The sequence below is a fragment of the Vidua chalybeata genome, chromosome 9, assembly GCF_026979565.1.
Source record: "Vidua chalybeata isolate OUT-0048 chromosome 9, bVidCha1 merged haplotype, whole genome shotgun sequence".
NCBI classification, from domain to species: domain Eukaryota; kingdom Metazoa; phylum Chordata; class Aves; order Passeriformes; family Viduidae; genus Vidua; species Vidua chalybeata.
The window spans coordinates 26,530,378-26,674,556 of NC_071538.1; the positions used below are offsets into that span (position 1 = coordinate 26,530,378).

The window sequence follows — 144,179 nt, forward strand, 5'->3', positions numbered from 1 at the left end:
ATTATTAAAATACCCTGTGTCCACTTATGTCTGCAGACCACTAAGAACACTGAAAGCAGCCCCACAAGCTAAAGATGTCATAATTCAATTGTAGTATTGCCACAGTTACTTCCAAAGTCCTGAACTGGAAAATTATTCTTTCTGTTTGCAGGTCTTGTGCTGGCTGAAACACATGGGAAAACTGGCTTCAATGAGGAAAATACAACCCAGCACGTGTATATTTCTGATTATTATAAAACATGAGGCTGAACAAGGGGTTTCTGTGTCCCTTCCTGTGCCACAGGTAGAGGTTTGCAGGGGTGTCACACTCAGCTGCCAGCAGGTGTTGCACTGGGCAGCCACGTAAAGCACCTATTCACTGAACTCTGTCACTGCAGTTATGTGCTCTTTATGGCAAAGAAAACAGAGAAAACAAAGAGCCTGTTATGTTTTAACTTCAAAGCCTCATATCCCAAGCTCCAGCTCTATACCTCAGGCAGTGCAGCCCAGAAGAAAGGCAGCATAGTCTCAGGTAAAGATATTTTTCTGCTCTAATAACCTAATCTCTGTAATACTTTTAAGAGATTTGGTGGGTTTTTTTAATCTTAAATATAAGCATAATAATAGCAGCAGGTCATCTGACATTTGTCATTTGACTGACAAGTAAATTTTACTCTGAAGCTTTCCAAGTTCACAGGAAGGTTTTGTCTGAAAGGTCATAGAGGAACCTTAAGTTTACCCACAAGTGCTGCAAAAATCTTGCTGCACAAGAAGTTAGGAGATAGTGTTCTTCCCAGTTTACAGTTATCATTCTCCAGTTGCACCAATTTCCTCTCCATCAGGGGCAGAGCTTTTATGAAATCCCTAAAGCCTGTGTGCAATATTTATTCTGTTAGTCTAATTGAAGGTACTACTATGTACACGGTTACTGAAGCTGTCCCCAGTGGTGCTTCACATCATAAATAACAGATGTGAAGTGTTCTCCTATTGGGACAAGCACTAGTATCAATTCTTATGCTATCTCTTTAACTATTACATCACCTCACTATTTCTTAGGATTTTTCTTAAAAGGAGAGTAAAAAGTACCATGAAATGGTACTTTTGGGACAATTAAATTTACTAGACCTTCACAGGCCCATATAAAGACATAAGTATTTTGAGAATGTGAAATGAAATAGTTTTACAACACAAGTGACCAGTACCAAATTTCTGATGTTTAATTGCATAGGACTGTCCCAAAGATTAGTCCACGAAAGATGGGGGAAGGGCAATATGTGTCCCCAACATACTTGCAGCTGTCTTTTCCCAATTTTATCCTTAATTCTAAAGCTAGCCAAGATACTCAAATACAACATCATGTTCTCAGTGAACCTGTTGAATATTCCTGACTTGGGACAGATGCTTTCACACCCCACCCAATAGCTTTTTGTTTGGAGGGCAAATAACTGACAGCTGTCTTGAACCTTACTAGATTACAAGGCTACATCATTGCTTTTCTCTTTTCTACAAGACCTATTATCCCATTGTACTGGAAATTTTACAGTTTGCTCCTTAAAAATCCTCAATACAACTCATTCTCCTCATCCTAGGAGATTTTTAAAAGTTGGACCATTTATTCCAATATTAATCCAAGGAATTTAACTTCAGCCAACAGACAGACAATGGTGTGACTCCCCTTACCCTGTTCCCACTTCTTAAAGATGCAAAAGATTGCTCCTCTTTCCAGGCATCATCAGTCCTCAACTAAGATTTTCAATCTTTCCTTGGAACCACATCTTTCAGGCATTTTTTCAGGAAAACATTTACAAGAGAAATTAGAAAGTTTCACATATGATTGACACTGTCAGCACCAGGACACTTGGCAGTAGAAAAGAAAAACTCCTTGAGCAGAAGTATATCAGGACTGAGGACTTGTAGGCAACAATACATGTCCCAGTTTCTCACTGCAGACCACCAGTGGAATGGAAGAAGTGACACGGTCAAGCCTGCAGGCATCATTGCTGGTCTTCAGGCAGCCGTGCTTTGGGACAGCAAGGATGTGCTCAAGTGACTCAGGCACTGTGGACACCGATGGCACAGGTGGATGATGGTATGGATTAGGTCAGGTAGAAATGGGAGGAGGAGGAGGAGGGATGGTCAGGATTAAGGAATTGTAGCACTGATACATGAGAAAAGAGCAATTCATAGAGAGATTCCAGTGAGGAAAAAGGTTAGAATGGTAGTGTGAAATGAAAACTTGAAAAAAAAAAAAAAAAGAGAGACTATAGAAACATCAGATGGTGCCTCAGCATAGATTAAAAAATAAAATTCAAGAAAAGGAGGTGAGACATTTTGCAGAAATGGAGAAAACAGGCCAATACATGTCTCAGAAAAAGGATTATGGAGGGACACCAGTGGCATGCAGCTGTTGTCCCTCTTTTCCTGCTCACTTCCATATTTGATAACAGCCCTTTGCAACCATTAATCCCCTTGTTTTAGGCAAAGATGGCATAATGACAGCCCTACGAACCCAGGTACTCATCTTTTCCAGACCCTCATTTTTTAAGCTCGCAATCTGGCCCCATTGTCTTGCTGTGACTCTGGACTGGAGTCTACTCGAAGGTAGGTTTAGCCTGGACCAGAGACTGGCAGTACCTGGCACGTCACTGGCCTTATTCCCTTACACACAGCAAAAGGCACCTGTCCTGTGCTCCCTGGATATTAGTGATGTAGCACATAGAATCTTTGCTAGCTTACACTGAAAATAAACTTTCATACTTCTAGCACTGCAATAGGAAATAAGAGTTAGAAGGATCCAAAATAAAATACATTTTGCTTGTACAACTACCAGGTTTTCTTCTCCTCCTCGTGGGTATTTTTCAAATTTGAAGGAGTTGGCTGTTTTGAAGGAAAATAATGTCTGAGAAATGCATTGTGAATTCTGGCAAATCAGTATTAGTTCTTCTGTAGCTAGACCAGGAAAAAAAGCCTTAAACTTTGCATTGCTCTATTTATTTACTGAAATGTTTTGTCTCTGGGTGGAGTTTTTGAGGATGAACATCCCATTCCTGCCAACATGCTCAAACAGCCATGTCCATGCAGAGCTGCTGATCCCATGTCACACCAGGCAGTTGCCTGCACTGCCATATCAAAACAAATAGTCAATTTTTTGTTCTCCACTTTGGTTAATCAAGATTTCTCATTTCTTCTGTTTTAAGAAACATTCACAAGTTATGCTGTAGCAACTCTTCTCTGTGTGATGTTTTTATATGCACAAGAGGATGAGCCTCATCCAAGACGCTTTAGACAACAAGCCACAGCAGTACCTGGCTAAATTCTTTCATCCTCTTGAAATACTACTTTGAAGTTGCTTTGGCCTAAAACAGCCATAGTCAGACTGCTTTTGCTTTCTACCTCAAAACTTAGCAAAAACATAGAAACAAATGAACAATAAAGGCATTTGTGATTTTTTTAAAAGCGGCAAAAACTGTTTTCCGGGAGTTAATTTTTTTTCATCTCAGTTCTCTTTTCTTTGAGCCAACTTCTTTTTTTCCCAGACTGTTAGAGTTCATAAAAAAATCTTCTGGCTTCTAGCAAACTTATGTTCTACTTTCATCTAGAAAGGCATAAATGTGTTGAGCCAAAACCACAGCATTTGCCACTATTTGAAACAATCTGTGTAGGTTTTTTACATCCCTGTTTGCAGCGTCCTGTACAAAACTCAGTACATAACCACAGCACTAACCTTTCCAACTGTCCACACACATTGTGCTCTGGGTAAACACTCACATATAGCAGCAGTCTGTGGAGGGGGTTTTTTATGTCTGGGATCAAAATAGCTCCCTCAACTTGTATGTGTGAATATTGCCTTTATCATATAACCAAGGCTCCAAAATTAGAATTACAGTGGGTATTTCTGCTGATCTGAAAGATTTAGCATCTCTTTTCTCATAAAAAATTCTATTTGAAATAAAAAATTAATGCTCCCAAATCTAGTACTACTATACACAATGTAGGAAAGAGACAGTAATTGGGTATCTCAATAAATTTTTTAAAATAATATTAAGCCAAAAAACTCAATACCCGCAAATGAGACATTGGAGAAAAGTTTAAAAGGGCTGTGTGATAGGTTCATTTTTGGTATTGTTTTATATGGACAGACCTGACACTCAGTGCAACTCTGGTTTAGAAATCATTCTTTCCTCAGATCCTCTATCTTGAAGAACCTATAGCAGCACTTAAACATGCAATAAAATCCAAACATTTTTTGTAACTGGACTTCCCTGTCCTGCTCCCCCACAATAAAATAATGGATTAACCATAAAATAGTTAGTAGAACAAGTCTTTTGTGATTTCCAGCTAAACTGCATCATCAATGGATCAAAACGGGGGAAAATTGGGATCTCAGACTAATTTCATTCAATATTTTCAAGGAAACACATTTAGCATGTTAACCTAAAAATCTTTCTTTTAATACAGATTAAACAAACACAAAATAATTCTTAAATTAATGCATTAACTTCAGACCATGTATTTGAGTTCACCCAAAAAAACTGATAGGAAAGCTAAGCCCCACCTTCTTCCATCTGGTTTGGTTTGTCCTGAAACCATTTCCCCTCTCCTCCTTTCAAATGCATTAATTCAATCACTGAACTGTAACGGTCTGGCTTCATTTAACATCTGTGCTCTGATGCATGTATATAACTGGAGGATTGCAAAGCTTTTTGCTAAGCAGTGTTTATAGTGCAAAGACCATCTTTAAATTTGTTAGGACTTTATTAGCTGTTGTCAGAGGTCACACACCAAACTGATAGGCTGGGGACAGAATCCATACTCATCTCTGCACACCACTGAAGAGAAAGTTTGGCGGGGACAAACCACTTCAGGGACCTGTTGCAAAATTCAGACAGACCTGAGCCACTTTCTTGCTTCCTCTACACACCTTGCACTCCAGTAAGCTTGACTGCTGCTTTCCCAGTTTAGAAAACATTATATTCTACAGGCTGTTTCATTGGATCCAAGGGCTACAATTGAGGAAAGGGAAATAGGTGTCTGTTTGATTTATAAACATTATATACAAGCACAGGAACATGAGCAAAAAGAGACAGTGCCCACACAGAAAGCATTTCCTGCACTGCTTCAACTTTCCTTCAGAATGAGGCATTACCAGAATCTATGGATTTGTGTTCTACACACCAAAATAGTATTTAATCAAAATAGAGTCCAAGAAAAATGTGCAGGAAAGGTGAAGATATCACTATAAATGATGCATTCAATCACATTCCTCACTAAGTACAACTCTCGCTTCTGAAAATTTCCAGGCATTTTGAGAAGCGTCTCCATTCCTGAGGGAATCCACATAAAATCTGAGTAGCCTGATGAAAAAACATAGCATCTTTTAACTATGCTGTAATATCCTCAAGGTTAAGGGAAGGCTGTGTGGCGCTAAGTGATATAGAGAAGCATATTTATTCACTTGCACCTTGCTCAAAATTAATTTGTTTCCTATATTTGCTATTTTTAAAAAGTTGGTCCTTGTGAGAGTGAGCTAAGCTTTTATCTTTCACACGAAGCAATATAGAAACATGCCTTACAAAGATATCTGTAGGCAACTAGGGTCCAGCTGTGTTAGACACAGAATGAAATAAAATGTTGTGGCAAATTAAAAAGATTGTGGAGTGTAATTTCAACTGTCTGTGTGAAACACAGAAAACTTGCTATTAATTTGTTCAGTTACTGTCCGAACTTTGATTTCCAGTGTTTTAGGAGTGAAAACTGAATACATGACTTAATCACCTTTGAACATTGCAAATAGTAATAAAACAAGCAAGGAAAACTAGACAAATTAAATCCATTATTTTAGCTCCAAGGATCCAGTATTTGTTTTCTTCCAGGTAACTGCTCAGGTACTGGAAACGTAATGACATGATATTCTTGCTCTCCACTACAAAGGAAAAAAGACCACCTTATTCAGTCTCATTCCAAAGCTGTTACCTTTTACCTTAAATTTGGAAACCGAAATGTGATCAGTAATACTTTTCATCACTGTTTCTGGAAAAGGGTTTTTTTTCTTATGTGTAATATCCAATTCAATATTCTATCTGAATACATTTTACATGAAATTGCCAAATGATAGTGCATACAAGCACAGAACAACTAAATCTGCATAGCAGAAGACAGAAAAGAGCATGGGGCTGGCATCAGAAACCCAGACTGGAATGCAGATCTTGGTTAATGTAACTTGCAGTTCACTTTCCAGGGGTGTGAAGTTGGGGGAGAGAGAGGGTAAGAGGTTGGTGTGCTTTTAGGGGTTTGAGGGTTTTAAGATTAAGAATGAACAAACATGAGACTGTAGGTACAGATTCTTTGGCAAATGAAAGCGCACAATGGTTCACAAGAAAATAAAAAATCTTAGTTTCTTAACACATCCTTACACAGAAGATGTACATAACCTGGCAGAAGTCAGACATGCACCTGGGTGGCAATGAAGAGTTTATCATGCACAATATGTCATTAAATTAGCTGTAAGGTTCTCCAAACTGATACAGGATAACATCTTTAAAACACTGATTTTGTTCATGGCTGAGACTCTAAGAGTGGCCCCAGGAGTGAGAGTGCCTGCACTGGTTTCACCTGAGGCAGCTGCATCATTGGACACCCTGCCCGAGCTCACAAGTCAGCACCCAAATCCCCTGGGCATCCAGGGAAATTAAGGATGTAAGTTTGCAGTTTAGGCCACCTTAATGAATTTGCAAAGGAAAAGAAGAAAGTATCCCTACTCTGGGATCACAGCAAGCAGTGACCTTATTATGAAAGAGGGCCTGAAAGAACCTGATGTAGGATGTTGCAAACATCCTGCATCACCCTTTAGCTCTATCACAGCTCCCACATGAAACACGAAAGGCTTGTGCAGAGCCAGTGTTTCAGTCCATCAGTAGTGCCTCAACACCTTGGGGGTTGCTGAGCTTCCAGTCAGCTCTCAGACCACAAGAGGTGAGGGTGAGAAAGCTGCCAGCTTGCACTCCAGACTGGAGAGTCTCCAAAGCTTTTTAAGCAGAAGCCGCACAATTGTATAACATAAATGAGGTTATTGTGAAACTCAAATGAGTCACAGACCTATCAAAAAAAAGGGCAAATAGCAAATTCTGAATGCTAATTCTGGAAACAGAGTACCTGTGGCACACACTATTCTTAAGCCTATATTTTGACATACTATTGCAAGAGAAAGATGGTCCCAAACAGTCTTTCTCCATAGAGGGGGCTGAAAAATACACATGGTAAGCAAAGTTGAAAAGACAAAATTAAGTTGGAGGTCTTTTTAAGTATCAGCTACAGCAATTTTAATGCTATGCATGGTTTAGGGGAAAAAAGTTCAATTTCCAAGTTGAATTAGTCATATTAGGTTCAATAGGGTATGGAGATTAAAGTCTGAAGTCTCAAATCATACTTAATGATATATAAGGCTTCCTCTTAAAAAATAAATTACTGCTCTTTGATAAGTCTAAGAACTTCCCAAGCAAGAAAATGACCCTGTTAAAACATAGATATAATACTGATCACCCAGCTTTCAAGTATTATCTAAATACATGGTGGGTTGCACTGGTCAAGTGGGAAGTCAGCTCTTTATCAAATTGCCCACCAGGATTCAAATGAGCATTATTTAAATTAAATAAAAAAATAATTAGTAATTGTTAAGTCAAAGGACTACTGATTATTAGCAACCCCAGATATTAGGTTATGCAACACTGATAAACCTTTAAGGGCTCTCTGGTTCCTCATCAGGTATTCTCAGTTAGGTGCTAGTCAAGTAAGTCCTCATTAACAAACCAAGAAATGTTACAACTTTAAAAAAAGTCTTTAAGAAGAGAGAATTCTCACTTGGTGTCTTTAGGCAGCTGTTAAAAACAGGGTCCCTTTTCTAAATCTGTGTTCTCAGCTCTCAGAAACAGCCACTGGTACTTTGTATCCTATACTAGAAAACTTTAGCCCTTCAAGCAATCTTTCACACATTGCTTCCGACTTATCTATAAATATAATGAGCAATCAGCCCCCACAGTGGTGCCTTGCTGTCTGTCTAGAACTACTCCTCTATTGTAAAATTTTCAGACAGTGCTTTTGCCTATTAATAAACAGAGCAGCAAAGCTTGCCTCTGAGAGTTTAATCTCACAATATCTAAACTGCACACATACCCATATATCTTTATGAGCAGATATTTGGAACAGAAACAAGCTTTAGCAGAGATCTGCATTTCAAGCTACAAATCAGAAATGCACTTTTTGATGACCTTTCTTTATATACATAGAACAAAGTACATTATTAATAAACAAACATATGCCCTAAATTCCCAGAGTCAGCTTTATAGCAAAGCTGTCCTTATGAACACAATGTTAGGTCTCCCTCAAAAACCACATTTGCTTAATAAAGAAAACTGTGTGGCAGAGTACATCTGCACCCATACCACCAGAATATACATGTATAAATTGGAGACTGTAAACGCACATTCACAAGCCTTGTGAGACAATGCTTCATTTCAGTTTAGCCATCTACCCCATAGGGACATAGCTGTGGATCTCTTGAACTTTACCATCTGTGTTCTAAATCCAACACCCTTTAAATCATGCTGTATTTTGTCTGCTAGAGGTTAAGAAAGCTCCTAGGAAGACTCTTTGAAGCTTTAACTGCTGGAGCTCTCATAGGTGGCATATTAAAGCATTACAATACCAGACATGGACACAGTCCTGAGTCAGAGCTGGGACCAGCTACAGGAAGATGCTAATGGGCAGCCAATGTATCTGGATTCAGCAGGGCAGACATGCATTGCAGCTTTCCACTACTTGCAGATGCATTTAGGAGAGGCACCACCTGTTTGCCCAGATGCTTACATGCTCCTTTCACAGATAAGTCATCACCAGCCAATCAACCCTGATTGTGTTATGAGAATTTTACAATTAGTGGATACTCCACATAGAAAACAACACCCAAACTTACTGTATTTCATCTAGCCACAGTAATCCCATCAAGCTGAAAAAAATAGAGTTGCATCCATGCTTAAAGGAAATAATCCCAATGAAGCACAGAAGAATCCAAAAAGAAGTTGTTGAAATTTTTCAGGGAAGTTATGCTCCCTGTAAGTTATTTTACAGCTTGACCTCCTTTTTTTCCAAAGGAGTTTCTAAACCCCAAGACAAGCACTGCTCTGTTGGCTTTACAAGGATTACAATCACACTATTGCAGTCACACAGCCCAAACTCTGTGACATTGTTCAGGTTACATAGCTGCCCATTTTCTTAGTTCCTGGTATTAAAGGCAAAATAAGTGTGATATAACGGAGTAATAACCTTGCCTTACATTACTAATGTAAGCAGAAATACCTAAAGAAACCACACCATAGATCAGCTAAACAAATCTTAGGCTTACTACACATACTTCAGTTAAAGTACCATTTAGGCCAAAGTTTGAGATTATTTTGTAGTTTAGGAATCTGTACATATATTTCCAACTTATATAATGAAATAGGAAACTTAAAAACAGATATAACAAGAGCAAATTAATATATGGATAATTGTAGTTCATACACATTTTTTAGCTTGCAACAGATAATCTGAAATGAACTAAATGTATTGCTTTCCCTTTTAGGAAACAACAATAGCAACAATAATTGGTATTTGGCTTAGGTTACTTTTGTATGTGTTGATAGATGGGTTCAGCTTCCTGCTTAAAGCTTTTTGACCCTCATTTACTAGAAGGGGCTCACATGCTGACACAAACTGAATGCATATAATTTCCTCTGCACTTATTTTGTATGTTTGTAATCAGTTTCTTGTTGAAGGGAAACTAACAACAGTTAGTGAGGAAACACAGCATTTTCTGTCCCAAAAACATGCTTTCACAAATACAGAAATACTCCAATTGCCTATTTGGGTGTTTTTATTCCTGTCCTCTATATATTCAGAACCCTTTTCTGTAATTTTTCAGGAGCTAGACTCTGCTAAGTGGGAAAAGAATTTATTTGGTTCTACATTTGGGTCTTTAAAAGTATTTTTAAAGCCATAATTGCTAAAGTGAGCTCAATCTTAAATAAGAGTTAATTCCCAGGAACATATATTTTCTTACAGTTTTACATTAAAGACTCACAGATTTAACACACAGTGGTTGTTTGTCTTGCACATTACATACAGCAAGGCCTTTTTGAAATGTTTATTTCATATGCTGGTTTTATTTGTACCCATGGCATACACACACTGATGGCCAAAAGCATAAATTATTGCCGTTTTCTCAGACTCGGAGCTCCCTCCCTGTGCCAGTAACTACCATATTACTTTTGCTTCACTAATTCACTCTGTAGGCAAATTCCTTCATCAGGAGAAAGTGATCTTCCTGGGAAAATGGTAAGATGTGGATAAACATCACCTATTCAAGCTTATGATTATTTCAAGACTAGGCTCTTAAACTTAACTTTATTTTGACCTTAGTCTCAGTGTATAAAAAGTCCATAGACACACTTCACAAACTGGAATAAACTTGCTTCCACCTCCCTACCATCCTCAACCCAAGGAGCTGCCACTAACTAGTTTCAGGTGGAGCTCTGATGTAAAGTAATTGCACATTTACATTCTCTTTCTTTGTCCATACTGCAGAGGGACGTGATAAAAATTTTTGATTTCAAGTAGAACTGGTAAGGAAAAAAAAAAAAAACAAAACCAAAAAGTCTTACTAGTACCAAGAAAAATTGCATGTATAATTGAATTGTCAACAGTACACACTTTCCAGAAGCAAAGACACTCCACTGAAGATTTCTCCTCCTTAAAAAGCTTTAATCACTTTCACCTACTTTTCTGAGCCCAGTTTGGCATAAAAATATCTTACCTGAGCAGCACCAGAAAAACAAGTCCTTGTGAGATAACCAGGGATACCAAGAGCACATAAGGAGGTGAGGGCACATTCAAACTTCCCTCATGAATACTTGTTAGGAATCACTTCAGCCTACAATTTCCTTTGAAAAACCTTTCCCTAGTTTCCCTGCCCACGTCCTTTAAAAGCCGAAGCCTCCTCTCTGTGTCAAAAATGTGCTTTCCCCAAAATGCAAGCACAATTAAGTGAAGAGCCTGGGGCAAGAGAGCAGAGACTGGGCTTACCCAGGGAGGCTCTCCCAAACACACAGCAGCCTTATCCAAGTGTAAAGCCTTATCCAGCGCCTTTAAAACCTCATATTCCAACTCTCTCCAAGAGGAAAAGAAACCTTCCCCTCCCCTGCTCCCACCACCCACGCAGATACTCCAGCAGCAGGGCAGGGCTTTGAGGGAAACTAACAGGAGCAGCCTACCTGAGTGCACCAGCTCTTCGCGGGACACTGCCTGGACACCCTCCACAAAGAGTTTGCTGCTACCTGGAGACTGGTCTGGACCAGCTCCTGCCGGAGCCTAAGGGTTGGCTGAGCACCGGTGCAGCCCCTCAGGGTTGGCTGAGCACCGGTGCAGTCCCTCAGCCGCCCCTCGGTCCCAGGCGCACCCCTCAGTCCCGGGTGCAGCCCCTCAGTCCCAGGCGCACCCCTCAGTCTCAGGTGCAGCCCCTCAGTCCCGGGTGCAGCCTGTCAGATCCCAGGTGCAGCCCCTCAGTCCCGGGTGCAGCCTGTCAGATCCCAGGTGCAGCCCCTCAGTCCCGGGTGCAGCCTGTCAGATCCCAGGTGCAGCCCCTCAGTCTCAGGTGCAGCCCCTCAGTCTCAGGTGCAGCCCCTCAGTCTCAGGTGCAGCCCCTCAGTTCCCCGTGCCACCCCTGAGGTCCCAGGCAGCCTCACCGCGGGCCACACCACGTTGCACACCTCTGCTGCTGCTCCTTCAGGCTCTTTGCACGGGCCCGAGGTCTCAGGGCTTACTCCAAGAGCCACAGCAGGCATTCCCAGCGGGTGCTGGTGAGGCTCTCCCAGGCATCACAGTGCCAGGCTCTTGCCAGGGCTGTGGATGAGGATCTGTGTCCTGAGATGCCTCCCCAGGCTGGAGCTGTCAGGCAGCAAGGCCTTGATTGACCACAAAGATATTTTTTTTATATCTTAAAGACAATGACAAAACCTTATGTCTCCTATACTGGAAACTCTTTAGCTGCCACACCCCTACTTGTGCTCCACCTGATCTTGCCAGGAGCAGCTGTTCTCATAGTGGCCAGCTAATGGGAGCTAAGAGTAACCTTTTCACAATGGGAGTTCATTTCTGATATTAAACAGCAAAAAGAAATTACATTGTTCAGTAAACTATGGGCATAGTTCGTTGTTAAAAGTTTTCAGAGTACTTTCTGATTTGTGAAAATAATTTTATAATTCTGCCTCCTGAAAAACTGGTGTGGGGGTGGTTTTTTTGAGTGGTGTGATCAATCTTTTGAGTTACACCAATTCTTAATTATGTCTGTAAATAATCTGCATTGTCTAGCAGCTCTGTCCTACTGTGGCTTTAAAAAAATATCAATTCCAAATTTCTTGAGCACTGCAAAAAATTTTTCTGCATCTAATACTCAGCATCTGTCTAGAAAACATATAAATCACATGTTCACAAACAGCTGTTGCATTAGACTCTTAATCAGCCATGATTTTCAAAGGAGACAAAGAATGTTGGATGCAGTGATGGAAAGTTATTGCAGAGAATGCCCTACTTGAGAACTAAAAATCCAGTCTCAGGGACTCAGAGCTTTACTAAGCATTGTAAAAACTCTTCCTGTATACAAACAGTAGAGTTATCTGACAGAAATTGAAATGAAATACTATGACAAAATGCACATACAAGCTAAAGTGTAAAAGGTGCTAAAGTGTAAAAGGCAGGTATTTTGTTATTAAATGTAAAAGGTATGTACCACCAGCTTGCACAGATTGCAAAGAATAAAGTTGTTGCTCAGCAGCCTGTTTTCTCTTCAAGTTTCATAAATCTCATTAATGAGGGGTTATGAAGCCCTGTTGAAGCTACAATATATCTCTTTGCTTAAAAATCATTGATGTCCAAAATCGGCCAAATTCTCCTCTCAGTAATGTTAGTGTAAATCTGCATTAGCTCTGCTGGATTCAGGAGGTATTACAGGGTAGCTCCTGACTAATTTTCAATAGAATATGCCAATTTGAAATAGTAATATGGCTAACTCTGTGTTACCCATCTGACACAGAACTGCAACACTGAAGGAAATAAAGGCTACTTCTAGAATTGCTTTGGGGTTTTTGTTTGGGTGTTTTGGTTTTTTTAATCCCAAACTCCTGGCATTCAACCACTATAAACAGCTTCATAAAGTACTAGAAAGGATATATAATGCAATCCCTTTAAAATACTTTTAAGTTCAGAGCCATAAGGCATTCTAAACACATCCACACTGGGAACATCAGGCATGGTGTTTGCTCCACGGTCATCCTGCATAAGCTCTCCTAGTCTTTGACTGGATCCTGCCTCGCCTCCTGACCCCTGCCTTACTTCGAGTTTGCCTGCTGATCCCTTTGTTTGCCCAGAAACAGGGACTGGGTGTCCTGCCATCCCTCTCCTGGACTGCCTGTGCCTGCAGCAGAGGTGAATTTTGTAAAGTCTGGTGCAGCTGCTTGGGAGCTGCTGTCTCTGAGTGGGGGAGAAATCCTGGACCTAAGGTCCATGAGCAAACCAAGAGCTTTTATTTCTGTCAAAGACTTGTACTTTTGCCTTCCTTCCTCATAGGCAGGTGAGGGCTTTCCTTCATTTTGGGCAGCCCAGGCTGCTTGAGGGAGCTCACAGCAGACATTTCTCTGCCTGCCTTTTGCCTCCTTCTCCAGCTGCTTATTCTTGCTGTTCCCAAAGTAGTTCAGGGTCAAAACACCCTGAATAGCAAAAGCTTTTTTTTTTGACAAAAGCTTCTGTGAGATGGGCAGTGCAGAGCCAGCATAAAATTGTATCCTGCAGCAAAAAAGAAGTTTATTCTGTCACACCATGATTTGTGGATCCATCTAAAAGAATAGCCATGGGATCATGAGGTTCTGCAAGCCTGACATTGAAACCAGAAACAGTCACCCATGACAAATGTTATCTAGAAAGTATACGAGAGGAAAGAGTAGGAAGTCCTCTACTGTTTATCTACCTGAGACAACATTAGCAAATTCTTTTTAAGTGGTCAGGGACATATGTGCAGTGGGTTGACTCTGTCTGAGCACCAGGTGCCCACCCGTGCCACTCAGTCACTTCTTCTCAGCTGGGCAGGGCAGAGAAAATGTAATGAAAGTCTCCTGGGTCAAGATAGGACAGAGATCACTCAGCAGTGATCACTGTGACAGGCAGAACAGACTTGACCTGGGGAAATTAAATTCTTAGTAATCAAACTGGAGTAGGATAAGGAGAAATCTTAAAACTTTCCCCCAGCCCTTCCTTATTCCCTTCACTCCTGATTTCTCCACCTCCTCCCTGCCAGCAGTGCAGGGTGATGGGGAACAGAGGCTGCTTTCAGCTCATCACACGTTGTCTTGGCTACTACAGGGGGAGGACTCCTCACACTTCCCCTGCGCCAGTGTGGGTCCCTTCCATGGGGTGCAGTCCCTTGGGAACTGGCTGCTCCAGCTGGGGCCCCAGGGGGTTCAAAACTCCTGTCAGCAAACCTGCTCCAGTGTGGCCTCCTCTCCCCATGGGGCCACTGGTCCTGCCAGGTGTCTGCTCCAGTGTGAGCTTTCTATGAGGGCACAGCCTTTTTTGGGTATCCACCTGCTCTGGTGTGGGCTCCTCCATGGGCTGCAGGTGGATCTCTGCTCGCCGTGGACCTCCCTGGGCTGCAGGGGCACAGCTGCCTCACCCTGGGCTGCACCAGGGGCTGCAGGGGAATCTCTGCTCCTGGGTGCCTGGGGCACCTCCAGCCCCTCCTTCCTCACTGACCTCGATGTCTGCAGAGCTGCTTCTCTCACATATTCTCACTCCTTTTTCCTCTCTCCATATGCAACTGCACAGTGTTTCCCTCCCATTTCCAAATATATTATCCCAGAGGCACTACCACTGTTGCTGATGGGCTTGGCCTCAGCCAGCAACAGATCCATCTTGGAGGTGGCTGGCATTGGCTCCAGAGAAGCCTCCAGCACCTTCTCAGGTAAGATACCCTCAAAACACTGCCCCACGCTCCCACTAGCAACCAATGCAACACAGTGGATTGTAATTTAATTTCTGATGCTGTCTCTTCCCCAGAAAAAGAAAAAAAAACACAGATAAAGGTGCTATAGATTCCTTCATATTGCAAACAATCATGTAAAAGACAGATGGAAAACTCATGGGAATGAATGTTCCTGTGTCCTTGAGAGATTTTTCCTAAATAAGGTGCATTTCCAACCAGTTCCCAGGCACAATTTTAATTAACACTATAAATCAGATACATAAAATCAATAAAATCATAAATTAATAAAACCTGTAGAATTACATAAGTGTGAAGTATGGAATGATTGTTTAAAAAAAGCAATAACAAAAAAGCCCACCAGCATTTGTTCAAGGCTGATTACCATGGAGCTGACATTACCTGATCTCCTTGGCTGGCAGAGTTCTGCTACCAGCACCAGTGATTGACAGAGTGCTTTCTAGAAAAAACACTTTGTACATTTCTGATGTGATCTGGGGACTTCCATTTTTGAAATCTGAGTTGCACCATTTTCATCCACCTTGATGCCCTTCTTTGTGACCGGGTCAGCTCTTTATGATTACCATGAAAACACTTCTTTAAGGTACCAGAAAATGTTTTTCATTATTCAGTATCATGAATCAGTCTCACATCTTTGGATGCCATAAGTACAGCTGGGAATGGGGTTGCTTATTGAAAAGAAAGTAGCCAAAATGTCACTTTAAGCTTTTCATGATCAATATTGCCAATAATAAGCCAATTGGTAAAATAAACATTCTTGAACCGTGTCTCAATGTTTAGCATCAAGCATTTTACCTTTTCTCTTCCACCCTTACTAAAGGTTCAGCAAGGTGAAAGGACTGAATGTTTTACTAGCAAGATACCTAAAAGTTATTAAATACACAAATAGCTGTTTTCCTTTATGTCATGTGCTTAAATGTTCTACCACCACTGCAGATCATTGACTAGTAATGATAAGAAGAGATTAGTGAAGCTGAAGACCAAAATTCTTGAAAGTCATGCTTAATTCCCATTTCTGCTCCTCAAAGCAGCTCTACTGAAATAGAAAAATAGTTTTCTCAGGCATCAGTCACATTCAGAAAATAAAATCCTCTCAAGTCTTTGGTTACTTTGCAGTACAAAAATGGGTTCATAAATTAAAAGAAATGTAGCACTCAGAAAATAAAAGTGGTAAGAGAGCATGTGTATTTTTTCCCCAGGGCAATTATAATTATTCTAAAACATATAAAAAGAAAATCAAATAAAGGAAGATAGGAATTGCCATAACATACCAGATCCAAAATCCAGTGTCAAAGACAAATGCTTGACACAGAAAACAAAAAGTTCTGCAGGAAAGTGTGAGGTGGTCTTTCCACTCTTATCATTCCTGGTTCTTTTTCTTAAATCAAATCACTTGTTTGGACCCCATCATGCTATTTATGTGTTCCCTGCTAATGGTCATTACTCTGCATATGTATCCTGAATGTTCTTCACTCCTACTTGCAGTTCCCATTTCCAGTTAAGCCTCCATATTCAGCAAGAAATTAGAAGTGCTTTTATAGCTGTTAGTACTCACTAATAGTCATCTTGGAAATTTGTTACACCTGGGTTGCCAACACTGTGAAACACATGTCTCTGACAGCCTCTTAATTTAGGCGTCTTCTCAAGAAAAGCATGTTCCAACAGATCTTTCCCTCTCCACGGTTACTGCCTGCCCACATTAATGATATGAATCAGCACTCCTGTTAACATGTCCCCCCATTAGTGCTGCTTCTCATAAAAATGTTTGGGTTGTTCTTTTTCTGGGTTTTTCTTTTTTTTTTTTTCTTTTTTTTTTTTTTCTTTCCCTTTAGGTAACACTGAAATTTTACAGCATATTTTTGCACAGAAAACTACAGACAGTATCTGCTCCTTTCTGAGCTACCTAAATCTTACCTTGTATTTCTCCAGGGATTCCTAGTTGAGATCTTCAGTCTTGGATTTTTATTCCATGAACTGAATTGAAACAGGCATGTAAATTTAATGGATAACTCTGGAAGTCCTAATTCCTATTCTGTACCCACTCTGCCAAACTACAGCAGCATCTGGCCCTGAGCACTTTGTAATGCAGCAGCAGCAGCTGTGTGTTGTACATAGCTATACAGAAATCTCACCTGTGAACACAGACTTTGTTGCAGTAACTGTACAGTGTGAAGGATGCAGTCAGGGATTAGCCTACTGGAGCAGTGCCTCTCTACTGATCCCATCAGTTATAGGTATTTATGTGTATATAAAATACTTTCTCGTACTCACATTTTTGTTCTGCTTCCCCTTTGATTGTCACAAAAACAAGCCACATTAACAGTATGGGGTTTTTTTCTAAAATGCTTGCTTGTTCCCCAGTTACTGAAGACAACTTCACAGTCTTGCAATGTTTTTTTTTTATCTTAACACTTACCCCTAGTTCAAAGTATTATATTCCTCACCTTCCAAATAGCCTTTTTGTCTTATTTCCCAGTGACTTGCCCAGAATCACACCAAAGACAAGGGCAGAGGAAGGAGCTGAGTCCCCCATCAGTGTTCTCCGGGGAGCAGATAACTCTCCAGGTCAGTCCTTGCTCATAGCTGGGTTTACTGTGCCTGGCAATAACAGGTCATATACACAAGAACCCCATTAGATTAAAGGCTCATGTTACCTGGAAAGGTCTTAACATCAGATTAGGTTCCCAAATTCCTTTCTCCTGGAAGCTAATGAATGTGACTCTATATCCTTAACTATTACTTAGCTGTGTAGACTTCAGGAATAAAATATAGGCATACTGTTAGCCAAACATTCATTTAAAGGGTTCTACTAAGTAAAATTGAATTATTATAGATTAGTGAGTGTATGGATTAATCTTGGAGATCTCTGATACTTTAATGCATATTTATGTGTTCCTACTTCTACTTCCATTTTTAATAGATGTACTTGCATATGAGATGGGAAAAGGAACTGCTTTACTACAACTTAAACTTTTTTGTTGAATTCATAGAGAATGGTTTTTCAGACTCTTCCCTCTCTTGAATCTGCACCAAAAAGGAAAAGCATAGGAGCAAACCTGTTTTAGATACAGCCTTCTGCATATGCCATTGAGACAACTGATCTAATAAACAGTGTGATCTGGCACCATTTAAGTCAGTACAATTTTCTCAGCACTGACAGCACTTCCGTATTGCTCCAAATAAACTGGCTCAGGTACCAGGCTCTATAGCAGCTCTGCCTGTGCAGTCTGCTCAGGCAAAATCTGTCCTGCCTCTCAGCCAACCTAATTAATTCTGATGAGACTGCTGGAATAGCATTGCTACGCTGCATCCGATTCCTGAGCTCCAAGTGTACTGGCTGGGCATTGGCCAGGGAGCCCCTGTGCTGTGCTCTGCTGCAGGACTGTCAGATACTGCATCTCACATTTCACATACAATGTACTCACACTCTTAATAACATTCAAGATTTTGGCTTTTTTTCTCGAGTTAGATAGGAAATAAAAAGCAACTGCAAATCAGTGAGTGACTCATCGCTTCCCCCTTCCTCTGAAAGAGTTAACATCAGGTACATCCAGGAGGCCATGAAGGGTTTGGCACTAACACTGTGTTCTCATCCATGGCAACAAAGATTAAATAAATATTTATTTATGTAAAAAATTTGCTTTAGTAGTACATTCTTGATATTTTTTAAATTTGGGGGTAAAAGTTAGTGAAGTTTAGTGCTCATAAAAATGAGAGATTAGTCTGAGCCAGAACAAGGCTTGGTGCAAGTGGACCCCGTGTAAACTCCCACACGTCTCTGTCAATGTGCCTCAGTCAGGAGCAGCAGTGAAACATGGCTACTGTCCCAGTGCTCAACCTCTCCCGAGGGGAGAAAGCCAAAGCTGCTGAAAAGCTCACTGGTTCGCTTGATTGCAAATAGGTTTCAAGCCCACCAGAACAGCACATTTAATTACACTTGCCTGGTTTTGACACTGTAACAGGTACTTGTGTGTCCTCCAACAATGCTCATGTAATTGGCTATATCCAAAAATAAATCATGAAGCACCAGAAGTTGTATCTGTGATGGTGGGGTTTGGGATTTTTTAATTACATGTGAATATTTAGTCTGCTGGTCTCAATCCTGATGTAACAGAAGCCACCTCTAAGAGCAAATTCTGGTTGCCTCTTGCTTTGATCTTTTACAAGCACAAAAAATAATCCCAAGGAGCGACTAATGCAGAAGAAGAAAGCACTGAAAAAGAGACGGGTGTATGACTCTAAAAACCACTATAAGCAGGTCAAAAGGAATTTCCCACTGGCTGTTCAAATTGCATGCCTCTTTGCCAGGTAACCAGGGCTAACCACATTGAGTTTCTTCCACTGTGTATTGCTGGCAAGGAATCTTATCACTGAACCAAATTAGCAGGAAAACATATTCTTAGATTGCCATTGGCCAAGGACCAATTTAACAGTGGGCTCCAGGTCAAACTTGGAACAGATTATTATTTTTACCTTTTTTTTTCCTTAAAGAAGCAGAACATGAATGTTAACAGAGTCCACTACAAGTGTACCCAGATCTATTCTCCACTTACAGGGCAGCAGAATCCAAGAACTGAATTGTTTCAAGACAAGTAGTGTGCCAAATGCACATTTTTATGTGGATGACCTGTTTTCCCCTTAGTTTTGGGGAGAAGAAAGAACTTATTAAAGAAGGGAAACTTTCTGCATAGAGGCAGTATTTGTGAGTATCAGTTTCTCTGGTACTGAGGAAAAAAATATATTGAATATAATCTATTCATACTTGCTGCTCTTATTCAAATCCCAACACTGCACAGCAAAATTGTTGGAAATGATCCCCCTAATTTCAGTTGATATAGGACAGAGTCCTGGCTCAGAAGAATGCTGTGACCATAGTGACATCACTGGACACTTCTAAGCAATATTGCAAAAGCAATTTGTCCATGGAACTGCTTTCCCCATGCTCACAATGTGCTTTATGGAGCAAAAACCCACGCTGGGAAAACGCAGAGAAGGCTATAACTCAGGGAATTGCTTACGCATTATCCTGTTGGGTCAAAAATTTTGTTTTTCAAGAGAATGTGAAATGCATTGGGTTTTAAAAGCTCTCCCTTATATAACAGTTGCCAAAGGGCAGCCTATTCATTAGCCAAGATATAAAAGTAAAAAGACTGCTCCAAGGCCTTGAGGCAGCAGAGTTTCTTGAGCTGTGCTTCATAACAGCTGCCCTCCAAAGTCTGGTTAACATCATCTAAAATGCTCTTTAACAGAGGACTAGGATGACACACTTATTGTCACAGCATCCCCTCTTTGGACAGAAAGAAACATCTTCTGTTTCCAGAGCTCTCCTTTCCAGTGTTGAACTCTGACATACTGGGTTTGTCCTTTAGCTCAAAGTATTCACAGCAGGAAAATTTGCTCTTTTCTTCTTTAATATAACCTTCTGCTCTCCTTAGTCCTTGATAAACAATGGATGCTCAGATATTTATTGTAGCATGTACTGCTGGCCCTGCACAGTTCAGTCCTCTATGAAGAGGCTGCTTTGATCTTTTGAGGATCAGGGGCAGCCTTACAGAGTATTTATGCTTCAGGTTTACAGGACAGCAAGTAGGGAGCCAGTTCGAGGGAGCAAAGGGAGAGAATGTGTTCCCTCCTATCACATGATTTTATTAATTTGCCCTAGAAATAATTAGTGCACACTGCAGTTTTTCCCTTAAATGCTGCTATAAAATGATATAATTTTCTAAAAAAAGAGAACTCTTCCTCTCTAAATTTGGTGTGTCATTTTCCAGTCTAGAAGTCCAGCAGAATAGCTGGACACCTGCATTTATTTCTTGCATACAGCCTGTTACCCTGCCACAGAGACATACTCTGTTCTCATTCCTGGGCTGGGTTATCCAGGCTACCTTCTAACTGCCCTTCACCTGTGATCTCAGCTTTTGAACCACTTCAGAGGAGCCATCAGCACACAGTTGTAGCTGTTCAGAGCAGTTAGCATCACATGGTCACTCGGTTGTGTTTGTGATGTCTCTCAGCCAAGAGTGTCAGGTTGCAGGGGAAAGTACTGGCTGGGATGTCTACTGTAGATCAAGGTCTTGCCAAGGAAACCTGAATAAACCGTATAAAAATATTCTCTCCTTCCTATTTATCTTAGATTTCTAAAGTTTTAACTACTTAATTTATCAAACCTGATTTATGTATTTACCTTGGATGCTGTTATACTTGATAGTTTTGAGCAAAGAAATAACTGATTCATAATGACAGTTGGATGCAAAAACTTGCAGTACCAGGAATTAAACTAAACAAACTCCTGATTTATTTATATTTTCAGCTGCTAGCAAAAGCTTAAATGGAGTGCTAGATGCAATTTTTTAAAAAATGCAATGCAGAAAAGAACTAAAGCAAAACAAAAAAAATCCACAGAAGAACTGAAGCAAAACAAAAAATCTACAAACGTACAGAAGACCATACCCACCTGCTCCACCCAAACACTCTGGAGGAGAAAAGGGAGAAGAGATTGAGCTGGCTGCTAATGCTAATGGCATTCATCTGATGCCTCCAGAGCATGTGAGTGGGGCCATCTCAGTTCAAGCTGCCTTTCTTCTTCTCCCACAGTGCCTCCTGCCAGGAGCATCCTGCCATGCAGCTGCCGCCACTGCTGGCCTCAGGACGGCTCTGCTTCGGTTTGAGGAAGCTGCTCACTAGGAGGAGGTGCCTACAGGAAGGCTGTGGAATGTATGCACCAAAGATGATGTTTACAAGTACAAACAACCTTGTAAATGGGCCCTGATGTCCTCAAAAGCAATCTACATTCATGGTGCTCAGCTGCTGACAAGCAGCTTGATTTTCAGAGCTATTGCCGTGACAGCAGAACAGACTTTTCCGGTATGAACAGGGCTATGACCACGATTTCACACATGTTGTCAGTTCATAGCTGTACCTCTCAACTCTCTGCTATTAGACTACAACAGCAGCCTACTCTTCAAGGCCTTTAAAACTCAAAACAGATTAAGACCAAAATTTACTGTAGCCCAAACTTAAGCACCTGCTTGTAGTGTAGCCTGTCGTGAGTTGTGATGTGGTCTGGGTACATGCATCTGTTGGGACAACGAACCTTTTCCTCTCTCTCTGGGCATAATAAAGAAAAAAGGAGAAGTAACTTGTATCCCAACTCTCCCATTTGTTAAAACCAAAAAGGGGGGAAACAGCTGTCTCAGAAAACAGCAGCATTTATAAAGCACATTATATAGCTTTGTGCTTCAACAAAAGACCAGAAAATGAGATGAGGTGCTGTTTAATGCATTTCTGTGCAGCAGTGCACAGTTCATGACTTTAGAATTTTGAATTAGGAATGCAAAATTAGCAAGCCTGAAACTGTAGCTCTCACAAAACCCCATCAGAAAGTTGTTCCTGCATGATGCAAATGTAGAGAACAAGATATCTACTTTGTACCTATTTCTTTCTTATCTTGCGTAAAATGAACTTTCAGAATAAAACCTCAGCTGACCAGATGATAGAGAGGCAGAAGACACAGCTGTAGTTCTGAGTGGAAATGGGCCTTGAATGAAAATATCCATGAGCATCATATCTGCAGACCAATAAATTCAGCAGACTTGCTTCTTTCTCACCTCTACCTGCACAGGTAATCCCAAACTAATATTTTTTCTCAGTAAAATCTGGAGTTTTAGTCCAAATATTCAGTTGGTACCTGTGGCATTGATTTTACAGGAATCAGTAGTTTTTCTGTCATCTACACGTACAAGATCTAAAGCACTCTTCAGAAGCAGTAAAGCAGGGCCCATGGAATCGTGCACTGTGCCACAGCGGAGGCTGGTCACTGTCACAGCCCTGCTTTGCTCACGCTGCTCGAGCACAGTGAGACTGTGTCCATGTGGGGCTGTCCCTCTCCTGCTTTGCCCTCGAGCTGGGCTCTGCTTCCCTGGCAGGGCAGACAGCTCTTGCTGCTCCCTGGCACCCAGGATAGGGGGAAGGGGCAGGGAGCATGGGGACAGGGCTGGGCTGGGAGATGGAAACAGAAGGCTGTTGTGGAAAACAGATAACTCTTCAAGTCAGTGAAATGCTGGAGCTTCCAAATCAGAGGAAAACCTAGAAAGCTGATAAAACTATTCAGATAGGAAGAGATCACAATTCAGTAACTGAGCAAAAGCTACAGAAGGAAGAGTCAGAGTCTTCAACAAACTGGACTGTGAAGATGAGAGCAGAGCTGTCTGTGAGGGGGCTGTGAGCCTTGCCTGCCCTGCACTGCCACAGAAAGAGTCTTTCCTCTGTGTGTGGAGCACAGCAAGGTGTTATTTGATAGTGGAAATGCCTTGCTCTCTTTGAAACAAGACATAACTCTTTATGGAATAATTTACTAATGCCATTTAAGAAATTGAATTCCTGTTCTGTGAGAATTTTATTTATGCTAAATCAATATATGAAGTCAGAATTTCATTTTATTGCTGAATAGAAATTATATTAAGAAAGCAGCCTAGAAAAAGGAAATACTTAATGATACTGAACTGTTTTAGTCTTGAAGTGGTTTCAGTGACATAATGATATATTAAAAATAATATATTTAAATATTTGTGAAAATAGCAGGAGTAAAAGGAACTATAGTGCTAAACATAGAACAAGATATTGTTATTCTCAAAATGACATATTAACATTACAAAAATAGGATTAAAATGATTCATTATTCTTCAAGAAAAAATATTGAAAATTGCCAAATGTCTGCATTTGGCAAGAACACCATCTTCCAGAGGTAACTTTCTGTTGTCATTTTTTTACCATTTTTCTCTGCAGTTGAAGAACACACACACTGATTTCTATTGCAACATCAGGAGAGCTGACAAATATATATTTGGTAGCCTCTGATGCCAGTGCTGATTTAGTCTGGGACAACAGGAGTGCTCTGTAGCCATGCAGTCTCCTGCTCCTCACCTGTAATTTACTTTTTTGCAAATTCATCTCTGAAAACCACTATTATAAAGACCACCAGCTGCACTGCCCCACAAAAAAAGTTAGTACAGGATCACCATATCATCCCTGTTTCTCCAATTTTCCTTCCTTTAAGCCAAGCAGCTGCCAAATCAGCGGCTCATGGATGTCTGACTTGAGGCAATGAGAGATGCATGCACACACACATGCAAATGTCCTTTGCGTCTGAGCTGGAGCTTGGTCCTGGGGAGACACAAGCTCTGCAGTGCTGCATAAACAAATGCCATCTTCATTACCTCAAATGGCTCCATGTTACTGAAATGGAGCAAGCTGGATGCACTGCAGGAGGCTTGGAAGTGAGCGAAAGGCGTTTGAAGAGTTTCAGCACAGCCTGCCGGGAAGCTCTGCAAATACACAAGGGTCTCCCCAAGGGCTCTGTGGAGCACTGACATGTGCAAGCTCTGACTCCCAGCTGACTGCCAGGCAAGGTCAGGCTGTCGGGAGGGTTCATCTCCAAAAGCAAAAATTTAAATCTGAGTGCTGAAACTGATCCAAAATAAACCTCTGTGTGTCAGTCACACTTACAGCTACGTTAGTACTGCCTGTCGTGACACTACAGATGTGGGATGGAAGAGACACACAGCTGTAAATAGATCTATGCCCATTCCTCTGAAAAAAAAATATTACCTTAATTTTTAGAAAGTTTAGTAACATTATGCATTACTGATGCTGGAAATTCTTTGTCTGAGGACATAACTATTTAAAGCTTAAAACTATTTAAAGCTATATTTTACTATAACTTGTAGTAAGTATCCTTCCTAAATTATTACTATAAAGAAGATCTTTGAGCATCAACTTGCACAGTACTTTTGTAATCATGTTCCTTCCTTTTGCACTGAAAACACAGATTGACTTGGCTTTTGTATAAAATATTCTCCGTTGCCGTACCTTTCAAATAATTGGATTATATTTATCCAAAGACTTGAGGTTTTTCTGAAGCAGAGCTGGTGTACATAGAAATGTTCTATATTCTGTAAGTGAAACTCCCTTTTCTTCTGTTGTAGTTCTCCCTAATCCAAAACCAGCACGTTGGTCCTTGGCAAACAGTTGCTTTACGTATGGAAAAATAGCTGTGGTACAGCTGTGTAGAGCCCTCAGGGAATTTCTGATTTTCTTTTAGAGGCAATCTGTAGAATGTACCATGTCAAAAAAAACCCTGGGCCTTTACAAAAGCAAGATTCCTTGTCAAAGAGATAAGCATTGATGCTGGAGAGTTCTTCTGAGGAATGTTAAATAACAGATACAACTTCTTGCTTAATGAAACACCTGTCTGGAGCCACCACGCACTTTACTTTCTTTGCTATCTCACACAAACAAACAGCTCACGATGACAGGATTTTTCTTCCCTTTGTAGCTCTTAGCTTCAGCACTTTTGTGGCTTAGACCCACCAGCCAGCACAGTTTGTGCCTCTCAATCAGGCAGCCAGCTTTCCTGGCTTGCACAAAGCCCAGAACACACTGCCCGCCTCACTCCCCCAGCAGCCCTCCTGCACAGGAGGTGTCCTCGGGGTAACAGGGAGCACAGGGCTGGGACACGTGGGGACCCTCCAGGTCTGTCCTGACCCTCGGCTCCTGCGTGTGGCCACCAGCTCTGCCCAGCCCATCCGCTGGGGGCAAGAGGCAGAATGCCCTCCCTTTCCCAGTGCGAGTGAGCTCCGTGGCACTGGAGCATGTGCTATGGCAGCACCAGCCGGCTGGAAGTGGAGAGAGCGAGTTCGTGGACTCTGCACGAATGTGGGGGAAAGGAGCAGGCACAAAACATTCCCTCAGGAGCACAAATCCAGCACTGGGAGCTGGAGTGTGGGAGAGCAGCAGGGCTCCTGCCATTTCCTGGAACCCTGACTGCCAGGGCTCTGTGTGCTGGCCCTGTTTTGTGTTGCATCATAATGAACAGCCTCTGAAAAGGCTTTAATATAACTGCCTTGTTCCTTACAGGAAACAGGAAAAAACTAAACAAAAGCACACACTCACAGTCCACTCCTCACTGCAGTTACCTGACTGAGCGGAATCTTGTGTAGATTCTGGGGTCCTTCCTCTCCCCCATCTTCCCACACTGGATTCCACTAACACAGCACTGTAATTTTTACATACCCACCTTTATGTCAGCATCTACCCAGAAAATCATGGGAGAAATTTAGTCCCTCTGGTCACATAAGCACTTGATTACCTTTATTTGTTGCTCAAAGTCCTCTCTCAGCTCATCTGTTGCTTAGTTGTTTTTATTCTGGACTTCAGATTCTAAACCATTCTCCAAGAGTGGTTTGCTCAGCTTGAGGCAGTGGTTGGCACGTTTTCTGTGTTTTGTCTGTACTTCATGAGATAAACATTTTTCATCTTACTTTGAGACTGTTTCTTAACTTTCAGGCTATGCAAAGCCAATGTGCTACACTATTGTTCTTGCCCTGACAGAGCCAAAGCAGTTCCTATCAAAGCTTTCTAGCTTGGGCTTTGTGTCTCACCTGTAAAATGTTTCACCGTGTTCCTGGGGAACATGAGAGTAATACTACAAGTGAATAAGCCAAGTAACTGGAGCATCCAGCAAAAGGACCATCTTCTACTGCTCTGTGTCACCACCTCATGGATGTTCAGGAAACAAAGGACAATAGAGAAGGCAAAAAAGCATCCCCGGCACACAGGGATTTCCAGAGTTCCTGGAAGCAATCAGAACTTCTAAACTCTGTTAAGACAGGCTCCTTCAATCATTGAACTGGGATTTAATAAGGTTTAATTCTACAATATGTTCTTTAATTTTAAAATAATTAAAAGCCAAGAGCTCAGTTTACCTCCTTGTGACTGTAAGGAACTTTACTGCAAAATTGGTTCACACTAGGGCAATGAAGGCAGTTTCAGTGTAAAGCTCCATTTCTCTAATAATGAAGACATGCATGAAGGAAAATTTAACAGAGTTAAGGACTTCTCTTTCAAAGTACATGCACAAATCAAGAGTTAACTTGGCATTCTTCTCTTTTAAAATATACCAGCAAAAGAACATTGAAGTCATTCTAGAAAATAGTTAAACAAATCAAAATCATGCAAGGTTTTTACAGCCTAGGTGCTGCAGGAGCCTAAAAAAACATAGGAATCTTTTTTCAAGCAATGGAAGTATATGATTGCCCTCAGATTTAAACAAGAAAAGTTTGGTGTAATTTTTGATTTGGGAAACACTTTCAGTAATTTTTAAAAGTGTGACTAGTCTCTGTCTCCACAGCCTTACATTAGATAGCACTACTCACCTCTTAGTTTTTCTGCATGAAAGAGAGGCTTTACAGTTGGTAAATCTTAAACAAAGGAAAATAAATTAATTGTTCTCTGACATGCAATGAACACCAGTGAACTAATCTGCATCCAAGGGTCTTCTTTTGATCTTCAAGGTATGCTAAATTTGCAATTTTGTTTTTAGTTCCTCTAAAAGTAGCCAACAGATTTGGGGCCTACAGTATCTTTTAGACTATCTTCCCATGTAGTCCCTAGAGCTTTCCCTCCACACATGACCCCTTCAGCTTTGTTAGTTTATCACCTAACACAACTCCTTGCTGAAAAGGGAGTTCAGCTGACAGCCAAGGGGAATCCCCCTGCTCTGTCTCTGCTCGCTGCCACTTTCTGAAGCAAGACTGCCAGCAAGCACTTGTCTGAGCTGATAATTGTGAATGATATATTTGATCTAGGCTAACAGCGCAATTAAATCAGGGTTTTAACCAAGTGTGACTGTACATGTTGTTTAGACAGCTCTCTAAGTGATTTCAATTATGTTTTGTAATGAGAAATTAGGAATAAGCAGTGAATCTGTTGCGTGACTGTTCCTTTGATGGCTTCAAGCAAAATAAAATGAAGTCTCTTTCCTCTGTTCTGAGAGAGTCATGGCACTTACCTGTACACACAGTTTTAGAAGAATTAAATTATGTATTTTCCTACTGACATTTGTGAATTCTATCCATGTATGGGACAGCACAAGATTTTATACATTTACAAGTAAATGATCAGTTTGCATAGTACTAGAGAACAAAATATTTTCATCTTGTCAGCTATTAATTACCTTTTTTATTTGTTCTGAAAACAGCAGGCCAAAATCCAGCAAGAAATAGTAAAAATATCAAAATTGTAACATACAAAACATCATTATGAAAAAAAATATCCCGTACCAATTAAAATCTACAAGTAAAATTATCAAAGTATTTTCCAATTCTGAAAAGAGGTTGGAGGCATTAATGAAAGTAGTCCTTTAAATAAAAGTAAGCATAAGAAATAGATATGCAAGCACTCAGTATTTTAAGCTCTAGGAGTAAACAGGATGTGTTTTCCACCAGAACTGCTGCAATGATCAAATGCCGATCTCCAAACTCCTACTGGAGTATCAGATTAATATATGTGGAGCAATAAGGACACCTTGAGGACAGTTAGAAAAATGCAAAAATTTCTATTCTGCATTGATATGAGAGGATTTACACATCCTTTGTAAGTCTGAATTCCTTGGAATTGCCACATGATGTAAATTATAAGCTCTTAAAACTGTTTGGCAAACCCCCACAAGTCCCAAGAGTATTATTAATGCTCTCATTAGTCCTGAAATACAAGAATATATGCTTGCCTATAGGTTCACTTACTTGCTAGTAGTTTTGAGGACAGACCTTAATCTTGTTATGAGTTGCTTTTTTCCTTGTTACAGAAATAAAAAATTTTGCTTCGCATGCCTCAGCATTGTATTACACTGTACATGTTCTTAAAAGTAAAAATATAAAAATAGTGAAGGTTTCTGAAGAAGTATTAAATGCAAATCTACACAAAAATTAAAATTCCACAGTTCTTTGTCACTCTCTACAAGTTTCAAGTATTCCTTTAAATTTGTACCTTTCAAAACCCAAAATAACTAAAATTTTCAAAAAAAAAAAAAAAAAAAGTGGGAAGAGGAAGAGATCTTATACCTCCCATTTTGCTTAAGATTTTTTGCATGTGAAAAAGCACTTTCTTTTAGTCTAGCTCTCAGTTAGAACTGCAGTTGTGGGGCCATTTGTAAAGCCTTCTGTTCCCTTTGTGCTATCTGCAGCCTTCGAACCATCCTGTATTTCAGGTTCCTCAGTTTCCTCTGGCTTTGGTGAGGCAAGATCAGTTGTGATCAAATCAGTTTCCTCATCTGATTTTCCTATTTCACTGCAAAATTCAACTTTATCTTCCTGCTGGCTGTTCTTTATTTGTCCATTCTGTACAGGGTAGGTACTGGCAATGGTGTCATACAGAAATTGGTATTGTTCCTTAAAAATAAAGAGAAGAAGTTAGGGTTAATGGAAGGCTCAGAGTCCAAGAATTAATCCATTCTTTCTTTTTTCTCTTACATTTTAGAAATGTAGCATATAGTTGGACAAGTAAGACTGCATATGAAGCACTTCCACAGTTTTTGGCATAGAGAGTGTTGCTCCTATGGTTTATTCTGACTTCATGTGTACATAACATCTCGGAAACTGCATCAGCTATTGCAAGTTGTCACTCAGTGCCCTTTTGGTTCATAAAGTACCAAAAATATGGTTTTTAGAGTACCTAAGTTGTAAACAACATGTATTGTACTGAGTCTGGAAGGTCATGTAATAACCTGCCCATATCAATGTCACCCAGGTCTGGTTTGTGGTAACTGCACAGTGTGTGTCACAGCTCCTCTGGAATGACTAAACAAAATAGTCAGTGGCTGCCAGCCTGCGAATGGAGCTCATCTCCCAGCTGCAGAAGGGACACTGCATGTACCTCATGAACCAGCTGCAGGAACAGCAATTTATGCAATTTGTAATTTGATACTACACACCCTTTGCAGTACAGAATTGCAGCTCTGGGTATCTCAGACTCCTTCATTCCTATCAGCAAGAGCTACTGCCCAAATGGTGGTGAGTGTGAATGTTCTGATTAGAATCAGTGCTCCCTATACAGAAATTATACCCAAGGTTATGGGGATATTAGTGATCATGGTAATAATCTCTTTTTTTTCCCTGTTAATTCATAAGATTTACTTACAAAGGTGGAGACCATTCCCAGCCTGGTGCGACGAAGTGATTTTACTACTTGGAAAACATCTATTACTTCTTCTATTTCTGCACTTTCCAAAAGGGTCATTAAAGCACAAAATACACCAGTCTGCTGTGATCCATCACTAGAAGATGATGCAAAATATACATGTAAATTTACAAAGTAAAATCAGAAGTCTTCTGACTAAGTGTTAGACATATTTTTAAAACTTTATACTGAATTATATTTCCAAAGCATTTTTTACTGGACTGAAATTGTCACAATTAAGTATACATGTAGGATTCACACAGGACATAGTTTATCTAGAGACTACCTGGACCTGAAGTACTGCTTAAGGGGAAGAAGGAAATCCAAATTTGAGCCTTACAGAGTCAACTACTGTTAGCAGGACTATCTTCTGGCTTAGATGGTATGCCAGGCTATTCCTGGAAATGGTCCTAGAAAAGTGCATTTGTATCCTGGAGTGAGAAATGATCCTAAAAACTCTACTGGATATTCACTAGTGCATCCTGCAAGTGCACTCTGACCTAGCATTTCCTCATAAAATAGGTGCACAAGCCAAAAGGAGCTGCTCATAGCACCTGCTCTGTGCCCCCACTTGCCCAAGAGAAGTGTGCTTTCTTTTCATCACTACAATCCAAAAGGCCAAGCTTGAGCAATTCAAGGAATCTACTTGGGAGAGTTGAGTCTCCAGACACATGGAAAGGCTTGTGCGGCAAGCACATTTCTCTCTCTCTCAAGATTTTTTATTGAGGTGCACAGAGAGAAATGTGCTTACCACAGGCTTGTGAGAAAAGGTAGGCATCCCAAAATTACAGTTGCTATGTATACCCAGAACTTAGAGCTAGATGAATGTGTGTGCTGAATTCAGACCCACCAGCAGTGGACAAGCAGTGGGACACTGCGGGTTCTCCTGTTGTCCTCAGTGACTGGTCTGGCTGGAAGTTTTTGTTTAATGTTGAGAATCATGCTGACTAAATCTTTGGGGGTTTCTGGAACATCACAGCCACTCCACTGATGGTACTGATACTGATACACCTTCTGAGTGTCTTTTGTCTGGAAAACAGCAGTGGAGATGTGGTTATTGTTCAGGATAAAATACAGATTCACACAGTAACTCTATTGTTGCTTATTAACAAAGGAAGAATTATATTCCTGAGGAACTGCAGGGTGATAGTTCTACCTCATGAATATGAGGTAGGTAGACATCCAAGCTTTGCTGAAAGTACAAAAGACAGCTGATCTCCTGAGACTCCCCTACCACAATCTCAGCAACTCACTAAATAGAAAACCTGAGATAATTTATAGCATTTCTTATGCTTGACTGTTTGTCTAGAAGAGAAAAATATTTCCATTTCTTAGAGCAGGAGGTAACTGCAGTGGGAACTGTTTCTTCTTTTTCTTGAGGCTAAGTTTATAAATTTGTTTTTAAATTTAAAAACTCCTTGAAAACCATGTTTTGGAATTTGCATAGGAACTTTTACCTTCAAATGTGTAACATGAAATGCACGTATGGTATAGCTAGGACCAGAGTTGACATCTGCCATTTGAACTTCTATGCCATCATACATTTGCTTTCCTTCTCCCCAGTACTGTGCACAGAGTTCCTAAAATGGATAAAAATACAAGTCAGTGATTGCCACTCAAATCTCCTTTTGCTTTGCCTTCCATTTGCACTTAGAGACAGTACTGACTTTAAAGTAGGAGTTCCATTGTATTTTAAAATATAGCATCATACACTTTTCCCTCAAAAATTCATTGGAAAGCAAATTAAGTAGGAAAATAATAGGGCAAAATATATTGGAAATGCAAATTCCTCATCCTATGGAAAACATCTGAGCAAAGGAATGAGAGAGTGCAGTGCAGTGTTTTGTTTGCATGTAGAGGATATTCAGTGTGTCAGTGTGCAGACAATGCCCCTACCTGATCTCCCTCCTTCAGCTCTGTCAGCATAACAACAACTTTGACTTTTCTTTGGAACACCATTTGCCAGAAGTCAGATATAGTTTCCTGCAGTGGTCCCTGTGTTGCAATCATGGCTTTTGGACCCCAGTAACCCTATAAAAGAAATATTTTTTTCCTTCAATTCATTTGAAATGTCTTTGTCAAACAATAGATTTCATCATTTAAGGAGTACCCTGTGAAATAAATTAATGAACCTGGTTTTTTGTAGGGAAAACATGCCTATCACAGTAGGCATTAGTCTTACAGGAATTCTACTACACAAATGACACTAAGCTCAGTCCTCCTAAGAAGAATATCACTTCAGACTGACAACAAGATATATTGATGCTGCAGTGGCTGAGATCTCACCCTGCCATTTTTTGAAAAGCATATTTTTAAGGGGTAACACATTCAGTTTTACACAGCCATTTAATTTTACCACTAAGAAATTGTGTTTGTACCACACAAAGTTGGTGCACCAGTCAGTTCACACTGAGCTTCCTACAAATAAAGATACATTTACCCTGAATAGGTATCCTAACTGTGCAGCATTTCAAAGGATTCAGATAAATGAAACTAGTAATTCCATTAACATCAGTTGCTTCATTTATGACCAGTAACTGTTCTTCTTCGGATATATAATGATATCAAAAAATTGTTGGCTCAAATTTTCACTGGTAGGGTTTGATCCATGTGAATAACTATAGTCACATTTCACTAACAGGGACAGTATTAATCTGGTTCCACCCGTAGACAGATGCCCACTAATGAAAATATGTTATCATGAGGCCAGCTGAAGGCTAATGGTTTTAAACATAGATGGATTTGCCAATCAGACATCAGTTCTGTCTCCCTTATTTAACTAAATTCTTTTCTATTGTGATGCCAACAAGAGAACAAGAGTTGTAGCTGAAAGCTTGTGAAATGCCTATAGTGGATCCTCTAAATACATACAGTTATGAAGGAAGCATTGATGTATTTGCTGGATTCCTCACAGTCACTGTCCTCATCCGAGGACTCATCTGAATCATGCTCACCCTCCTTACTGCAATCCTCTTCGTGCCTGATGGGCACTCGGTTAAAGTCATCTGTGTGAGACAAAGTGTCACTGTCACAGCACACGGCCCCTGGGTATGGCATTTGTGGAGGCAAGGGAATAGAAAAGGCCAGTCCTTTCACAATAGACTGCAGAACCAAGGCCACCTTGTTTGAAATGAACACTCCCAGTAATTCACATTGGCAAAAACTCATATCTTCCTTTTTAATCACTATAAGAAGTTTAGAATTTTACAGTGTTCAGAAAACTAATCAAATACCACTCTATAAGGTGATTTGCTCATTTAAAAAAAAATTCTAATAGAAGAAAACAGATAAAATAAGGCAAGGTGGGATAAAATAAGGCAATGGAAAATACTTACAAGGAATTATGTTGGCATTCCTATTTTTGCTTTTATTTTCATCCCGATTCCCAGTGTTCTGTGTCCGCCACCCCTTATAGGAAGGCAGTCGCTGGAGAAAGAGGATATTTGATATTATGCTTGATTAAAATGGTTCTTGAGATCATTGTCTCCTCAGGACTCTCACACCCAGTCTTCATCTTGCAGTACCTCTCTCCTTACTTTAGTTCTTTAAACTTTGGTAACATCTGAACTACCATTTAAAAATGCCTGCTACACCATGTACAATGGCACAGGAAATCATGAACACAGACACAAGTAATCATTCTGTGAGCTCCATCTTTCTTTAAAATATTAACACCAAAGCAGAAATAAAACTTCATTAGCATACAGCTTTTTTTCATGAAGGTAAAGAAACTTTCTGTGCCAGAGAAATAAAATAGCATCTATGGTATCTCTCTAGCTCATGACTAATGTGCAAGGCAATTTTTAACACAAGTGGGAAGGAAGGGCAACTGGAATGCAAAGCTTATTTACCTGGAACTCTGCCTCCAGCAGAGAAGGCTCACTCGGGTGGTCTTTTCTTTTCAGATTGTTAAGGGAGGAATGCAGTTCTGAGAGACTGATCTCCGTTTCTCCATACTGATTGTATTCCACCAGTGCTTGATGAATAAGGATGTACTGTGACTGGTGTTTCACATTTGAAGAGTTTAAACATGAAGTTATTAAAGAGTAAAAAAAAAAAAAAATCATTTTTTAAAATCATTATTAAAAGCGATTACTCCTGTGATAATATCATTAGTGTTATTAATATTAAGCATTAACATTAAAAAGATATCAAATTCAAATGTTAAAACTTTAAAATGCTGAAGTAAGTTAAAAACATGCAATGCATCAGTCCATAACTTTTGTTGTACTCAACTCATATGAAAATTGCACTTGGGCAGATGTATTTTAGACTTTTAAAAATCCAGTTTGACTCTGCAAGCTCAGGTTTGCATTTATGAATTGTATGCCAAAAAGCTGTTCTCCTTGGCTTCCTCATCTAAAGTCTGAACTTAAAAAGTTGAAGTTTCTAAAATCAAAAAATTAAGTTGGAAGTTTTTTTCCCTTTTAATACTTTTCAGAGCTGTATTTTCTATGAACAGCTTCAACTGAACTGAGCTATGCACTTGTGAGAAATACTGCTGAAGCAGAAAAAGCCCTAAAACAGGAGAGTTGTGACAGGAGTTTCAGGGAGATACCTCTACTTGGACCATGAGGCATCGCTGCCGACGCAGTTTCACAATGTAGCCGTAAACATCCACTCTGCCTTCAGCATCCAGCCCCTCCAACATGGCATCGATTCCTATGTACGTCCCAGTGCGCCCAACGCCGGCACTGCCATGCACAAAGGGACTTGCTTATCGACAGGCAATGGCATTAATTGGCAACACAAACAAGGATGAGGTTGCATTTTTAGTATCTTTTAGTGAAAGCAAGGCCAACATGGCCAAATATGGTGTTTATAGCCAGAGCAGCCCAGCATTGATCTGGCTGTTTCTCAAAAGTCTGTGTATCCTCAGGTCTTATCAACCTGAATTTCTTTCATATCCTTCAGAAAAGAGGTCTTGTGTATCTTTTGCTGCCTCATTTTAAAGTGTTTAAGTCACAAAATCTGGGATCAAACAAAGACTTTTGCCAGATCCCTTTTCTGAATAGCTTCATTTCAGTCATTTAACATTACCAAATTTTTTAAAGAATAATATATATTTACCTGCAATGAACCACAATCGGACCACTAAAAAAATTGCTGAGGGTGTTAACTCTGCGTCGGAGTTTGAGAAGGAGATGTGGATCCTCAGGGACTCCATGGTCTGGCCAGCTTGTGAATTGGATATGAGTGACATCTCTTCCAGCTGTCCTTTCTCTTCCCTAGAAAAAGTAATATCATTACTTTTTACAAATTAATATATATCAATCTATATATAAATTAGTATGTGTATACAGATGTATATATAAGTCTAAGTGACTAGATTAAAGCCCAAAGCACCTAAGTCTTGAGTGGACTTTGGTATGTTGCTGTTAGACTAAAAAAGAGGACATAAATTTTGATAACCATTATTATAAAACCAAATGAGAAAAACCCCTCAATGACATTCTTTTACTGGCCAAGATTTATATGGCTGTACAGGCATTTTTCCACTAATTAACCTCAAAATTCTTACTCATAGTTGAGTTATCCAGTTATGCCAGAGCTATTCATATAGTTGTTTGCCATTGTTTCAGTATTTATACATCACTATTCTACCAGGACTGCAGAAGTCTCCACTTGCCACAGACCACTCCACAATTCCCCAACCAATATCCATTTTATCTTTATTGATATGATGTCAGCTGAACAAAGAGCAGATAGTTCTAAAAATATCAGCCTCAACCTGCTGCAATCACTCATTTCTAACGTCAGATTCCTTAAGGGACAGAGCAATGTCTTTATAAATAGGCAATTTTTAACATCCTGATCTGCTCACTGACCACAGCTTTCTTATAATCAGACCACTTCCTGAGTAAATTTTAATGCAATATGAGACAGCAGAATAGGAATTTCCAGCTGTAATCACAAATCAAGATGGGCGGATTCTATTTCTTTGCTGAAGACCTGCCAGCAGATTTACTCTTGAGTCTGAACACTTTTAGTCATAATTTAGGCTCCATTTATTATCATTGACATATTTTTGCAAAGGGCCTGAGCTGAGCATTTAGCCTTTGATGGCAAATTTTGTTCTCAGTTACACATAGGGCAACTAATGTGAATTCAGATGTGTGAAAGAGAGCAATTAAGCAGCCTTAATGACTTTGCACATTTCTAAATGGTGACTTTAAAACACTTATATTTATAAACACACTTGAGATTACCAGAATTTGTGATTGTCCCACTGTACAATTACCAGAAGGGTAGATAATGGTTACCAATGAGTCACACTGATTTTAGTTGCAGAGGGTTATGCTGAGACACACACAAAGCAGCAATTTCTTTGTGTTAGAGAACAAACTAAATAAATAAAGACATCGCAATGTATGTATTAACGTTTTACCACTTAGCAACATATTAACAGTATAATCCTAAATGTAGGTTCCAGAGGATTAAGGAAAAATACCTTTTGAAGTTGGGAAATATATATCTAACTCATATTTCTTGCAAAAAAATTACACGTACATCTAAATTTTCCGTTAAGCTATATGATGCTTAGGAAAGACAGCAGAGCATCTTCCATTGAGAGCTGACTCTTCTCTCTTAAAATACAGACTCCAAATAGACACTCCAGTTCCAGTCAGTCTCACACTTTTGAATCAACTTACATTTGTGATGTGCAGTTTCTGAATGACATAGTCTGGACACGTTTTACTTTCATAGATCTTCACAATGATGTCCCCATACGTTGCAGTCCCATTCTCCATTGATGGCCAGTACTGAGCACATTTGTTCTGTGAAGGGATGAAGTTAAGTAAGCAGCCCAGCAGTGAAGTAGCAGAGAACTGAGAGCTAGAAAAATGCCTAATTTAAAGTAGATGGCAACTCAGTATAGCTTTTCCAACTTTTCAATTCCAAATATCCAACAACTCAGGTCTCTGACCTGAAATTTATGGCCATGGAATTTAACTTCACATGCATAGTGAGGAAAAAAAATCCTGTACACTAGTTGAAACAATGAAGAGTGACAGCTACTGTTGCCTGATGGCTGGAGAAATGTTTGCAGCTACTTCCATGCCTTGTTTTTCAGTCTTCAATGAGGGCTGTTGCTCCTGCCTGCCTGTAACATCAGATTGGGTGTGCTGTAAATTTGCAGGCTGTCAACATCTTTAACTGCAGCTAAAACAGCAGCTCCCTTTCTTCCTGCTGTACCTGGAATAAGGAACAAAAGCAGGCCAGAAGCACCCAACCTTCCACCTAAAAAAAGGCAACAGAGGTAAAATAATCTTTCTAGGATCTACTGAGGACACTGCCAGGTTACCAGAATAGATAGGAGAAAAATAGAAACCATACCTTTTCTGACAGATCTATGAGGAGCTACAGTTCTACCTATTCTGGATTAATTAGCTGTAATTTGGAAGCTCACCCTCTGCTATGTATTGCTGTGACTAAAGTGATATTTTCTGGTAAGACTGGTAATTCATAAGGCAACACTGTTTTGGCATGCTTTCCAACACAGGTTCTGCCACAATGAGAGAACAGTGAAGAATGAAAAAATAAAAGTACTTAAGAAGAGTATGTAATTCAGCACAGCACAGCAATCCACTCAGTTTTCAGAAAAAAGAAGGATGGAAAGATAGAAGGAGGGAAGGACGGATATTTCTCACCCTCTTTCCTTCCTCACAGCGAGTCACCATGACAATAATGGTTGCCTTCTGTTCCCAGATCATTCTCCAGAAATCATCTGTGGTTTCATCCTTGGGGCCTAGAAGGAGATAATTTAAGGGACTTTTTCAGAGTGCAGCCACATGGAAAAACACCTGCATGCTTAGCCAGGCAATCTGAAGAGCTAACTAGAGATCATGCAAGCAATAGCCATACACTTGATTTCATTATGGCTGCTGCCATTAGGCTATAAGATTTAAAAACTCTCATCTGTATCTTTAGTGCATAGCTATGAAATATGAAAACTTTTGGTGTAAAATTATACAACATGAGAAATCTGTCTTTGAAGTACGATTTATTAATTGTCACTAAATTCCCTAAGCAAAAACTCATTGACAACTTTGTCATATTAAATGTGGAAATGTCAGATTTTCATTTTTCCTTTAAGTTTACTAATAGGATTTTACTACTCTAAAAAAATGGGTGAATAAAGAAAGCATATTCTTTTAAGATTATAAATTACCTTGTGCAGCAATATATTTTCTTGGTTCTTTGAAGCCCTGTGAAAAGTACATTGTTATTAACTTTTAGATAGAAAGCATGAACAATCTAAAATATTTAACTAAAAATAAACTTTAAAAATAAATTCAATATGCAACAATTCAATTATACCAAATACATTACAAAGGTGAAAGCAACCCCAATGGAAATCCTCCAAGGTGCTGATGCTTTAAATGCACAGACTGCAAGATTTCTTCCATAGTGTCTGAGACTTTTTTAATTAAAAATCACTCACATCAATGTAACTTGCATTGATATAGTCTGATCCTGGATCTCCTGGCATCTCTGAGAGCTCAACACGGTTATGGTCATCTGTTTAAATAATTTAAACCAAAATAATTATATTATCTCAAGGCAGGGACAAATCAAACATATATGAAACATGCCAAAATTATTACAAATACTCACATGGAAGAATATCAATGTAACGGTTTTTGTTCTGATTATGGCTCTTTTTGGCCTCCTTTATAGAAAATTTACTGAAGACTCTAGGAATACTCTGTAAAATACCAAATTAATTTTATTAGTTAAGCCTCGATTTAAAATAGTCAAATGAATATGGAAATCATTTGGAATTACTGAATCTGGAAGGTAACATACTGCATAAGATATTACTTCATATATTTCTTATATCAAAAGTTAAAAAAAATCTTCTCCTTAATATAGTTAGCATATATCTCCACAATTACATATTATTTATATCCCCATGGCTATGCAGTAAGGCAAAGTTTAAAAGTATGTATTAAAAGGTACTTTAGGATGAAAAGTATTTAGACTACATACTTTATACTTTTGCTGAACACCTTCAGGAAAAAAAAGTATTTTCATCTTAAAATGGGGAGAGATTGGTAGCAAAATTAACTGAGGACCATTTGACCTTAGATGAGAATCCACTCAATTTTCTAGATTATTTATTTATTTATTTCTAACTAGTACATGTATTTCAACATGCTCCTGGATGGAATTCTTCCAACCACCTGGATAAAAACCTGTGGTATATTTTGAGTGAAGGGCAAACCTGAAATTCTTCCAAGAAGAGCCTCCCTTCATCTGCAATCTTCCTCTTGTATGTGTCCAGCAATAGCTCTGAGGGTATTGGCTCTATGTTGAGAAGTTGCTTGTCATCATCTTTAACTGTGTAAATAAGTCAAATGTTTATTGTTACTGAGATTGAAAATGTCCATCACACTTCAGTAAATGTGATTCTAAAACTGCCAGATAAATTAACAAAAGAACTAAACTCTTTTAACTTGGTGTATTTATTTTTATAAAACTGGTGTTTGCCTGAGCCAGCTGTGAGCAAACAGGCTGTGGGAATAAGAGAACTTTTCCAGCTCTGCTGCCTGACTGGAGACACCTCTGGAGGAGCCCACACGCAGGGGCAGCACATCAACACTTTTGCACAGAGTGGTGACTGTCACTTCCAGGGCACAGCAACTGCCTCAGCCCCCACAGAAGTTACACAGCCTTGCCTTCTGCTTCAGTTCTGGTCAGTTATTGTCAGTGATTAAAATATAACAATATGTATCACCTAACTTCTTTCCACATTTTCTCTGGTTTATGTTCTGAGTTGCAATAATCTGCAATATCATCCTGAATGAAAAAATAACAATTGAACAAGTTTTAACACCTCTTACTAGACATATATTAAATTTTCATTTACATTGAAAAGTTGTATCTAAGCAAATGGATTTGAATTTCAACACAGTCCTACTTCCCATTTAATGTAGTTTGTTTCTGTGAATTTTAGTGTTCTAAATTTTTGTTTTTCATGAAGCTTTCTGGTATTGACTGATCCTGTCTTTCTTCACAGGCTTTGAAATCTTGTGCAAAAAGGTGCACAAAATTTTCAGTCTTTGGGATTTGAAAGCCTTCAAAATTTTTCAGTAAAAAATAACTGGCTAATGTTCAATCTCTTGTTTTGGAAAAAGGTCACAGAAAAGGGAAATTATTTTTTAAACTGGATTTTATTGTGGATTTATTCTCAGTGTTAAACATACCATAAACATTGTCTAGGATAACTGTAACTGGGTTTTTAATTGACTAATAAATAAGAACTTTTCAAACACTGATGAACTTTCAGTTCACTCAAGTATATTCTTCTATGTATTTACTGGAGTATTTTTGTCCTCCATATAAGGTGTTATCATGTTGATATCTGTGTATGCAACCTAGAATGCAAATAACCCAAAGGTGGTAGCAACACCTGAGACTAATTTTATTTCCATTTGCTAAATGGAAATAAATATAAATTGCTAAATATATAAAGATACTCACCTGCAACAAGGTTCACGCCTTCAGAAGAATTGCTGTAAGAAGCAAAAGCTCCTGTAAATGCTTTGACTAGTAAGATATATATGATAATAAGTTAAATAAAGTTAGTGAAACAAGAGTGCTGTCTGTAAACAAGCGTGCTACACCCAGGATTATGCAGAGATGGTTGGGATTCATGTCCTCCTGTCCTCCTGCCCTGAGGCAGAGAAACAAGGTGGCCACATCAAAAACCTTTAGTGTCTGCATGATTATGCCTATCTCACCTACAACAAATGTGTATTTAATTTCTTCACTGAAGTGACTGCTCACACCATCTTCTCTTGCTAGTGACAGAAAACTAACACATACCTAAAATATAGTAAGTTTGAATGCTAAGCAGCCACAGGCATCAGGGAATGTAATGGCCATCCTTCTATTGCCATCCTGTCCTACAGAACTGCTGAGCCATCGAGAGGTCACTGTAATAAGCAACACCTCCCTGAGATATTGTTTAGGGTGAACAAGCATTTAAGAGAGTTCCAAGAAAGTGTGGATTATTTTCATTACTTTAGATTTAAATCATGAAGGAAATGTTTTCCAGATATTTCTGAATTTTTTTTTCACAAAACTAGGGACAAGTCATTTTGTTCTGTGCCTCCAACAAGGGTAGAGCAGAGAGATTTTAAATCTATTTCATTATATTTGTTTTGTTTGACAAACACCAAAAGATTTGTTTCTTTTAAAATGATTTAAAGGTAAAAGAATATCTTTTCCCAGTCATTCCCATTAATGAAACATCAAATTTGTAACATTTTGTCACTACCCACTGTGAAATCTTGTGGAAAAACCAGAAGTCACCCCCATGCCCCTTCCATTTATGTAAGAGAGGGAGACAAACATGAAGCTTACCTAAGCTTTTTTTTGTGAAGATCATAGATTTTGTACAGAACCAGTAGTAAAGCAATTACAGTCACAATGATCATGAATGCCAAGAATATAATCAAGGCTCTAGAATTATCTACCAACAGAAAAAGAATACATTTGTTATTTTTAAATGACTTGGAAAAAAAAAGAAACCTGTATACTCCCTAGAACCAGTGCTCATCAATTTTTGGTTTGGGGTCTTATTTGAGAAAAAAACTAAACAGGTTTGAGTTTGCTATGCCAAAGTAGAGGAGGGAATTTTATGTTTTCATTAAGAAAACTTTCCCTTAAATTCTCCATGTCCATCTGTCAAAATGCTACAACTCACTGGTTCAGCATTACTGTGCTTGTCTCCTGCTCTGTGTGACCTGTACAGTGCAGCTCTCACTTGTTCCTGATCTGGGAATTGGGAACCTCTGCCAAGTCACAGATGTTCAGTTCCTGAAATGCAGGATCCGAACACAGGAAAATAATCCAAAAGTGAATCATGTCAGTTAAAGAAATTAATTTCCAGTTGCATTTGAATGTTTCCTGAAGAAACCACAGCTGTGTAATAACTCTGAGTTATGATTAATGACTCGTCAACATGATCTGCTACATTAATACTGAATGGGGATATTTTTCAAATGCAGATCAAATATTAACTATAAAACAGGAAGTTTGGATTTTTAACTAGGAGCAATTTAACTGAATTCACAATTTACATTATTTATATTATGCTAAAATCGAAAGGTAAAGATGTTGTACATATTTACTTACATCTGGTTTTTATACTCCCCACTACTACTGTCCCATTGTATACTCCATTAAAGACGAAGATCTGCATGCAGTGGGTGACAATAATAGAGATGTTCAGATATGACAAGTAAAAATTTCTGCATATAATTCTTAAAAAACAAAGCACAATGGATTTTTCAAATTCATCCATCTATTGACAACACCATTGACAGCAGTGTCTGCTGTCAATCTCTGTATTGACATTTATAGTGCAGCTCAGGTTTCTACCCAAATTACAGCAAGATCTGGATTCAAAAATATAGAGATGACAGGAAAAAGAATTTAGAAAAATAGGAAGCACACTTTACAAAATAAAAATCAGATGCATCTCAAAGTAAAATCAATTTTGTCTTTTATTAAGCCTCTCAAATCTGAAAAATAACTGTGCAATAGATAAAAACCCCATTTTCTGCAACAGTAAATATACAAATAGTTCACTGAATTTGATGGTTTTAGTACAAATTTATGTATGGGTAGGTAATTCATAGAAGTTTAATTAAATAGGGTGTTTTCTTGCATAATTAATTTTTGGGTACTTTAAATGGTATTAAAACACTAACTTTGTTCAATTGTGTTTATGTTTTGTCATATATTTAATATTTATGTTTTAAATTTCCTTAATAGAAATTCCTGTCAGATCTAAAAGACAGGTTGCAGTCAAATATTTCACGCTGGGTTTCTTTTTCATTGTGAGTTTTCTATAAATTGACCAGAGTCCTTTCATTACCAGCTAAGCCCATAAGGCTTTCTCCAGTTTTTGGGCAAGAATTAAGCAAAATATGTGCAAAGCAGAAGCCAGGATTTAGAGGTGCAGAAGCAAATTCAGTCTGTAAGGAAAACTGCTCACTGAAAATGGTGGACAAAACCTTAAATGGCACAGAGGTCCTGTGCTACTGGGACAATGCAGGGATCTTTTGCTCCTACAGGACCTCATCTTTACTTTTCAAATATAAAGCTCTCTGAGCAGAATCTGTTGGGAAAATCCTGACAAAATATTGAAATGAAACTGAGTTTACTCAAGTTCCCTGAAACTACATTTGTGCAGGTAAAATCAGAGAAGGAGGAAAAGACTGTGGGGAATAAGCAAAACTGCTTCCTAAAAGTAGTAAAACTCCATCACTCTTACTGGTTACTTTTTTGTCTAAACTTTACTGAGAGGAGCTATCAGGAGATAAGAAATATTCCTACTGGCCATATTAAGGGACTCACATAAGACCATTGGTTTTGCAGGCAACCCCAAAAGGGTGAGATGCCTGACAGATGAGAAAATTGCAGGAAGCCTTCAGGAAAGTGAAGTGTGTAAACAGAGGATGCTGTATTTTGTATGGACAGAAGGACTGGCTTGTAAGAGGCTGATGTAAGAGCATGCAAAAGGATCTGAACTGCTTTACACTAGTTAGTCCCCGAAGAACCAAAAATCTTCATTCACTAAATGGAATATGTTTTAAAAACTAAATTATCAGTCATAATCAAGAAACTATTTTAATCTTATGGAAACCCCAAACTTCTCCTGAGCCAAGTACAAACAGTCTATTCTGCTTGCATTTTTCTTGCTGTTAGAACCTATGTGGATTGATTGCTTGATAGGTTAGGCACATATGCATTTTAGTTCCAAAATAATAATTACTTTTTTATACCTAAGGCCTATAGGCTATAAATTGACTTCTCTGACACCATATTTGCCTTCTTTCCCTAAAATGAAGCATAATATGATTAAACAATGAAAATACAGCAATATTTTATATATTTTAATACAATAAACTAACTTACCTTAAATGTATAGTTTGTCAGGTAAAAGAGATTTTCTCTTTTAAATTCACATTTGCTTTCGCTTTCAATTTTTCCATCATTCTCCCAAATCAATTTAAATTCTGCATGTGGTCCAAACTGTCTTTGTTCTTTGCATGTTATCTGGACAGCATTATCAGCTGTCAATGTTGTTTTAACATTATTCACTTTTTCTGGTACTGTAGACAAGAAAAAGGGTTACTTGCTCTATTTCATCATTTCACACCCAACATTTCGAGCTGTATGTGCTCATGTCTGTTTCCTGTCTTCTCTCAATAACTTTATATATTCTTCCTTAAAAATTTCAGTCCCAATTTAACAAGATAAGTAAAATCAACTTTGACTTAATCATAAGCTTATCTAAGCTGAAAGAGATGTGAAGTGGAACTGAAATGCTCTACTGACAGTCAGACTGCAAAAATACTATGATGGCAAATCTCTCTTACATCTGATATCACTTTCTCACTTGAGGAACATGGGGCAACAGACAAGACAGGAGAAAAAAAAGAGTTCTCCATGTGAATATTCGTTTCAAAACTATTTTAAATTAAATTTTCTCCCAGAAGTCACTAGTATATTCTAATATTTGGAACACTGTCCTTATACTTAAGTCTGGCCTAGAGCCAACAAAAATTTTTAATGATACAGAATCTGTTAAATCTAATCTGTGGTTTCAAACTCTAGTTTCTTCTGTTGCAGCAAATGTTGCAGGTTTCATATTGAGGGGCACAGCCAAGGACCTTTCACTATGAGCTGATAAAACCTTTCAGAAAGTAAAATGAGGCAGCCTTTGTAAGGCAACCTCATTTCAGTAGCCACATTTCAGTAGAACACCACCATGGAAATTTTCTACAAAATGATGTCAACTTCCAAAACAGCATAATGAGAAAAAATAAAACCCAAAAAACTGCAGCTGATTTTTTCTTCATCTGAAGAGCTAAGACCTGTAAGGCTCTATAAACAGATCAAATATCCCAGGTGAGGAGTGGCAGGATATTTGACTTGGCTGAGTGTGAGGTTACATCATAGCTGATCATTTTTATCCACAGGGCAGATCTGTTAGATTCCTATTCCACATGCTGCTGAAAGAGCTGTGACAAGGAGAAAGTGAACATTTCTGGAGGCAATGTGTTTGTTGAAGATGAAAATATCTTTTATAAAATGTAGGGGTTTTCCTGCTTCCAAGGACTTGTGTTCTACTGATATATTCTTCAATTCAAGAAGCCATAAAACTCTTCCACTTCCTGCTTATCTTGTTATTAACTGTTGTGACAGCTGAAGAAGGTCTAATTAATACCATTAATTCATGATGCAATTTGTTATTTTCACAAAAAATAAGGGGAATGAGGTTGTTTGCACATCCATAAACTTATATTGAAGACTTTAATCTTCACCTGAGTAATTAAAATAAGTGGAATGCAGGAAGTGGGGGCTTCAAAATATGCTCAAACTATATTTTCATAGAGAAAAGAACCATGATCATGCTCATAGTAGGGCTGCCTAAAAGTTAAAGCCATATTTAAACTTGTATTACAGTTAATTCTCAGATCAACTTGTTTATATATATCAGTAAATTAACTTATCAGAAGTTACACAGCCTTGCCTTCTGCTTCAGTTCTGGTCAGTTATTGTCAGTGATTAAAATATAACATGTATCACCTAACTTCTTTCCACATTTTCTCTGGTTTATGTTCTGAGTTGCAATAATCTGCAATATCATCTTGAATGAAAAAAATAACAATTGAACAAGTTTTAACACCTCTTACTAGACATATATTAATTTGTCATTTACACTGAAAAGTTGTATCTAAGCAAATGGATTTGAATTTCAACACAGTCCTACTTCCCATTAATGAAGTCCCATTTTTGGTGGGACTTCAGGTGACAATTCTGATCCCTGTATACTTCAAACTATACATTTGAAAGGATAGCCCCAAAAAGATGCACAGATCTTTCTGTCAGCAGAAGGGTTGGCAAACATTTTTTCATCTTTAGCCTTATGTTGGAAACTGCATACAGGTACATCCAAACTAACTGACATCCACTACAGGTGGACAGTGTTGGTGTAGCCTGGGTCTACTTCAAGCAAACAGGTAACTACACAACAGAAGGTACAGGCTGCACATCTTTCTAGCTTTCATGCCACAAATTTAAAAACAAACTTTTAAAATTCTCTTTTTGTTTAATTCAAAATGTTTTCTTTATATTGGGATATAATGCTTCCTAAAGATTTCATGAGAATTTGAAATTAATGAAATCTTCTTTTTAAAATTATATCTATATATATATATATATAATATATATATATGAAGTGCATAATTAAAAAATAGATCAACATTAAGTAATTTTAAAAGGGACACTAATTATATGAATGTCAGTACAATTATTTTCATTTTAATCAGTTTCTTGGCAAACAGTAATACTATGTATAAAATATAATGTACTACTCTAGGAAAATACAAATTCTTTGTGTTAGTATCAGCCTAGGTCATAACAGTTAGCAAACAGATTTACCTCCTGCATTTGTTACAAATGCACAGCTTTTACTTCTACCTTCAAGTATGTCATTGTGTTTGTTGATTGTATATGGAATCACAGATACAGAAGCATTGGTATAAGGTTCAAATCCATTGAAAGTATAGTGAGTTGTGTTGATTTTTGTGTCATGAAACGCTGAAAAATGAAATTAATAAAATTAATTAAATCTATGTTAGGAGCACAGGAACTCTTACAATTTATCAGAGCTATCTGAAACCACTGTCACGTGTATTTCTATTTTAATTACCTTAATCTGGTTGCTTTGCTTAGTAATGCTAAGTGAAGGCTCAGGAAGAAGAGGAAATACATAAATACATAGAGTATTTACATACAAAGAGTACATTCAGCCTGGGAAGGGGTAAGTACAAAGGTGTCAGTGCACACTGAGCAAGTCTCTCCTGGTGTGATGCCTGAGATGTGGTGGTAGTCGTGCTTCCAGGAGTGGCAAACAGCAGAAGAACAGACTTGCATGAGAAGCAACATGAGCAGAGCTACTGCCCACACTGCCCTGGGCTTCGGTGCCTCGGGGAGCTGGGGAGCCATGGCCTTTCCGTGCTGCCTTCTGCCTGCTGCCATGTGGCCTCCCTGCAGCCACACATTACTGCCTCCCTCTCCTACACTGGCCAAGCCAAACCAACCACAGAAACTGGCTTGTGGGGCTGCCACCCTTTTGGATTTTGGTCAAATTTGGGGCCTGGAGAATGGGAAACATGATTTGCATCAAGGAGCAGAGGAGCATGACAGCCTTCGGTTCCTGTGGCAGCCCAGGTTTACATAACCTGCAGTATGTGAACAGAAAGGCTGAATTAAGCCTAAAGGATCAAGCCAGGACTAGCTTAAACCTGATATATATTTATTATTATCAGGCTCTTCATATTAAAAACCTTATTTTCCAGTTCTTGTTTTGAAGAAAAGCTTGCACCTGGAGAATATGATCCCAGTGCAATGGATACAAATTTGTTCATTGAAATGTAAGATGGCCTAGACCAGCATATCTGGAAGGAGTGTCCATTCAGCAGAAGACAATCCCCTGGCTATACCCATCTAAACATGTTTATGCCTAACTGCCATGCATTTGTGCCAACTGAAGGGTGACAGGGTCAAGTCCTGACATGGTAAACTCTCAACTGAAAGTTCAACTGGAACAACCTTAAAGGAAGGAAATTTTAATGTTTGTCTGAAAAATAAATTGCAGTCTTAAGAGACTCCAATACGACTTGACAGTGCATTATACCTGGTGCTCTGTAATTATGTAATGCAATGAATTATTTAACAGTGAATATACTTACGTTTGCCTTCCACAAAAAATTTCACAAAGTAGCCATGTATGGGACCATTCGAAGTGTTCCTAGGTTCTGTCCAATTAACTGTTACACTTGTGGTATTTTTATTTATTATTTGAAGGTTTTCTGGTTCTCCTGGAACTATTGTAAAAGAGAAATAACTAGCAATAAATGAAAATAAAAGTATTCCTCTTTTGACCGATTTTGATTAATTAGATTAAATTTCATCTGACACTAAAGCAAGATACCAACAACATGTAATATTTTTTGTACTCTATTTCAAGAAGATATACATAAGTATAGACTGAATATATGTAAAGGCATCATATTACAGTAATGTCATAAATTTAATTAATTCAGGACAAGTGAATACAGCAACATCACATTTTACTAAAATTGTCCAATGTCTTCAAATGAAGAATTTAAAATTTGTTACAGACTAGGTCTGCACTTTTTTTGTGTGTGCATCTTCATTCAAAATTCCATATAGCTGACCATGTTCTCAGTCTCCAAAACAACAACAAAAAATAATCATGGTCTCTGATGGAAGGAAAGAAAGGCTCCGACTGGAAGACTGAGAGGGTGATTGCAATGAAAGAACAACCACTAGGGCAAGAGACCAGGAAGGAGGAGCTGAAGGAGAAGCTGCTGAGTGTGGCAGAGAATGCTGCTCAAACTGTATCTTTAACCCCAGGAAACCTAGATAATGGGTTTCATAGTAGGAGTTCCCAGAAATATGTGGAATGTAAACCAAAAGTAAGCATTACACTTACCACCATAGTCTGTATATATGGTGAAGTCTCGGTTGGCAACATTGCTTTCATTAAAATATATGGATCGAATGCAGTCGTACCGACGGTTTGGCGATAAACCTTCCAGCACTCCACAAGTTCTATTATCTGTAGACACAAGAAGAGCTTTATCAATACTTTTCACTACTCCAAAAGCATGTGGCACCATTTTAACTGAGATTTTCTCTACCATATTTATTTGATATAATTTCTAATAAGCTATCATGATATTCCAAACACAAAAATGTACAACCTGATCTAATGACTAGATTTTAGGTTCTTGCATACTAACTTAGTTTGCATAGACCTTTACTTTTCATCAGTAAAGGTCATAATTTGACTTTCTAAGGAAACAGCTTTCCTACAGAAATCAGAACATGTAATGGGGAGTCCAGCAGAACCCTAGAATGGCTTCCTAGCTCTTCAGCTCCCTGAAGCAGGAAATCTCCAGCCCCAGACATTCATCACCCATTTTTCTGGGACACATGAGGCCATTCAGCATCCATATCTGCCCTAACACAGAAGGTGTTTCTGAGCCAGCATGTGCTCAGGCTGACTGACTGTGAGAGCACAGAGCCTGGCCTCACACCATCCTGGAGCCAGTGGCCAAGGCAGCCTGCAAGGGGTCAGCTCACAGCACAAGCACAGACTGCAACATTTCCATACTGCTCAGCTCCCCTCCAGAAAATCAAACAGGACCTCAAAATCTCCAGAAATTGTGCAACTTGTGAAACTGGTAAACTCAGCAAAAGAGGCCTCTGGGTATGAACTTTCCCAGATCCTTACTTGTGGGGATGGTAGTCCTCCAACTGGCAAGCCCAGGAATTCTGAGCTACCCTCTCCTCAGACTGGCACAATTAATTTAAATCTGTCAGGGTTTCACAAAAAGACAACATCAACAGTGCTTTTAAAGATAAATAAATAAATAACCCACTTTTAGAATACATTGAAAGTGTCTCGTTGCAGATAACAGTCACATTAGCACAGGCAAGTGAGCTACTCCAACATAAATTGGCAGAGGTGTCGTTTGTGTCCTTGACTCTAGGAGGTTCATTGGCAACTGGAAAGGAACAATATTACACATCATCATGACATTGGCTATATTGAGTCTTTAAGTAACAGTTTGTTCATGTTTTTTGACTTGTTCTGCAATATGAAAATACAATCAGCATAGAACAATATACAAAGAATTTAATAAGAAATGGAAAGCAAAAATTGAAAAAGCCTTCATGAGATAAAGACACACAGGTATTCAAATAATAAATTAATGTTTTAGTGCAGACATTCAGCGTAAACACCAGCTTTGAAATGGTGGCTGGTCTTGCTATTGTTTACCACAATGCATATGGCCAATGCAGTTAAAGTTCCCTTTTTTCTTTAGAATGAAAAAAGTACAGTTTGTTTTCATTGTTCTTTAAGAAAATACTGAGAAGATTTAATATACAACTTCAAAATAGCTTGCAAACCATGGACAAAATATGAAAACTTTCTGTCTGATTCTCTGAAAAGCAACAAGGATAGACAAAGAAATTACTGCATATAAAAATAAATTCTAAAAAAAAGAAGAAAAGAAACTACTAAAACCCTTGTACACCTACCTTTTGGAACAAGAAAAGAAGAAGAAGTACTGTCTGAACACTTGCCATTTTTAACGTCAACAGTGTAAATCTGGCATTTTGGAAGCTCTACTGAACTGTTGCTGGAACTCACAATTATGTCTATGCCATCCCCCAAAATAATATATTCTCTGTCTTTAGTGAGACTTTTCAGTAAAACTTCAGCCATTGTAGGGTTGTTCTTAGAGTCTTCTATGTCTCCAATAATATCTAAAAGAAAAGCCACTGTAAATGGAGGTGAAAAGACCAGAACTGTTAAATAATTTTAATCTTACTTCTTCCAGAACTGGAAGACATTTTATAAAATAACTAATTGATCAGTTTTAATGCTAATTGATCAGTTTTATTTTTTTACTGATTTATCAGCTTTACCAATTTTCTGTATTTGAGTTTACTATTTGGTCACATTTCAAGACTGAAGGAGAATAAGGGGTTTGGTTCTTACCACAAGATGCTTCAGGTATCGCTGTGGTAGTTTCTATAAGAAAAGAAAACAATATGAAGGTCTGTCTTAACAGATTGGGTATTTTTTTCCACAGAGCATTGAAGAAGGGGGACCAGTACTGTCCCAAACTCTCTTTTCAGTATAAGTAAATGTATTTAGCACTCATCTCATGTTCAAAATAGGGAAGAAAACATCAGCTATACATAACCCCATTTTTAACTAGTTATTTTAGGGTTCATGTGTCTTTCACAATTTTCCAGTGAAATCAATGAACTAGAAATGAAACTGGTTATTAGTAATATTTCTGAGTACAAAGTTACACAAGAATATTCCAAAATCACACATTCTCATAGCAGTATGACAAACTACAGCAGTTTTCCAGGATATGTGTGCTGTGGAATGGGTAACGGAGCTGTATAAAATGTCACCACAGAAACAAAATTTACCTGCTTTTTGCACTGCCACTTACCTTTGGAAAAAGATTTAAACAGTAAAGATTGTTTAATGACTACTTTTATACCAGGATACCCAAAAGAAATTTTTTGCTGGTATTTTCTGTAGAGAAGCTTGAGCAAAGGACTTCATTCTGAAAACAATTACTTAACATATCCCAAGGTAAATGTGTCACTAAAACACACTGATATCTAATTTCTTCATATATGGCAGGCCCTAGATTTGCCTGCCTCCAGGCTGGGAGTCACCAGCTGGATAGTGGCCCTAAGGAGAGGGCAAACTGAGAGGGACCACTGGAGAGTCACCAAGACTGTAAGGGGCAGAACACTGACAAATAAAAGCTACGTTCAGTTTGTCAAAGAGCAGACAGCTACTTGAAGGACACTTCAAAAACACAGAAAGTGTCCATGTACTTTGCACATGCACATACATATATTTTACTGACCTGACTAACGCCTTACAGCCCAATGGCAACTAAAATCACTGTAAGTGCTTGAACTACTAGATGCCAAGAAAGTATTACTGCTGTGTGAAACCAAAGGGAAGACATCAGAAGACAGAGAGGCACACAGATCTTGGATGTATTCACACTTCTTTTGCTGCTTGGGCAAATTTCTGTGAATAACAAGAGGAGTACTGACACAATAATTGACAGATTTACCCTCCTGCTATATGCCACTCTGTGGAAATAATTTCTGTTTTGCACTTGCTTGACAAGTAACAAATCTGGTATCTTTAATATTACTCATAAACAGTTTGTAAGGTTCCTAAAAACATTGTAAAGTTTAATGCAGTTGTATGCCTAATTTGTATGCTTAGGTTTGATACATTCTAAATTAATTGCCTCATTCAAACCCATTTTCTGTGCCTGATGTATCAGAACTGTGGTAACTGTGTGCAAGTTTGTCACCTATTGTGTGAGTGGAGCTGAGAGTGGGGCTGATCCCAGTGCTTGCTGGCATGTTGACTGAGGAGGTGGTGCTGTGCAAGGATGTTGAATTGTAATCATCTGTAAGAAAATAAACAACATATCAGCATTAAAATTGAAATTCATTCTTTCATATGGCTTTGTTGTCAGAAATGTCTTACACTACAGCACTTCTCTGTTTTTGTTTTTTCTTATGGAATTTTTGTAATTTAGAGAAGACTGCTGAAAGAAAAGTGATGTTAATATATTAAATAAACAAAAAAAAAGAGTATTTATGCAGAAAGCAAATTTTTAGGAGCATACCACTTACAAATGAATTTGCAAAAATGACAATATTTAGTCATAATTATAGATGAAGTCAAAATAAAAATAGTGTTACAATCTGTGAACTGGGAAAAACTAGACCATTTTACTATATTTTTACAGTGAAACACAATTATGAATAGTGCTTGTGCTGTTGCACAAACAGCAAATCTAGGTAGTGCTCATTTGCTGGTCATGCATCTTGCTCACTATATTTCTTACTATACTTCATTATTTATCTCCCTGTTGTCTCATTGACAGGTCTCTGTATTCTCTTTTAGGCTCATTCCTACTGCTCTTGCTTTGGGGACAGCCTTGTTGGCAGCAGGTGGCATTTTGATGCTACTGTGGTGACAGCAAGACTCGGCCTTCAGATACCAGACCTGTCCCTCCGATACCAGATCCTGCACATAGTCCTGGCATTGCCACCATGCCAAAACTCAGACACCTTCTCCATTTGATGAGCCATGAGCTGAAGAAGGCTACCCTGGTGCTGAATGACTTCGTTTTCCCCTAGAGTTTTGAGAGCAGAGCGTGGCTTCTAAGGGAAGAGAGCAAACCTGCAGAAGCGTCCCCGAAGGCAGAGGGGGTGCGTGCGGTGAGGGCAGCAGAGCTGCTGCTGCGTGCCGGGCTGCTCGGGGCCGTGCTGGGGCTGGAGAAGTGCGTGCTGTGTGCGAGGCTGGCACCTGTGGGAGAGGTACAGCAGGGTCGGTAATGCTTCATTCATGTGTGCCCGGCCGAGGAGGGACAGAGCTGCCCACAACACCTGGGTGCACTGCTGGAACACTCTCATACTGAGACACTGGGAATTTTTAACAAAGCAAAGGCACATCAAACATTTAAAGTGCAGGGGATTCAACAGGTGTCAGATGCACAACTGGTGAGTGTATTCTTTTTTGGTTATGATTGTGCATTCCAAACTAAATGCTGTGTTTTAAAATATACCTAAATACATTACTCAAAACCAGACTTGTCTGAAATTCCTGCCTATTAAGACAGCATATTTCATTTTGTTGGGTGAATGAAAAGGCATTATACACTCTGTGAGGTAATTGTGTGTGAGAAACAGAAAGAAGAAATTAACAGGGAAGAAAAAAAATCAATGCAATTCTTCCAAGTGAATTGCTTCTTACCAGGTGTGATCGTTGTTGCCTCCTGCCCTGAAAAAGAGAAAGAGAGAGAAAAAGTGTAAATTAAACTTTCAAGGAATTTGCCAAAAATATAAAGACACATTCCTTCCTCCCAAATATCAGCTAAGCTTTCCCCAGGAAATTACACATTCTTAAGTTATATTTAGTGGATACAGCAACAACCAGACACCCAAAATATGAAGTATATGGTCACAGAATCACAGAATCACAGGTTAGGGCAGGGTTAGAGAGAATCTTAATCATCTAGTTCAAACACCCCTGCCATGGGCTGGGATGCCACCCAGCAGATCAGGCTGCTCAGGGCCCCATCTGACAAACTTCCATCCACCTGTTTGGCTCTTCCTTCCTCCTTCTTTTGCTCTTTTTCTACCAGATCTTTCCCACTATGTTTGTTTCTTGGAATTTATCTCTTTTTTTGTGGCATGTGTCTTTCAGATAGAACTTTCCTGTTTATAATTTCTCTGTTACTTCAGCTTCACTACACGGCACTTCACCAACTGCTGTAGCTTTACTCTTTTGAAAATAAACTCCTTCAACCTTTAAAACAAAAAGCCAGGTTTATGTGAGAAACTGCCATACTTGTGAGAGATACATAAGTATCCTGTTCATGTGTCAGCATCAAAGCCATGTCCCTCATCTCTGACACAGAAGATCAACATAAGCAGATATCCTGGGACTCCAGAGATTTTCTCCTTATCGACCTGACAAGCAGCAGCACACATGTTGGCTGCTCAGTGGCCACCATGGATTCTGCACCCCATATGGACAGTTCAGAAGGCTGACAACTGCCATTAGAAACACATAACCAGCGACGGCAATGTCACCTGCAGGGAGTGAGAATTTCTTGGTGCTCGGAACTGTCATGTAGTGTGTCTAAGCTGTGATATGAATATGAATGCACACAAAATCTTTGTATGTACACAAAATCTATGAACACAAATATTTTTCTAGTCAGCAACTGAATTTGTTGTGGACTGTATGTAATGCGAGAGCTCTTACTACAACTGACAATTAGGAAAAAGCCACTAGCCTGATACCTTACAGAAAAAGTACCAACAGAAGTTAAATGAAGTTCTCTGAAAACAGTAATGCAGCATTTATTTCTTTACAGAAGTGGGGAAGAGTGTTGCCTAAAATCTGGTCCATGAGGTGAGGATATGGGTCTGTGAGGTTTGCCTGAAATCATATGAAACTGTCAAAATAACATTGCTCTAAATTGGAAGAATATAATCTCTAAAATGTAGCAGACTGAAAACAGATTGAATAACATGGGTGTAGAAGCCACTATATGATAATATATATTATATATATATAAAACTATACAACAGGTCTAGCATGATAATTAATTTATATCTATATAGCTTCATTGAAACACAGACCATGCATTCTTTTCAAAGCTACAGAATCTTAGCGCATGAAGCTTCCTAACCTTTACAGAGAGGTTACAGATAAGAAACAAAAATACAGCTGATCTTTTGAACTTTCAATGTACCTTCAGCGAAACCTCCTGTCTGCAACATTTCTTTACAACAATTGCATGATCTATAACTATATGCATTAAACTGCCAAGGAACCCTGTAAAAGCTAACATTCATATTCATTCTTATTTGCCATAAGCAATAAATTTTCAATGTATTTTCATGGTTTTCAATTCAGTGTTTTAATGCTGGCAGTTAGTCATTCTAAATTCCACAACATGATTTTCTTTTTTCAAAAGGCTTATTAGCTGAAGAATCAATTATTTTCCCCCCTTTTCCAAATCTTACTTTCGTTTAGCACATCAAGTGGACCTCAAGGCAAATATTAACCTTCCATGAGCATCGTCACAGATTAACTTTCACTTAGAAACTTTTCCAAAAACAGAATAAAAGAAGCTGCAGAAAATGTCCTAAATGAAACTCTGCTCAGATTAGTGAAACATTCAGAAATACTTTTCAATCTATTTACTGATTTCTTAGGCAAACACAATAGAGACAAAATTATATACATCAAGATTGCCTCTTCCAAGTAAAGTGAGGGATCATAAGTGAGTGGGGGATCATAAGTTTGTCGATGTTGTTTTTCTGGTTGCCTCATTCATTTCCTCAAGATTTCTGTGAAAATAATTTTCCCCATCCTCTCCCCCTTGTAAAGTTAGAATAATGCTAATAGCTTAAATAGAGTGTAAGGTTTATTGCTCACTCCCAGTGAGAGGAGCTAAACATTACACAAAATCATAGAACTCCAGGTTAGAAGAGACCTCAAGAGATCACCTGATCCCACTGCCTTGCTCAGAGCAGTGACTTAAAACAGTATGGGAAATAATAGTCCAAGATTGCCCTTTTTTCCTGCCTATAACTAAGCACTATCATTTTAACAGAACTTCATGGCAGTTTTATGCCCTTCTAAGCATTTCAAGGGTCTCCTGCTCTCCTTTGATTCTATTCCCTGATATGCTTTATTATAGCAATGGAATAGGGCACAGTTGAAAAGAATTCAATAGGTGGCACCAGAACACTAAAAAATCCTCTCAAAAAGAAAAGCAAATGCATTTCCCCATGAAATCTTTTTGGGAGGTACTGGGTAAAATGAAGGAAAATCAAGAAGAATCCCAACACACCAGACTCTGTTACTCTGAGATTAATAGGTATATTGCTACTATTAATTTATTTTCCAAAAAATGTTCCAGCACTAACAAATATCTGAGCTAACCTCAGGCTAACCAAGTTTACCTCAAAGACAAAACTGACTTCTCATGTTTATATTCTAAAGCATAACTCTATAAACTTGAAAGCTGAAATCCAAAAATATCTTTAAAATGTAATGAGGATGTCCAATCCCCCAAACACGTGCTTTGCAGTACAAAAGCTTTATGATTGCCGAACTAAGCAAGTCGGTCTGAGTTTAAATAGGAACTACCCCAAAATTTTTCTCAAAGTTTAAACTGCATCCAACTGTAAGACATTCTTAAGATGATATGTGTAAGATAACAAGGACAACATTAGATAACCAAAATGGAAGAATCAGAGCATAGAAAAGGTTCCTACTACTGCAGTAAGTTTTTTAAGCTTCCCTCTCCCTTCTCTTGATTTGGCCACCAGTTGGTTCCTGCTGACATACCTAAAAGATTTCAAATTCATCAGTAATGCTCGAGCAGATCTGGGCTTAATCACATGCCCTGGAAAAAGATATAACCAGCAGCTTATCCCACGGGCAGATGGGAGCCTGGCTAATCGCTTTCATTCTCCTTCCTACCAGTTGGCGGACAGAATGCAGCTGCTGCTTCAAAGAAAGGTTTGAGATGAAATGACAGGCTGCCAACAAAATACACCTAAAACAAATGAGTTCACCACTCTTTCTCCTGAAAGCCCAAAGATGTACTGGCCCTGTGAGTAAAACATGGGAGTACTGCATTATGAAGTACTTTCAACGTTCAACAAGAAGAGCAAATGGAAAAAATGTGAAAGAATGCAGGCCACCAAAAAAAAAAAAAAAAAAAAAAAAAAAGCCAACCTCTCAAACCCCTAGGACAGTAGGCTGTCTGGAGGTACAGGAGCTGATGCACCACCTCTGCAGTACTGACTCTGCACTCAGTGCAGTGCTGTGGTCGTACCTGTATAAGAAGTCCAGTTGTATAAGGAGACAGCTTTTTGCTGTCTTAGGAAAATGTTTTCTCTTGGCAGGACCAAGCAACTCAACAGAAGACAACTGGTATCTACAACATGTTAGAAGATAAAAATGTGTTTCAAGGAAGTCCAGGGTGTGATCTTCTTGAGCAGCAGGAAGAGCCAGCACACATTTCCTGTGTGCATGTGCTATTAATAACACAAACTCCAGCTGATAAGATGGAGATCCTGTTGAATCAGCATTTAGAGCCTAAAAATGTTATCATGTTTATAGGGGCAGAAATCCATTAGCTGATGACATGGAACATGTCTTTTAATTCCATTCTGCTGCTTAATTTGCACAGTGAGTAAAATGGACGTGGCTTTGTATTTCCCGCTGGACTGGCCAGGAGGCTACGCTTGCATGGCAGCAGCTCAGGCTGTCTGCTCTGAGCATGGGATTGCTGCAGGACTGCATTCCTCCATACACACAGCACACAGCAATGTGGGGAGGAGGATGCCTCTCCTGCTAATAGTGCATTTGGTGTTTTATCTAGCGTGGTGCCATACCAGCTGGCTCTTCACATCCAGCTGTACTCCTCGTGTCTTTGCCAGAGCTGGGAGGGGGCAGAGGAAGTAATCCTTCCTCTCAGCCTCGTGTCTGTAAAACAGTTGGCAGCCGGGTTTTGCTGCCAGGAAAAACGCTTACTGATTCTGCAGAGCTGCTGCCCTTTTCCCAGGATCTCTCCAGACTTTAGCATATTGGACAGACCCCAGCAACCCCCACCAGGCAGCATTTTACACCAAGCAACGAATGTAGGTCCAGATTCTGCCTTCCCTCTTTTCACAGCTGAATGGCACTGCTTCAGCAGGGTCAGGGCTCTTCACATCTGCACAGAAAGCAACAGGATGTGGTCTACTTGTTCAGATGGAGTAAAGCTCTTTGAGGGGGTCTCCTAGCAAACAGCACAGACATTGCAGCTCTCCTGCAAGCCAACACTAAATTGCAAAAAATGAACAGTTCCTGGTGGGAGGTGAAGGGTGAGTAAGGCAAGGAGCCTCACAAAATGCTGCCAGCCGCCCTTTGATTTATTTTTAAACTTCAAGTGGGATAGGATGTAATTCACACCTGCTTTAAAGCTCCCTTGTGCCGCCAGAACCAGCTAACGAGACCTTAAAGTAAATGAGCATCGGGGCCAGAGATAACTGCTGCAAAGGTGTAGCAGCACTGACAGCACCTGAGTGTCATGCCCCTCAGCAGTAGCAGCTGGGGACAGAAAGAATCCAGAGCCCCCAAAGCTGCAGTCAGGGAGCTCCTCTGGCCTAGTGACACAGGTGAATGTACAGCCGTAGCTGCACCGTTACTGTTATTTTTGCTGAAAACACAAAACGAAGGGATCCATTGCTACTTTATAAACAAATCTGGGCAGACCTAAGAATAGACTAACAAACACTTAAACATCTGAGTAATTCTATACCACAGAGGACCCCTCAAATTTTATAGGTGGGATCACATGTGCTAAAGTGCTTTCATAACCAGAGACCAAAGAATTACACTTTATTCTTTATCTCTAATTCTGGGGAAGAAAAAACGAATAATATTCCCTGTTTCTGGACAAACTGCTGCTTTTTGAAAATCGAGTAAAAGATTGTCATACAGAGTTCATATTAAAAATATGTGAAATTTTTCATGCTCTGAGTCAAAAAATAAACTACTCCTTTGAGTTTACAGTATAGAATTTTCTCAGATGAGAGACATTTTTGAGGGTTCTGAAATAAAACATCTATTCTTGTGGTCATTGAAGATGAAGCCATCAAATCACTTCTAAGTTATTCATTGTCTAATTGATAAAAGTCTTCATAGCCCTATAGCAATCAAAGTTAGAACTAAATAAACATTACAATTTCTTTTCCACAGGCAATATTTATAATATTTATTTTCACCAGAAATCAGGGACAAAATGTTGAAACTGTAAATTTTAATTTAACAGAAATTCTAAAATGTTCTGATTAAGAAACACCACTTTCTTTGGCAATGCCAATGCTTTTGATATCAGGATTTAATGTCCATTCTGACTTTTCAAAATGATAATTAAAATAGTTTCCATCTGATTTCTCAAAATATTTCCTTTTCAACAAGTTCATCAATAATTGCCTCCCATAGCAACTCCTTCATAGAGTGCATCACTGCTCAAGAGCCTGATCCTGGCACTCTTTCCTGCACCTTTAACCTTTGCTTAAAGCATTACCTGAGAGTCAAAAGCCTTTTTGTTCCCAAGCACCTGCCAGTGCTGAGGCCTGACTTGCAGCAGAAAAGGAAGGCGTGGTGTGCCTGCGGAGCACAGCTCAGGAGTGAGTGCTGCTCTAACTATGGCCAACATGATAGGATGTGGTGTTATGCTTTTAGTGAAAATTGACCTCTGAAATTAATGCTTGTTCTAGATCCCTCTCCTTGCTGTCCACCTTCCAAGACTGGAGTTATCCCTATCCTCCTCAAGTTCAGAGTCAACTGTGAGCATTTATCAGCATTTACAGCTATGGAGAAGGTGAAAAGTTCAAATTAGCCAGCAATCAAGTACAAGGGGAGCAACCAGAAGAAAGGGATGGAATTAAGAATTTATAACTGACAGATACAAGGAGGAACACAATGTTACAATATATGTTGAATATTTCTGACCATTTAAAAAAAGTATTTTTCTGGTTCTGATTATGCAAAATAAACATAGGAGTATAATTTTTCCAAAGGAAAATAAAAACACTGAGCAAAAGAGCAATTTCCCTGAAGAAACATTAATTTAATGGAAATAATACTTGTTACCAATGATATGTAGAACTTCTCAAAACCATAAACCTGATGTAAAACAAAAACCAAAAGCAGCAAATCAAATTATTTTTGCCAACACAGTTCCTGCAAACCTAAAATAAATACTCAGGAATACTGTGTGTTTAGCAGTCATAAGGAGGGGTTTTCCATCACTTGCACTGTATTTTAAATGACATTTTCAGTCTTCACAGGACGGCTTTGCAGTAACCCACTTGTACAGCTACAGCTAACGACGCCTTTGCTGCTCTGTGGTTTCTCTCATGCTGTTTACTTCTGCCTTTCTTCTACAGAACCCTGCTCAAAAGGAAGAGGGTGCAGCATACTGTGGTTTTGAGCTTAAGTGCTTCCAAATGCAAATGGGGTTACCATAGCACCCACATGCCCAAGCAATCAGACTTATCTTAGTGCTAAACCACTTCTCTACTGCAGCCATGAAACGTCCCTATTAAACTCCTTTTCATCACATTTGCATTTGTAATCATTTTCAGTTGTACAGGTTCATTAATATGATACAGTGCAGGGTGGCAATCTTTGGGATGAAGTCCAGACTGCTTTGCAGGGAGTCCTTGTCACCATGTGAATTGTCTGCAAGAGAGGAGAATATCAAACCCTGATGTAACAGTTCTATCAGCTGTGAAATGCTGGGTACTCTCCATAGTCATTAAGAAACACCTATACATGAGGAATGAAAGATTGGCTGGGATATTTGTTTGGCAATTTTGTGCTACTTGCAAAAAAAAAAAAAAAAAATCTGTGTTCATATTTGCTTTTCCCTTTATATATTTTCAGTATTTGTGCACAGAAAGTCTTGAGCCAGATTCACGTTGTTCCCATGCTAAACTTCTCTGCTCCCCAGGGCCAGTCCCTCTAACATCAGTCATGACTTTTCCAGCCCTGCTGGATCCTTCCTTGATCTTCCTTTCCCCCATCTACCTTGAATAGAAACACTTGCTCCATATTGCTCTCCTTAATGGCACTGACAGAATGGTTCTGGATTTGCTGAATGGATATTCTTTATGGCAAGCAGAAGGAGGAAAGAACTTACACCTATTTTATCATCCTCTCAATTTCTACTCCCACAATTTTTGCAGTTGCTGACTCTATTGGTCACAGGAAGCTGTGGAGAACAGCAGAAGGCAGCTTAGTTCTCAAGAGTTTTGATCAGAAAAAGAGGCTACAGCTGAGTAGCCTGACTGACTGGCTGGCTTACTGAGAGTGTGAGGCAGGGGCAAACCTAATTTCAGGCCCTTCATTGGACCATGGCTTATTTAAATATCTGACTAACTTCTCTGCTTCTCAGAGACAGATATCTTTGAGTTTCTTCAAGATTGAAACATTATCTGGTTTTGTACATCTTCCTGATTGAATATAAATTTTTATGTAATTTTGTCAGCAATAGAAAACGGGTCCTTTGCTCTAAAAAACAAAATCAACTTGGAAATACTTCTCTTAACTGTCTTTAATTAGCTCAAATTCAAACCACAAACAGTTCAGTACCATTTGAAGAGTAGGGAAGGCTGCAAGTAAATGATGTTTAAGGTCTAGTCTAACTCAAGTCTTTCTGTGAGTCTGTGATTCTAAGATCAGCATTTTAGCCACTGATAACATAAAAACTGTTGAAATCAGAAATACCTTCTTTTTCTCAGAGTTCTATTAGCATGAAATCCTTGGATCAACAGCACTGTACTTACTGGGAGCATTATGTCAGTAAGGACTCTAATCAGTGATTTTCAAAAAGATTCAGCTTTTTAAAAAGAACATTTCTTTCAAGAACTGACATCTGCCTGTGAGTTATTCCTTTTCATAATAATATTTTTCTCTGATCCACTGCTAAGTTAAACACCCTACCAAACCACTTGTTTGATTGCTATGCACTGCAGATTTTTTACTCATAAAAGATATATAAATATACCACAGGAGTTCCATGGTTTCACCTCGGCCAAGGGCTGAGGGCAGGGCAAGCAGGGCTGCGTGGTGGCACACAGACTCGAGCCAGCAGGACCAGAGTGTGACAAATGACAGAGCAACAGCCCACCAGAGAGCAACACTGAATAACTGCTGCAAAGGTGTAGCAGCACTGACAGCACCTGAGTGTCATGCCCCTCAGCAGTAGCAGCTGGGGACAGAAAGAATCCAGAGCCCCCAAAGCTGCAGTCAGGGAGCTCCTCTGGCCTAGTGACACAGGTGAATGTACAGCCGTAGCTGCACCGTTCCCAGAGTTTTTCCCTTCACCGAGGTAATTCAGTACTGCTGTAAAAACCACACTTTTCAGACATTGCTGTGAAAACAACATTTCTGATAGTTCTAGGAGATGGCACCTGGCTCAAAGGAGTGTTGCTGTGAGTGATGCAGTGATACTTGGTGCTTCTCAAACAACCCCATTACAGAATCAAATGCTGGGGCTGGGGGATTCAGACGCTGTTTTGGATGAGAACAAGTCCTGTGGTTCAAATGGGCACATTGGAGTCAGAGTGAAGATCTGAGTGAGGATCTGCCTTTATGTACTCACAAAATTAAACATTAAATTTTAATTGAATTATCTGATGATTGTGCAGTTCAGGCCTAAAGAAAACTAGCTGCTTTATTCCACAGCAGAGAATGCACGAGCCATTGCTCAGTACCTCCAGTCACAGTGTTGGGTTTTATTGTGCCCAGTTACTCTGCCTGCACAGCCTCAGCGTTTGAAAGATTCACAAATCAGAATAAAGATGTGGCACAAAAATTTCCTTTTCCAGTGATCTGTCATTTGTATTTCTGCGACTTCTTGCTCCAAGCTTAACAGGACCCTCAGCAGTCCCTGTGCTCCATGAGATGAAGTCCCAGCCTCACATCTCCAAGCAGCAATGCTCTAAACTATCCTGCTAGTCTCAGTCATCTCCTATGACCCAGATTTCTTCCAGCATGAAGAGAAGATCCTAACCAGCACTGGCTGATAGACAACTAGCTTCTGTTTCTTGAAAGGATAGAGAGTACAGAGGGAAAAAAAAATCATGCAGCTCAGTGGAGAACTGTTCCCATACCAACTCTGCCTGCTGGGCAGCTTCCTCGCCCTCCTGGGGCTGCCAGCTGCAGCCAGCAAACTCTCTTTGTTTCAAGGGACACTGATTTTACTTGGCTACTATCTTCACTTATTCTTTTTCCTCTAGACATTCAGGCCAAAATTCATCAGAATTGAATATCCTTCATCAAATATGCCACTGAATAACATTTTTATTGTTCATAAAATACTCTGACAGCCAGGATTCACTGACCAACAGCTAAATCAACTGCATTCTTGTTAGGGTGCAATTTAAAACACAGTAATCTATACATACAAAATGTTGATAGGAAGCATCATGTAAGGGTCAGATTCTACCAGCATTATTCATGCAAAAGTCATTTGAAAAGTAAATCATTCAGTGATGCATGTCATTATCTTCCAGAACACTGCCAGATAAAATTTATCATTCATTTTTTATTATTTCCCTGGAGGTGTTTAAGAAAAGGCTGGATATAGTACTTAATTCCATGTTCCAGTTGACAAGGTGGTGTTATGTCATAGGTTAGACTCAATTATCTCAAAGGTCTTGTCCAACCTAGTTAATTCTGGGATTCTGTGAAAAGCAGTAATTACACTATTTAAATTAATCAAAATGTCCTGTATTTAATGTGTGACCTGAAATCCATCTTGTCCTCAGCTAGAATGAGAAAAATTGGAACTGTGACCAAGTCCTACCCAGGAATTTCACTTTTTACTCACTTAATTGCATGAGTGGTTGGATGTACCCTCCATGTCTGTGTCTCTCTAACATCCCATGCAAAGTGGAGATAATGGCATATTGCGATTAGAAATTAATTTAAAATTATGAAGTTCAGAGACAAGGGATCTGAAAGTGACATAAAAAATATGCCCACATCCGTCTGATTGCATAAACAGGAACAGACTGCAAAGAGAGAAACTCCTTGAACTTGAGCTCCCCAAAATGCCCTGCACACACTTACAAAAGCCTCTCACTATCTCAAAATCGGGATTGCAAAACTTGGGCTCTGTCCCTTCAGGGAAGCTGAGCAGCTGAGCAGGTCAAGAAGGGGCCCTTACTTCATGTCACATCAAAAGCAATGATGAACAGATTTCAGAAGAGAGCAGAGTCCACACAAGTCCTCTGGAATTCAATAAAAACGTTACGTGAAAGTGATTTCTTGATCCCCTCTCCTTCTTTATTTTCCTTTTGAAACCAGATCAGTAATTTTGGTACCCAGCACTGGGCCTTTCACTGCATTTTAAATATGTTCTTTTTTTCCCTCTTTCTCAATTTACTATTTTTATTTTAACAAATAGGAGACATGAGATCCAACTTTAACAAACCACCTGATAATCACAAGCAAAGGGAGGTGAAAACAGTTCATCTAATTTTGCTTTAAATGCTATGCTAATCATCTTTTTCTAAAATACTGTATGCTGAATGTTTCAGGAAATAAAAATAAAGGCGCAGAACGGAAGGACTCCACTCTGCTCTTGTGTTCCTCAAGATTTGAACAAGACTGATTTCAGCATCTCTTTAAATAATTCTAGGCAAAAAGAACATAAATAGTCTGTGCTGCTATCTTTTGCTTGTGGAAGGCAATTTTCATTAGCATTTCAAGTTTCCTTTTTTATTATAATTTTTTATTCTAAAAGTATTAAATGAGCGATCTGGGAAAAAAAAGAAAAATCAAAGGATAAGGATGCTAGACAAGAATTTATTTAGGAAAAGAATTGTATGGACCTTTCAATGTATAGGGGCCCACAGAAAGCCCTCAGGCCAAAGTTAAGAGAACATCCAATTTCATGCTCCAAATAATTTTACACTCTTTATATAGGCACAGCTATTCACAAGCCAGGAAATACCACAGACCTGTAAACATGTCTTATGTGTAATAATAAGAAATGTGTATATAGCAGCATTACATATCTTATGACAACAACTCCCACGTGGAGGTGGGAGGTCAGGAACCCAATTTGATTTGTAACACAAGTATCAGTTTGTATACACACATCCCCATAGATGGAGCAGTTTGGAAGTAGCGTGTGTACTGGCTGCTGTGATGACAGATGGAAAAGCTGAAGCAGAAAGACAAAAGCATGTGCAAATGTGGGTAAGGCTTCTCTAAGTCTATAGTTTTACAGTATTTGGTTGAAATACTGGTGAATATATGGCCACATGAACTGGTAAATTTTACTGCTCTTTCATTTTTAATATGGAAATATATAAGGTTTTTTTCCAGTTGTGTAGACTAAGGCACTTGAAGATATTGTTCAGCAGCTATTATTTTGCATTTCATATGTATGCCCCACAAAATTGATAATACAAACAAACTAAAAAAAACCATAACCTTCTGGTAGGGTGTTCAAGGAAGTACAGAAATTTGTTATTTGTCATTTACTTCAGTAGGAATTAAGTATAGCTTGGAAAAAGATCATAGTTTGAAGAAAGATATTGTGAATCAAGACTTCTATAGAGTCTGGCATGTAACAGATCTCTTAATAACCCCCCAGCAGCACACACAAGCAGGAAGTGGGCATTGACAGTGCTTAATTCAGCACAGCTCTGTTGGATCAGGAAGGCACGTGAGCCTTCTCTGTGCCTCCATTTGGTGCATGGAGACCAACTCCAGTGTGGGATCACCTGGATTTCCATGGGCTGCTCTGCACCAGCATGTAAACTGTTAGGTGTGCTTGGATAAACAGAACTATGATCAAAGCCCTGCACAATCTACAGCACCCTCACCCAAATTCTTCATCAAATTTTTCAGTTTTCATTATGCTTCATGCTGAAACTTTCAAGGTAGGTTAATTCATATTAAAAATATTAAAGACCATTTTTAATGGTGCCCAACATTAGCAAGGCAACTGAGAAAGAGACTCCAGCATTTTAGTCAGGATTATCAATAATACCCCCATGAGCAGAAACTTTGAAAAATGTACTAAAAAGTAAAACTCTAGTTTCTAGATTTCCATTTTGCTGCATAAGATCCTTTTGTAGGATATTCCATGGTCAAGGATGATGGTCAAGAAATTCCATGGTCAAGAAATTCCATGGTCAAGATGTTCTGCTCATCTGCTTATGAATAATAAATTCTGCCTTGTTAACACAATGTGATCTTTCTTTCCTTTTGAATATCAAATATGTTCTTTATATACATTTACATAACCAAGACCCAAAGAAATTAAGGACAGACGAACATTATCTGCAGTGACAACAGCATAAAGAAGTCTGAAATACTGCAATGAAAGATATGTCTGACTGTTTTTAAGGTTGACAGGGTCAAAAGAAAGCATTACAAAGACTTTTGAACTTTCAAGAAAATAAGGAACACAATGATCAGGGAACAGAACCCTGTACCAAGGACATAATGTGTTTCTGTTAGGGTACGAATAGCCAATCCTCCATAGCAGATAGTGTAAAAAGAAAACTGAATTAAAGTCTGTCAATTCATTTTTGGCACATGTATGGAGCCGACAGCCACCCCAAAGGAACAGGATTCTCTGATGAATGGAAATGGAACTTATTAAAAGAATTGTCCAATGAATGCAAGAAATGGCACTAAGGTCAACAACATCTCCTACACTGAGCTGAGATCCCCCTGCTCAATCCCACATCATGAGTGATTGGGGAACTGGCAGATAGAGGAGCTGGCTCTGCAGAGATGAGTGGCTGATGGCTCAGTGGGATCCCACAGCACTTGGTATCATGAAGAGCTTCTCATGTTAGAACCATTGCAATCTATTTGACCATGGCTTTGGTCTACATTACATGAGCAATACCAACCTCTTTCCAGAGCATTGGCCCTCCAGACAGGAGCGTAAGTGCTTTTACTTGTGCAAAGGTGCACAGTGCTAAAAAAGCTTAACTGCCAAGCTTGTTTTGTCTTTCAGTTTTAAGTTACTGGCAGCTGCTAATGAAAGTCATCTTTTACCTCATCAAAGTTAATGAGTTTTGGCACTACACTCCTGAATGCAGTTGTAAAAGTCCTGCTTCCGCTAGCAGTTGTGTTACTGCTTGTTCAGGGGCCTCTCTGCCTGGCATTGCTGTACTGTGGAATCATGTCCTTTTTGGCTATGACTCATCACAGTCAGTCAGCCACATGGTCTAACTCCCTTTTCAGTTTAAATCAGCTTCAGGTTAGATTTGAGTGGCTTAACTATGGGAGGGTTCCCATTGTCTTGTTTCTGCCTTCAGACCTGAGGGGACAAAGCTGAGAGTCAATGTTGGTGTTCATCCATTAGTCAGCTCTAAGTTTTGCTTTGGCAGAGATACAGAGACATCACATAAAGCAGATAAAACCCACTGCAGTCCACCACCTCAGCAGGAAGGGGCAGAGGAATTATTTTAACACTTTAAAGTAGATAAAACCCTTGCTACATGTTTGGTCTGTAGTATAAGCTTGACAAAATGTCAAACTCTCTTCCTTCCCAGGCTCTGCATTAACGTTGACACTGACAACAGCTTATGAAGCACGGCTGACACATGAACGGGCTCCGAGGGGGGGTTTGGGGCAGGTGCTGCAGGGCTCCAGTGCCTTCTGCACATCCACCCAACAATGCTACTCTCCGCTGTGCAGCTTAAAATTGCAGAAGCCATATGTGAAGGGCTGTCTGCCTGGCTCCTCATTCTTATCATTGTGAATCTGCTTACAACACACTCCAGGAAACTGGCCCACAACTCTGATGATGCCTCCACAGCACAATCTGAAAGACATGTTCAGTCTAACTCAGTAGTCAAAAAATGACATTTATTTGCACCAGAGTTTCCTTAGGAACTTACAGCTGCTTCAGGCTTGCCACCTAGACTGCTGTTTAGGAAGCCTTGAGAGTTTGATCAGAAATTCTGAAATTCAGAGATGATAAAATCACAAGAATTAGTTCAGTCTTCTACAGAGATAGCAGTTCAGATTTGCTTGCCCAGCAAGCCTGTGATGCATAACCATATTACTATGTTTATCTTCCTGGTCTTGACCGGTTTTCATTGGGATAATATGGTTTGACTTCAGGTAAACTAAGAAGCTTAATTAAAATTTATATTTCTTTTCAAATAACATACTGATTTCAGAAGAATTTCCAAAATAGACCCATTCAGCCCTATTTAATAATTTATTGGTTAAGTTAAATTAAAGTTGCTAACATTATAGAGTAATAAAAGGAGAATACCTACTTCCCTAGTCAATAACTTCATCTGAAACATATATGTATTTCAAAAATCAAACACAGTTGAATTTTTCAATAATTTTAAGCTGCATATGCAACATCTTTGGTACAAGGGTACACAGGAATTGGCAGCAAATAATGATTACAGATGTACAAGAAGAGTTGCATTAGCTACCAGTTCTGTGAATTTACTCCATTCACCTGGAAACCTATTATGGCAGAGCAGTAGCCAGAGCTGGTTTTGCTCCTCCTCTGCCACCACCAGGAAGAGTTGCACGAGCAGAGGGTTAAGCTCACAAGGCACACTTTCAACTGTGCACAGTATAAGGCAAATCAAGTATAACTTTTTAAAGTCTTTGCTGTTTTTTAACAGTGTTTGGAGCTAATGGACTTACTTCAATTTCCTGGTAAATGGCAGCCAGCAAGAACTAAATGGTGTGACAGGATGTGGGTGCCTGAATTTTATCTTCATTTAGCAGAGCACTGGTCTGCACTTAGCAAAGTAGCTCTCAGCTCGCATTGCCAGCAAGCACCTTCCCATTCCCAGGCAAGGCTGCCTATCAACCCACAAATGAGTAAACTTCCTCATTGAGGTAAGAGGAATGATGGCAATGTACAGAAGCATTAATACTTCAGCCTACATTGTTTGAAGACACAGAATTTTGCAGAACTAAAGAAACAGAAAGTGTAGTTGCCCTAATGACTCGTTTTTTTCCATTTTTAGTGTGCTTTTTTAGCTACAAAGCACAACACAGGGAACCACCACAATGACACAAACTTCATGGTACACTATGAGATGGCAAATATCTAAGAACAAAGAGTGTCATTTCCCTTCTCTGAGCATTGCACAGAATATCCAGAGACTGTCCTGGGCCAGGATGATCCAAGCTGCCCAGTACAGACCTCCAAAGTCCTTTTTTCTTTTATCCTTCTGCTATTACTATTTCAAGTATTTTTTAATTACTGAAGCTTCATTGATCTACCTAAAGTCCAAAGAGCCGCCATTGTTAAAATGATGATCCCCTGGCTACCTCTACTGCAGCAGCTGATGCTCAGGCAGCTGTTTTGTTGTTTTGTTTGGGTTTTTTAAATTGGATTTTCATATTCATAGGTCCTTCAAGAAATATTAGGTAATTCCACAACATTCAGCTCTGAAACTTACTTCCTACAGACAACATCCATAAGCTTTTTTAATAAGCTTACTCATAAGCTTTTCTTTCCTAAAAGAAAATTTAGCATTAGTTAAAAAAAAAAAAAAAAAAGGCAACAGATCTCATTTCTGCTCTTCCCCAGTGCTCCCAGAAACAAACACTTTGAGCTGTTAAACTGCTGGGCCCCCTCCTCATGAATCTCTCTGGGGCTGACTGCATGAAAACTTGGTAAAAAGGCACTTTAGTCTTCAGTTTTATTGCTTCTAGTACTTTTTAACAATCTAGCAGACCCATCAAGTTATTCACAGCTTTTCTCATATATTGGAATAATTTCTTGATTAATTATGGTTTATGTGATTTCCTGAATTAATGATTTCATTTTGGTAATAATTGCTTTGAATTTTATCTACAGTAGTAGATATTACCTTTATTTAGTATCACTTTAGATGGATTTTCATCTTCAGAAAACCACTGCTACCTACACAAGCACTCATAACTGAAGCTTTATTTTTTTCTCAGGCTTTACTGCTCCCTCTCCATTTAGCCTGAGGCACACACTTGCACAGTGTGTTGTCATAATTTCCTGACAGGTTCTAGGATTTCAGCTTATATTTGTATACTTTCCATACATTCTAAAATGCTTTCTCCTAGAGCTAACTTTTAAACTCTTGTCCCAGAGAAGACTAGAGCTCATATTCCACAGAAATAGCACTGGGGATTTCAAAGGAGATGTAACTTTTACTGTTTAAATTACACCCAGAAGATAACATATATAACAATACATTGCATTTATGTAACATACTCACATCTCTCACTTTCTAACACTAAGTGTGCATATCTTTTTACAATAGTAACTCCAAATACTACTTATATTACAGAAGCTCTTTGTGGTATATCTCTGCCACTGCCTTAAAATATGCAAGCAGTCCTTTGGTTAGGTATGCTTGGAGCTTGATACAACGGAGTGAATTAACTGTTTCTTTGTATGCCCAATTTCCAGTCTAACTTAATGGTGTTTGCAGCAAGACACTACAAATGTGTGCCTTGTCCTCAAAAAGAAGAATACAAACTCAATTAGCATGCACTCCCAAGTACTGGGGATGAAGGATTTTTCAGACCATTAAAACAAATCACTGCACCTGCATATTGTTACCTATGCTTTTTTAAAGTAGAATATATTCTCTGTGAAAAAGCACCAATTAAAACATGACATTAAACCAAGTCATGGGTTTTTTTAGGTGAAAATTGGTGACTTACTACAGCAAGAGCAAATCAATCACTGGAAAAATCACACACTGCCTAAGAGTATGATGAGAGGCATCCAAATGGCCTCAAGTCCCATCCTTCATGCATCAGTAGAAATGGATGAATATCACTATACCAACAATCCTGACAACGCTTCCAAGACTGCAGGTCCAGATCAAGCACTGACACCAAAGGGGAAGCACCTCCATCTGCCACACTGGCTCTACATGAAAGAAGCCTAAATCTGCAGGAGAGATGGAAGGAGCCACGTGTGCCAAGGTGACTTCCTGGACAGCCAGAGGGCTGACAGCCAGGCAAGGATGTCACACCATGCTTCTCTCCTACCTTATCATTTTTATGGATTTTTTTTATCTCATAGTTTGCATTATTAAGCTTTTAAAAAATATCTTATGTTTTAAAATCCCTTTTAAAGAAATTTTAAAGAAAAAATTTATCTGCATAACAAAATTACAAATATTAGAAAATAGCAAAAAAATCAGTTGATTTCAATAAAGTTGCCCTGACAGACAGATCAGAAATGCCAGTGGAAAGAAATACAGAAAATTCATTCTGATTAATTATTAATCTGCTGACAGCACAAAGGTAGTGCAATGGACCTGGGTGTGTCCTTGAAATGCCTCTAACCTTTGTAAGCAGGAAAGTGGTCAGAATTTGGTTTGCAGAAGATGAACATCCCCTGCATCTCCACAGCATCCTTAGAACCTCTCAGATGTGGAAAATCTGCCCGCTGTGCTGTTTAAACATCTTTTTTTTTTTTTTTTTCTGTAGCATGCAGACAACTCCTATCCAAAATGAGAATCTAAGGAATCTTTTTTACTTTCTCTGTTTTCCTCATAACAAGACTTCACCTATGAAGAAGGCACAAGCTGGGCTTGCCAACTTGATCATTATATTAAATCCATCAAAAACAATATTAGAAAGACTCACCAGTAAGACTGCAAGCAGTGGACAATAAAACAATATCAAATCTAATTATTTTTAGCAAATAATCATCAAAGAGCTGAAATTCAGAAAGAATTTTCGATATTAAAACAACAGCGGGACTATGAAAAGCAAGTATACCATAAAGATAATGAGTAGAGAGACCAAGTCAGGATGTATTTGCAATCAAACTGGTTTCTCCTCTAGCAACTGCATTGTGAAGCATCTAGATGGAATCTGTGTTCAAGAAACATCTAACATATCAAAAACTCAGCATCACACACTGTCAGCCATTCCCAGTATTATTATGAGTGAAATCTCCTGTCTCTATATGAAAAGAAGTCATAGGGATCTGGGTTTGAGCTTGTTTTTGAGCTAAAAGCTTTGAAGCACTTTTTGTTCTGAAATGTGGCATTGCAATGAATTTTGTGACAGATCATTTCCCTAATGATCACATTTCCTGTAGTGAGACTTTTCATCTTCCTCTATATGACTCCACCAACACTGCAACACACACTCTGCAACACCTTCCACCTCAAATGAAAAGGCTCTTATAGTCCCTTAGATTGAAAGAGAACTCAAACAAATGTGTCACTCTGACTTAAGTCCTGGGTCAGGACTCTGCAGCACCAGCTCAGCTGATCTGTTTTGATTTGGGGGTTGGACTTATTTAAAGAAGAAAAGATGGTAGAAAGGTAGATGGTAACTTCTATAACAATCTGCCTCACTAAGACCTACCATCATCCTGATCATGTTAATTCTTGTTTGTATTTGCCTCCTGCAATGCTACAATAATTCCAGATCAGAAAATCTGGAAATGCTAAACATACTGAGCCCTGCTACAAAATTACTGAGACATCACTGTTATTTCTCTGCTCTCGATTTACTCTTGCTCATGTTCATTACAAAATAACACCCTCTGATCTGACCCAACTGTCCAAGCAACTCTTTTATAGTGCTCAATTTGATACTTCTGACTGGAATTAGGCAGAGATTTTCTGTTCAAGATGACAGCAATCCTCCCTCAGGAAGAAGGATTAATGCCCTCAAGTCCTCCTGCAGTAGTCTTTGCTGAATACCACATTAAGTGCTTGTGTCCACCCTTACTTGGATGACAAGTACTTTATGCAGAAGGTTGACCCAGGATTTCTACAACTGGCTCAGGTGATGTACAGGCCTCCTACCATGCTGCTGATTGACCAATAAGGTTCATTAAATTAATGGTTCATTTCATGTATGTATGAGTGTCATACTCTCAATTTGAGTTGTTCAATATGGCTTTTTGCTTCAGCGTGCTGCAAAGTATGTGACTTCCTTTATGAAATTACAGTCACAAGCAATCAACTTCAATGTAAAAATGCTCTTTTTTTCTTCATTCCTGATCCCTTTTTTTTTTTTTTTTTTTTGCTTCTTACTCAGAAAAAGGTCCAGAACATTTCTTTTTATTCAGCAGCTTTTCAAGTGACCTTTTGGAAGTCAGCTATCTGAATGTTTCCATTTAACACAAAAATCATAACTTTTACTTGCTAAAGTGTAAAGTGTTCTCAGCTCTGTGGAACCGTAAGACATTTAGAAAGGTGCACTGAAGTCCATTTATGAAATGGAACTATTTTATATCACCTCTATGAGGTGACAATTTGCTACGATGAAGAGGTGTCCCAAGGTTCTTTTCTTTTGCATTTCCTTTAATAAATAATGTTTACCAGCACTTACTGAAATAAATACGTGATCTGATTTCTGCAAATAATACTTTTTCCCTCTAATGACACAAATGTTTTGCAAGGTAATATTGTCATAAAAAATGGGTTTTTTTTAAAAATGGGTCTTTTAAGGAAATCACATTTCTTTGTCTTACCTAAAAGATGAAAATGACCATCACTAAAATTATGTTTCACTCAAAACCACTTATGCATGTGAAATAATAAAGATTCGGGTACATTCCTGAAAGCAGGATCTATTCTAAACCCTTTGGAAGAATCACTGTGTTTCTGCTTGCATACAGAAACCCACACACTGCAAAAACTGGCTACGCATTCATGGCTTGTGAATCCTGAATGATGTCTATGGGGTGGCCAAGAGATCAAGCCTTGTGTGTCTGGCCTGATAAATGATGTAGTTTAAATTTTCTATAAGGAATCCCAAGGAATTTGACCAAATTTAAACTAGTGAATAACTCTGCTTTCTTAATGGCACAGATTTAAATAAGGAAAACACTGAAACCTTATTAACACTGATTTTAAAGACAAGCTATGTTGTCTTAGGCAAAACTCTCACAAACATGAGAGCTTCTCCAGGTAAGAATCTTCTGAAGAGGCACTATAATCCTTTCTCTGAGCAGAATTCCTCCTCCCACACCTATAAGAATTGCCTATACTCTTTTTTAGATTGGAAGAATGAGAATGTTCTGCCTACACTTCCTGGAAACTGTGCCTAGGCCTGTGTGTCTGCTTTTATCAAAATATCCATCAAAGGTCAGGTAATTTTCCATACTCATCTAGAGACAAAGATGCTACCTATCCTGATGAATCAGTTCAAGACTGTTAGTGCTTTTCCCCCAAACTGGATCAGATAGAATCACTAAGAAAATGAAATGCTTTATTTCCACGACTGTTTCCAAGAGTGCTCAGAATTACAATCGTAGCAGATTCCACAGCTTCCTCCACTGTGGCCCTCCAATCAGCTCTTCCCTGTCTTTGGAGCTGGTGGCAGGGGACAAAGGGCTGAGCAGGAAATCAGTCAGGAAGGGCTAACTAGACTTCTGCACTAGTTCTGACAGCTATAAGAAATATGAGTATAGGACACAGAGCACTAGTTTTAAAAAAGAAAAAAGGCAAAAAAGAGAAAAGGGCAAAAAAATGATATCACTGAAGAAATGCTGGAGATAAGCCAGTAGGTTTTCATCCTCTTTAGAATAATGCCAAAACATGATTGTGCCTGCAGTACTAATTTACTTCTTTAATGAGAAATTCCCTGATTTACTGGGAAAGAAAACAATTATTTTTTATAAAGTAAAATAACTTTTATTTACTAGTGTTCTGAGCTCTGTGGAACAGTAAGATATTTAGAAATTGCACTGAATTCCTTTTATGAAGTAGAAATATTTTATATTACCTCTATGAGGTGACAATTTGCTATGATGAACAGGTGTCCCAAGGCTCTTTTCTTTTGCATTTCCTTTAATAAATAATGTTTACCAGCAGCAGGGCTGCTTTTTATAATAAAATCTTACTCACATAAGCTGTTCCAAAAGTCATTGTCCAGGGAGCAAAGGCAATCACTCACGAACTGGCAAATATCCATTTGCATTGCCAGTGCAAAGCCCTAGTCCTTTTCCTTTCCTGATACTGCTGAACATCCACAGAGAGGTTTCATTCTGTGATCACAGACTGCTCTTTTGGTCCAGCTTAGAATACAGCTCCAGAGCACGTGGTGAAGATGCCTTTCACCTGCAGAGCTGATTCTGTGCTTGTGCCATGGAGTAAGGGAGGCAAAGAACCCTGAGAACATAGAGATCTCACAGCTAAGTAGGGAAATGGTGGTTTAGGTAACAGGAGTAATATTCCAGCTCTCATCACAGAATCTTGTATGATGCTACAAAATGTAGTCACACTAAATTTTACATGCAGCAATCATTAATAACTGGCCTGCAATTAACAGGTTCTTAATTATACCAGCCTGATTGACAGAAGTGGTGACCTTTCAAAACTGAAAATTAATCTGAGACAAGCACCCCTCTCCTTAAAGCACCCCTAACTTCAGTTAATTTTTCTGATTATTAGATTGATCTTCTCTTTGGGCCATTTTATCATCACAAGTATGAAAATCTATATGTGTGTAGCACTTAGCTACAGAAAATCAGCAGGAGCAGCTTCAAAAAACATAAAAAGAAACAAGTATTTCTAGTTGTAGAAAGTCTTCAGTAGCAATTCTGTAAATATGGCCTGAACTGTACATTGAGCACCACACATATAAAACACTGAACAGATTTTCATTCTCTTCACAGAAAAGAGAATCCAGTAGAGGAAAAACCTCTTTCTGAAGTTCTGAAGAACTTCTTTCAGTGAAGACACTGATTGCATCCACCACCACTGCAAAGATCTGGTATCAGCCATATGTCAGCTTTATCACTCTATCTTGCAGTGCTCTTCAAAGACTACCTTAAAGATGTAAAGCAATTTTTAAAAAGTGTGGAGGGTTACTGTACCTGCTATGGTTACTCATTATCTTGAGGAAAGGCTGTCATAACAGAGAGAGATCAGATTCTACAGAAAGATTATATTAATAAACAGTTATTATACACATATTACACAGTACAACTCCATTCAAGGCTCTGCTTACAGCTGTATCTTATGATAAACTACTGCTTTTGCAAACAAAGCCATTCCGAACGCTTAACATCTTATAATAAAACCTTTTCATTCAAACGTGCAGCCATCTAGAACCCAAAAGTCCTCATGACCCTGAAATCCAACACTGCAAATTAAAAACAATCAATTCTGCAAAAACCAAACAAGAAATAAAGCAAAATCCCCCAGCCCTCTGTAGTGTTTAGTAAATATTTTAAAATATTTTCTGTATTGTGTTACAGATCCAGGTCACATGTGAATTAATTGCAGAGCTTGTATCTCCTAGAGTTTGTATCTACAAAATTCACCCTCTGATAATCAGGAAACATGATATTTATTTACAGTCTAAATAAATAAATTAGGTCAATTACATGTCAAAATTAATTTATTATTGTTATTACTATTTATGAGCACTTAGATATGAAAGTGTGAATGCAACCTAATTTTTTTTTTAACTGAACAGAACAGAATGTGGAACCTCTCTTCCACATCCAGATGCTGCTCACATTAGCTCATCTCCTGCAGGTAGAGGAACAGCTACAAGAACTGAGAATCTGTAGGGTGGGATTACATGCTCCCCCATAGAAGACAGTGAATGTATGTATGTGTGTGTTTGTAACACATCATCCACACACTCGGTTGTTTGTTTACTGTATTTCACTCACTGGTGGGAGAATGCAATATGTTAATGAAAGGATTAAACAGCTGGAGAAAATAATCATTGCAAATAAATATAGTGCCTTTGTATGTGACCTGATTTTTTTACTGTTTCCACACAGCAAGAGAAGAGCTGTGGAACACCTTTTTACCCACAGTACTTTTATCTTTAAGGGTCATCTTCCAGGAATACTTACACCAGTTGTTGACATGTATAAAGGTTATAAAAGCACAATGTGATATGTGCAATACATGGACCTGTGTAGGACAGTTTATCTTGAATCCTGGGAATAATTTATTGCATGCTGCTTTGAATGAGGTGTTGTATGTCCCTTCTCAGAAAAGGAAGCAAATGGCACAGGGGATTATGCAAGTTCTCTGGCTGGCCACATATGCTGCTATTACTTTTTCCATTATCATTCTTTCCTCTCACCTCTATAGCATTCCCTTTTAAGAAATATCCATGCTGTCCAGAATCAGATTAGAAATCCTTTGAGAACAAGATGATATTCATCCTACATTTGTCCAGCACCTGGCCCAGCAAGAATGCTTGACCACAGCTATGGAAAATAGCCCTCCTATAAACACAGAAATTAGACGGTCACAACCACAGAGAGGAGCAGCTCATTCCTGACTTCCCAAGTAGCTCTCTCTTTCCTCTCCAAACATTCACAACTTCAGAGAATCTTTCAGAAAATATTAACTTGCAGCTGAACACTACAATTTTTCACATTGTCTCCGTGACCGACACATGAAGGTCCTCTGAAAATCTGATCATTTTATTCTACGTAAAAACAGTTCCCAAGTGTTTTGGAGCTTACAGTCAAAGCCAGGGATATCTCTTCCAAACAGCTTTCTCAGGGCAGCTAATAGGAACTTGGAGTTTGAAGACCCCCAGTAGGCTTAAAGGAAAAAAAAACAAAAACAAAAACAAACAAACAAACAAAACCCAAAAAAACCCCATAAAAAACCAAACCCAAACCAACAAAACCAGAAAAATAAAATAAAATCTGTAAGACACTTAAATCCTTTTCAGACTTTCCACTGACATCACCACTGAGGTGAGACTCAGGTGAGCAGCAATTTTATTGTGAAGAGAAACAGAGAGCATCAGCTGCAGTGAGAGCAGCTGAAAATGGCATTTCTGACATGCATTTTGTTATGAAAATGTCTTCCTTGCTTGGTGAAAAGTGTGGTTTTTTAGAAACCATGGTTTGCAAGCAGTTTTTCCCTTGCCATTTAAGACACCCTCCTGCAAGGACGACACACTTGATGACATCTACATTGTAAATGGTTTTCTTTCCAATATTAACAGAAAAACTTCAACCAGCTACTGCACCAAACATTTGTCTATTTATTCAGGGCAGTGCAAAACTGCATCTTAGCAGGCCATTGAGCCCAGCATTAATTACAGGAGGAAGACAAATGCAGCTGTTGGTTTTTCATTAACTTTTGGAATAATTGATCCACATATCTTGGCATTTTTATCCTGAACTGTTCTATGATTTCTAATCAATTTAATGCATCATGTGTTGATTCAAAAGGCATCTGTAGGTGAGTTCCATAACTGCATTCCTCTATAAATAATATACTACATATTAAAACTTAACTATTTTATCACTTCAAAATCCTCATGGCCCAACTGACCAGTCTGTGAAAAGTAAAAAAATGCTAAATTTGGCAAGCCAAACAACATAGGACTTTATGAAACTTTCATGTCTGAGTATTAGAAAGCCTTCATCCTTTACTATCAAGGTTAAATAACTCTTTACAAAATTCACATTCATTTCCTTGAGCTGCCTCCCTTGTATTCAGCACTATTCCACTGTAAACCTTCTAAATGTTTAGAGAAAGCTGACACTGGGTTAAGCTGTTATTATTCATACATTTTTTCTAAGAGCAGGAGTATTGGATGTCTCTCAGAAACATTTATTTCTAAGTCATTTCATTAGCAGACAGACAGCAAAATCAGAAATGCTACTATTGTCTACTAACGCATATTTCTTTCTGCTCTTTCACATCTTTCCCTCAAATTTCAACCACATTTCTTACCTCAGACTAACACACCAGACTGCAGGTGTTTGGAGGATGTAGAAAGATCTTTCACTTCTGTTGAGGCAGCACAGTTGAGCATAGCAACATTAATGAAGCTACAAACCAAGTCAAGCTTTTTTCTGTACTTGCTAGACAGTCTGAGGTATCCCAAATATTACCCTTCCACTCACACACTGCACAGGCATGCATATTCACAGACTGTATTTTGGGAGGAGGAACCTTGTGTACTGCATACAAGAGACCTAGGGCAATAATCTCTTACTGCCATCAGGGATCAAGAAAAAAAATTCCACATAATTTAAAAAATATATGTTTCATCATTTAAAGTCTTCCAAGAAAGTATGATATTAATAAAGAAATCCTCCAGATACTCTATCCAAAACTCATTAAAGCTGGACGATTTCTCTAAGGTGTATACACACGTGATTTTGCATTCATTTTAGACACCAAAGGTCTGTCTTGAGAGGTTAATCAAACTGCTGCAGTAGCAGCACTGGGCATCTTTCCTTTGGTTATGTGAGCGTACAATTTTACATTATATGCTGACAAAGTCAAGTTGGCCTGCACTTCCCTAGAACAGTTATTCAGGTTTATAACTGCGACCACTGAGACTCCTAAAACACCTACTTTACTAGACAGGCTTCCTATTGTATTTACCCTTAAATGTGGAGGATTCTTTATAACATGAATCCTTTTGCAGCTGTGGTCTGTTTAGCACACCTCAGCTCATCCACAGACACAAGAAGTAAAAGGCTGGTGGTCCTGTTCTGGTGTCTCAAGAACTCATTGATCAGCTTCAGCTATTTCACCCAATAACGGGTAAAATAGAGACTACAGTTGATGTGATCATGTTTTACAAAATTTCAGATTTGCTAGGGTTAAGCACAGTATGGGTTGTTCTTACTCAGCACAAAACTATCAGCTCCCCATTGACAATACCTGTGCCTTAGGACTGAGAAAAAGGTATAAATTTATGTACAAGTAATTTGCTCCATACTTTTGCTTTCTTTGCTCAGATACTCTAATGCACAGCCAGTTTCATCACATTAATTGGTGGTAAGTTTACATGTTGCAAGACATGCAACATATCTGACAGGCATATCTGTAAATATTTAAGGAATTAGGACCCTACATTTTCAGCAAGGTAAGTGTTACTATCTTCAACTTGACAGATGATGAAATTGAAGTCTGGAGAAATGAAAGCAACACTTCACACCAGGAGTTTCTGAGACAGGCTAGACTGCAGCTGACTTCTGTCTCTTAGATCTTATTCTAGAAGCCTGACTCTGCTTTGTCATTTATCTTACCCTATTTTTCCCTACATAAATCTTAACTTACAAGCCTCCAGAAACAGTTCAGGGCTTAATACTATCTTAAACATTCAATTCAGTTTTGCAGTGTATATGATTACCTGGAAAGGCAATGCTAGACCTTTATTTTTATAACATCTCAGCTGAGGTTCTGTATTATATATTTCTCTGAGTGTAAAAACCTTTCAACTCATATAGGACATATGCTCCAGTTAACGAACTACTATTTCCTTACATATTTTACAAAGAGCTTCATTGTATGGCTTCATTTTTCTATCAGACAGCTATTTTGATTATTTCTCTTACTGTTGGGAAAAGAATCTATTTCAAAAGGCAATTAAAAATATTCTTCCATGGAGTTCACATTTTTGAAACAACAACAAAGTCATTCATGCCCTAAAAAGGGTACCTCTAGAGCTCTTTGCAAGGCAGTGGGATTATGAATGAAGAACAGATTGTGAGAGAAGTCTTTGAAACTAAAGAATAGAAACCTAAGCAAGCAGGCCAGCCGAGAAGGCACTGACACAGAGGGAATAACTGCAAGAACAGTACTGCAAAGTAGTGGTATAAAAGAAAAGAAGTGGATCCTGTTAGCTATACAACACTATGGATAATATAAGCTAGCACTGAAGTGCTCACAGCTAGTTTCTAAAATCCTGGCATTGAAGGCCCCAAACTGCTTTACTTGAAAGGGAAAAAAGCCTAGAAATAGATAAAATGCTGTAACAGTTACTGAAACACCATTGAAAAAGACCTGTTTGCAAGTGCGTGGATAGCCTGGAAATACATCAGGACATGCAGGCTAAAAGAACAGTCAAGTTGCAGGGAAATAAACAACTTTCATAACTATATCTGTTATTTTAATCTTGATATTTACAGGAGGAAGTCAGAGTTTTGCCACTCTTTAAAACTTCTCACCATTTTTTTTTTCCCCACAGAAGTGCTTCAGGGCCTAAACTGGGCTTTGAAGGGAGTCAACTACTTCCTCCAAAGTATACTGGATGCACTTCGTAAGTTTGTCTGAAGGAAAAAACGGCTTGATTTTTGTTATATATGACGTAAGGTAAATCAGTGTGAACGATGGGTATCTCAGGAGGCTGCAGAAAGCAGCAGAGCTCGGGGACAATCGCTGTCCTGCAGGCAGAGCTGGCAGTCTCAGTGCCAGCAGCCAGCTCAGTGAGCCCATCTGCTCTGAGCAGGCACAAACACCCGGCCCAGCCCTGCCTAAGCCATGCACTCCTGTGACACACAGGCTCTGCTGGGGCTCAGAGGAACTCACAGCCACAGAGCAGAACTCTTGCTGGCAAGCCTTGTCCAGCACTTCACACCTTCCTAAGCTGAACTCTTGCTAGCAATCCTTGTCCAGCACTTCAGACCTTCCTAAGCTGAACTCTTGCTAGCAATCCTTGTCCAGCACTTCAGACCTTCCTAAGCTGAACTCTTGCTAGCAAGCCTTGTCCAGCACTTTAGACCTTCCTAAGCTGAATTCTTGCTAGCAAGCCTTGTCCAGCACTTCACACCTTCCTGCAGCACTTCTCACTCCTCTGCTGTCTCGGGTTCCATCTCTGCAGCCACCCCATGCTGTGTTCTTCTCGCTTTGGTTCTCACCCTGAGCAGAGCAGCAGAGGAGGAACAGCCTCCCAAAGAAGGAGGAATGACTGAGTAAGTCTGCCCTTCAAAGGGAGATGTAGAGACACTGCAGAGACACTTGAGCTAACCACACCAGGTAGTTGACTGAGTACAGAAAGTCAAACCATGTCAGCAGACTTCAACATGGGTGAATTTCTTCTGCCTTCCTGGTGGACCAGATTTATGCTTATGAATATTAACTCTTAAAGTAGATAGAGAATGTAAACAGAGAACGAACATATCCATGGCTTGCTGGTCTCTCCTAGCTACCAGCAGGATACAGTAAATACCACAATGCAGCTGCACAGCAAAGGAAAACAGAATATATACAATGTATTCCCATCTTCAGTGTGGAGACTGCTGCTGTTTAACGCATACACACGCTATGGGACCAGCAGGCAGTTCTGAAGATAGGTCATGGGAGTCGGGAAAACAGAGCTTGATTCCTGACACTCAGCACACTTGGAAAGTCATTTCATCCTGTTTCCTCCCCCCATTTCTTCTGCCTTATTTCATTATATATGCAGTGTTTTTAACATGGTTGCTGTTGATTTGTTTTTCAGAACCTTAATATATTAAGTTCACCAAATTGAAACTAAAGGAAGTGTTTCCAAATACCAAGCCACCAAGAGCTGGACCCTCTTGAGAACTGGTCTCTGCATGACAGTTTTTTTGGCTTTAGGTCTACACAGGTAAAATATTCTTAGTATGTCAATATATTGATGTGAGTGAATAAAAATGACTAGAACATGTATTTTCCCTACTATGTAAGAAAGACCCACTAGGCCACAACCAATCTCTTGCACTGTCTGCATCAACAGATGTACCTATAGCACATCCACAACCCAGCCATCTGCTTGTTATGTTTGAACAGGTCTAGGTTAATGAGTAAAAAAAAAAATCACATATTTAGTCCAAATCTGTATCTAATTTCAGTCCAGAAACCAAGTTGTTCAGCCATAGTTCTGCTGAGCTCCAACGAACTTGTGTCCTGCCTGTAGCTTAGGTATGACACCACAATAAAACTAAACAGCTTCCAGTTCAGCAGTTGTTTGTGTCTGGCCAGCCCAGGGAGCGAGCAGAGCTGCCAGCCACCTGTGTGCACAGCATTCCCTGCCTTCATTCACTGGGAATAAAGCACTGGGGTGGTGAACAGCGTGTAAAGCAACCAATTTGTTGTAAATGGTTAAGAGGCCCCTGAGTGCAGGACACTGGGGTATGCATTTCCCAAACCCTTGAGTTCACCACTACAACAAAAAAGAACAGTCCCAAACAGAACCTGCAGTGAGGCATCTGTAAGAGGGCAGCATCAGTGGTGATGCTCTTCACCTTATTCTACCTTAATATACATTCTCCTGCCAGAGTAATTCCTCTTAGACTTTATCCTACACATAAAATGAACCAATATTACTAAGTTCCACTGCTTAAAAAATTAGGTTGGCCAGACTCTTTCCAAGGGTATAGACTGACCTGTGAAAAAGATTTTCATGGAAAAACAGAGCCATAGGATAAGCTATCTGAAAAGAAAATGCAGCACTTTCAGCTGGAAACTTGCACAGCTCTTGAGCATGGAGACTATATGACCAGAATTTCATGTGTGTGCCAGTTTTGACTGGGGTAGAGTTAATTTCCTTCATATTATCTATCTTGGGGCTGTGATGAAAAATGAGGTTAATAATCCAGAGATGTTTTCATTACTGCTGAGCAGTGCTTACACAGTCAAGGCTTTTCCTGCTTCTCACACCACCCCACTAAGGGAGGAGATTGTGGGTGCACAACAAACTGGGAGAGGACACAGTTAGGACAGGTGACCCAACTGCCCAAAGAGATATGACATATGGCATCATGCTCAGTATTGGAACCTGAAGGAAAGAGGAAGTGGGGACATTCAGAGTGATGGCATTTTTGTTCCCAAGTAACCATTAAATGTGATGGTGTCCTGCTTTCCTGGGGATGCCTGAACACCTACTTGCCCAGAAGAAGCAGTGAATTAATTCCTTACCTTTGTTTTTTCTTTACCTATTCAACTGTCTTTATCTCAACCTATGATTTTTCTCACTTTTATCCTCCTACCCAATCCCACCAGGAAGCACTGAGCATGCAGCTGTGTAGGGCTGAGTTACCAGCTGGGGTTAAACCACAGCAGCCCTCTTTGGTGCCCAATGTAGGGCTCAAAGGAGTTGAGATAACAACAGCTTTGATTGGAATGGGTTAGATGGAATTTACAGCTGTTATTGCTCTTTGGCTGCTTTGGGCAGACTGCTGTGCTTGCCCTGGGCTTGATGCCTTACAGTACATTAATGCAGTGCTCATCTGTGGCTGCTTTTTGCTTTCCCCACTGTTGTGCTGCTGATCCCCTCATTCTGCTGTGCCTGGGGACATTTTGAGGACAGCACTGGTGATGCACAGGGACTGGCACATGGCCAGGCATCACTGCTGTTTCTGTGCTGCTGTACTGGACATGCTGGAACTCCCTCCAGTGTGAACACAAGTCAGAGAGACTGGGACCTGTGGGTGAGTCCACGTGGGAGCAGGATATCCTGAAGCTCCTCTGGCCATGAATAAGTCCATGCCAAAGTGGGTACATCTGAAGTGCCTGTGGCCATGGCTGTGTCAGTGCCACAGCAGGGGCACTCCTGAAGGCATTGGGGCCCGAGGCCAGCTCCGTGCTGCAGCAGGTACAGTTTGAAGCACCAGCAGCTGTTCGTGAGGCTGGGCTGGAGCACCTCGAAGGTGTGGCCATGGATAAAGCCACAGCAGAGCAGGAACACCCTGCAGGGACTGCAGCCAGGAGTGAGGCCAGGTTGGGCAGGTTTGCTTTCTGAGGGGACAGTGGCTGTGGGTGAGGCCACACTGAAGCAGGTCTATCTCCAAAGGCACTGTGGCCCATGGACAGGGCTGTGTTGGAACAGCTGCCCCTCAGAGCCACTGTGGCTGTGGATAAATCCATATACCAGCAGGTGTGTCCCTGAAGAGACTGGTTCATAGGCAAAGCTCCACTTGGAGTACGTACAACCCTAAGGGACTGCAGTCTGTGGGTAAATCCAAGCTGGAATAAGGGCAAGGGGAACAGTTCATTGCAATGTTAAACCCAAAAGGGAATGGGTAAGAGACTGTAAGAGAAATACCTTTAAATTGTGGTAACCCATGATTTGAATTGCATATTTTAGGAATTACTATAACAAGAACCACCCAAACTTATGGAGGAGAAGCCTTACAAGAAATAGAGCAAGTGCATCAGGAACCCAAATTGAGCTGGCTTTGGTGCCCAATAACCACAAAACAAACCACCTCTCCTGTCCTGAGTATCACCACAACATGGAGCCCAAAGTCATGGACTAAATGGACTCAATGAATGTGTGGTAGACATCTTATGAACACTTTGCAGTGGTATCTATGTATTACACCAAAGGATGGGAAGGTTGTGGTTATCTACCTCTATGATGAACATGGTTTTCAGCACAAACCCATACTAGCTACTGTGTCCAAAATTAACATTATCCCAGACAAAACCAGCACATCATGCCTGCTGAAGCTCAATACTTTTAACTTGGGAAAAAAAAAGTCACACCCAAAAATATCAAGCAATTATTTAGTTTCCTGAAATAAAGGAAGTGGCTCAGAAGTGGGTGAAAGCTTTTGAAAGCTGTCAAATTGCTAAAACTTTTGTGGAGGAGGGGTGAACTTGAAATAATGATCTAATGGAAACAGTGCTTGTTCTGCAAGCATTTCTTTTTTCAAGAGGGAAGCAAAGGTGTTTTTCTGACTTTTTTGGCTTGGGTTAGGGGGTTTTGGGGGAGGGCTTTGGGGTATTGGTCAGTTTTTTGGGGGTGTTTGATTACCACTACAATATCTCTTTCTTACCAGAAAAATTAGTTGGATACATGCTTTTTATTTGAGGGATTTACACAGTGAAAAGGCCTTTGTGCAGGCTATAACTTCTATTTTGCTTAGTTTAATGTAGTTTGATGCTCTTAAATGTGGCTTGGTGATTACAGGAAATAAGAGATATTCTATAGGATGTCTGAGCTTGTGGAGGAAGTAAGACAACCTTAAAATTTCTCCTGCTAAGTTTTCAAAATCACTAGGTACAATAGGCTGCTGGAAAATAATTTTAGTAATAACAAAAGAAGTCTCAATGCCCACCAAACTCTTACAATCAAGTGCCTGAAAAGTGATTGCCATAAAGCCAAAGCCTATGCCACCCTTTCAAAATGCTGCTCCTCCATTAACAAACCCCTCCCTAGGAGACTGCCCAGTGTCCCTCGACCACGAGGCAGAGCAATCTGCATGGCAAATATGAAATATAATGGCTCTGTCACCCTGAGAGGAGATGCAATTTCTGTGCCAAACTACATCATAAAAACAAGGTCTATGATGTTGTGTACTCGATACTACAGCATGAGATTTAATTTAGTAGAGAGGAGTTAAAATATTTCCTTGAGGCTTTTCAGTTTAGAAAATGTAGAGAGGAACTGGCTCAAGTCAGACTACTGTGTGTGAACAGAAAAAAATAACTATTACTTGAAATAAAATGCTATTACCCATTTATCTGTCTTCCAGCCCTCTCTGTCAGCTAACATGTTGACTGACTGTGGAGGTGGCTGAGAGAGCAGACAGTAACCTGCCTTTTCTGGAGAAAAGGTAGCAGTGGGAAGTCTCAGAAGGACTTATAAAATGGAAAGTAGGACAGCAGATAAAAAAAAAGTCAGGAAAAGCAAGAGATTTTGTTCTTTTCCTCTACAGTGCAGCATTCACTTGTTTTCTTATAATCTCCAGCAGCTATCAACCAGATTTATGCAGTCCTGTCTCTGTTCAGAGACTTTGAGGGACAAGAGAGCTAATGCTCAGGCTTCAAATGCTCTTCTTAGCTGGTTATCAACTAAAGGCAGATCATTTTGTTGCTTACATCAGTATAAACCTCAAGTTACTATAGTGACATGAGGGTAGAAGCAGGAATAAATTCAATGTAAATGAAAAGAGATTTCAGCCCTGCATATAACTCGATGCCATTTCAGAAAAAATATTTCCAGCCACTTTTTGTCTGCCATCAACTGTCCCAAATTACATCGCCAGCTAAACTGATGGAAGATACATATACATAAAATGTTGCATTTTCTTCTGAAGAAAATATTTTCTTGAAGATGGATACTTTTTTGACTTCAGGTTAAGTATTACCTCAAGACTAATTGCTTTTCTTGCTACTCTCTTTATCTGTAACATCTAACAGGTTTTGCAAGATCATCCTCTCGGACTCTATCTTCCTCTCAAAAAGTCAAGCAACAAATTCACCAGCAGTGGGGTAATTAGATATTCCAAAGACTATTTAAGAAGCAGCCATTTTTACAAAATAAAAAAATAATGTTTTACAAAATAAGTAATATACCAATAGTAGAGATTAATTTACAACTTTTAGAACTTGTTACTAACCCCCCTGCAGTAAAAAAATCAAAACTTGAGCAACTGTAAGCAGATTCTGTGATCAGGGAGTGGCTAACATTGATGGGAAGACTTTTTTCTTGAAGGATTTAAACACAGAAAACCAATACTACATCGTGAGATGAAGCTGAACATAAAAACTACATGGAACAAGTTCACATAAGAGACCTAAATGTATTCTTTTTCAAATTCAGCTACAAATGTGGTTGTTTTTTAAAATGGTCCAGATAATTCTCACATGGGACCACGCAGAAGACATTTTAGCCTAGTGTACCAATCTTCCTGACCTAGGTTCTTACACCATTGCACACAATGGTATTCTAATTTCTGAACCAAGATGGTATTTCTGCACTTTGCAAAGCTTTTCACTGGTTTTATATCTACAGAGGATATTGAGGGATCAAAATGAGAGAAAGAAAAATCAGTTGCGACCTACCTTTGAGAAAAGCATCCTGTCCCAGAAATGCAACACCAAATGCTAAGAGTTTAAGCCACAAAAACATGGTTATTTCTGGAAATCAGGCGTATCCTTATGAAACAGCATGTGTCTTTCTCTGGAAAGCAAAATAAATGTTATCTGTCTGCAAAAGAATTTCTTCACAAAACTTGAACCCAGAAGGAGACTAACTAGGCACATACATTGCACTGCCTGCTTATCTGTGAAGGAGCTGCTTCCTCTGTTACCCTAACTAACCACTGACAAACTCGCAATGCACTGTAGTGATGTCAGAGACAATTAGTTCTTCAAAAAAAACTTCTTTCAGTTTCCAGGAAGTCAAAGGGGTTTTTCTTAGGTTCCTGCAGTAATACTTAGCTTCCTTAATTCAGCTAAAGTAGATTATTTTCAGCTATTTCTTCCTTTGAACTACACCGTTCCTAGGAGCTACACAGGACTCCACTTTCCATAAGGCTGGATTTAGCAAAGTCATTTTTTCCCTTCATGTGCACTTTCCTGCATACATTCACTGATTCCCATATATGTTATGTATGTTTCTTGAGATTTCTGTTGAGAGAAAGAGAAACCCTAACCACAAGTCACCAAAACACTTCTTCTGACAACAAGGCCTTCATAAAAATGCATCCTCAGGTGAAGTTACTGATGATTAAACGAAAACCAATTAAAAATGGTTTTCATTTAATAATAAATTTAACTTGATGATCTCTACAGGTCCATTCCAACCCTATTTTGTGATTTGGTGGGATATATTTCTGAATCTTTCTACAAGGATATCTTTCTGGGTATGACAGTAATACACAACAAATGGATAGAGGCAGTCTAATTCTACCTTCTGTAATGTTTAGAATTGGAGAACTCAATACAATTCTTTACCATAATGGTGCAGGAGGATTGTTGCTGCTTTCATGGACTTAATACAAGGTACAGCAAAGATATTTTCCCTCATTGCATGCACTGAGGCAGTTCTCAACAACTTGGTAACAAATGTGCCTTACATAGTAGACTACAAGAGGAAGAAATATTTGATTGCTTCTCTTATTGAAGATCTCCAAGGTTCTAAAAGAACCAGCAGAACCCTGTCATAAGACAGATAAAGAAGGGAAGAGAATACTTTTGTGTTGCTTATTCATAAGTCCTTCAGTGACTTCCTAAGCAACACAAGGAAAAAGTTGCACAAATTCACATAATAATTCACAAATGACATGACTGAATCAAATTCCTCATAATATTAAATACTTCTACTATTATGAGTCAAGTCTTAGAACACAGACCAAAATCTTAGCTTAGCATTAAGCAGCATGTCTCCATACAAAGTGGCTGTAATAATAATTATATGTAAATGTGTTCAGAACAAAACTGATCCAATGATATTGCTCTGACACTCCAGAGACTCCAATTTTGATATAAAATAACCTCATCATCCTGGAGTTGTCACAAATTAAATTTGGACTATAGCCATACATTGCCTGCAGCACTGACATCTTAGTCCCTTTTATCCTAGACAAAAGCAGCATACCAGCATGGCTGACATATGCCATCTGATGAGCAGAGTGCATGACATCCCGTGAAGAATCTCTCGTAAAGGTTCTCAAAGAGAACCAGGCTCCATTCCCACCTGACCTTCCCCAGAAGTTTTATACAATCTCCACTCAACTCCTCTAGCTGCGTCCCCAAGACAAATTCCTGCAGAATGGATCTTTTCTGGCTGTGTGATATTTAGCGAGCTTCCACAGCACTCAAATATTGCAACATACCCTATCTACTATTTAGTGAGAACATCACACACCCCAGTGATCCCACTGTTCTAGGTATACTGTGACCATAAACCATCAGCTGTTAAAATTAATGACCGAAGTTACAAAATTACATAAGAAAGACACAGAACTGTTGGAGCAAATCCAGAGGAGGGTCACAAAGTTGATAAGAGGATTGGAGCACCTTCCCTGTGAAAACAGGCTGGGAAAGTTGGGCTGTTCAGCCTGAGAAAGTTGTGTGGAGACCTCACTTGAAGGTGCCTAGAGGGAAGCCAAAGGACTCTTCATCAAGAACTTTAGTGACAGGACAAGAAGTAACAGGTACAAGTTGAAAGAAGGGAAATTTAGGTCAGATATTAGGAAGAAATTCTTTACTGTGAAAGTGGTTACTGGAAAAGGCTGTCCAGGGAGGTTGTGGATGTCCAAACACCGGCAGTGTTCAAGGCCAGGTTGGATAAAGCCTTTTGCAGCCTGGTCTAGTGGGAGATCTCTCTGCCCACTAAAGGAGGGTTGAGACTGGATGATCTTCAAGGGCTCTTCCAACCTTTAACATTCTATGATTCTGTTAGAACTCATGAAGTCTTTTTCCAAACATAAACTGCAGTCTTCTTTCCCAAGTTTAAACCCAAAACTTTCCTTTTGTGGGAATAGGAGAATTAATTCACTCTATTTGCACATTAAACCATGGACTGTTAAAATAAATCCTTTCACAGGACAGAGCCTGAATTTTTAATTGGCCAACAAGATTATGTCCGTATGTAACTAGAGCAGTATACTTCCCCTGTGTCCTGGAAAGAATTAAAGCCAGAACCATCCATTTGTATTAATAAGGATTTCTAAAATTACATTAAAAATGTGCAGCTGCTTAAGTTATCCATTTCTTTGGAAGTCTTTCTCTTTTGTACTCATCCCCTGGGTAACCTGGGAGGGAGAGTCTGGTTCTCTCACTGCTAATAGGACCACAGCATTGGAGCCAGGAGCTGTGATCCTCAAAACACTCCACACACCCATCTCCGTGCACGGCCTCTCATAAGACATCAGACAAAACTGCTGTAGGTGCTCAGTGACTGATGTTAGACAGTGCAAAAGCTCTGCCCAGATCCCAAACACTCTTAGAGCTAGCTGAGAGACACCAAGGTCTCTCACAGCCTTCACAGTCCCTGCTAACTTGCTTTCTACCAGGAGGTGTTTCTGTAACTCTGTTTTGTAAGTGGTGCAGCCCAGAGGCATCAGATTGCAGGGTGTGACAGAGAAAGGGAGGGAGCAAGTACACATGCATGACATTTCTGCCCCAGAACAACTCCACCATATGCTAATGCAGCTACAAAATACCTTACTGTTCTTTGGGGAGAAGCCAAGGAGCTGCTTCCTATTCCAGTGAAGGGCAGAGCAAAATACAGAACAGCCATAACACTCACCACTATTTACCCTAAAGGAAGGGAGAGCATGAATTTTTCAACCATGTGGTATTATTCTGAGATTCCCTTTTTCTTCTCCAAGAGTGTTCCCCAAACCATTCCCTATCTCTGTCTGGTACTACCAAGCCAGGAGGAAATAGACTGGAAAGATTAAAGGAAGGCAACAGTAGCAGTAATCAGGGTATAAACAGCATCTTCATACAGCCACAAGCCAAATAAATCTGTGTCTCAGGTTGGATTGTCACCCAAAGATGGGCCCAACCTGTATCTGCCACCAGATATCAACAGCCACACTTCCCCTACACTCTGACACCTACGGGGCCTGTGCCACCCAAAAATGACCATTCCCTGTGCTCACTGTGTTTAATGCCATAGGAACCAGGACTGAAAGATACCAGTGAAACCTCACTCTGTTGTCTCTTCATATTATTTCATGCTGCTCAGTTTCACCCTAAGTGTTCATTTCCCTAACAGTTTAGCAGCATTCACATTCCTCACACAACACAACTTCCAAGTCCAGATTATCAAAGTCATTATGGTTTCACTTTGGCATTTATCACCAAGAATTTTAACTGGGATTTATTTGTTCTTCAGAGGGTATAATGTTGTGGAAGGTAAGGGCTAATTCAGGCAATGGTGTTCTTCACTGGTACCTAAACCTAATGCTGTTTTGTGTTAATGTGTTTCCAAAATGCAGTATGAATTAGTTTTCTCAATCAGTGTATTCTCAAGTACTCACCTGTGTTTTCCTTTTGTTCAGAGGCCTTGAAAGAATAAATTACAAAGCATGTAACTAAATAAAAAATAAATTCTCTACATACTCCATACATCATTTATATTTAAAGTAATGCAGACTTCTTTTTGCATGATTTCCCTTGCATTGAAGTCATCTCATATGACTCAGCTCAGTTACAGTGATACTCAGCACATCAAATATCAGAATTAAGCAGTTCACAGAAACTGAAGTCACATGCTTTTTCAAACACTAAGGGACAGAGGATAAATTTATCCCAAGGGCAACTCTGTTTAAATCAAGGGGGTTACCTGCATTATGCATTTTATCCAGTAAAATTAATTTGACAGTCTTACTGTGAAAACGCTGTTCATGCTAGAGAATATATCTCATAACAGTCTTCATGTTTCACTGAACATTTGCTAAGGAATCTATTTTTTACATACTTTTTCAGGCTTGTTTTCAATTGCCAAGAACTATTTCCTGAAGAAAGAAAACATTTCTACTTAATGTGTCATATTGGATCAAATTATTTTAAGGTCGAGAGTAAACAATAGAGCTCTTTGTGCAAGCATACTGCTCTGCTGCTATCAACCCTCAGGCAACGATGATTTGACATCTTCACTTCATATGTTGCCTGCATGATCTGTGCTGTACCTGCTCAGGACAGAGAACGTATTCTGGTATCCCTCAGGCACTCTTCACAATCTGGCCCAAAATGAGCAATAAGCCTAGGAGAAGCTCTTGGAAGTGCCAGGCACCTACTTCTTGCTCACATATAAAATCAGTGCAGGATAACAGTGGGCTCAGTTATTGTGAAATGAATGTTCTTGAACAGCTCCCTTTAACATGCCCACTTAGAATCTGCTACCCTTAAACAGTGTCAGCATACCCATAAACCCTGGGATTTGTTAGATTTGTGCTGAACATCTGCTCTGCCTCCTGGTTCTGAATGAGTGCTGGATGCTGAGAACAGCTCAGGATTTAGCTTTGTATAAAGTGTATAATATATAATATTTGAATATTGCACAGTGGATGAGATAATTTTTGATTATTAAACATCAAATAAACATTTTTACCCATAGCACCTTTTCTTTGTATCCTTCCATCATTCACCTTGAAAGGGAAAATAAAATAAGGGATGACAATTAATTGAATATTTGCTTCCCCTGGACCACTTCTTGAACTCTCATCCAGAAGAGCTCTTCGACAGTGGCAAATTCTTCCTCCTCTTAGTCCAATTCTGCTTTTCCCCCTCCAGTTTCATCTCCTAGTACCACCTTCTGGGTTCTATAGGCATTCATATGACTGTTTCAACAAATGAAGAACCACAATTTTAAAGGGCAGTGAGCTGAATTCCAGGCAGGGCATTGTCCTCTGAACAATCAGGCTGAAATTCAGGAATACCATCCCAGCTGAAGGTACTAAACCAGCTCCCTCTGTGCAGAGTCTCCCCTATTACCTTCACAAAATCCACCCTGCCTTCAGCTAAACTGGTTACTTATTTGCTGATGGCTTGGAACTAGCTAATCTATACCTGCTGGTTAATTTTCCCAAATTATATGCAGAATTATACTTAATTACATAACACTCTGCAATAAATGCTGTCTTACCTGCACCATAAAGTCACAGTTGGGCCATGTTTGCAGAAGTCCTGACAGAACATGAGTAAAGCAATAGTAGCACCTGCCAACATAAACGAGCCCACACAGTAAAAGAAGAAAATGCTTACAAACAGTCTTTTTCAAAGTCTTTACATTCTGGTTTTATTGCAGATCACTGGGTATTCCATTATCTCTTGAACAGTGCTTCCTGTGTGCTCTGCACCAAATATAAAGACCAGTCTGTTTATTCTGAAGTAATACACAGAGCAGGCTTTATTTTTTTCAACTTTTTTAATGCTCAAGTTCAGCTGAAGCAGGCCAGGACCAGGGTCAGGGTAGGCTACTGAACCCATGTTTCAGGCTATCTTCCTACAATATGCTACTTCTGAGCTAACTGCTCTCTAGTCTCTGTTGTAAATGAGCAGGCCAGCTTGCTTTCTGTGAGTTCTCTGTCCCCTTTTCTGTTCTTCCCAAGCAGGTATCTTCTGTGATTTTAACTTCTGTATTCTTTGCTTCTACCACTGTATCCTGCTTCCACCCAGACTGCTTCTCACCTGGGGTGCCAGATTGATAGTCATACCCTATTAGCTGTGGTCTACAACTTGTCCTGGTATTTCACTATCTGTCAGATGACAGTGCTTATAGCCAAGAGTATTTGTGTGCATTTTTCCAATAAAACACAGGATTACTCTATAGCAAATGCTTTTCTAACATCCCAAATATGATTATGTTTTGGATGGACATGCAGTCCCACAGCTGATTGTAATCATTACTGTATAGAAGCACAAAATGCCTTTGAGCAAGGTATTTATAAGCATAAACCACAAATCTTTACCTAGAAGGCTGGTCTGCTTACAGTGATGCTGTCAGTCATCTTCTGATAGCCCATCTCCTGCCCTTCTTCACATTGTGACATGATTTTTCTCTCTGGAGCTGTCCAAAAGGGTTAGAGAGATGTCTCCAAAGATAAGCATGTGGCAGGCATTACTTCTTCCTCAGGGGCTTGTCAAGAAACTACTGCTATAAATCTACAAGAGTCTGGAAGATTTCTATAATCTAAAGTCACAATAATCATCTTTGAATTTGAAACAGTTAGGAAGCCAAACTGATCCCACTGATTTATTTACCTTGTACATCAGGGTCTATATCTCCCTCCCTCAGTTTCCATGCCTTTAAGTCATTCAGTTTATTTGTTTCACACACACTACAAGCCATCTTAAAATGTGACAAGTTCATAGTGCTGATACTCTGTTATAAAAAAAAAGTCTGTCTAAGGATGCACTGTATGTCTTGGTTTATTCTCACACTAAAAAAACAACAGAACATTTAGCAAAGGCAGTAAATTTTAAACTTTAAAGAAAAAGAGTAATGCAAAAGTCATTCATGTAATTGAAAATATTTCTGTATCACTTCTTGTTAATGGGCATAATTAGAGTCAGCTAACAGAGGTGCAAAAATATTGGCTATATGCTTTTAAAGTAACAATCATGTAAACAGTAGACTCGTGCAAGATAAATTTTGGCAGAGTCAAGCAAATATTTGAGTGATTTACAACAGGTAAGAGAAAAGACAGCATTGGGAAGCCAAACACTGAAATAAATAGATTTTTTTTTTTTTTGGTATTTGGGTTTTATAGCTAATTTCTGTTTCACTATAGGACATTTCATAATAAGCACACAAAGACATTTAGCACAAATTGGCTATTTTAACTGGGTCACAAAGCTCAAGAAACATGTTGCTGAGGCCTTATAAATACATACAATCTGTGCATACAGTGCAATGGAAGAGCCAAAAATAACCAAAAAATGATGGTGGAAAGGGAGGAGGGGAAGTTGGTAATCCCATTCTGTGGTATTCTCCAAACACCTGGAATTCTCAGAGTGTAAACCACTGAATCACAAGAGAAGCAAAACAACATCAGATTCATTTGTTTCAAGAAAAAAAAAACCCCTTCTACATTTCTCATAAAACAGGACCCTAAGAAACACCACGATTTCACAACTGTTTTATAATATGTGTTCATGTGTACACTGCCAAAAATCTAGTCTCTGTCAAAAAAAAAAAAAAAAGGCAAAAAACATAGTATCAGTATTGTTTCTTAGGTTTCATTATAAAAAGTGATAAAATGCTAGCAATATAAATTGTTAGCAAGAATAGCTCATTTTTTCCCATACCAAACTCAGGCTCATATACTAATCTGGTAATGTGCTCTCACTCCCCAGATCAGCACAAAATATTTGCACATCCTCTTTCTGCCTTACAGCAAGTGTTACTTCCTACACTTAGTATGTTAGGAAATATCACAGAAGATGAAACTTCATGCAACAATTATTTAGCAAGAGTGTCTGTCTGTTTTTTGCCTTCTTCTCATAAGAAGATCCTCTTTAGAGTTTATGAGATTCTGTGTTAAAATACTGAGGTTCTATTTAAAATTGATTTTGATGCAAGCTAAATATTAAGTGCTGGTTCCTAAAACAAAGTCAGTCTGTCAAGCCTACAACCTGGTAAACAAAAATTAAGGCTTTTCCTTCAGACAAAACTATGTTAGCTATCTGAACCTCATTTTAGTTTCATATCCCAACTTAATTTTCAGTTTATTGAGGTTCAGAAAGTTGCTCCATCCACACTGATCAATAGAGACACATTCTGAAGGGGTGAATTTTCTGAGAGACTTTACCCACTCCATCAGCCCACTGTCCTTTTAGGTAGAGGAGACCATGGAAAAATACAGATTCACAAATAAATTTGTCTAAGAAAGGCAAATAACCTGTTCATTTTCCTTTCCTTCTTCTACTGCAAACAGGAACAAATTAAAGACAGATGATAGCAAACAAAACATGACCTGCCTGCCCTCCACTGTCCCTGATCAAAAAAATCCTTGGTGCTATTCCTTGCACTCAGAACCTTCCTTTCTCCAAATTTCCCACATCAGGCTGAAAAAAATCCTGAACTGTCTCACTACTCTTTACAGACAGTTCACCTTCTCGATTCATGAATCTGTAAGGTCAGACTTACATACACTCTTTTCTACTTGGAAATACCTTTCATATTCTGCTACAGTTTTTGGGCACCAAAATACCAGTCCTGAGCAAAACAAGTTCCATGCATATTTTTGCATGAGGAACACAAGCAGGGTGAGAAAAGAGAAGTTCAAAAACAAGGTGGGAAGAGCTTTTCTCTGCTGCTTCCACAATGGCCTCTGCTCTACTCCAAGAGGTAACAGCAAGTAGAAACAGGATTTTGAGAAAGCCTGGGTTTTATACATGTCCTAGCTCATGTTAGAAAGTTGAGCAGCTGAAAATGAACATATTCTTTGTATAACCATATAACTATGGGATCTCTCTGAAGATCATGCATCTATTCTTATTTACCTATTTTAAATAGTTCTATGCTTTCATTAACATTCAGATTCATTAAAGGGCAAAATTGTTTGGTTTTCATGACCTACAATAGTTAAATTATGTGAAACCAGTTTTATAAATTATCTACCAATCATCCAAACCACCTACAACAGTTTATTGAACAAGTAGGAGCTCAAAAGGAAAAACAAAATCCCAAAGTCCTCTCAAATTGATTATTTCACTTGAATGCCAGCAAATACCCACTTAAACTACTGACAGTACTTTTTATGCTGTATTTGTAAAAAATGTATGCAGTTGAAGCAAGTTTTGTTTAACTGCAACATCAGATGTACTTAATACCTTTACTGTCATGAAAGATCATCAGCAGTGTTTTCCAGGACTGTCAGATTAAGACTATTAGACCAAATAAAGCTATAACTGAAAACCAATAAAAATTTCTGACTGTTGCTTCTTGCTCTTGCCTCAGCTTGCCCCACAAATCGGTGCTGCTCTCAGCTTTCCAAGCTGGTTTCACTTTCTGGTTCCTGTATAATAATTACCAAGGCCTAGAAATGGTGAAGAGCTGCAAAATTCATAACTGAGGAACTTAATATAACCTTCTTTTCCAGCTAAGTGAAATTCCAGCTACATCAGTGAAGCCATAATTTCTTTTATGTTGTCTCTTTGCAGATGGACTTTCTGGAGATCAGCTAAGGCATTTTGATGCAGCCCACTGCAAGTCCCTGAAGTAAGGAATACTTTGGGAGCTGAAAACAGAAGTACTGATATCCTGGCCCTCAATCCCCAAACCTCAATTTAACATACTGAAACGCTTGAGATGAGTCCATGCCTTCTTACCTTTGGACTGTCTGGATGAAAGGATTGATCCTTTGGGGACAACCTATCTGACATCTCAGCTTTCATTCTGTATATCGGAGGTACCAAGCTCCTCTTCACCAATCTGGCTGCCAGAGGTGCCAGTACTTTCTTACTGAAAGCAGAAAAGTACAGAGACAGATAAATACCATCCATATTCTCATCTAAGGATTACATTAAAGATTTGGCAAAACCTTTAGAGTCAGATGCCTCTGGTTTTCCTCAATTGAAAAGCTGAGTTCTTAGCTCTTGTCATGATACACTGGGTGATTTGAAGCTTGCACTGAACTAAAGCACACATGACACTGACTTGCAGGTGCTGCAGGACCTACAAACCCTGCTCTGGGGCAGGGGAGAGGTTGCAGAAGTATGCAGACATTTGAAGTTCTGTCCAGTCCATGTGCTGAGAGCACATCTCGCTCCTCCTGGCCCCAGCTGCTCTTTCAGCTTGTCAATACCTCCCTTTTGACAGGATAGGACTTGCGCACGTTGTATGGAGCAAAATGATCCACTACACAGCTCTCCCAATAACACTTTTGGGCAGCAACTTTGATAGGATACATTTTACATCTCACTGTGTCTTGGCTTGCACTTTAACCACATATTTTAGTCTACCTATGGTATACACTGTTACCAGTATCTCTTCCTCCTCTTACATGCTGAAGTGTGATGTTGAGTTTTCTACATTTAAAAAGATACAGCTGTTGCTTTATGGCCATTTCTGCAAGATTATTTGGAATAATTTGAACACTTTCATCATTGGATGACATACACTTCCAGTGCAGAGATTTGTGTTGTCCTTCTCCTAAGCTGGGGACAAGCACTGACAGAGGCTTTCTTTTCTCCCCTGCTGTCCCTTGACATAGCAGTGCTCAGGGAAAGGCACCCTTTGACAGCCAGCTCTGTGCAGCAACTCGTGTTCTGGTCGAGCAATGCAATTGTGAGTGGGAGAGAGAGAGAGGGAAGAGGAGAGCAAAGGAGAAAAGCAGATCATGGAGCAAGAAGTGGTGGTCACTGAGAGCTCTGCATATGCAAGTAGGATGATGGTAAAAATCTCAGCAGAGAAAGCAGAGACACCAGTACAATGCAATGTGCTTTTACTACATCCAGCTCCACCTAGATGTCAGGCTGCTGTGTCCTACCCTCAGTTCTACAGGCATTTGTGAAGTCCCAAGGAGTGCTCCAAAAGGGCAATGATCCACAGGATTCTCAGTGTATCTGTAGGTACATACAGGAACATGTACCTGAGTATGTAAGGTTGGATGAAGTTGCAGAATAGTTGCTGTTTTTCGACGGAAGGGTTATCAGGCAAAGAGGATCCTTTAAATGTTTTGTGTTCCATGCTGCATAAAAACCTTTGAGCATACACTTGTTTTAAGCAGCTCATACTGCCCAGCTCAGCAAGGGTAATGCTCAAATTTGCTGCTAAAATTAATGTCAATAGCATTTAAAGGGTCTCTTCTTGGAAGCTTTTAGCTCTAAGAACCATAGCAAATACATATCTAGCAAGAGACACAGCAACTCAGATTTATAACTTGACCTTGAATTATGGGAAAGTATCTTAGAACATTCCAGATTTATGACTTTGTTTCCTGGAGACCCTGACTGTAAAAATGAGGCTGGACTTAAAGAAGAATGTTCACTTCTGGTTTTCTTAACAAGGTGTCCTTGAGCTGTATAATCTTGTAACATAAACCAGACAATCTTTTAAGAAATCGATGTTCTTCCTTAATTGTCTCATAGCTAAAGGCTTTAAAACCAAGATGAGGTATGTACTTCCTGACACCCACAGATGAAGAGATACTGAGCATAATTCTAGCTTTTATTATGTAAATTTCTTGAGAGTATGATATTCTTTTTCTCCATATCCTAATTTTACAAGTACCTTTTCTCTTTCTTGATTTGTAGCCAACACAATCTTTGCATCATAGCATTTCCAAATTTTCAAATTTATATCAAGCAAAATATTCTTAGCTACAATAAAAATTCAGAGGTAAATGCTTTAAAGTCTTATGGCCTCACTTCTTCAGTGATGTGTAAACAAACCACTTGTCCTGCAATCATTAAAATTTTCTAGAACAGGATTTTTACTATAGAAAACTCAAATATAACTGTTATTCACTTGACAACTTAGACTGATAATAACACACATGCTTATACTTAATTATTCCTTCTGAGTCAAGACCAAAACCTGCCTTTAAGTTATTGCATTATTTTCTGTTACAGTTTTTCACTTCTCACTCATCTTACAAAAATATAGGGAATGGGAGCACAAAATAAAGAAGCAGAGAAAGCAGCTTCAAAAATTGGAAGTTTACTTTAGAGTTACTTCCCTTTTCCTGGTTTTCAGGAGTAACTATAAAAAAAGCTCAGATTTTTATTCTTTTCTTCAAAGGGTTGCTGGGAATAGAATTCAAATTATCAGAGGTTCCCTTTCTTATTTAGGGCCACTGACTGACCCTAAGAAAAATGTATTGAGGCATTCAATGTATTTGTTTGAAATACTTGATATTGAAATTCAAACAGTTCTTCAAGCAGAATTCCTAACAAGAAGGATTTGTGACAGGGAGTCTACAAGATTTACTTTGAAGAAAGAAAATGTGTGTTTAAGAGACCCTCAAACCTTCAAAAGAACACCTCCTTCAAAAGGCCCCACCTCACAACTATAAGGCATTTTCAGAAGTTAATGTATTTACATAAAGTAGAAAGACTTGCAAACTGTACAAGGCAATTACTGAAAACAGTGGTATAGTATTGAACAAAATGATCCTGATTTTCCTTGGTTTTTTTTTTTTCAAAGAAATCCATTATTTCTTTCATCTACACTAAAACTATAGACCAAATCCTACAGTTCTTACTAAAAAAAAAAAATTTTACAGACTTCCTGCTGGTCTTAGGTGGAAAGAAATTGAATACTCCAGTGAGGTGAAGGACAAAAAGAAAAGGAACTTGAAAATACAGTCCATATGAAAGAAAAATTGTATTTAAAATGTGCCAAATAAACACTAAAGACCTATTACCATGTATTTGAGCAGCTTTTTCTGACATTACATGACTATACCTATGTCTATTCAGACACATATATATGCTTGTATATTCATATACCATTCCACACAGAGCTATCCAGATGAAAAGCCTGTCCCATCCTTCTCTAATTTTAGTTAGAATACATTGCAACCAACACACATCAGCTAAGACTTCCCTGAGATAGGACTCCATGGTGTCTTATGCTTTAAATCAGCTTTGTGAACTTACTAAAATTATATTTCAGGAAAAGAGGGGTAGAACAGCTAGAAGACACACATAAGCAACAGGTCTAGCTAGGTAGTTCAAAGTGATCAATGTATTTATTTTGTTGGGGTTTTTAAATTTTATTTTAAAAATATTTTCCCCCTTCTAGTTTATGAACAACTTTTGCCTTCTGAACCCCACCTTTATGTTTCTCCTTATCTCTGGAATCATCCTGAAGATGTTTCAGAGAGAGGGCTAGAGAATTGAAAATTATTTTCGCAACAGAGTAGGACTGGTAGAGCTTTTCATCAACATTGCTGTGGACATGATGCATGAGCACATGCACACACCAACCACCACACACCCACTGAAGATTCTTCCCTGATTCATAACTGCCCAGTATCAACTAAAAAAAGATTCCACATTGCAAAGCATGGTAGAATAAGTGTTTTTGTAAGGAAGCTCTCTAGACTTCACCAAAGAAATCTCTTCCCACTAAACACTGCAGTATCATTCAGCCTACACACAATAACATATTTTAATCTGGCAATGCCTGTCCATGTGGTAAAAACGCCCAAGAAGTAAGATGAGCCTATACAATATCTGAATTCATTTCCATTCACCTTCTTCAGTAACAGGGAATCTATATTTAAATAAAAAATTGTATTCATTTTTGAAACTATCTTAAATAATTCAAATACTGACCATCAATCAGCTCCCAATACATTAATCACTCTGGCTGAATGCTTGAGACTGTTTAAAATCATGTTGTATATTTGAAGGAAAAAAAATATAGGAATCTTTTTTTCTACACATTCACCAGAATGTATCTCCATTGATCAGTGTGAAGCAACTTTCTGAACCTCAGTAAATTGAAAATTAAGCTGGGATATCAGACTAAAATGAGGTTCAGATTGCTCAGCATATCTTTGTCTGAAGGAAAAGCCTTAATTTTTGCATGCCCAGCATACAAAGCTATGAAAGACTTAAGGTTCTGTAGCTGCAAAAACTATATAGCTGACCAGAAAGGTTACAGACACAAGCATCTCCTAATTATTCTCAGCAAGATAGCTCTGAAATTCTAGGACTCCAAAGTCATGTTGCCTCTTGTAGACACTTGGATGGTGAATTCTGAAATTTTAAAAGTGAAGCAAAGACTTCCATTTATGCCACTTTGGAGTGATCCTGTTTCCTATTTATATGGGAGTCTGAAACACTTCTGCTGTGAAACATTCTTTTTAATATGAGGGTTTCCCCCAAACACAGAGCCTACTGCCACCTCACCTACTATTAAAACTCTGAACTTTCAGAGTCTGTAAATGCAATGAAACCTTCAAGCCATTCCCCAGTACTTAGACTTTCCTCTGTTGGACTTTTAAAGCCTGCTGCTGTATGGTTGCTGTGCAGAGCTGTGAGTCAGTAACATGACCAAAAAACATGGGCCTGAAAACACTTAACTGAGCTCTTGGTAATTACAGAGGAAGAAATAGTCTCTAAGGCTTCTCCATTTTCCCACATGGATATTACTGCAAGCTAGAAAACACTAACTCTAACAGTTACAGCCTAGATGTATGCAGGAGTTTTTCCTCTTTATATGCCTTGAACAAACCTTAGAAATGAAACTTCACCACTTTTCCCCCACTGCTACCTGCAGCTGTTGGACAACCTGAGAGACATCATGGGGTGCAGGAAAGGGCTGGGTCATCTCTGTACCCTCTCTAGGCCACGACACAGCCAAGGCTGTCCACAAACTGCAGTACAGGCCCTGTCATTCCACAGCACTTATGGCTCTTGACCCTGGGGGATGAGGATGTCTCTTTGCTGCTGCCTCAGGGGTCAAGCAAACTGCTGGTAGGTGTGGAACTAAAACACTTTCATTCTCAAGTAGGAGTCAGTGTGTTCAAATCATGCTCCTGCAGAGAACTCTGGGGGTTTTCCTTGCAAAATTATTATTTAGGTCAGTTTTCTAAAACAAACAGATTCTTTGACAAGGTAGGCTGCAAAGCTAGTATGAAGATTTGTAAGCCAAATAACAGGATAACACACACCTAACCACAAGCACAAGCATATTTTCACACAAACCTTTGATTTGTTGGTAGTAACCTTATCAGATACTGTCTGAGGAAGGGAAAGTTCCCATGGCCAAGTCATCCCTTTATATATTTAACCTGCAAACTTCAAAACAGCAAGATTTTATATAGAGGAAGTCAAAGTTACTGTAAAGAGTCAGGTTTCTGAACTTCTTACCGTCAGCTCCCCTCCCACCCTTTAATTCACATACCTATTGACACAGGTTTCTATGCTGTAGGAACCTTGTTATTTCTTCAGTATCATCAATACTTATAATAACAGGTGTTTCACATACTGCAGAACTGCAAAAACAGAAATGTGAGAAAGTCAGAAGAAAACACTGATACCAAAGATATTACAATAAAAGGGGGTCATTTATACTTGGAAATTTCAAGGAAATGATAGTGCTTTACCTGTAATGCTTCAGAGCAGTCCCCAGGGTAACAGCACACATTCCTGTTGGGGTTTTTCTTGGGCGTAAATATGGTTTTTCCTGGGACATAATATGCACATTATGAAAAATATATCAACCTGTTGCTATTACATTCCGTTTGCAAAACATCCACACTTGACACTGCAGCACATTTATTTGACATACGCTGGTGAGTGCCTGCCCCTGTACCTCACTGAAGCTCGCAAGGTAAAAGCCTTGTCTTTTCACCACCACATCTGTCCCTCTTCTTCTCATGTGGGATTCATTAAAACACGGCTGTAGGAGCCAGCAAAAGGGCTGGCAGTGCTGCACCTGCAGCTGGGGGCAGAATCCTGCCTGAAGGCCAGACTCAGCCTGAGGCCCTGGGCAGCAGCACAGAGGGAGCTGCCGGCATGGGCAAAACGCAGGAATGGCTGCTCCTACTGTCACAGCTCATTTTATAAAAGCAGAGCTGGTTTTGAAGGTGAAGAGGAGTCAAGTGGCCAGAAAGAGGCAGAAAAAGAGTCATTTCTGAGACTCTCAGGACTTTGCATACAGTGTTCACCCCTACCTCAAAAAAGGGGAGAAGTGAAATGAACAGATGAACTGCTGTAATGTTGTGGATTCTGGGACACATATCTACAATCAGCTCTGCTATTAAGAGGAGGATCTCAGGTGGCTTGGAAAGGAAAGATCCAGTAGGCACACTGACAGAATAAAAGCTACTACTTCTTAGGCTTTTACTAAAGAATTTCAATGGATTTAATTTAATTTCAAGAGTGTTTTGAGAGCCAAGACTGTGTAGCCTTTTATCAAGGGTTACCATGCCCATAAGCATGAAGCTTCTTTTTTTAATGTATCTTTTGAGGCTTTTCAAAGCAATGATTTTTTCTTTTGAGAGACTTCTATTACAGCCTATGCCATGCTCTGTGAGAAAAGTTTAATCCATGCTGCTTCTCCTATTACCCATAGTGTCAAAAAAGAGCAGTGCAAATATTCACAATATCCTCAGACAGAAATAGAGAAAATACTTTTGTGTTTTGTAACCTAATTTTAACCTAACCTTACTTTTGTAACCTAATTCAAATTTTTTCTCAGAAAAAAAAAATCCAGGCATTTATTTCAAAGATAAAATAGGCATCTGCTCAGAATTGCCAAATTGATAATAATTTGACTTTATTTTTGATTCCAGCAGCTCCTATCAGACCACATATTTGCTAGAGCAAACTTTTCATATTAACATTAACTGCATGTAAATGAAGTTTCATTTCATATTAAAAATATTTGTTTTTTTAAGTCATTCACCTTGTTCTTGTTATGACTTCAGAATAGCACAGATAGCAGTGAAGCTCCCCTTTAAATGCTGTGTGATAGCAAAAATCCTGTGGCTCTCTGCAGAGCCAGAAAATATTCCCTGGGATAGACAGGAATCTTCCAAAATGTTTTTCTGTAAAATCTTTTGTTCCTCTTTGTTCTCCCAGACAAAGTTTGACCCCTAGAACTCTTGTGGCACAAGCACAGAAATGCAGAGCCAACTCCCCCCACAGGAGCTGCGAGGGAGGCCCACAGGGAGCTCTCCCACGGTGGCCCACGCTCCACGGTTCACCGTTGTAAGCATAGTTGTTGTCAGAAATGCACCTTTTCAGTCTATTCCACTTCCAGGACAACGACACCAACCACCCCTGACCTATCCTTGGATCACCACTCCTGTTATTTCCCATCCCACGCCACGAGAATTTCAAACAAGCCGGGGGCTAAAGCACACTTCGGAGCCGAGGTTGGCCCCGCCTGCAGGGGGGCGGTATGAGGGCCCCGCTTGCCGGCGGCGGCTCCGCTGCCCGGTGCCAGCGGCCGCAGCCGGGCCCAGCCGCGGCTCTGGCTGCCTTCCCCGCCTGCTCCTCCCCGGCAGGCCAGCCCCGGGCCAGGGGCTCGGCGGGGCCACGCGGGAAGGGCGCTCAGGGCACGGGAGGGAGCGGCGGCCGCGCACGCAGCCGTGTGGGCAGCCAGGCTTCCGGACATGTTTAACGCGCTGAAATGCTGCTCAGCTTCCTAAGCTCTGACGGTACTGGCAAGTGAAGCCTTTGAAAGAAAAGCAGAACTAAGCGTGAATTCTGACCTTCTTCTCAAGGCTGTAAGAGGCTCTACGTTAAAACATACAGACATCCTCACCAGCAGAATTACCTTCTGCAGAAGAAAACCCAAGTCCCTCTGAGCTGCCCAGAGAATGGCAGGGAAAAAAAAAAAAAAAAAAAAAAGAAAAAAGAAAAGTGCTCTGCATAAAGGCTTGACAATAAAAATCCTTCCCCCTCTAAAATGAGGAACTGCCTGAAACAAGACTCACTACTCTCACAGCCACATGACAAGCAAGAGAAACAAGGAACAGAAACACCAGAGATGTGATGTAAAGTGGTGGATAGGCTAAAATTAGTTAATGTTCTGATTTCTTTTATGAAAGGACGATAAGTTCTATTCTTATTTTTTTAATTATACCAAAAATCCTAGAGGTTGCTGGAAAGTGGTGGAATAGAGATATTTAAATCTCCATTCACATATGTAATAACATCAATACATATACATGTTTGCATTTAGGACCACTAATTACAAGTTGATTTTGTAAAGTAAGGAGAAAAACACCCTATTCACCTTCAGAATTGTATCAGAATAACATCAGGAAAATTTACAGACTACTTTAGCTAAAGCAATTTCTACTCTAGTCTTAAGGGAAAGGTTGCCAGTATTTCTCATTTTTTCCTTTCCATCTTTTCTCTCTTACCTTTCCAAATAAAGCCTTCCTTCTTCCTATTGAGGTATTAATATTTTCATTACAAGAAAGGAAATGCTTATTCCTTTTTTTCACTTTTAGTTTAAGCTGGTGTTGCTCAGAGCTGGAATGAAATGCAATGAAATGACTGAGTAGAAAATTAAAGTTTTGTTTCAAGTTCGGAAATTGATTAAACAGCCTTAAGCTATACACAAAGCAACAGCGCTTAAGTACAATGCAGAGGACCACAGGTTCAGCTCCTCTAGGCTGCAAAGTTGAACTATTTGCTTTGTGTTATCTTTGTTGATCTTGTTAAGTCTAATTTGAGACAGAGCTGAACTTTTCTGATATAGTACACTCAGTTTTCTTCAAGTGAATGTTGAGCTGTGACACAGATATGAGTTGTTGGTTAGCCTGGACAGTTCAAAATATACTTACATGGCTCTCCACTTCCCCTCCCTGTGTGCACAAATACACTGCTGACGTTACAGACTTCTTTTGGGAAAGGCAGCAATGTGAAGAATCAGAGAGAGGTATAGTAAGGGAGGAGGCACTATCATGGTGCAGAAGAATGGAAAAGAAGACAGCAAATAGCTGCACTGAGGGGAAAAAAAGAAAACTCCCTGAAGTGAAGCTGTGTGCCGGGGCTGGCTGCGATCACAACTTGCACCTTGCCAGCTTGCAACTAAAATGGTGCTGATAGCACACCAGTGCTGGAGGTGTTGCTGAGCAGGGCTTGCAGGGTGTTAAGTCTTTCTCTGCTCCTCAGCTCTGGGGGCTGGCAGGAGGCTCGAGTGGGCACAGCCAAGACAGCATCGTGGGCTGACCAAAGGGGTGCTGCCAGGCTCAGCCACGGAGCTGGGGTTTGCCCCTTCCTCAGTACCCCCTCTTTGGAGGCTGACTAGGCACTGGTCTGCTTCTGGGAGGTGAGAAGTGACTCCTTTAGCATCAGTTTGTGTCCCCCTGCCCTTTCCCCTCATTTTTAAAACTGCTTTTATACCTTGACCCACAAGTTTTCTCACTGTTGCTCTTCTGATTCTCTGCCCCATGCCACTGTGGGGGAAGGAATATGTGATCTGCTGGGTGGGGATTTGCCAGCTGAGGTGATCACACCATAAACTGAGAATAATGACAGTGAAATTATAAATTATCTGGAAGTTACAGACACAGAAACTTTTTCTGTGCTTTTTCTTTTGCACGTTTTTTAAATGAATATTTGCTCTACCTGAACTTTCACATGGGTAGTGAGATTTATAAAAAAGGACACTTTTTTTTTATTCTTAACTTTTCTCCTGGATGTTGAAGAGATCTTCAGGAAAATTAATTAAATATACAGGTTAACACTGGCTGTCTCTGAATGTGAAATCCCCTATGGTTGCAAAAAAAATTATGCCCATTAAGACACTGGCCAAATTTAGGAAAAAATATGAGCAGGTTTAAAGTATGTGTTCAGTATAAGGTCATCAGAGTGCTACACCAGCTGAAGCTGGGGCTGTGTTGCAGGCTTGGCCAGCTGTCAATAAGCTTACCCAGACAGTGTGGCAGCAAGCTGCCTCTAGCAATATTTTAATATTTATTCATCTTTGCATACCTTTTTGTTCCCATATTTTTCAGGCTGATGGATGAAATTCAGGCTGCTGAGGTCAACTGTGGTGATGTCAGCAGAGTGAAACTGTCAGTGTCAGAAAATGGCTGCAGCAAGAATCTTAGCTTGCAGACATAATTACAACTTCAGAACAAAGTTCATAACTTTTTCTTCTAATGTAAACAAACAGGGGTTTATAATTCAGAGAGAAAAGGCCAGGATTTTCAGATATGTGTGATGGTTTTCACTGCATCACCAGTTTCACCAGTTTGTGTACAAAGAACTTCTGCTGTTGATGCTAACAGGAGCCCATCACTCTTTCTCAGCATGACAGATCCTACTGCATCTGAAGGTGCTCCATTTTCACAAGGGGCAGTCCCCACCGTGCTGCAGGAAGCCATGCAGGTGTGCACCCTGCTTTTCCTCGCTTAGCCTTTTCTAGAGCAACAAAACAAAAGGCACACAGACCTATAAAAGCACCTGAGGCAGCTGCCCTGCCTGACACACTGCTGATCTTAAGGCTTTATCAGTGAATCAACATTGCTGCTTCGAAGCTGCAGCCTGAACAGGTGTGTGCTTAGCAGTCAGAGCGGCTCATTTGGAAAGAATGCTGTTCATAATCATAAAAAAAAAAAAGAGATTTAAAAAGTGTGTGCCTTGGGAAGTACAGCCACAGAGACAATGCATGGGAGACCTTCAAATTAAACACATTTCAGTGGAAACTCTTGCCTGCTGCCCTCCTACATACACGAGAGTCTGTGCACACTTAAACTGCAATAAAAGATGCCATAGCACTGCCTTTACTGCTCAGTAGTAGGTGGATTGAGAAGGTGGTAAACTCATGATAGATAAGGCTCAATCTGAGCTACAGCAAGCAGATTTTTCCAAATAATCTGAATTACCTGGGGTGAATTCAGCCACTGGCCCTGGCCTTCCCACTGCAGAGATGAAACAGCAGCTGCACAGCCTGCATCTAATCTCGAAATGCCCGATTTAGAGTGTTTCTGCTGTTCAAGCTGTGGGTCAACAGGGAGAGCTCAGCAGGGTCTCTTATCCCTTGTAACACTCTTCAAGAGCTCTTGTTCCATAGCTTTGCTTTGAAGGAGTAAGCATGCCAGAACTGAGCCCATTTTTCCCTTTCTGTCAGTTGGGATAACCAGAAAAGGCTCAGGAAATTCTGGAGGCCAAGATAGATGGACAAAATGCTGAGAAGAAAAAGGAGACTTTAAAAAAAAAAAAAAAAAAAAAGCCCTTTCTCTGCCCTCTCTTGCTGTGGTAACACCTCTCCTGCCCCCATCACCAGTCACCACATCAGCTTCTCTTTTCTAATTAAATGAGTCTGGAGCTGACTTGGAAAGAAAGCCAACAACTATGACACAGAGAAGTTTCATACTGGTTTGTGTGATGAAGTAGGAGACTGTTTGGCCAGTCCATGGCTTAACCTACTTTATTTTAATGAATTATCCATGAGGTGGGATACATAGAAGTGCCAAGTCAGCATAGTCTGAGGTCATCACCAACATCATCAGACAAGCTTTGAAATTACTTCTAAGTGGCAGTACGTCGTGTGGAGTCTAAAAAAATGTGTATAAGCACCAGCCAAAATAAATTATCATCTTCTCCCCTGCAGATGTGCGCTAGTACCTGCCTGATGCCATGAGAGCCAGCATGGCATGCCACCCCACTTTATGGAAACCAGCCACAAGGAAAATTATAAACTGAGACTTTTTTTAAATTCAGAAAAATATTAAAAGTGTGAACTGTGACATGTGCAGCTCAAATGATCTACATAAGGAGTATATTAATTTTTTTCTTTAATGGAAGAACTTTATAGTCTCTTGAAGATTGTGTATTTTTCCAATAAAAATTCATCATATATAACCATTTTCTCTTAAATATTAATTGATTGTAAATATCAAAGTTCAGATCATTAGTGAAGCCCAAATATTATAATTATAGTATTGAGAACTGCTCTGAAAACTCAAAGGGTCTCACCCATAATGCTTTCAGCCAAGTCCAGAAACTGAAGCAGTTTAATTTGCCAGTAGTTTTGCAACATTTCTCGCAGCAGTGAGATTTGCTTGACAAGACCCTTTGCCTGAAAAGGGATATACTTTTGATGTCTGAGACAAGCCTGACATTTCCACTTCCTATTTAATTTTTAAGTCACTTCTGCTTTAAAGTTCTGAGCTCAAGTTTCCTGCCCCAAGTAAAGCAGATCTCTTCATTTTTTACTTTCATTTTCCACTTCTGCTTTTCTTTGCCAGTAATATCACTTGTAGTTGAATCACAGTGGCAAATGGCTTCCTAACCCTACAGTTTCCACATTTTCTGTAGACTTGATCGTCACTTCTTCTGTGTCTGAATAAAATAAACTTCAAGGCTATGCATTAAAATCTTCTAAAAACAGTGCCATGGCTGCTGTCCTGCAGTTAGAGTGAACCTCTGGTTTCAGTGCTGGAGATGAGCAAGCATCTCACACAGCTTCTGGATGAAGAAATAAACTCAGTGATTGATGTGAAATTTCACTCAGCATGAGTGAAATTTGACTTTGCAATAGCACAGAATAGAAAACAAAAGAAATTTCTTTTCCAGGTCATTCAGGGCACTGCCAAAGACACTAATAGGGCAAGAGGCTTCTCCTTCCATTTTCTCTCAAACCTACAACTATTTGGCAGGGAAAAGAAGACTTCATAGCAGTAATGCACATTTCCTTATCAGGATCAGGTAACAGCCTAGCACAGCATAGTAGCAGCATGACACAGCTGCCCTGGGAAGCCCCAGAAAACAAAGGGCCCTAGAATAAGAACCCCTAACAGAGCACCAAATAATTTTTATATAAATGTATTTTATGTATAATATATGCAGAAATCATATAACACTTATAAATATATAATTATATATATAAAATTGCAGCACAAAAAAACCATTTATGTCAGGAGGTGATCTCCAGTCCTGGCAGAGCTCTATCAAGAATCTGTAATAAATATACTTTATTCACACTCTGAGGTTTTTTTTACAAAAAATAAATCTGTTTTAATTGTGCAGTTTAACGTGTCCCTCTGCTATGCAATGGCTGAACTACCTGTAACCAGTGGGATTTTTTGGGTTTTTTAACGAGGATTCAGAAGATGAACATGCTGTTCATTCGTGCAGTAGCTCACAAACCACTCTTTCCTTCTGTAAGGAATGGGATGTGCATTTACAGCCATGCACAGGCATTCATTTGACTGTTGTGTGCATTATGACTTGAGAGTAAAACCTAGCCCACCATTCATACCTGGCAAGAGTCTGGATCTTAGAGCTAATTCCTTAGTTTCTCAGTCCATCTCGTCTCCACTCACCTCCGTCATGGCAGATTACAAGGTATTGAGGTATTGAGCATACCTCAGTCACTACATGCTTTTTCAAACTTTAGTCCCCAATGAATTAATCCCTATTTAATTTTTTTTAAGTGAAAACCCTAATAAATAGTGTTAAGAAGTAACACTAAACAGAAGCCTACAAGCAGTTCTTGGTGTTCAACCAAAATTAACTGTTGACTGAGCCTGATTCTTCACTTTGAGGGGAAGTTTTATTTAAAGGTAATGCCAAGAAAGAATTTTTCCCCTCAGTTCCTAGACAAGATTAACTGTATTCTGCTTCAGAAATAAGAGCCAAAAAAAAAGAAAAAAATCTCCATTAAAATACAAGCCACTTGAAGTGCTTTTTTTTGCCCCAATGTGTTAATCAGAGACTTCAAGTAAACTGTGACCCTGAGGAGAGGAGGACATTCCCTTCAGCCTCAGTGCTGTGTTTTTCTGACTGCACTCCCAGGCCTGTGTGCCCAGCAGCAATCCAGGCACAGCCAGCTGGGTTGGTACAATCTGGAAGCTTGTTGTAATAACACACAGAACAAAAAACACAAGGAAGAGCCTGGCAGCTGTATAAAACTCCCTCTGAGCTCCAGTCTTCACAGAAGTTCACCAGCCCCAGCAATCAGCATGACCAGCCAGTCTCAGGGAATCCAGCAGCTTTTGCAGGCAGAAAAACGTGCCAAGGACAAACTGGAGGAAGCCAAAAAAAGTAAGTAGTTGGCCTGTTTTTACTGTACTTCTCAAGTGCAAGCCCTTCAGAATTACAGTAGCTCGCAGGAAAAGATTATTTCATCTGTATGCATTCACTAGTGCTGTGCCTTTACTGCAGGCAGGCATTAACTCAAACCTGAACAGAGTTTGCTTAAAATCCCATGTGCTTGTGCCTACGTGTACATGTGCCTCATTACATTAAAAAATGTTTTCTTTGTTATAGTCATCCTGTCAGCTGCATTTGTTCTTCCTTTATCTCAGTGTTGATAACGCCATTACTGCCTTGCTATTTAAATTAAAATCCTATGTGCCTTTGGCTGCCAGCTCTGAAGGACCAGACTCTAAACTCTTTATTTTTCTTAATAGGTCTTGCTAAGATTTTTCACTGTTCCTCTTTACTTGCAAAATCCAGTAACTTGTCTCCTAATTGAAGCTGAGCTTCAAAAAATTATATGAAAACTAAGGGAAGACTTCAGCACCCTGATAGTAATCAAAGTCACAGTAAAACCATGAGCACTCTCAGTACTGTAAAAGATCATTCACAGAAGTTTTATGACATGGTACAAGTAATTATTCTCCTGAGTGCAGGTACAACCACATGAGTCATTGACCTGCACTAGCACTGAAACATTAATACTGTTTTTTGGAGTGATCTTGCTTCAGAAACCAGCAGCAGAATGCAAAGAAAATGGATGATGATGTCATGTGGAGCAAGAACACAATTAAAGGAATATATTTTGTTTTCCAGGGAGGAATGGAGGCTAAACAGAATAATTTGTGTAGTTTCCATATGCCTTCTACACGTGAATCAGCATTGTTCTGTGCTCATTAATTTTTAGTGTGACATGTCAATTTATACAGCAGCGCACAAAAATAAGTAGAAAGGCAAGTTCCCTCCCTAAGCACCCAGGCACTGCCTGTGCCTTGCAAACACAATAGAGATTAAAACAAATCCTCCCACCTTCCTAAAACAGAACTCTCTCAGGCAGAAACCTGAAGGCAAGAGATAGTTAAGTAGTGTTGTGACCTCTTACACAGCCAAGCTAGGAGCTCTAGGAGGGATGCTTTTTCCCTTCTCATGTAGGGGAGCAGAGGAAACACACGGCTCCCTCAAAGCAAGAGAGCACACAACCTGGAAAGGCACAGCCTCAGTGGAAGGAGAAGGAGTTTGGCCTGAACAGAGACTGCAGAATCAGGCCTTAGTTTGAAGTGGATTACTTTTGGGTTTGGATTGGGTTTTTTCGTTTTGTTTTGTTGTTTTTTTTGTTTTGTTTTTGGGGTTTTTTTGTGTTTGTTTTTTTTTTTTTTTTTGTTATTGTTTTGGGTTTTGGGTTTTCTTTGTTTGTTTTTGTTGTTGTTGTTGCTTTAGTTTCATTTGTGTTTGTTTTTAAAGCCAGAAGAGTCACTTTAGCTTTTTCTATAGCAGTCAGTTAAAAAGGAAGCTTCATAAATTTAGGAACTCCAAAAATGAAAAGAATAATTATAACATAAAAGTGATGACCAAAGATGAATGATTTGCAGAATCCAGACACAGTTATGGATGCATGAGGCATTTGCTCTACTCTGCAAAAGACACACTCCCTTGTCATCACCTCAGCCTCACTTGGAGTGCTTGTGATAAGAACAGGATTTCTTACAGATAAAGTATCTTCAGACCCCTCTGAGTCAGAAACTTGAATTAAACCTCTACCAGTGTTTACCTCAACCCTAACACACTAATAGGAGTTATTAACCAGCTACAGAAAAACAGCTATTAAGGATTTTGCTATCATAAAATTATTCAGAGTAAAAATATATAATCACTTTGGCTTTCTTTTCTATTACTTTTAAGATAACTTTTTTTTTTTAATTTATGAAAATTATTAAGGAAAATTAAAGTTTCAATACACAAATTTAAACATAAGAAAACAACCCAGTGACTGCAAGGGAGGAACAGGCTGCCCAGAGCTGGGGAATCTCCATTCTCAGAGACATTCAAAACCCCCTGGATATGGCCCCAATCAAGCTGCCCTTGCTTTCATCAGGGAGTATATCCTATAGGCTCCTTCCAGCCTCAGCACTTCAGTGTGATTCCATGAAAAACCTCTAGAATTTCCAAAATTAGCAGATCAAGAGCAAACTGTTTAAATAAATCTGCCCTGGATTTTGTTCTAAACCAAGCATTATAGGTAATCTACCAGCATAATTATACCTAGACAACCATTATATTCAACATTGCAAGAAGTTTGCAATGAAGCTACAAAACAAAATTTAAAATTTCCATGTTGTCCCTAATTTAAGTATTTTTCATAGCACTGTCACTACACTGCCTTAGATAACTATGCCAGCATAAGATAAATACTGTGGGACAGGGGCAAAAGGGATTCTTTTAGAGGCAAATCTGGCTATTCTAAATTGGGATTACTTCAGCAGTTAGATCAAAACAAAGGATTGCAGAATTTGTCTCTGAGCATAAAAGCTAAGCTGAAAGGCAGTACATGAAATGCAACAGATCTGAGTAGTGCAGCTGGCTGACCTGTGCACACACGGCTGGGTGGAACAAGGAGAGAGGTGCTGCTTCACCCCAGAATGGGCAGCTCAGATCCACCCAGCACCAGCTGGGATCAGCAGCTGCTGCTCAGGGCCTGCACTCTGCTGGGCTGGGCTGCCAGGGAATGCTCTGAACCCTCCCAGCCCTGTGACCTCCTTTGTCACCCCAAGCAGGCATTGCACAACACCACTGCACCGATGGTCTGGCTGCTGTGCTGACACTGGGACATCAGCTGGCAGCTTGTTCATGGGACACAGCAGGAACAGGCATCTGCAAGGAAGTGTGACTAGCAAAACTACCCTGATGCAAAGCCTTCCGTGTTTACAGTTGATACTCACATAACCAATCAAAATGTAGTGTAAACACACATAATATTGTATATAAACAGTTAATGGGCCTAGGTTTTGCTGACATATGTGCAGTTGTTGGTAATGCAAAAGCCACTTGAAGTAACTGAAAAAATGAGTAAATAAAATTATATTGATACACACAAAACAAAGCAAAAATATAATGCTAAAGTTCCTCTATACATGCTTTTTCTTACTTCTTGCTCAATACCCTTTTTCCTGTCATATCATTAGCTGATAAAATTATTATTATTATTAGCTGAAAAATTATTAATATTTTAAAATTTTAATTAAATTAACACATGCAAGGCTGAAATTATTAGATTGATTAAACACAAGCCAAACCAGTCTGCAATCCTTTGACCATTTGAACATGGTGCTGCTTTATCTATAATTTTTACTTTAAGCACAATTTGGATCCCAGAAATAACTGGGCATTATCAGCGCCAAGACAACAATTCCTGAAAATCCTTTTGGGTAAAACAAGGGAAACAAATGTGTCATGAACACTGGGCTTAGCAAAACTTGTTCTCCTATCGATTTTTATATCTTCCCTTGAATTTCTCATGCCTAATAAAAAGAAAACTCAGATGAAAGATTATAGAAAATCAGATTAAAACCAAATGTTAATCAAAATAAGATACTGTAAACAGAATTATATCCATGGCGCTCTCTTGGATAATATCCAAGACATGTTTTATCTACTGAGAAAGCTATATATAATGTTCAGCTGCCTCTATTCTATTTTATTAAAAGTACAAAATAGTTTGCTCACAGTGCAGATCCCCAAATCCCATTTTCCAGACAATTTAGCAAAGACAACTGAAATGGTTCTATTTTAAGAAAATATTATTATTTTTTTGGCAACTTCTTCAAATGACTTGATTTCTATACAGAAATTCAGCTAGAAGCCCAGATTATACGTTTGAAACAAAACTCCAACTTCAGCATTGCAGTTTTTGGAAAGTAAGATAACTTAGTGTTTGAACAAATTAGAATGCAACATTTTTGCCTCCTACTGTCTTTCTTACAAGATCTAAAAAACTCCAACAACCTAAAAGACACCAATTCTTGTGGATCTAACGAGAGCAAAGTGTTTCTTTAACATCACAGAAATACCTAGAAAGAAGAATTCAGTCTTTCTCCATGCTAATAACACCTTCCCATGTTAGGCAAGAAAATCCTATACGGTGCTGACTGGTCACAGCAAGTTTTTTAAAATTTGGTCAATTTAAAATGATGCCTAAAAATTAATAGGCTGTGGACAATGAAACCAGGCACAGCACTGCTGCTTGCTTCTCCCCATCTTCAAGGATGGAAGGAGAGACAGAGAGCCAGCAGCAATCCTGGCCCCCACAGCATGACCTTTGTGGCAAAATCTCTTCAAACTTGGGGCTTTCTGTACCTCGTCTCTATGATCCTGATGAAATGTCAAAGGGCCAGGCTGGTTTGCCCATCCTCCTGCACTTCTTGCATGATTTTGGCTGAATTTCAGTGCTCCACCACCCTTCAGCATGTAAGGGTTGATTCAGCTTGGCTGTGCTCTGCAGAGAACCCAGCCCAGCAGATCAGTAAGGCTTTGAAAAGGCAGGCCTGCATTGCACGACTACAGTAGCAGACAAGTGGTTAACAACAGACTGATTAATTAATTTTAGTTTGTCCCTAGTGGAACAGCAGGTTAAGCTCTAGTTTCTGCTTAACTTAATCAGGTGCAGCATATGCACCAGCGCATATGTTGGCAGTTGCCGATTCTGTCCACAACGTTGTTGGACTAGCAGTAATTTACTCACAGCTTTTCCACTTAATTAAATAGGAAGCAGCAGGTTCCTGCTGTGCCAATCCTAAAGGCATCATGGAAAAATGAAATGGCTGCCACCCTACAGTGACACCCTATGTATTGTGCTTACTCCAGAGCACTGTCAAGAGCTGACACATATGTATATATATACTCTTTAGTTCACTATCTATGTTGTCAGAGGCAAATGAACTGTTGTTTTGTAGTTAATCTCTTTCCATTTTGTGCATTTTAAATGGATATATTTATCTATCTGGTGGCCAAATATGCAACATATTTACTACAGATGGCCCCCCAGATGGAATTTGAAATTAAAATCCCACTGATTTTGAAATAATTTAATTTGCTATAGAGATCCAGTTCCTCAGCTGGTGAAATTGGCAAAGCTTCATTGTAGTCACTCCCCCTGACTGCCAGCTCCAGAGAATCACCCCCCAGCTCCACTCCTACAGAGTGGAAACTCTACAAAAGGCTGATCAGCTCCAAATTTGGAGAGGAGAATAAGGGAAACTTCAAAACACAGACCTGAACCTAGTTCCAAATTCTGTTGTCCAGACTTATGTCAGGCTCTTACACAGATCTGTCAGTTCACTCATCCTGGTCCCAAAACTTCATACAGTGAGTGGCAGAAGCTGGGTGAAATCAGCCTATTTCAAACAAACACAAACTCTGGAAAAGTACCCACTAGGTTTAAAACGGCCTCTCTCCACTTTATACATAAGCACAGTGGTTCAATGGGAGAAGGATTCAGAAATATAATTTCCCACACACAAGAGCCCTGCACTGATGGACTGGGAGTCAATGAAGCTATCCAGTTCCTCAGTAGGCTGCTCCTTCCTGTTAAAAGCCTGTACATGCCACCCCAAATGTTCCACAATAAGCAAACAGTCCAGGAATTAAGACTTAAAAGGTAACTCCCATTCTGTGCATCTCTCTGCTTCTACTCACCCATCTGCAGATAATTATTTTGGAAGGAGCAATCAGCTGGAGAAGTAATTTCCTGATGAGTCAGGTAGTTTACCCCAGATTTTGCTGAATCTCAGGTGTATTAAAGCAGTCTTCCTCCCAAGTTCCAGCTTCCTCATTATGCCATGCTCAGCGGGAGAAAGTTTCTATATGATAAGGCGCACCTGATAAGGCTTGAGAAGCCCAGCTCAGGTGTAACCAAACCAAAATGTTTATGTTTGTCTTCCTAGCCTAGACAAAGAATGAGAGAATGTTACCTAGGATTTCAGGAAAGGAGGAAAGGTATCTTTTGTCTTCTGTGCTTGAATTAAGAGCCCAAAAAAAAAAAAAAAAAAAAAAAAAAAAAAAAAAAAAAGTTCTTATTGCTCAGAGGTGTTAAATAGGTTGCTACCATAAAGAAATAAATCAGTGTGCCACAAGAGATCAAGATGGCTCTTTCAGCTGCCTAGGCCGCTACTCTCACATTCTTGTGATATCCTAATTTAAGCAACTAAGCAATTTTTCAGCGACCGAAGATACTTCTGTTAAGAAAAGAGAGCAACCTTATTCCCCCCACTCCTAAAATCCTAGCTGTACAGCAGAAAGAGACCCCAAAAATCAGCATCAGCCTAGGTGTCTCAAGTATAACATACCAACATTCCATGCAAGAGGCTTACAGTTAGAAAATTACTGTTTCCTCACAAGGTGGTGTAGCAAAATCCTGAGGAGATCCATGCAACTTTACTGATTTTATGAATGACAGAGAAGTCCTTAGGGGATTTATGACACACTCGCCAGCTCCTTCATGTAAAACCTTAAACATCACATTTCCACCAAAACATTTACCCTTTTTCTTTACATGAAAGCCCTACTAGATCCAGGAAGGACCTTATGTCCAGTCCTGCAATGACTTACATGCTCTTGATCTGACAAGCCCATAGTGTTTTACCTAAAACAAGCTATTGACAGCAAACAAAATTAGGTATGTAAGCAAGCCTGGTGAGGAGGAAGGCTCTAGTTTCCACTACACCCTAAAGTGTCACCTTACAGATCACCTTCTTGTTTAAAATGAACCAAAAAAAAAAAAAAAATTTAATGCCTTTCATGGTTTCTGTGCACTGGCAAAGAATTGACCTCCTTCTCTTAATCATTCAGCTCTGCATTTAACAAAGGTTGGCAGAAAAGGCTGGGGGAGGAAAGGACAAATGCTGAAAGTTGCAACTCAGTTTGGTAGTGGTTAAGACATCTTGCATTATTTTGGATATCTGCCAGCTCTAAGCAGAATCCAGTTGGTGTGGGATGAAGGGATTCTGGCAACCAATCAATACAGGAAATCTTACAGAATAACGTCTTCTCCCATCCGTGACAACTAAAATCTGTTATCTGGCTGCTACTATTGCTGATGAAGAAAAGATAGATATTTATTTAAACACCAAGCTGTGATTAGAAAAAAATGCATTTGTGTTGTGGGAAGATGTCTACTTGCAGAAGGACTTCTGTTGTCAGCAAACCAAGATCTTCTCTTGATGTGTGCTTCTGCACAGGAAGTTGGTCTCAGAAGAGGGGTACTTGCATGACTGGCTAGCAGTCAAAAAGTGTTCTACGTAAATCACTTCATCTCTTCTGACCATTCTTGTGCAAATAAATCTGATGGACAAGACTTTCAGCCAAATCAGTGCTCTACTATGGCAGCTAAAATATCTCTGATTTGGAGAGCTTCATCTTTGGGGATACGGGGATGGTATGAAATAAATGCCTCTCTCTTCCCCATCTAGGAAAGGGTAAAAGGCTGAAGCAGGCCAAGGAAGAAGCCACAGCTGAGATAGACCACTACAGACTACAGAGGGAGAAGGAATTTAGAAACAAGGAAACAAATGTAAGTAAGAAACCTGCATGTGTTCTTTTGTCTTACCAAACTGCTCAATGGTAAACCAAATTGTTTCCAAGAGCACTACCTGAAGACTTCTGCAAAGCAGTGTGGTTGTACTGATTAAACACAGGGGTGTCATCTACAGTGTCTACATGCTTCATTTGGACTTTTTCACAGGCTTTGAGTGCATTTGTAGAATAAATTGTGGATATTCACCACTAAAATGGTCCAGATTCCATATTTGGTTCATGCTTATACTTTGAAGACGTATGTCCCTTAAGGAAAAATACTTTTGGGTCCTTTTTCTATAACCACAGACAGACCTAGTTCCTGTCCTGAAACTGGAGGATTCAGAAAGGTGGATGTGTCAGTAAAAGCAAAAGTTTAAAATGTTTCTTTCCATTTCGTTCCACTTTAGCTGTCTCTTTTCATTACATATAAGACCGCATCCCTTGTCAACTGAAGTCACCAAAACTTGGAGTTTTTCACTGTTTCTATAGTAAAAGTGGTCTAACTCGATATTTTCCTATCTGAACAAAGCTGTTTTATACGTTTATGGTATCTTGCATTTTTCTCTAGTATTTCCATGAAATTCACAAACCATTCTCTTTTTAACAGGTGACTTTCCTCTTACATTCTTGGTCTTGTTTTCTCCCCCAGGTTGTATCATGCAAAGACAAGGAAAGTACTTGTGCAAAAGCAGACACAAAAAGAAAAAAAAAAAAAAAGTCAAAGAGGTCAAACAAAATCTGTTCTACCAACCTGTCATTTCAGTCACACTTCACATAAAACATTTTCCAGCAGGGCTCACAAGCCTTAGGAACACCTATACACACAAAGTGTTGGTATCATACCCTGCTAACCCCCAGACACACTGTCACAGAGGCAGGCTGGGTGGAAATGTCTCAAATGTATAGTTTCAGTTGTTTACTGACACCAAAATAAAGTATAAACACCTCTAACATTTATTCACCTTTTCAGTCAAGCCAGACTTCTTGTTCTAGGTCTTGATAGCAGAAGAGTAAAGATGTTGCTTTTTTGTGAACTCCATTTTGTCATCACAACCAAATTAAAGCTGCAGGGAAAGGCCACTATTGATTGACAGAATGTTTCACACGAGCAGGACAGAGCACATATGGCTCCTCAAATGACAACATGTTGTACACAATCGTTGCAGTCCTCCTCCGTGTCCCCTGACCTCATTATGTCAAACATTCACCTTCCCAGACCAATGCCATCATTATTTACCTGTGTCTGGGAGGCAGTCAGGAGCTCCAGCAAAGCCAGTGCAGAGGGAGCTCTGATGTCCGGTTCAGTTTACTTTCTCAGGTATTTGGACACAAGTATTTTTATTTCTCTGTCACAGTCTCCTCTAATGCCATTCTTCCTCCTACTTTGTGTCACTTGTATCCAAACAGGAGCAAATTTTCTCATACTATGAGAGGCTTCATATCCATCCAGAATTAAGAACAGCAACAGAAAAATAAAGATTGAGGTTAGAATGACAATATGCAAAATCTTTTTTCAAAACATGCAAAATTTTTTGCTTGGATCTCAAACCAATTTCACTTTTTCACTCATTGTCTGAAGTCACCTGACTCTGGAGACATGCAGCCTAGTTCTGAATTTTGTGGCTTCTGAGCCAATATAATATTTTAGCAGCTTTGAAATGACACTAGCATAAAACCTGTATGGGAAAAATAAGGGAAAAACCTTCAAGTCAGCAGAAATCATAAATTAAGCAGAGTGTTGCCTGCATTCTGTGAGAAAAAGGTCCTCAAATTCAGAAGCTGAAGAAAGGGAAAAACACATAGATGAGTAAGAGTTTACTATCTCAAATGACATTAGCATGAGCTGAGAAAGCAGGTCTGCAGAGGCTCTTCTTAAAATTATAATACTTTTCTTGAGGCTTTTCAAAAGTAATTAGTGGCTGGATAACATGCAACCATCTGGGATCTCAAGAAAGCTACTTTCCCCAGTGGAAAAATTCAGTTCCATAAATCTGGTCTAAGCTGTACAACCTTTCCCACACCCAACCCTTGCAACTTGTCTAAAAGTTAAAATAAAATGTCAGCTAAAAATAGTTATTATAGAAAACTATAATCTTTTCCCAATACTTATTATTATGTCTATAACCTACATTTCTTCCAAACTGAAAAATGGTGTACATGTGGATTATGGACAAATGTCTTACTACGTTGCCAGGTACTGATAAACGGAACAGGGAAGGTGACCTATGCAAAAGATGCTTTTCCTTCTTTTAAGAACTAAGTTGGGCTGAAACCACATGGAAAATAGAGTTAATGACCCCTCCCTTGTTTCTGGTCATGCTCTAGGTACCCCACTAATATACCACAGGTTAGCTCCACCTGCTAGTTCACCCCAGAGAACCATGGCAGGAACAAGAACAGTATTTTACTTACTCCTTTCTTATTCTGCCAGCATGCAGAAATGTCTTCTTCTCTCCACATGGAATTCTTTAGCTGGAAATCAATTTCTCTGCTGGTATCCAAAGGACTTTTTCATAAGGGAAGAATTCAAGGGATGTTGGGGCAATGGGGGAGGAGGGAGCACAGTCACAGATTTGGAACGTGTACATCTGTTTATAACATAACCTTGCTAAAATGTTCAGTGAGTCTAGAGTCAATTAAATTCTAACCGAATGTCCTGATATTAACTGTGCCAGAAGCTGTCTGGTATTTCGCCAGATAAGAAAATGTAACATTAAAAGACCTTGTCTGAGGCCTGTTGAGGGTTATACATCACTAACTGCTGAAGACATTTCAAGTACTCTAAAACTGTAATTATGCATTTTCAGGAAGGTTTTTCCATGTTTGTTCCTTAGCTGCACTCACAGGCATTCTCAGTGAGGCCAAATGAAGGCACACAGTGATAGAACTTAGCTGCCTAGTCATTAAAATGAAAACAAATTAAAATGAGCCATATAAAAGACAAAACATACACAATGTTTTTCCCATAGTGAGCTGGGAAACTTTCATTACATAGGGAGATTCCCATTGCTAATGAGCATGTGAGAGTTGCCTTTAATCCTGTTTTTATGCCTACAGTTGAACCCAGATCAAACCCTCACTGTTTGGAAGCACTGTGATGTGTTGGTGTTATGATTGTGCCACATGATGAAGAAAAGTACAATAAACATGGTTATATATAGCCTCTCATTTTGCTCAGAACTGTTCTGCTTTTCAGGTAATGGGCTCCCAAGGTAACCTCTCTGCCAAAATAGAAGAGCAAACAACAGAAGCCATCAGGAACCTCACAAGCAGCTACCACAGGAACATGGAGGGCATGATGAAAAAGCTCTTGAGCACAATATTTGACATCAGCCCTGAAATTCACCCAAACTTCAGACCTGCAGTTTAAGATTCATTGATGTGCTGTGTTTGCAAAGCAAAGTAGCCTTCTTTCTTGATAAGCATAAATACTTCCTCATGTATTGTTTCTGTATGTGTGAGAAAAAAAGAGCACTGAAGCCAAAAGCACACAATTCCACACAGGCTTTTGATGTGACAGGAATTATACAGGGTTTCACAAGCATTTGTTGGAATATTGTTTCCTGTAGCTAAGCCCCTGTCATTTAGGCAGGGACAAGTCAATAACAGCAAAATAAATTATTATTTGACACCAGCAGGTTTTCAGTGGGAGTCTTTGTTCCTTTTGTCTTATAAAATGTGCTGTACTTGGATGTTATGTTGCATAAGGTCTGTTTATCCTAATCTTTACTGTACTTCAAGTCATATGAAATAGAATATCAGAAAAAACTAAAATGGAACATTTCTGTTTTTCTTGTGACACACAGAGTGGTCAGGTTATGGACCATACAGGAACATTTGATTTCGGTCAAAAAGAATAGGTCAAAGCATTTTCAAATTTTCTATGTTAGTTTAAAACTAAATGTGGTTAACTTGTACAAAACTATGCTTAAAAGCCATACTTAAATTATTATACTAAAATTTAACTACACCACAAACTTTATATAGCTTTGTTAAGTCTGAAAAATGAGAACAGGCATAATCATTATTTACAACATTGTTATGATGCAAGGGCCAGGCTAGCACATCTATTCTATTCTATACAGTTACCCTGAAAGCACAAGAACCCAAGGGCTCAGACTCTACACCAGTTATCCTAAATGGTACCTGAATCCACAGGTTGTCTGCCAGAAATCACATCAGCTACAGCTCATTTCTGTTACCCTAAGCGATCTTGGGTAATATTTCCCTCTGCAGTAGCACAGATTTCCCTTGGAATGAATTCTGCTGAAGTTAGGAAAATACAATATGATCTGTGCCCTCAAGGTGAAGCCCATTCAGTCTGATGGGAGGCTGATGGGGGGGCACTGATGTAGTGGGGATCTGACACACACCTGCGATGTGAGCTCCTTTAATACCTTGTCTCCACAACAAAATTACACCAAATTAGAAAAGAAGCTTGAGAAATGGCAATGACTAGCAAACAATAGCCATGATTTCCAGTCCACGTAGACACAGACAAATCATTTCCATTTCACAGCAGCTAGTCATAGGCAATCTCCTGTTCCAGCAAGGTTTACACACTTGATGTGCTGTCATGTGTAAAATGACCGTAAAGCTGTAGTCAACCTAATGTCAGCAAACATGACTCCTCAAGGCTGTGCCTGGATACTACATAATCTCCAAGCCCTGATTGTTACAGTCTCCTGTGCCTGATCATATTCTCTGGGGACCCAAGGACGCTGAGGAATGGGAAAGAAACTAGAAATCCTATTGACAGCAGCTGAAAGGCTCATTTATTTAGGAGTGCTTTGAATCAATGTGTGATAGGTTTTGATTTGCTAAGGGGATGAAGGCACTCCAGTCCCAGCCCATGTGCAGGACCCAATGCAGGCACCTTCCTGCGCAGCTTGGGACAGCCAGGGCTGTCTCACAGCCCAGGGGCACATGTCTCCAGCTTGGGTCATGGCTGCAGCCCCAGCGCAGTGCTCAGCTGTGAAACACAGAATTTTTTAATCAATAAATTCTAAATCCGCTGATTAAAGTATCTCAATTAACCAGTAGGTCATAAATAACAACAAAAGGTCATACCAGTGGAAAGTACAAGAACTGTTTTATACAACTCATGACATGGATTGGGCTGAATTCCTCTGGCTGTTCTCTCTCAAAATTCTCTTTTGAGTTATAATATATGAGGATGTATAATATAATATATGAGTGATGTGGTTCCCATTCATGGGTGATGAGGGGAGATCTCTGAACTCATGCCAGTAAGACAGAATATCTTTCAAGTCTAAATAAAGTAAAATGAAACAGACATGAAGAATTAATACTACGCTCTGTGCTGAAGCTGTCTACTGACTTTCCCATTAATTTCTGAAGAGTTTGGAAGCTGGGGTTTGGGAAATCAGAACCAGATGTTAATCCATTACATGGATTATGATATTAACTGAAATTTTTCCATATTAAAATATACTTGGAAGTTCATACAATCTGTAAAACATAAGTTGTTCTTGTAAATCATCAAATGTGTAGGGTATAAATGTGTGTGTATGAAGTTTTAACAGAACAAAATATTTCAGTCCCTGACTTAAAAGATTTTGTAGCTCTAGGGCTATGAGGAATGTTTCCCTCTAAGTTAGGACAGGATGCTCTGCTGTTGCAGAGCTCAGGAACCACCATAGGGCAGGTGACAACAGACTGCCATGACATACAAACACAGGAGATGTGAACCTGCAGATGCATACTTTCACACACAGCCTTGCCCAGAACCATCCTTAACTGCAGACAAAGCAGGAAAGATGTCTATGAGAAAGGATATATTGGGCATCCCTGCAGCAGGGGACAGTGTCAAACTTTGGGTACAAATTGGGGCAGGGTCAGACATCAGACTGAGTCTGGGGCTGAAATTTAAAGACATTGTTAGGCTATTAAGCTACACCTTCCATCATTTACAGCAGCACTGGCTGTTAGCTGTACTGACAGGCAAGTAATACTGCCATCAGTTAAAGACGTGAACAGTAACAGTTCTTACAAAAGGAAAAATCAACCTTGCCCCTGTGGTCCATCAATGGAAATAAATTATGTTCAACTGGAACTTCTCTTAACTGGGTGTATCTTTCAACTATGGATTTGGTTTTTTCTCTAAATAACAGCATTCAGACTAGTCAAATGTTGTCAAGACACAATTCTTCAGTCTCAGCCACAAGTCAGGCTTGCACTCTAGTATGTCCTCACCAAAAGACTAACTCATGGCAATGGTACCCATGTGGCATTTCATCATGACCTTCTCCAAACTCTGGGGCAAAGAACATGGCCCTGACTGTCCAACAACTCAGTGCAGAGCCAGGTGCTATTGAAAATAAACACAAGGGGAGCAAAGGACACCAGGCAAAGATTTTGGGGTGACAGCAGCAATTCCATGTCTTTTCTGTTCCCAAAGCCCCCCATAGCCACATGTTGATTAAGTAGGAAATTTGAACATTATGTAAAATTACATTCTGCTTCATGTATACAATGCATATTCTTTAAAATAATTTCCTCCAGCTCCTTATTGAAATAGAGGGAATGCCTGTTCCACAATACACAAGCATCATGTATTCCTGTCAGCTTCACTGTGGCCTGTCCTTCACAGATTTGATTATTCCACGTTTTATGGTACTATAAGGCACTTATACTCTGAGTCTTCCCTGAGGAACATTAATGCTTGTTAGAAATACATGACCCAACCAGTATTACTACAAAACACTTGGAAAATGTTACATTGGAGTACTATTAATACACTCTATTGCACATGCACTACATGACTGCATGTGGAAAACCTGATGACTTGCAAGCTTATTAACTTACTGAAATTCCTCATTGCTTTTATGAAAGATATGCCACAACTGAACTACCTGACCCTGGGTGATTCCTGGAAGTTCCTCTGGCCCCAGATCTGATTTATTTCCAGGGACATCAGACTCCAATATGCTGCCAAATTTGATATCACTTTTGTAAATACAGAATTTTTGAGTAGAACTGTGCTCCAAAAACAAGCTTTCCACAAAATATGCCAGGAAAATTACCTCAAAACTTGCTATTAAAATAGACTTTGCTTTAAGAAACACAGTATTTATAATTCACCTGTAACAAACCAAAGAGCATAAATATTAATATAAAACAGATAATCAATGTCAATATAACCTAATTTGTATAACCTTCTCATGAAAATATCTATTTAACAATCTTGCGGCACTGATTTATTGTAGAAAAGAGACAGATAGATAAAAACAGATATATAACATAAATGTAATCTAACCAGGTATGTGTATTTTGCAAATAAATCCAGCATTTTGTGTCAGTGTCGTTTCCATGCAGACTTACTCACGGGAAATGAGCAATCCCATTGCTGGCAGCAGGATGACTCACACCTATGTTTTAAATGGAATAAAGGTGAAGTGTGGAGGCAGCTCCAAGTGCAGAAATGAGATGTAGCAGCAAGGACAGACTGCCAGGGCACTGCCAGATGCTCAGAATTGCTCCTGCCATGAATTCTGATCCACATCTCTTCTCCAAGGGTGGCTGCCCTGCACTTCACACCAACACTGCTGTTTCTACCAGCCCATGAACACACAGCCTTGACTTTCCAAACACCTGGCTCCCCAAGCATCAGGAGGATATGTTTTACCTCTTACTCATGGTTTCCCAGCTGTTAGCAGCAGCAAAGAAAGTTTAATAAATTAAATAATTATGTCTTATAACAGATTTACACTTCTTAACAACATATCTACTGAGATGAGTTTCAAGGAAAAAAAACAAAATATTGTTTCCTATTAACACTTAACTGCTCTGTCTGCATGTGCTATGGGTAATGTTTGTTATGGCACAGGCTGCCAAACCCATTCAGAGTATTTTCCCTAATGCCTTTTCCATTCAGCTCTGGAGTAAGCAAATTAGCATTCAGCACTTTTCTCCTGTTTTTAAACCATTTTTCTTCCGCATCCTTTGGAGTCACCCACAAAAGTGACATTGAGACAATAATTTACTCCAAGGTAGAGTCTGGAGAGTCCTCACCGATTTCCAATTCCTACTAACTTCTACAATTTCAACTGATACATTTATATATATGAGCAAATATATACCTCCCATATGTATCCTTTGTATTCAAGAAGTTAAAGTAATTTTCATTATTCATTCAGTTTCTTTTTCTGAACATAAGTATTTATCTATCTTGGAAAAACAAACAAAAACTACTTTCCTACTTTTTTTGTGTCAAATTCAAGCCTGAGTGATTCACCAGTTTCCACTTAATCACTGCCTAAAAGAGACAATATTCACCATAAAGGGTTTTAGACCTGGAAATATTCCTTCCAAACTTTTATTTATGCAGAACTATTGTGAGAAAACCACTGAAGGCTTGACTGTCAGCTGCTGGGAATCTTCATAAGTCAGATGATACCAACAGGGTAGCAATCAACACAGTTTTGTGAAAATCTGTGAGCTCTGCATCTGTCTCAGGCACTTTCTGGGCTGTTCCACAATGTCCCAGCACGTTTGCTGCTCGGCTGATTCTATTGCTCCTATCTGAAATTAGATTCAGTGAGAAAAACACCTTGTGATGGAGGGGGTCGCCAGCCTAACAAGGCAGAAGAAAGATGAGATGGTCACAGTTTGTGCCAGGTCTGTGTGCAGCCTCTGCTGCCCAAAATAGCCCACTGTCAGTGACAGGCTGCAGGGTACACTGGAGAACTAAAGAGAATTTCAAAAGGGGAATGCCTCTCAGGAAAATTGGTACTTTCTGAGAGAACTTTCCATGAAAAGCTTTTTAATCAGCTTAAGCTTAAAATTATGCTGCTCTATTATCTTCAATGAGAGTAGCTTTAATAAAGAGAACTCATTCTGAAACACAGTGCAATACTCTATGGACCAAGTCTGCTTAACAGAACAAATGGATACAGCCATGTTCAGTGAAACATGAAAATTTGTCACAGCTTTGATCTGCACAGAAATTCAGTAATTCCACAGTAAAGCATGGTGTTTAGAAATGATTCACTTGTTTGACATGTGACTCGTTCAAGCACTGAGACCAATATTTATACTCTTTGGTGGTTAAGAAAGATGTTGTATTCAGAAAAGAATATGTTCTACACAGAAGCATGTGGACTTGTCAGCAAACACCAAATGTAGTCATATATACTAATATGTTATTAAGTGCTTTATGGATAGTAAAATCAAGTCCCTGATGTACTTCAGAGTGAAAATATCTTTCCTCTCCTTGAAATGGAGAGCAAACTTGTATCCTATGTGCTAACATGGATGCCAGCATTCCTCAAAATCTTGTGCAGCTATTAAATTAAACTTGAGATTCATTCTCTATTTCCATGTTGAAAAGGTAAGATTAAATGTGTACTAGTTAAGACAGCATGCAATTAAAAGTCAAAGCATTAACAAAAATGGCACTATGCAGTTTACAGTTGACTTGCAGACAAAGTTTAATGAGCCTCTTTGTTTTCTCACACCTCTGCAACTGGCTCCAAGTCTTTGAACTATTCCTTTGCCTTGTAAATTCAGGTCCATGTAAGGTGAAGATCAGTGTGAAGGTGCATGTAACCTAAGGAGCCTGCCCGAGTTTGTGTTTCAGTGTCCTGCTTCCCTTCAGCAGCTCGTGTAAGACTGCAGCATGCAGAGCACCAACACCAGCCGAGAGCAGGAGTCAGCCCAGGAACTGGCACTGCAGTGTTTTCAAATGTTTGTGGAGAAAAGAACATCAGTGATCCCTACAGAGGCATTTGCTGACCTTATAGGCTACTCCTGGTGTTCAGACTTAAGGGTGTCTATGGGAGAGGTGGGAATTGAAAGAGCAATCTTAACCCAGACCTATAAACAAGAGGAGGCACACTCCAACATCATGGGTTTGTCGGAGGTCCAGTTCTTGACTTAAAGCCTCAGGCTACTGCCCTAAGGAAAGTGTTAGATGTGCAATATGCAGCTCCTGTGCACAGTGGGGGCTGTCAACAACCATTGGGGTACCCTATATTTGTTCTAGTAAAAGAAGGCAGAGAAGGCTTATTTACAAAGATCACACTTCTGACATAACTGAAAAACTTGAAGTCATCTCTTCATAATTCTGTATACAGATTTCATCTGCCTTTCACAGGATCTCTGCACAAATTAAGCATATCTACCTCAAAGGAGTAGTGAAGGTATGCTGTAGTAATGGTTTGTTGGTTAGTTTCTTTCCCACAGCCACAATTGTGAAGAGTGAAAAACCCCAAAAATATAAGGCCCTCCAAAACATTCCTTGCCTCTGACTTTCATCAGGCCAACACTTTTCTCACACAAAATGCAATCTGCTTTTTTTTACATCTAATGTGTACCCTAATTTATTCCCACCATAACCTTCTTAATTTCCACTTACCTTATGCATCCAGTTTCCAATATCCTCTAATTACTTTTTAAAATAATTATCTTCATGCTTTCTCCTTCTCTGATAGGAATTCATCATAGACACACATCACATTGTTTCATTTTCCTTCTCTACACTCCTAGTAATCCTACCAAAAGAGCATGGCAACCTTAAAACAAATTGTATTTTGAAGCTACTACCCAATAACAGACAGGAACCATCCACCCTTCTGACCTCAGTTCCAAGTCCCACCCTCACTGCAGTCCAGCTCCTCAGCTGTGGTACCCAGGAGTCATCAAACACAAATTATTCCTATTAATCAACAGCATTTGTATAGTGTTTGATACAACAGAATGACTGAGGAACATTTTAAACTAAGAAGCCACAGGTAATTCTAACTTGTCCCTCTTACACTCAGTAGAAAGCAAAAAATATTCCATGTGTTTATCCCTGGGGTAGGATTAAAAAGGCCTACTATAAAAAAATCCCATTTGCATTGTTTTTACTGAAAGACTTTAATTTAACAGGTCTGACCTGGATTAAAAATAATGAGCCTCCAAATTCCAAACATTTTTCATGTAAATACTGGCCATCCATTTCTAGCATAATTCAAACTTGTTTTTGCAGCTGGCTCACCACCACCTGCCATTAACAGCTTGTTCAAAGTTGAACCTAATTGTACAAAGAGATAAGGAAACCTTCAAAGTTATTTCTTAACCAATCCATCATCATTTATGCCCATCTCTAAGCATGCCACTACACTGCTGGTAGGCAGACTAATCTCTCAGGTATATAAAGGGAAGGGACTTCTGCTTTACCATTACTGCTGGCTAATCCTATTAAAATAACAATATGTATACAATAATTAGATGTCAGAAATAATGGGTGCTGCTCTAGTCCTACCTCTCCTTTTTTTATTTGACTCTGTATTTCAAGAGAAAGTGATCTGGTGGCCTCTAGTTCTGACCTTTATCAAGTATTCCTGAGATCTGCAGCTCAGCTTTTCTAATCTTACCTTGACTTCTCTTCAGTGACCCCCTGTTCCCTGTTACAGACTTCTCCAATTACCTCAATATTCACAGAATTCCCTAAAGCACTGCTACACGGAACACTATTATCTCTTATCTATTTTATCTATTAACCTTAGGAACATGGGCAAGCTATTATGAACAATCACTGTGCTTACAGAAAAAGGACAGAAAAGGGGCTGTGCTTTAAAAGCATACATGGAAAATGTTTGCCATTTTGAATACATTTTGTGTTTTCTTCTAAAAGAAAAATAACCAGATACTTCAGAAGCAAAACCAAAAGTATCTCAATTAAGCCTCTCAGTTCTTCTGCTTTCAGTGAAGCACTTATATTTTTTAAAATATGTTTCCCCTTGATTCCCACACATTTTCTATTGCTCACTCTTCATAGAGAGCCTGTCAAAAGACAACAGCAACCTGGGGATGGAGGTGTTCTAGATCTCTAACTCTAGCCCCGTACCCTGTTTTCCAGGTTGACTGCCAGACTTATAGGTTGGCAATGCTGTGCACCTGCCTGGAGACAGGAAAAAAACTCCTGAAGAGCTGGCTGCTTCAGGAGAAATCGATAGTTTGGGAGAGAAGGAGCAGTCAGCTCAGAAAAGACAATAATAGCATGAGACAGCTGGAGGGGAGATCTGCAGGAGCAAAGCTCATCCCTGTTCATGTACCATCAGTAGAACCGGCAAATTATTTATTTGTTTCCCAGTCAAGAGGTTTGGGGCTTTTGGAAATCTGAAATTTAGAAATAATGTATGTAAAGTCAGCCAAGATCAATTTTTCCTCACTCACTGATGGTTTGTTTGTTTGGGGTTTTTAAGTTGCAGATTTGCCCATGTGCTCATATTGTGTAATATTGCTGATTTCAGATAAAAGGGAAAATAATTTGTAAGCTTCAAAAACAAATTCAAAGCATACATTTAGATATGCTGGGTTTTCTTACTGCTGGTTTTTTAAAAAAGGGAAAAAACATGATCTTCCCTTTTTCCAAAAAGCTCAAATGTTTTTGAAAGCTATTTCTCAGTCTGAGGGGGAGAGCGGGGGCAGAAGTATACAAATGCTCTGAGCACAGGGGCAAGGAGAAATCCTTTGGCCTCCATTGTAGTTTTGGAATGACATTTCGCAGGTACAGATCTTATTCCAGCTCCTCCAGAGGCAGGCATATATGCCAAAGTACTCTAGGCAATTTAGAGATGCTGAATTTTTCTGGTGAGGAAAAGAAAATCCACATATTTTGTGTTTTTCATGTTTAAAAATGTTGCTTAATCACAATTAAATTCTATTTTGAATTGTAGTGCAGAATACTATTCACGACCGGGATTCGGTGCTAATTCCATCTCTAATCAGCAGATGGCACCAAGAATTCGTCAAACAGGATGGAGACCAGAAAGAAGTATAAATTTATCCCCTAAAAGGAGGGGGGAAAAACAGAAGGAAAAAAACATACACCCAACTTGACACACATAAATCAGGAATTAAATTCAGAGGGTGTAACTTTCCCCTCATGCCACCTCTCCAAAAATAAAATGGGCTCTGGAACACGCTGCGTGACACCCTGATGCGCAAAGAACAGCTACACCTATAATGTCCCCAGCCTTGCCCTGTCACTGACCTATATTGTCTCATGGCAGACTGTGAGACTGTAAAAAAAAAAAAAAAAATCAGAAATATCCCAGCTTCTGACCTCCCCTTGCACTGAACAGAACCTCTGGAGTAGAAGGCCTCCCCTGGGCTGGAAGGGGGACCCAGGATCAGCACAGCAGGGAGCTCAGGATAGAAGCTGCAGGCAGAGTTGCAGATGCTGCTGCAGCATGGGTTCAGAGTCACAGATGTCCAAGCCACCCAGGGAACCACGGGCTGAGAACAGGCAAGTGCACAAGAGTTTGCAAGACTTTTTTCTTCCACTCAAACAGCAAGATTTCTGCTTGGAAATAAAATCATGGTAGAGGCAGCCGCCCCATATCCCTCATCATCATCCGACATCCCTGAAGGAGCACAGCATGAGCCCACAGCTCCACCAGAGACAAGAACCTGGGCCGGCCAGTTTCCTTTCCCAGGGAAAAGGCTCGAACTTTGCCTCCAGGGGGCTGAGGCCTTGAGTGACCGGACAGCTCCAAAAACTTCGAACGATTAAGGACCTGTCCCAGATCCAAGCTGCCCCACCTCAAACCTGTGCTGCCCTGGCAGTGCCAATGGAACCCTACAAACTGACATCAGGAAACTGGGCTGGCCACTTTCCTTTTCCAGGGAAAAGGGCCAAAATTTATCTCCAGGGGCCTGTGGTTCTAAGTGGCCGGGGGACCCCAAAAAATCCAAATCATCGAGGATGTGTCCCAGAGCAAAGCTGCCCTGACCTCAAATCTGTGCTGCCCTGACAGTGCCAAGGGAACCCTACAAACTGACATCAGGAACCTGGGCTGGCCATTTTTCTATCCCAGGGAAAAGGGCCAGAGTTTGTCTCCATAGGCTTGTGCCCTGACTATCCAGACACCTCCAAAATATCTGAACGATCGACGATGTGTCCCAGACCCAAGCTGCCCTGACCTCAAATCTGTGCTGCCCTGACAGTCCCAAGGGAACCCTACAAACTGACATCAGGAACCTGGGCTGGCCACTTTTCTTTCCCAATGAAAAGGGCCAAAATTTGTCTCCAGGGGCCTGTGACCTTTGGTGGCCGGCCGACCCCAAAAAATCCAAACAATTAAGGATATGTCCCAGATGCAACATGCCCTGACCTCAAACATGTGCTACCCGGACAGTCCCAATGGAACCCTACAAACTGACATCAGGAACCTGGGCTGGCCACTTTTCTTTCCCAGGGAAAAGGGCCGGAGTTTGTCTCCAGGGGCCTGTGGCCCTGAGTGGCCGGCCGCACCCAACAAATCCAAACGATCAAGGATGTCACAAAGACCCAAGCTGCCCCCACCACAAACCTGTGCTGTTCTGACAGTGCCAAGGGAACCCTACAAACTGACATCAGGAACCTGGGCTGGCCACTTTTCTTTCCCTGAAAAGGGCCAAAATTTGTCTCCAGGGGCCTGTGGCCCTGAGTGGCTGGGCGACCCCAAAAAATCCAAATCATCGAGGATGTCTAAAAGACCCAAGCTGTCCCCACAGCAAACCTGTGCTGCCCTGACAGTGCCAAGGGAACCCTACAAACCGACATCAGGAACCTGGGCTGGCCACTTTCCTTTCCCAGGGAAAAGGGCCAAAATTTGTCTCCAGGGGCCTGTGGCTCTGAATGGCCGGGCGACCCCAAAAAATCCGAATGATCGAGGATGTCTAAAAGACCCAAGCTGTCCCCACAGCAAACCTGTGCTGCCCTGACAGTCCCAAGGGAACCCTACAAACTGACATCAGGAACCTGGGCTGGCCACTTTTCTTTCTCAGGGAAAAGGGCCAAAATTTGTCTCCAGGGGCCTGTGACCTTTGGTGGCCGGCCGACACCAAAAAATCCAAACAATTAAGGATATGTCCCAGATGCAACATGACCTGACCTCAAACATGTGCTACCCGGACAGTCCCAATGGAACCCTACAAACTGACATCAGGAAACTGGGCTGGCCACTTTTCTTTCCCAGGGAAAAGGGCCGGAGTTTGTCTCCAGGGGCCTGTGGCCCTGAGTGGCCGGCCGCACCCAACAAATCCAAACGATCAAGGATGTCACAAAGTCCCAAGCTGCCCCCACCACAAACCTGTGCTGTTCTGACAGTGCCAAGGGAACCCTACAAACTGACATCAGGAACCTGGGCTGGCCACTTTTCTTTCCCTGAAAAGGGCCAAAATTTGTCTCCAGGGGCCTGTGGCCCTGAGTGGCTGGGCGACCCCAAAAAATCCAAATCATCGAGGATGTCTAAAAGACCCAAGCTGTCCCCACAGCAAACCTGTGCTGCCCTGACAGTGCCAAGGGAACCCTACAAACTGACATCCGGAACCTGGGCTGGCCACTTTTCTTTCGCAGGGAAAAGGGTCAAAATTTGTCTCCAGGGGCCTGTGGCTCTGAGTGGCCGGGTGACCCCAAAAAATCCAAATCATCGAGGATGTGTCCCAGACCCAAGCTGCCCGGACCTCAAATCTGTGCTGCCCTGACAGTGCCAAGAGAACCCTACAAACTGAAATCAGGAACCTGGGCTGGCCACTTTCCTTTCCCAGGGAAAAGGTCCAAAATTTGTCTCCAGGGGCCTGTGACCTTTGGTGGCCGGCTGACCCCAAAAAATCCAAACAATTAAGGATATGTCCCAAATGCAACATGCCCTGACCTCAAACATGTGCTACCCGGACAGTCCCAATGGAACCCTACAAACTGACATCAGGAAACTGGGCTGGCCACTTTTCTTTCCCAGGGAAAAGGGCCGGAGTTTGTCTCCGGGGGCCTGTGGCCCTGAGTGGCCGGCCGCACCCAACAAATCCAAACGATCAAGGATGTCACAAAGACCCAAACTGTCCCCACCACAAACCTGTGCTGTTCTGACAGTGCCAAGGGAACCCTACAAACTGACATCCGGAACCTGGGCTGGCAACTTTTCTTTCGCAGGGAAAAGGGCCAAAATTTGTCTCCAGGGGCCTGTGGCTCTGAGTGGCTGGGTGACCCCAAAAAATCCAAATCATCGAGGATGTGTCCCAGACCCAAGCTGTCCCCACAGCAAACCTGTGCTGCCCTGACAGTGCCAAGGGAACCCTACAAACTGACATCAGGAACCTGGGCTGGCCACTTTTCTTTCGCAGGGAAAAGGGCCAAAATTTGTCTCCAGGGGCCTGTGACCTTTGGTGGCCGGCTGACCCTAAAAAATCCAAACAATTAAGGATATGTCCCAGATGCAACATGCCCTGACCTCAAACATGTGCTACCCGGACAGTCCCAATGGAACCCTACAAACTAACATCAGGAAACTGGGCTGGCCACTTTTCTTTCCCAGGGAAAAGGGCAGGAGTTTGTCTCCGGGGGCCTGTGGCCCTGAGTGTCCGGCCGCACCCAACAAATCCAAACGATCAAGGATGTCACAAAGACCCAAGCTGCCCCCACCACAAACCTGTGCTGTTCTGACAGTGCCAAGGGAACCCTACAAACTGACATCAGGAACCTGGGCTGGCCACTTTTCTTTCCCAGGGAAAAAGGCCAAAATTTGTCTCCAGGGGCCTGTGGCTCTGAGTGGCCGGGTGACCCCAAAAAATCCAAATGATCAAGGATGTGTCCCAGACCCAAGCTGCCCTGACTTTAAATCTGTGCTGCCCTGACAGTGCCAAGGGAAGCCTACAAACTGACATCCGGAACCTGGGCTGGCCACTTTTCTTTCGCAGGGAAAAGGGTCAAAATTTGTCTCCAGGGGCCTGGGGCTCTGAGTGGCCGGGTGACCCCAAAAAATCCAAATCATCGAGGATGTGTCCCAGACCCAAGCTGCCCTGACCTCAAATCTGTGCTGCCCTGACAGTGCCAAGGGAACCCTACAAACTGAAATCAGGAACCTGGGCTGGCCACTTTCCTTTCCCAGGGAAAAGGGCCAAAATTTGTCTCCAGGGGCCTGTGACCTTTGGTGGCCGGCTGACCCCAAAATATCCAAACAATTAAGGATATGTCCCAGATGCAACATGCCCTGACCTCAAACATGTGCTACCCGGACAGTCCCAATGGAACCCTACAAACTGACATCAGGAAACTGGGCTGGCCACTTTTCTTTCCCAGGGAAAAGGGCCGGAGTTTGTCTCCGGGGGCCTGTGGCCCTGAGTGGCCGGCCGCACCCAACAAATCCAAACGATCAAGGATGTCACAAAGACCCAAACTGTCCCCACCACAAACCTGTGCTGTTCTGACAGTGCCAAGGGAACCCTACAAACTGACATCCGGAACCTGGGCTGGCCACTTTTCTTTCGCAGGGAAATGGGTCAAAATTTGTCTCCAGGGGCCAGTGGCTCTGAGTGGCCGGGTGACCCCAAAAAATCCAAATCATCGAGGATGTCTCCCAGACCCAAGCTGTCCCCACAGCAAACCTGTGCTGCCCTGACAGTGCCAAGGGAACCCTACAAACTGACATCAGGAACCTGGGCTGGCCACTTTTCTTTCCCAGGGAAAAGGGCCAAAATTTGTCTCCAGGGGCCTGTGACCTTTGGTGGCCGGCTGACCCCAAAAAATCCAAACAATTAAGGATATGTCCCAGATGCAACATGCCCTGACCTCAAACATGTGCTACCTGGACAGTCCCAATGGAACCCTACAAACTGACATCAGGAAACTGGGCTGGCCACTTTTCTTTCCCAGGGAAAAGGGCAGGAGTTTGTCTCCGGGGGCCTGTGGCCCTGAGTGTCCGGCCGCACCCAACAAATCCAAACGATCAAGGTTGTCACAAAGACTCAAGCTGCCCCCAACACAAACCTGTGCTGTTCTGACAGTGCCAAGGGAACCCTACAAACTGACATCAGGAACCTGGGCTGGCCACTTTTCTTTCCTAGGGAAAAGGGTCAAAATTTGTCTCCAGGGGCCTGTGGCTCTGAGTGGCCGGGTGACCCCAAAAAATCCAAATCATCGAGGATGTGTCCCAGACCCAAGCTGTCCCCACCACAAACCTGTGCTGCCCTGACAGTGCCAAGGGAACCCTACAAACTGACATCAGGAACATGGGCTGGCCACTTTTCTTTCGCAGGGAAAAGGGCCAAAATTTGTCTCCAGGGGCCTGTGGCTCTGAGTGCCCGAGTGACCCCAAAAAATCCAAATGATCAAGGATGTGTCCCAGACCCAAGCTGCCCTGACCTCAAATCTGTGCTGCCTTGACAGTGCCAAGGGAACCCTACAAACTGACATCAGGAACCTGGGCTGGCCACTTTTCTTTCTCAGAGAAAAGGGCCAAAATTTATCTCCAGGGGCCTGTGACCTTTGGTGGCTGGCCGACCCCAAAAAATCCAAACAATTGAGGATATGTCCCAGCTGCAACAGGCCCTGACCTCAAACATGTGCTACCCGGACAGTCCCAATGGAACCCTACAAACTGACATCAGGAAACTGGGCTGGCCACTTTTCTTTCCCAGGGAAAAAGGCCGGAGTTTGTCTCCAGGGGCCTGTGGCCCTGAGTGGCCGGCCGCACCCAACAAATCCAAACGATCAAGGATGTCACAAAGACCCAAGCTGCCCACAACACAAACGTGTGCTGTTCTGAAAGTGCCAAGGGAACCCTACAAACTGACATCAGGAACCTGGGCTGGCCACTTTTCTTTCGCAGGGAAAAGGGTCAAAATTTGTCTCCAGGGGCCTGTGGCTCTGAGTGGCCGGGTGACCCCAAAAAATCCAAATCATCGAGGATGTGTCCCAGACCCAAGCTGTCCCCACAGCAAACCTGTGCTGCCCTGACAGTGCCAAGGGAACCCTACAAACTGACATCAGGAACCTGGGCTGGCCACTTTTCTTTCCCAGGGAAAAGGGCCAAAATTTGTCTCCAGGGGCTTGTGGCTCTGAGTGGCCGGGTGACCCCAAAAAATCCAAATCATCGAGGATGTGTCCCAGACCCAAGCTGTCCCCACAGCAAACCTGTGCTGCCCTGACAGTGCCAAGGGAACCCTACAAACTGACATCAGGAACCTGGGCTGGCCACTTTTCTTTTGCAGGGAAAAGGGCCAAAATTTGTCTCCAGGGGCCTGTGACCTTTGGTGGCCGGCTGACCCCAAAAAATCCAAACAATTAAGGATATGTCCCAGATGCAACATGCCCTGACCTCAAACATGTGCTACCCGGACAGTCCCAATGGAACCCTACAAACTGACATCAGGAAACTGGGCTGGCCACTTTTCTTTCCCAGGGAAAAGGGCCGGAGTTTGTCTCCAGGGGCCTATGGCCCTGAGTGGCCAGGCGACCCCAAAAAATCCGAATGATTGAGGATGCCTAAAAGACCCAAGCTGTCCCCACAGCAAAACTGTGCTGCCCATACAGTGCCAAGGGAACCCTACAAACTGGCATCCGGAACCTGGGCTGGCCACTTTTCTTTCCTAGGGAAAAGGGTCAAAATTTGTCTCCAGGGGCCTGTGGCTCTGAGTGGCCGGGTGACCCCAAAAAATCCAAATGATCAAGGATGTGTCCCAGACCCAAGCTGCCCTGACCTCAAATCTGTGCTGCCCTGACAGTGCCAAGGGAACCCTACAAACTGACATCAGGAACCTGGGCTGGCCACTTTCCTTTTGCAGGGAAAAGGGCCAAAATTTGTCTCCAGGGGCCTGTGGCTCTGAATGGCCGGGCAACCCCAAAAAATCCGAATGATCGAGGATGTCTAAAAGACCCAAGCTGTCCCCACAGCAAACCTGTGCTGCCCTGACAGTGCCAAGGGAACCCTACAAACTGACATCAGGAACCTGGGCTGGCCACTTTTCTTTCGCAGGGAAAAGGGCCAAAATTTGTCTCCAGGGACCTGTGACCTTTGGTGGCTGGCCGACCCCAAAAAATCCAAACAATTAAGGATATGTCCCAGATGCAACATGCCCTGACCTCAAACATGTGCTACCCGGACAGTCCCAATGGAACCCTACAAACTGACATCAGGAAACTGGGCTGGCCACTTTTCTTTCCCAGGGAAAAGGGCCGGAGTTTGTCTCCGGGGGCCTGTGGCCCTGAGTGGCCGGCCGCACCCAACAAATCCAAACGATCAAGGATGTCACAAAGACCCAAGCTGCCCCCACCACAAACCTGTGCTGTTCTGACAGTGCCAAGGGAACCCTACAAACTGACATCAGGAACCTGGGCTGGCCACTTTTCTTTCCTAGGGAAAAGGGTCAAAATTTGTCTCCAGGGGCCTGTGGCTCTGAGTGGCTGGGCGACCCCAAAAAATCCAAATGATCAAGGATGTGTCCCAGACCCAAGCTGCCCTGACCTCAAATCTGTGCTGCCCTGACAGTGCCAAGGGAACCCTACAAACTGACATGAGGAACCTGGGCTGGCCACTTTCCTTTCCCAGGGAAAAGGGCCAAAATTTGTCCCCAGGGGCCTGTGGCTCTGAATGGCCGGGCAACCCCAAAAAATCCGAATGATCGAGGATGTCTAAAAGACCCAAGCTGTCCCCACAGCAAACCTGTGCTGCCCTGACAGTGCCAAGGGAACCCTACAAACTGACATCAGGAACCTGGGCTGGCCACTTTTCTTTCCCAGGGAAAAGGGCCAAAATTTGTCTCCAGGGGCCTGTGGCCCTGAGTGGCCGGCCACACCCAACAAATCCAAACGATCAAGGATGTCACAAAGACCCAAGCTGCCCACACCACAAACCTGTGCTGTTCTGAAAGTGCCAAGGGAACCCTACAAACTGACATCAGGAACCTGGGCTGGCCACTTTTCTTTCCTAGGGAAAAGGGTCAAAATTTGTCTCCAGGGGCCTGTGGCTCTGAGTGGCCGGGTGACCCCAAAAAATCCAAATCATCGAGGATGTGTCCCAGACCCAAGCTGCCCTGACCTCAAATCTGTGCTGCCCTGACAGTGCCAAGGGAACCCTACAAACTGACATCAGGAACCTGGGCTGGCCACTTTTCTTTCCCAGGGAAAAGGGCCAAAATTTGTCTCCAGGGGCCTGTGACTTTGGTGGCCGGCCGACCCCAAAAAATCCAAACAATTAAGGATATGTCCCAGATGCAACATGCCCTGACCTCAAACATGTGCTACCCGGACAGTCCCAATGGAACCCTACAAACTGACATCAGGAAACTGGGCTGGCCACTTTTCTTTCCCAGGGAAAAGGGCCAAAATTTGTCTCCAGGGGCCTGTGGCCCTGAGTGGCCGGCCACACCCAACAAATCCAAACGATCAAGGATGTCACAAAGACCCAAGCTGTCCCCACCACAAACCTGTGCTGTTCTGACAGTGCCAAGGGAACCCTACAAACTGACATCCGGAACCTGGGCTGGCCACTTTTCTTTCCTAGGGAAAAGGGTCAAAATTTGTCTCCAGGGGCCTGTGGCTCTGAGTGGCCGGGTGACCCCAAAAAATCCAAATGATCAAGGATGTGTCCCAGATCCAAGCTGCCCTGACCTCAAATCTGTGCTGCCCTGACAGTGCCAAGGGAACCCTACAAACTGACATCAGGAACCTGGGCTGGCCACTTTCCTTTCCCAGGGAAAAGGGCCAAAATTTGTCTCCAGGGGCCTGTGGCTCTGAATGGCCGGGAGACCCCAAAATTCCGAATGATCGAGGATGTCTAAAAGACCCAAGCTGTCCCCACAGCAAACCTGTGCTGCCCTGACAGTGCCAAGGGAACCCTACAAACTGACATCAGGAACCTGGGCTGGCCACTTTTCTTTCTCAGGGAAAAGGGCCAAAATTTGTCTCCAGGGGCCTGTGACCTTTGGTGGCTGGCCGACCCCAAAAAATCCAAACAATTAAGGATATGTCCCAGATGCAACATGCCCTGACCTCAAACATGTGCTACCCGGACAGTCCCAATGGAACCCTACAAACTGACATCAGGAAACTGGGCTGGCCACTTTTCTTTCCTAGGGAAAAGGGTCAAAATTTGTCTCCAGGGGCCTGTGGCTCTGAGTGCCCGGGAGACCACAAAAAATCCAAATCATCGAGGATGTCTCCCAGACCCAAGCTGTCCCCACAGCAAACCTGTGCTGCCCTGAGAGTCCCAAGGGAACCCTACAAACTGACATCAGGAACCTGGGCTAGCCACTTTTCTTTCCTAGGGAAAAGGGCCAAAATTTATCTCCAGGGGCCTGTGACCTTTGGTGGCGGGCCGCCCTGAAAAAATCCAAACAATTGAGGATATGTCCCAGCTGCAACAGGCCCTGACCTCAAACATGCGCTACCCGGACAGTCCCAATGGAACCCTACAAACTGACATCAGGAAACTGGGCTGGCCACTTTTCTTTCCCAGGGAAAAGGGCCGGAGTTTGTCTCTGGGGGCCTGTGGCCCTGAGTGGCCGGCCGCACCCAACAAATCCAAACGATCAAGGATGTCACAAAGACCCAAGCTGCCCACACCACAAACCTGTGCTGTTCTGACAGTGCCAAGGGAACCCTACAAACTGACATCAGGAACCTGGGCTGGCCACTTTTCTTTCTCAGGGAAAAGGGCCAAAATTTGTCTCCAGGGACCTGTGACCTTTGGTGGCCGGCTGACCCCAAAAAATCCAAACAATTAAGGATATGTCCCAGATGCAACATGCCCTGACCTCAAACATGTGCTACCCGGACAGTCCCAATGGAACCCTACAAACTGACATCAGTAACCTGGGCTGGCCACTTTTCTATCCTAGGGAAAAGGGTCAAAATTTGTCTCCAGGGGCCTGTGGCTCTGAGTGCCCGAGTGACCCCAAAAAATCCAAATGATCAAGGATGTGTCCCAGACCCAAGCTGCCCTGACCTCAAATCTGTGCTGCCTTGACAGTGCCAAGGGAAGCCTACAAACTGACATCAGGAACCTGGGCTGGCCACTTTCCTTTCCCAGGGAAAAGGGCCAAAATTTGTCTCCAGGGGCCTGTGGCTCTGAGTGGCCGGGCAACCCCAAAAAATCCAAATGATCGAGGATGTCTAAAAGACCCAAGCTGTCCCCACAGCAAACCTGTGCTGCCCTGACAGTGCCAAGGGAACCCTACAAACTGACATCAGGAACCTGGGCTGGCCACTTTTCTTTCTCAGGGAAAAGGGCCAAAATTTGTCTCCAGGGACCTGTGACCTTTGGTGGCCGGCCGACCCAAAAAATCCAAACAATTAAGGATATGTCCCAGATGCAACATGCCCTGACCTCAAACATGTGCTACCCGGACAGTCCCAATGGAACCCTACAAACTGACATCAGGAAACTGGGCTGGCCACTTTTCTTTCCCAGGGAAAAGGGCCGGAGTTTGTCTCCGGGGGCCTGTGGCCCTGAGTGGCCGGCCGCACCCAACAAATCCAAACGATCAAGGATGTCACAAAGACCCAAGCTGCCCACAACACAAACCTGTGCTGTTCTGACAGTGCCAAGGGAACCCTACAAACTGACATCAGGAACCTGGGCTGGCCACTTTTCTTTCCCAGGGAAAAGGGCCAAAATTTGTCTCCAGGGGCCTGTGGCTCTGAGTGGCCGGGCAACCCCAAAAAATCCAAATGATCGAGGATGTCTAAAAGACCCAAGCTGTCCCCACAGCAAACCTGTGCTGCCCTGACAGTGCCAAGGGAACCCTACAAACTGACATCAGGAACCTGGGCTGGCCACTTTTCTTTCTCAGGGAAAAGGGCCAAAATTTGTCTCCAGGGACCTGTGACCTTTGGTGGCTGGCCGACCCCAAAAAATCCAAACAATTAAGGATATGTCCCAGATGCAACATGCCCTGACCTCAAACATGTGCTACCCGGACAGTCCCAATGGAACCCTACAAACTGACATCAGGAAACTGGGCTGGCCACTTTTCTTTCCCAGGGAAAAGGGCCGGAGTTTGTCTCCGGGGGCCTGTGGCCCTGAGTGGCCGGCCGCACCCAACAAATCCAAACGATCAAGGATGTCACAAAGACCCAAGCTGCCCACACCACAAACCTGTGCTGTTCTGACAGTGCCAAGGGAACCCTACAAACTGACATCAGGAACCTGGGCTGGCCACTTTTCTTTCGCAGGGAAAAGGGTCAAAATTTGTCTCCAGGGGCCTGTGGCTCTGAGTGGCCGGGTGACCCCAAAAAATCCAAATCATCGAGGATGTGTCCCAGACCCAAGCTGCCCTGACCTCAAACCTGTGCTACCCTGACAGTGCCAAGGGAACCCTACAAACTGAAATCAGGAACCTGGGCTGGCCACTTTTCTTTCCCAGGGAAAAGGGCCAAAATTTGTCTCCAGGGGCCTGTGACCTTTGGTGGCCGGCTGACCCCAAAAAATCCAAACAATTAAGGATATGTCCCAGATGCAACATGCCCTGACCTCAAACATGTGCTACCCGGACAGTCCCAATGGAACCCTACAAACTGACATCAGGAAACTGGGCTGGCCACTTTTCTTTCCCAGGGAAAAGGGCAGGAGTTTGTCTCCGGGGGCCTGTGGCCCTGAGTGGCCGGCCGCACCCAACAAATCCAAACGATCAAGGATGTCACAAAGACCCAAGCTGCCCCCACCACAAACCTGTGCTGTTCTGACAGTGCCAAGGGAACCCTACAAACTGACATCAGGAACCTGGGCTGGCCACTTTTCTTTCCTAGGGAAAAGGGTCAAAATTTGTCTCCAGGGGCCTGTGGCTCTGAGTGGCCGGGTGACCCCAAAAAATCCAAATGATCAAGGATGTGTCCCAGACCCAAGCTGCCCTGACCTCAAATCTGTGCTGCCCTGACAGTGCCAAGGGAAGCCTACAAACTGACATCAGGAACCTGGGCTGGCCACTTTTCTTTCCCAGGGAAAAGGGTCAAAATTTGTCTCCAGGGGCCTGTGGCTCTGAGTGGCCGGGTGACCCCAAAAAATCCAAATCATCGAGGATGTCTAAAAGACCCAAGCTGCCCCCACAGCAAACCTGTGCTGCCCTGACAGTGCCAAGGGAACCCTACAAACTGACATCAGGAACCTGGGCTGGCCACTTTCCTTTCCCAGGGAAAAGGGCCAAAATTTGTCTCCAGGGGCCTGTGGCTCTGAGTGGCCGGGCGACCCCAAAAAATCCGAATCATCGAGGATGTCTAAAAGACCCAAGCTCTCCCCACAGCAAACCTGTGCTGCCCTGACAGTGCCAAGGGAACCCTACAAACTGACATCAGGAACCTGGGCTGGCCACTTTTCTTTCCCAGGGAAAAGGGCCAAAATTTGTCTCCAGGGGCCTGTGACCTTTGGTGGCTGGCCGACCCCAAAAAATCCAAACAATTAAGGATATGTCCCAGATGCAACATGCCCTGACCTCAAACATGTGCTACCCGGACAGTCCCAATGGAACCCTACAAACTGACATCAGGAAACTGGGCTGGCCACTTTTCTTTCCCAGGGAAAAAGGCCGGAGTTTGTCTCCAGGGGCCTGTGGCCCTGAGTGGCCGGCCGCACCCAACAAATCCAAACGATCAAGGATGTCACAAAGACACAAGATGCCCACACCACAAACTTGTGCTGTTCTGACAGTGCCAAGAAAACCCTACAAACTGACATCAGGAACCTGGGCTGGCCACTTTTCTTTCGCAGGGAAAAGGGTCAAAATTTGTCTC

General features: G+C 40.6%; 2 protein-coding genes and 1 long non-coding RNA gene across 6 annotated transcripts; 1 reads left to right on the forward strand and 2 right to left on the reverse strand.

Moving 5' to 3' along the window:
• Positions 1 to 28,087: 28,087 nt before the first annotated feature.
• Positions 28,088 to 92,958, reverse strand: PTPRC (protein tyrosine phosphatase receptor type C). Of its 4 annotated transcripts, none has more exons than XM_053950965.1 (31): positions 92,853 to 92,958; positions 87,314 to 87,431; positions 53,514 to 53,540; positions 52,941 to 53,066; positions 52,060 to 52,158; positions 50,697 to 50,729; positions 50,234 to 50,461; positions 49,570 to 49,695; positions 48,618 to 48,743; positions 47,851 to 47,985; positions 46,538 to 46,696; positions 44,006 to 44,202; positions 42,218 to 42,278; positions 41,444 to 41,552; positions 40,559 to 40,590; positions 39,300 to 39,415; positions 38,690 to 38,780; positions 38,517 to 38,593; positions 38,244 to 38,280; positions 37,723 to 37,820; positions 36,724 to 36,849; positions 35,141 to 35,298; positions 34,629 to 34,764; positions 33,922 to 34,071; positions 33,406 to 33,496; positions 32,942 to 33,075; positions 31,967 to 32,101; positions 31,528 to 31,650; positions 30,921 to 31,099; positions 30,032 to 30,167; positions 28,088 to 29,283 (listed from the first exon to the last, which is right to left on the reverse strand). In XM_053950965.1, the coding sequence occupies exons 2-31, from the start codon at positions 87,378 to 87,380 to the stop codon at positions 29,008 to 29,010; spliced, it is 3,588 nt and encodes a 1,195-aa protein (XP_053806940.1). In that variant the 5' UTR covers positions 87,381 to 87,431; positions 92,853 to 92,958; the 3' UTR covers positions 28,088 to 29,007. The 4 variants fall into 4 exon arrangements, with proteins under 4 accessions (XP_053806940.1, XP_053806941.1, XP_053806942.1 ...); XM_053950966.1 differs by lacking the exon at positions 92,853 to 92,958 and adding an exon at positions 87,517 to 87,545; XM_053950967.1 differs by lacking the exon at positions 52,941 to 53,066.
• A 17,552-nt stretch (positions 92,959 to 110,510) lies between these two features.
• ATP6V1G3 (ATPase H+ transporting V1 subunit G3) lies at positions 110,511 to 122,318 on the forward strand. Its single transcript, XM_053950648.1, has 3 exons — positions 110,511 to 111,184; positions 118,579 to 118,679; positions 121,881 to 122,318. Exons 1-3 carry the CDS (start codon positions 111,103 to 111,105, stop codon positions 122,052 to 122,054), a joined length of 357 nt encoding a protein of 118 aa, XP_053806623.1. The 5' UTR covers positions 110,511 to 111,102; the 3' UTR covers positions 122,055 to 122,318.
• A 4,697-nt stretch (positions 122,319 to 127,015) lies between these two features.
• On the reverse strand, positions 127,016 to 130,896 carry LOC128792154 (uncharacterized). The gene is made up of 3 exons (XR_008432328.1): positions 129,585 to 130,896; positions 129,059 to 129,198; positions 127,016 to 127,224 (listed from the first exon to the last, which is right to left on the reverse strand). It is a non-coding gene; the product is annotated as an uncharacterized LOC128792154 (long non-coding RNA).
• Between the last annotated feature and the right edge of the window lie 13,283 nt (positions 130,897 to 144,179).

Excerpts from the sequence above, each read along its gene's own strand:
- ATP6V1G3 (XM_053950648.1), top strand. The coding sequence starts at position 111,103 with ATGACCAGCCAGTCTCAGGGAATCCAGCAGCTTTTGCAGGCAGAAAAA. Across the intron at positions 111,185-118,578 it reads ACTGGAGGAAGCCAAAAAAA|GAAAGGGTAAAAGGCTGAAG; the intron begins GTAAGTAGTTGG and ends TTCCCCATCTAG. Across the intron at positions 118,680-121,880 it reads TTAGAAACAAGGAAACAAAT|GTAATGGGCTCCCAAGGTAA; the intron begins GTAAGTAAGAAA and ends TCTGCTTTTCAG.
- PTPRC (XM_053950965.1), bottom strand. The coding sequence starts at position 87,380 with ATGTTTTTGTGGCTTAAACTCTTAGCATTTGGTGTTGCATTTCTGGGA. Across the intron at positions 41,553-42,217 it reads GGGGAGTATAAAAACCAGAT|ATAATTCTAGAGCCTTGATT; the intron begins GTAAGTAAATAT and ends TTCTGTTGGTAG. Across the intron at positions 36,850-37,722 it reads GCTGTGAGGAAGGAAAGAGG|AACAAATGTGCTCAGTACTG; the intron begins GTGAGAAATATC and ends ATCCCTTCACAG.